The following is a 144,179-nucleotide window of genomic DNA, read 5'->3' on the forward strand; positions in this document are numbered from 1 at the left end:
GGAAACTTTAATTAGATTATCTCCATGGAGCTGTGACTCAATCAAATATGGGTATTAAACTTAATTAGGTGGAGACATGTCTCCTTCCATTCTAAGTGGGTCTTGATGAGTTTACTGGAATCCTATAAAAGATAAAGTCTTTTGGAGAAAGCTAGAGAGCACCACAGAACCATGAAACAGAGAGTCCACCAGCCAGCGACTTTTGGTGACGGAGAAGGAAAATGCCTCCCAGGGAGCTTCATGAAACAAGAAGCCAGAAGAGAAAGCTAGCAGACTTCGCCTGTGCACTTCCAGCCAATAGAGAAACCCTGAATGTTATTGGCCTTCTTGAACCAAGGTATCTGTCCCTGGATGCCTTGATTTGGACATTTTTATAGACTTGCTTATAGACTTGTCTCAGTTGAGACATTTTCTCAACCTTAGAACTGTAAACTAGCAACTTATTTAATTCCGATTTTTAAAAGCCATTCTGTTTCTGGTATATTGCATTCTGGCAGCTAGAAAACTAGAACAGGCCCTAAGTGAGGAAATGTATCTTGCTGAGTGAAGAAAGAAGCCAACCATAGCCACTTTCCACTGCAGGCTTCCTGCTGGAGCAGGGACTAGCTGTGGGATAAGAGACTTTTAACTTGTGATCATCCATTTTGGAGATCAAGTGGCCCAAAGTCTTTTCACTATGACAGTGTCTAGAAAAGGTACAAAGTCTGCTCTAGATGGTATCAAAGAGGTCAGAGAAGAACCAGCCCATAGTAGCATTACTGGACAATGAGGGAGAATGACAAAATTGATTTGTTCCTTACATTTCCTTCCCCTTAAAGCCATTGGTTACATGCATTATCTTAATGTATGTAACTTTTAGCTTTTACTAGCAATTCCCAAAACAATGATAATCAAATTTCCTAGCCATGGGAAATTAGGAGATAAGGGTAGGGGATGGGTTAAAAGAGTACTGCTGGACTCAAATGGTGACAATGACACATGGCCAACATCACTTAGGCTCTGCAATATTTATGAGTTATCTTCGAAATGCAGTAAAGTCTCATTAATTTGAGCTAACCAAGTGGAGGTAACATGGTGTCTTCTGTGTGCCAGGGACTCTGACATCCATAAACACTGCATGCAGTTCTCTAGCCCAGAGCTTCTCAGTTGGCACACAGGGAATGGGTTATAGGTGGGTCAAGCCAGAGGGTCCTAAGCTTCAGTTGACCTTGTCTCTCTATCCCAGTAACATAAAAGACTGAGAAGTGTTCTAAGCAATTCTGTGAACTAGATATTAATAGTTGCATTTTATAAAGTAGGATATGGAAACTCACAGTGATGTCTATTAAATTTGCACTAGAGAACAAAGATTCAACCTAACACACTCTTTTCACTATATAATGTTTTCTTCCAAATGAAAAGCAAATTAGGTGGCTGGGATTTTTTTTTCCACTCTGATTTGTAAAGCATGGGCTTGCAAATAAAAATTTAATGATACAGTTTAACTCCTGGCACAGAGTTTCTAAACAGTTTAATATCATCCATTTGCATATATGTGATGCATATACTAATTGTAAATAACAACTAACACTGTACATGAGGTACTATTAAAATCAATAGGCGCTAACATTTTCATCCCCCTTTTATCAAGAAGGAAACTGCTACACAGAGAGGTTAAGTAACCTGCACAAATTTTCTCAGCAAGTAAGTGTAGAGCAGCATTCAGGTCCAGGCCTGACACCAGAACTTGTACACTTAGGACTGGACTTTGCTTTCTTTTATTGGATATCTGTTGAATGAACATGTAAAATGAAGGCAGCATGGAAGAAAGAAAGATGAGTAAAGTTGAGAGGTAGGCAAATATGAATCATCTCAGGGTTAGATTAAAACCCATTAAACTTGATTCACATAATAAAATATTCTCTGAAAGGGGATTGAGCAAGGCAAACTGGAGATGATGAGTGGTATTTGATGTGACACTAATGAAATCCATTGGCCATAGAGTCAGTACCATGGATCAAATCCTCACCTTCTACTATGTGTTGTTGGGCAAATTGTTTATTGTTATCTAGTCTCAGTTCCTTACATAAAAATGGGTAATTATGATATTCTGTGAGTGTTGAAGGAGGTAAGTAGGTGAAGTCTGTAGTACACATATGCCACAGAATAAGCACTAAATGGTAGTTATTATCATTATTATATCCAAGAAATATGCTATGAATATCAATAACAAGAGTTTGCATTTAAAAATATCATCGAGATAAATTGTTATAAAGATTTAAAAATTATAATAATGTATTAAAATAAAATAACTATCATCTATCATCTATCAGTCATTTATCTCATTTGATGAATTTCTCTTTTTCCAAGCAATGACAACTCAGGGCAAAAAGTAGGCAGGTCAATAGCCAATCAAATAAACTCTGTGATTTTAAGCAACTAACATCCTCTCTAAATTGTAGTTTCTTCATATTTGTTAAACAGAAAAATTTACAACCGAGGAGTATTGTGAAAATAAAATGGGAAAGAGACAATAAAGGTTAATGTATTTTGTAGACTGTAAAAGGATACACAAATGTAAAGGTTTGTTGTTATAAGAAAGTGCATGTGAAAATCAGAACATTCCTAAGACTGTCTTGGAATTCTGTGTTTTCAACATGCAAGGATGCCAGTGCTCGAATTTGAATTTGCAGTCTTGTTCACTTTCGTCTCAAAACGGCATTTATTTATTTTAAAATGATATACTCATGAGAGAAAACCAAATATTTACAGCATTTTTAAAATATCAGTGCTTGTTATACGAAGGTCATATTTTCTTACTCTAGAATCATGTGAAGCATCCAGAGCAAGTGTTTCGTTTTAAGGATGACAGGCTTGTTGCATGATTTTAGCAAATGAGTTCATCCTTCTATGCTTCCTCTGAATCTTTTATGATGAACATGATAAAACCAACCCCTTTTGACCTTAGAAGTGTATTCTTCTTTACAGTGAAGATTTTCCTGAACATAAATGGAATCCTTTTACAATGTTGGTGCTATTTAATTGCATTGAAGCTTTAACTTGATCTTCTGCCCTTGAGAAATGTCTATATTCCAGAGCAGATGGGCAAAGCTATTCAATGCAGTTCAATTTATGCTCTTTATGTTCTCATATAACGCTTATATAATATGGACCCCTATGATATGCCTAACAGTGAGATCCCATCACCCTGTTCCATTTAAATATGGGAACTTTTGGAACAAGCAGGACAGGGATGAAACTGACTATCGGAGAGAAAGTTCAGTGGCTATTTCACTCTGCTTGCCACATCTCCAAGAAGACGGGGTCTCTGTGGGAAGGAGCAAGTAGTGGCAACTGGGTGTCAGAGTTTATATGAGCAGGAGAATGGGTTCTGGTAAGCCTTTAACAATGGGTTCTGCTGGGATAGGCTGACTTGAGCGTTTGCTGATTTCCATTGTGTCAACGGTTGATTTCAACCTGCCAAGAGCATGTCTCTGAAAAGGAACTTTGGAGCATTTGAACATATAGTAGCTTCTTTTGAGCCTTGCAAGCCAGCTCCAGCATGATGCTGGAAGTGAGGCATGAGACAGGCGTGGAAGGAAAGCTGACTGTTCTTGTCACTTCCAAAGAAAAACCACTATCAATTCTTGCCTTTTAGAAAGAAGTGATGAGAACTGAGACCACACTTGTTGTCTTTGCACCTTGAAATTAGAGCATTCATGAAAACAATCATTTATTTCCACATTGTTTCACCCTGTTTAGGAAAATTGCAGTTAGGTAAAAATCTCCCTTTTCTCCCCCAGAGACTGTCTTCCTTGATTGTTTGGCAAAAGTGAACTTTGTTTGCATTGTCTCTTCTTTAGTCAGCAAATTCTTTTCTACATACTCGCTTTTAAACAAGGACACCTTTGTTATCATGTTGCTTTTTCTGTATGATCCTAATTATTTTTCTGGACAAAACAATGGTTTGGACTTTCTACTATGGGGGAATCATGAAACGAAAGTTCTTCCTGAAGTGATTGCTTTTAATTAGAAGATTGTCATTTGGGTATAGTATGCTTCTTGTGCACACAATGAGGCTGTCATGCTGTCACTGCAGTGCACATATTCAAGGGTATCCTGTAACGTTGGTGAGTCTTGGCAGCAAAGAGGAGACAGAAATCTCAGTGCCTATTCCGATCTGGTAACGCCACCTAAGATTCCAGAACAATGTATTCCCTTTTGGAGGTTATCGTATCCAGTATTGCTACCACCAATAGAGCCAATAAAAATCAGAGAAGACTATCTTTAAGGGACCTTGGAACAGATAAAACTGGCATGCCTCTCCAAAAGGTGAATTGCTTTCCTCCAGTCGCACTGCCATTTGTGGTTGAGTTGGGGTCTCCTGACGCTCAGTACAGTAGGACACAGTCTCCCAGAGTGAACAAAAACATAGATTCTCTCTATGAAGGTTGTGCCAACTGAGACATGGCAAATTCTATTCAAGGAGTGGCTGTGTGGTTCTCAAACATATGCCAAGTTGAGTTAACAGGCTGTTTCGCTTTTATTCCAAGGAAGGAGTGATTTAAGGGCATCTGTCATGTTAGAAAGCCTCAGTGAGCTTCCTCATTTATCCTATGTGTTTTTTTTTTAAAGCCAAGTGATATGTTCAGGCTCCCTGCCAGGGACAGAGCTGCAGAGCTGCAGTAGGCATGGAAGGTGAATTGGATTTCTTCTTAAGGCAGTATTTCATGTGAAAGTGTAATGCCAGCCTCAGAGGCAAAGATAAACGACACGTAGCCTGGGGTAAAGGAAAATCATTTTATTTTTCACACTAATACCTATAACATTTTGACATACGCAAAATGGATTAAATCAATAATAGAGGCTGAAACAAACAATCCTTCCTCAAAGTATTAGAGAATGTTTTTTTCTAGGTTCTCTAAGAGGGTGGGATGCATAATTCTAAAGGTCATCTCTATTAAGTACAGAATTAAAAAAATTAAATATAGAAAGATGCCCAAAGGAGTCGGTGGAAGCCTTATATTTACTGAGATCTGAGGGGAGCATTCATACTTTGTCAATCAGTTTATTTTATAGCCCTGAAGAATCCCTCAGAAAAAAGTTCCAGAGTCTCACGAATCAACCAATATTTATATTAAATATCTTTAAATTCTTTATGGTAACTTCAAATAAAATATGCAAAATGGATTAAATCAATAACACGGGCTGAAACAAACAATCCTTCCTCAAAGTATTAGAAAATTATACTTTCAAATAAAACATTTATACATTGAGCAAGCTTTGTTGCTGACTTATCTTTGTGACAAGTAGAATTGGAGAAGCTAAAACAGCCCACATTGTGCATCAAGCAATTATGTAACAATACCCACTGTGACTCACGGGTATCAAGAGGTAGAGGGTAAGAATGTTCTTAGGCGGTTCAAGGGGAAAAAAATGACAATAAAAATCCAAAGCCTCACCTCAAATCCTGAGTCACAATGGGCCACATCTGCAGCAATGACACGATATTGACACATGAAAGAAACGGAAGTAATTTTCTCCTGACAGTAATGTGAAATTCTTCCCTAAGACAGGCTGCCTCTGATTGCATGGAAGAAGAAATCACAAGTTGGAAAATTCCAAGGTCAAAAGCCAGCAGAATCTCAGTTAATGAAATCACTACGTGCCACTTCAACTTTGATGGAAAGGTCAGAACAAAGGAACACAGTGGAGGATCCTCTTAGTTATTTAGAATTGGTTGTATTCAGAAGATTCACCACATTCACATTTTGAAAAACATGTTAAACTTTCATTTATCTCACGTGTAGCTTCATTACGTACAAATGAAGAGAAAGAACACTTGCAGCAAACCAAAGAATATATGTTTCAGTTTTTTAAATGCAATGTTTTCCCTCATAATGATTTTCTTTGAAACAGAAGCATTTGTCCCGATTTCTCTCACATCCTAGATAAATCTGCCAGAAATCTTGACTTTTCCTTGAGGATGCATCCAAGTTTCAACACCATCTCACCACCTGCACCTTTACAATGCCAATCTGAAGTTACATGATCTGGGTAATTGTCTCCCAGTTTCTCTTTCTTGCTTTTACACCTGCTGTTCCTACAGTGTGTTTGCAACCCAGTAGTCAGACTGGTACTTTGATACTGTTAAAATCTAAAAGAATTTTATTGAAAAAAAAAAGGCAGCAAGTTCGAGCATGCTACTCCTGTGCTCAAACACATTTTACTGCAAGAGAAAACTGCAGGCCTCCAAAGGTTTTGCTCTAACTGTTTTCCTCAAGCTCCCTCCTGCAGTCCTGCCCCTCTCCTCCAGCTGTGTGATTCTCGTGCTGGCTGTTCCCTCTGCCTGGAATATTCTACCTCTGATAAGGGTTTGGCTAAATCCCTAAACTTCTTGAGTGTCAAATGTTACTTTTTCAATGAAAAATACTCCTCCCACTCTAGATATCCCTTGCCTGCTCTCCGTTTCCCATTTTCTACAGTACTTATCACTTACACATATACTATTTTGTGTGTTGTTTATTATAGTTATTGTTAAATGCCTATTTCCACTAGCTCTAAATGTAAGCTCCCTGAGGGTAGGGGACTTCGGGTTGATTATTTTCATAATCTGAACATTGAGAACTGCCTGTCATACAGTTATTGCTCAATAAATAATTATTGAATAATTGAGTTACAGACAATGGCATAAAAGTTCAAATCACTTACAGAGTCAGGGTAAAATTTAATTTGCAAAGAGCTTTCTCATTTGAAAGATGTAAGAAATTAGGGCTACATCACAATGATATTTTGAATAAATGATTTGCACATTTAATCTAGTGATTATAAATAATGTCGACATACTTTGAATTGATCACACAGATTAATTAAGAAATTTTAGGAAGTAAGAAATCATACAGTGAAGAAGTGGTAAAATGATCAAATTATTTAGAATAGTTTCTTACCCATTTATGTAAAATTAGAATAATGTATAATTTGAACAACAAACTAATCTTCTTTACCAATGGATTAAAAATTATTCTACTAGGAAGTGGAAATTATTCTGCTTTCAAACCTAATTATGTGTTCATGTTCATCTGAATTTTCTCCAGTGTGTATGTTATTAAATAAAAAGGACAATCTGGAGAAATCTGTCTTAATATTATTATAAATAATTTTAAAAGGAGTTATTTTAGATAAATGATTTATTATGTTCATTTGAAGAAACTTTAGAAAAGAAATTTTGGGTCAGGAAAGGGCATAATACTAAGTATTTAGAGGTGTCATTCGTTGAGATTAAATGCCCTATTAATAATATGCTGTAATTTTATTTTCATACCCAACAGACTGACCATTTGCAAAATTTTCTTTGAGGGTCTTAGCATGGGGCAATTCAGAAAATATTCAGATGAGATTAATATTTTGTTTCATGGAAAAACAGACAAGTACACATAGTTATAGTTAGAGATTTCTTAAGGGAAAATTGCTCTGGGAGAGATGTTTTGTTGAAACCAACCTGCTTAGTGTCATGGGAAGGAATCTCTAAGTAGCGACATGTGTTTGACCTTCACATTAGAAATACAAACACCCCGACCACGATAATTATAGCAGATTCTGTTTGCTTCTGTTTGCTACCAAAATCTCGGTTCCTTTGTCCTAAGTCTAATCAGAAATACATATGTTTGTATTATTGTTCAAAACATGAAACACAGCACGTTAATGATAAAACTTTACAGAGTACATAAACAGATAAGAAAAAAAGGTAAAAAAATCATCTGCAATCCTGCCACTTAAAATTAACTCAAAATATTACTCTGCTTTATTTTCTCTACACATATTCACATATTTATTAACAAAATAAAATAACATTATACATACTATTTGTCATCTAAAATTTCAAATTTATTAATGAATTGTGAATATATTATCACATAATTATTTTTATTTATTTTTAAAATGTATTTTGTAGCCAAGATGCATTGTTATAAGCACACTGGTGAGATTTTTGATAAATATTATCAAACGCCTTGAGAAATATTATATCAGTTTAACTTATAGCCAACTCTATCTGCGACTTAGTTTCCCTGCACTCTCACTAAAGTTGTGATAAATAGTATGATGAAAATGTTTTCTAAATTTGCTGTCTTTTGCTTACCACTCAGGCTGAATATTTTTCATATGTCTATCTCTTTTATATACACTTACACACTCAAATTGTATGTATTATTTGCTTAATTTTCCATTGATTTTTTCTTTCTTCTTAATTTTAAGGTACCTACAAAAGAAGAACTTTGATTATTTGTCAGAAATTCATAACAAAATTTCCAGTTTAAAATATGCCTTTCAAATTTGTACTTATTTTTATTTACCGCTAGAAATTTTCACTTTTTAGATTCTTTCCTTAATGTGAGGCTTTTGTAAGATGTTATATACATTAACATTATATAATTCTTCACCTCTATTTTCCTTTAGCCCAGTCAGAATTTAATTTCATATGATTAGCCTTTGATCCCTATCAGGGGGTTCTTTCTTTTCCAGAAAAGAAAACAGAGATATGTTCTAGAAAAGCAAGAGAGATATTATTTTACTTAAAAATTATTATGTAGTTATAAATACAACATGTATTGATTGATGCATTCTTTCCCCATTATTTGAGAATGCACTAGTTATCATATACTAAATCACTGTAGATATTTTGAACTATCTCTGAGCTTTCTATTCTTGTTCCATTTATTTATATTTTGCCGTTGACTAGCTACTTTACATATTTCATCTATATAATGTATTTTAATTTCCAATTGGGCATGTCTTTCTGCTTAATTTTAATAATATTATACCACTTCATTAATAATACAGAAACCATAATTATAACACTATGTTTCTATTTATTCCCTTCCAGTTTTTGGCCTCTATTGTATTGCATTTTACTTCCACACATGCTATAAATCTCCCAATATATTAGTATTATTATTTTGATAAACAAAAGACAGTTATTAACATTCTGTTGTATTCACAGTTTTAAAATAGCAAAGCAAGTTGAATTACCATTAGGCAGAAAATACATCATTCTACATTTATAAACTCAGTTTCTTCTAATACATTGTCAAACCCAGTTATGCAGTACGTTAGGGATCATCTCAAAAGTTGCTAAGGTAATTCTTTCTTTGCTTCCAGTGCTTACTCCCTTTCTGCTTCTTGCCTAATCATCAGGAGACAATTATTATTCTTTCTTCTAAACAATTATATTTTGAAGAGATTTAAATATATATATATTTATATTTACAAGCACATTTATCATTTCTGGAGCTCTTCATTCCTGTGTAATTCCAGATTTCCATCTGGTATCTTTTGCCTTCTCTCTGAAGAACTTTCTTAACACAGCTTGCAGGTCTACTGGTTACGAATTCGTTCAGCACATTTATGTCTTAGACCATCTTTAACTCACCTCTATTTTTTGAAAGATATTTTTTTCTACTTATAGACTTCTGGGTTAATGTCTTTTTTTTTTCTTCTTCATCTTGCAGTGCCCTGAAAGGCTGCCTTCTGGCTTGCATTTTTTTCCCAACAGAAAGTATCATTATCCTTATTTTGTTCTTGTATACTTATACCTTTTTTTCCCTCTCTGATTGCTTTTAAGGTTTTTCTCTTTAGCTCTGAGTTTCAGTAATTCAATTATGGCATGTTTTAGTGTACTTTAATTCATGACTCTTGTGCTTGGGGATTTTTTAACTTCTTGGACCTAAATCTTTAAGGTCATCGAATTTCATCAAATTGGGAAAATTACCAGCCATTATTCCCTTAAAACTGTTTTCTAGCCCCTTCACCTCCAGTTTGGGAGACTCCAATTACACAGTTATTAGATTCCTTGAAGTTGTATCACAGCTCACTGATGTTCTCTTCTTTTTGTTTTCAGTCAATTTTTTCTTTTTTGTGTTTCATTTTGGATGGTTTCTGTTTACACATCAGTAGAAAATTTCTTTCTGCAAGGTCTAACGTTGTCTTAATCCACTCCATCATACTTTTTATTTCAGATGTATTTTTCATCTCTGGAAATTTGTCTTTCATCTTTTTTATATCCTGCACTTATCTCCTCGTCACTCCCTATATCATCTTGAATATATGATGTATTTTTATAATAGTTTTTTAACAATGTGCTAATTTTATCACATATATACTCTTGTTCTATTTCTACTGATTTTTTTTTCTCCTGGTTATGCATATTCTTCTATTTCTTGGAATGCCTTGTAATTACGGTTGCAGATTTAGCAGGTAAAAATATGGGATGCCAGTTAAATTTGAATTCCAGATAAATAAAACACAATTGTCAAGTAAAAGCATGTCCCATACAATTTTGGAACATATACGTACTAAAAATTATTCGCCTGTTGTGTATTTTATATTCCTTCAAATACATTCTTTTTTAGTGATTTTCTGAGATTTGGTTAAGTTGCTTGGAATCAGTTTGATTCTTCATTTGGTCAATGGAATGTAATCTGGCATGACAAGACCAAAGGCTTGCAAAGTGCTTTTGTGATGGGCTTGAGTCATGCCTGAGGCCTCTATCACCATCAGAGAACACCCCCCAGTAACCCTCTGATTTATGGAGCCTGAGTTATACGTGGCGGGCGCTGAATCAGACCTACAGACCCTCAGTATAAATAGACCAATCCCAACCCTGCAGCCTTAGGCAGAGCTGCCCTAGCTGATCCTCACATTTGTGAGAACAAATGCTTCTTGTTTTCTACCACTGAGTTTTGGGGTGTTTTGTTACACAGCATGATAATGGCAATAGCTGATTGCTGTAGTTTGCTAGCTGCTGGAATGCAATATCCCAGAAACAGAATGGCTTTTAAAAGGAGGGAATTTAATGAGTTGCTAGTTTACAGTTCTAAGGCCAAGAAAATGTCCCAATTAAAAGAAGTCTATAGAAATGTCCAATCAAAGGCATCCAGGGAAAGATACCTTGGTTCAAGAAGGCTGATGAAGTTCAGGGTTTCTCTCTCAAGTGAGAAGGCAAATGATGATGAACACAGTCACGGTTTTTCTCTTAGCTGGAAGGGCACATGGCGAGCACGGTGTCATCTGCTAGCTTTCTCTCCTGGCTTTCAGTTTCATGAAGCTACCCAGGAGGCATTTTCCTTCTTCATCTCCAAAGCCACTGACTGGTGGACTTCAGCTTCTCGTGGCTATGTCGTTCTGCTCTGCTCTCTCTGAATCTCTTTCTCCAAAATATTTCCTCTTTTATAGGACTCCAATAAACCAGTCAAGATCCAGCTCAACAACCACTCTTGACTAAATCCCATCATCCAGGGAGATGATCTGATTACAATTTCAAACATACAGTATTGAACAGAGATTATTCTACCTTTATGAAATGATATTTTGATTAAAACATGGCTTTTCTAGGGGGCATACTTCCTTTCAAACCAGCACACTGATGAATTCAAATATCCCCTTCAAAGATTTTGATAATTATTCATTCATTCATTAATCAAATATTATTAAAAATTTTCTGCTCTATAAAATGGTGATAATAGTACTAATAGTGCAATAGTAAACACGTGAAAAATGAGGCCTACTCACACGGGCTCTTATAGTGTGGGAATATGAGAAAAATCAGAATTCAAACATAATGGAAGAATGTCATATTATGCATTTTAACAAGAAAAAAATGACAAGCTGTTCTAATTACAGCATGTGGTATTTATTTGAATAAGATAGGTAGAAAGGCTTCTGTGGGCTATGAAGGAGATAGATGGCTATATGCTATGGTATATTACTTTAGATCTTACTTTAAGTGTGATAGAAATTCATGGAAATGCTTAAATAAGAGAATTTATATGATACGTTTGCATGTTAAGAGGTTTAGTTTTGCTCTGTAGTAGAGACTGGATTAGAGAAAGGACAAAAATAACAACTGAGAGATCAAGCAAGAAATTAGGCAGCACTCTGGGCAGACTATAGGAACTCTTTTAGTTACTCCATATTTCTAGGAAATTTGGATCCACACAGAGCCCCTTGTGCTTGTGTTACAAGGTGGAAAGAGAAAAGCCAAGGAGCAAACAGTGGCCCAACAAACATGCACCAATCCACTGACACCAATCCAAGGAACTGGACCCAGTTAGGACATCATAGTCCAAGAGTTGCAAGCGGTAAAAAGAAGCAAAGCTGAGAGTAGCTTATAAAAAGCTAGAAGGGGTAAGATGAACCATATGCCAAGTAGACAGCTCAGATGAGAAATAAGGCATGATCCCCAATTCCCACCAAACTCCACCACCATATTAAGAATAGACAAAGGTGACTTTGACCTGGAGGTATCTAATGTTTATAAGCACAATGTGTTATGTCCTCTGGTTGAAGGGGGAATAGAAATGGGATTTACATGGACTATCAGTTCAGCCTCCTTTAAAATCTACATATTTCATTGAAGCATCTCTGCAGATCCCTAAATTGCCACAGAAGACGGTTTCAAGAGAGTTGGCCTAATGCATAACCTGGTATTTAGAGATTAGAATGAAGCTGATCAGGTTGGGGTTAAGGTAATTCAGAGCACAGGGGTAAGGAAGACATTGTCTGTATTTTAGAACAACCTCATCTACTCTTTGGGAACAAAGGAAGAAAAGTTTGTTTTGTCAGGAACCTAAATTTTCTGTAGCAAATAATCTAACTCAACCTGTCTAGATAGCTCATTTAAACAATACAGAGGGCACCCAGAATAAGAATGAGTGACTTTAATCCTGTATAGCTTAATATAATGCCTGGATGCATCTAGAATATATTAAGCAGATAATCAAAAGGTATTGGCAATGTCCCTTGAGGGATGGGAGAGGAAATATGGAACTATTAAACTTTACCACCGGGGAATCCCCTGATACTGTGTCAAACATTGGGGACACCCAAATCAATAGGCCAAGGCTTTGACCTTGAGGCTTACTCTTGTGAAGCTTATGTTTGAAGTGGAGAAACTTAGCCTTCCTATAAGTATGCCTAAGAGTCATCTCTGGAGGACCTCTTTTGTTGTTCAGATGTGTCTTCTCTCTCTCTAAGCCCAGCTCTGCAAGTGAAATAATTGCCCTCCCTGCTATGTGGGGCATGGCATATAGGGGTGAGAATCTTCCTGACTCCCAGGGATGAGTCTGGCCCTGGCACCGTGGGATCAGCAACTCCATCTTGACCAAAAGGGGGAAAAGAAGTGTAACTAAAAAAGTTTCAGTGGCTCAAATAGAATTCAATAGAGTTGAGGGGCTACTCTGGAGGTCACTGTTACCCAAGCTTCAGTTAGACATTGCTACTTATCATAACTTGCCAAACCCCAACCAAAATCATTCCAGCCAATTCTAAAGAACACCTAGGTCAATATATAAGATTCTATAAAGGTTCCATGCATAGGGTAATTTTCTAGAACCCCACAGCCTTCAGATGGGTCCTTGGACCAGGTAAGTTCTGAAACTTAGTGGGCCCAACCTCTCCAGAACATCAGCTAGTTCCATCTCCTTACTCCATATTATTGACAATCCTTTCCAACATGAAAAAGGTAGAATGGGCAGAGCCCAAATACCCTTAAAGAGTGGGAGAAAGACCAAAGGTGATGGTAGAGTTATACAGAGAAGGTAGGATTTGACAAATAATTATGATTGCTGAATCATTATATTGGTAGTTCTTTTAGCCTCCAGTGTCTTAGAGCAACTAGAAGTAAAAACTTAAATTTGTAGAATTGTAACCCATATCAAACTCTGAAATCTGTTCTACAACTAATTGCTCTGCTGTGCTGTGAAATTTATTACTTCTCTTTGTATTTATGTTACTTTTCATGCAAAAGAAAAAAAAACAGTCAATTGTGATGATAAAAAAATGTTTTTTCATTCTAGCCTCCAATGTTCTGGAGCAGCTAGAAGGAAAAATCTGAGATGATGACATGGTAGCCCATGACAAACTCTGGGATCTGTCCTGTAAGTACTTGTTGAAGAGTGCTTTGAAAAGGATTGCTTTTTTCTTTCTTTGCTTTGTATATATGTTATCTTATACAATAAAAAAAAGTTTAACAAAACTACATAAAAGTCACAGGATTCATTAAAATTAAAAAAAACAATTAGTTGACCTATGGAATTACTCCTTATTAAAATACACATAATGCTTTCAATGATGAGCACCTACCAGCTCCAGTCTGCTTTTCACTGAATTCTTACCCTTCTACCCTGCCAATGCCCAGCAGTGCAGAACTATCTCCCTGTCCCCACTGCATCTAGTTCCCCCTACTCCTTCCAGACATCCTTCTTGAATCTTCCAGGAAAATATTTGCCTATTTATTGATTTGGGGAGCATTCCTGGCAATCTTGTACCAGAGTATCTGAGGATATGGTCTACATCTCCTACAGCTAGATGTCTGCAAACTTGTTAAACAGCTAAGTCTTTCAGATGAGGCTGTCAGTGTGGGTTTATCCTTGGCCTTTACCTCTGATGACTAGAACAGAGCTGTTGACTCGTAGTCATAAGTATCATAGAGGAGGAGCATCCATTAGCTTTTGCTGCATAACTACTCCAAAACATACGAATTTGAGACAATAAACATTTATTTTGCTCACGATTCTGCAGGGGGCCTGTGCAGTTCTGTTGATCTGAGGTGGGCCCGGTTGGTCACAGAGCGCCTGACCTGCTGTGTGGTCCAGCATGGCCTGAGCTGAGATGACTCAACCCAACTATACTTTTGTGGGCTCTGATCTATCAGGAGGATAGTTTGGACTTGCTTAAAAACCAATAGCAGTGGAGACACAGAGCAGAAGCCTACCAGAGGCCTCCTGAGTCTGATGCTCAGAACCGGCAAAACGTCACTTCTGCCATTTTCGATTGGTCTGCAAAAGTCACAATCCAACTCCGATTCAAGGAACAGGGAAACAGCTTCTACCTCCTAAAGGGAAAAGCAGCACGGCCTCATAAGCACAGGGTATGGTTGAAAAGAGGCCCTTTTTAATAATTAATTTATCACAGTAGGTACTGCTCAAATCAAATTATTTATTGCATTTGACAAATACAGTCACATACTATAGAGCTATTTGAATAAGACCTAAGATTGTCTTGGAGTTATGCATAGGGTACAGATAGGATCCATGATTTTTTTTAATGCAAATTTTAACAAAAAGGAAAGCTGGAGAGGTCATTAAAGAATCTTACCCTGACAATGTTGTCAACATTTTCAGGTTATTTTTTAATGTTCATTTATTTCCCTGAAGCATTCAGGGAGAGAAATAATAGTTGTAAAAGGTTGGAATTCAATCATATGAGAAGATATTAATACTTGTTTTGACTTATATGGAGCTAGTTTTGATCAGAGAAATGAAGGTACAAATTTATGAAATATCCATAATGAGACAGTTGTTATATAAGCTTTGTGTAGGTGTGAACAAATCTATATAGATTTGCAAATACATGGGATATATCAAATACATGTTTGCAAAGGCATATATCTTAATACATCATTTTATAAATAAAATAGGAAAATAATACATTTTAAGAGAAACTCTTAGCAAAGTATGAGAAAATGGGTTCTTTTACAATAATGAAAATGAGCAGCTCTCCATAGAAAGGCTATTCTCTTAAAATTTCATATAAGTTCATTTGCACATTCCTACAATGTCCTATTTAATTAAAACTACCTTTCAAACAATAGTCGAAGTTTGTCAGGTTAGGAGCTAGATAAAGCTCTTTACTGTGATATGGGTCTTCTATAAAATCTATTGGTTGTTACATAATAATCATTGATATTCTTAATTCCCCCATGTGAATCTTATCATGAGGTCCCCCTTTAGATGTGTGGGACAAATTTCCCTTGTCACTTCCCTTGTCTGGAATACCAGACATTAACTTTAATGGCTTAACTTCATGTTTATCAAATGACAGTGCCTGGAAGCAACCCCTTTTCTGTGGCTTGGAATCATCCTCCGGCTTCTGGTGCTGCACAACATCTGCTACATAATCTGTGGGGCTCATGCAAAATGAAAATGAGAGGCCATGTTCAAAAAGAAAAGAAGAAAGTCCACAGGTATCCCCACCTATTAGGGTGTTGTCCATCTGCTTTTGTAATGTCACACTCCCTAGGCACGAGATCATTCACAGAGCAAGTGTAGACTGTTAGAGACAGTGTAGACACCTGACACAGCCATTACCGTGACTGGACTCAAGCCCACACTGGCAGCAGAGGTTGGCATCAGTTGCTGGGAGTGAAGATCAGTATAGAGGGTTGTTGAAAACTCATTGCGGGGAAGCAAGGAGGCAGCAGCTGGGACCAGATAGTGGAAGGTGGAGGCAGGCTGCAGGGGTGAGCATGTGTGAGTGGAAATTTCGAGCCCCTGGCATACGCTTCATTGCCCCATTGGATTAAAAAATTCAAAGATACAATTATTAAGACTTTCAAGAAGGTGACCAAGCATGGTGTCCCTTTTTGACTCATACCCATGAAGTTGGCCTCACTGCTGCAATTGTCCCCTGGGAAAGTCAAATCTACAACTATTGACACTGGTGTCCCTAGCCTGCAGCTTGGTAGTGTACTCTGGTCATTGTTACTAGCTATGCTGCTAGTAATGAGGATATACCCCCAGGCTGGTATCCTCTGGCTCTGGGTTCCTGAGCTTTTTGCCTACAGATGGGAGATGAGAGCTCTGAACTCTGTGTCCTGAGAGCCTAAGCATCCTGTTCCTGCTCTCAGTCCTGCTCCCTCACCATTAACAGGACAGAAATTCAGAGACCAGCAGGTTTTATTGTATGCTCTGTAAGAATAACTGCATCTAAAATTTCCAGGCTCACAGGGACACAACCTATCTCTGTAGCTGTATTTGGTGGATGACATGGAGCAAATCATATCTACTTTTGCAGAAAGCTAACTACCCTAGCTGTAAGTGAGAGCTTCTCATCGTTAAGGCTTCCTATGTAGCTAAGACAGTCTCTCTGGGTGGAGGCGGGATGCGGCGAGGACTTGAAATTCATGACATGGCTCAGCCTGAAACAGCTGAGACAGACCTAGAAGCTTGGTTCAGTCCAGACTGTGGGCTGCTATCATTGAAGGTGTTGATTCTGTGTTCTCCAAGAGATCAGCCAACTGTAATGGATCTATTGTATGATAGCAGAGCTTCATGAGGCAGAGGGAAGGAGTCATCTAGAGGAGTCCTGTGGTCCAAAAATCCTGATGCCATCTAGTTGTCTCCAGAGAAAGCAACCATAGAGAGCATGAGTAGATGCCATAGCTGAAGTTCAGTTAGTAATATCAGCCCTACAGAGAGATTGCAGAAGAATCCCTGTCTGCATCAGGGGCTGTCCATAAATTTGCCTTCACTAAAATATTTGAATATGTCAGCCCCCCATCATAGTTAATTATTCTCTCCCTTTAAAAACACTGAATCACCCATATATGTTATTGATAATGGCATTCAAATTTTGTGCTCTAAGTCGAAGAGCACTGTGTTTGACTTTTGCACTCAGATGAAACAGGTCTGGATAATGTGTGAGATAACCACAGCCTCTCTTCAGGCAACTTTGTCTTTGATTTAGTCTTCTCACATAATCAGAGCAGAAATCTATCATTAAGACACCCTAAAGAAATGGTACATTTTATTTCCTTCATGGTATTGTCTCCAATTTACAGTGAATACTGTTTATCAACAATATATTCACCTAACCTATAGTAAACAGCATTCCTCAATTTTTATCCTGGGTTTGGAGAACTTTATTTCAGGGCCTTCAGTTCCATGTCTCTCATCTACCATGAAAGCAGCAAGGGCCAATTATAATTGATCAACAATAAAAAAGAAAGAATAACCTTTTAAAGTTGCTCCAATGTACTAGCCATGATTTTTAAGCATTCACTTTCATATGATAACTCATTTAGTCCTCATAACAACCCTCATCAAAAACAACACTGGGATGCTTATCCAAGTGAAAATGTAACCAGTTTTCACTTTGTAATGTAAAACTGTAATGTAAAAGAATATTAAAAAAAAAAATAATGTCAGCATAGTTGCATTCATACTCTATCTAGCAACAACTGTGACTTCCATGGCCATCTCGTTACTGAACCATTCATATCCTGTGTTTTTCAAGACTTAGAGAAACACAAAGATTATACACCAAAATCACCGGCCTTTGCTTCAGTGTGCCACAGTTCAAAGTTCAATACAGAAAGAATGTCAACCATGCTGTATCTCAGGGAAAGCATTAGCACAATTTGGTATACTCAACAAGACTGTCTTCTGTGTTATAGTATGCTTAACCTACCTAGACCTTGCCCACTAAATGCCAGTAGCCACTCGCCCCCCACTGCACTGCCCGACCTCATTGCAACACCCTCCTTCTCTGCAAATGGTTTTTTACAAAACATTCTCAGATCATCATTGCCCTTGATTGAAAAACTAGTTTGTTATGCTGTCTGACTCCTTTCTAGACATAAATATACTGCTTGACTTTGCTTGAGACTGCCCTACTATTTGGGACTCTTCAAGGTGACAAGAATTGTTACATTTAACCTCAGCTGGGTCTCTATGCACAAAATTCTAATTCCCCCAATTTTCCAAGACACCCACATGCCTCTTGTTTGCTCTCAAAACAATGTCAAGATATACTTAGGTTTTATCTGTACTTATTTCACCTTTGGTCTGAAGGTAAGAACCTTCAATATTTGAAATATCATTAGACCCCAGAGAGGGAAACACTTCTCAATCATTGAGAAGGAATGCCAGAGCACGTCTTCTGGCCGAACAGCCCACCTTCCTTCAGGGATTACTGGGGACATTATCAGGATTGGGAGGGGAGGGAATGACTCCTTTTATGCCTATGTTCATGAGAGAAATTATTGGTTCTTGGTGAAATCCAATAACAACTTTTTCTTTTTGAGTTTTCCATTTTAAAGAGGCCAGAAACCAGAAGATCTACAGAAAGGGACAATAATCAAGATATTCTAGGCTGTTTCTCACTTTTTCCTGAGTGTATACATCCAACTTATCTTTATGAAAAGGCTTCAGCAAACTTGACAGGCTTTGCTTAAGAAATATGATCATAATGTACCCCCCAGAGAAGATAAATAATGAAAATGGTGGTGCAATGTTCTCAGATCTCATTTAGTAGGTTTTCCTGGGGTTGATTAGGAACCCTGCTCACACATTTCCCAGTTGATATTTGGGTTTCCTACTCAATAACCCTAAAAGGGTGGTAACTGAGTTCAGGGTTAGTTGGTATCAGAAGCTTCTTCCTGAGCCTTTCCAGAGGACACTGGCTACGGGTACAAATCTGTGTTCTTCTTTTCCTGCATTTGTAAATGTCTTGCTCTAAACACTCAATGAATAGAATGCTTTTAATTTATAAGTTTTATGCTTTATAATTTGAAAGTAGAGTTATTCAGTTAGAAGTAAAGGAGGTCGTGGTATTCTCCTGATCGCTCCACAGGATTTTATGGACTTTATGTCTTCTTTCACATAAAATAATTACAACTTCTCTGCCCAGCACTTTTCTGTAATGCTATACAAATGAGACTTAAAATAAATCTTTACCCAAATAGGTGTTTATTTTATAATTTTAAAACCAAAATGAATATGGGGCTTTGAGGACTTTGAGTTTACATTAAAGCTTACTTTATTTTTAAAATGGTGCAAAACCCACAAATGCATTGATAACAGATTAACAGACACATGAATAAGATAGAAAACATAAAGAAGAGAAGAACAGGCTCTTGTAAGGTTTAGATTTTAAGTGTTAGAATAAATTTACTTCCCAATATGAGTGTCATTAAGCCTCAATTTCTGTGCCCCTTCCTCTTCAACTGTCTGCCAACTGGATTTAATTAGTTCTATATTCACTTTTGTAAAATAAGATTGATGTAGAAGGAGGGCTGGAAGAAGCAACCTGGAGGATCAAAACTGATGTATTGTCAGAATTTCTAGCAGCCATATGCCAAGAATGGTAATAAGTCAGGACAGGTATGAGACAGTGATTGGAAAATGATGTGAGAAGTAGGTACAACCCTCATGCTAGGAAAAAACTTGTTGGACTAAAGACCAAGTCTTCTTGTGCTGGGGCAAACCTCACTCTTGGGAAAGTTATTCATATATGTATATGTTAATAGTCAATTCACCATCAAAAGGTATTTGGAACACATGACTAACTCTCCATTTTATGGGAAGACCAGTTCTCAAATTCAAGAAACACTACTTGAAAAAATGTAAGAAACACCAAGAACAGGAGCCAGTCCCACAGGAAGAGGAAACTGGCAGGCACCATTTAAGGTCAGTCAGTTCTCCATACTGGGATAGAAGCTTATATGGCCCCAAATTCCCAACTTGGTAATGATTGGAGTAAATACTGGAAAAATAAAAAAATGTTCCCTCAATCATGCTCCCTGATTATAGCATAGCTTCCACTCCTACCTAGAATGTATTAGACCTTCCAGGAATTCCCAGATCTCACAGGGGTCTATGAAAGTAGAGGTCATGAAACTGAAGTTTCCTAAGCTTCACCAGAAATCGACCTTGTTGTGATTCAAAATAATGCAGACACTGAATGGCCAGATATTATCCCAAAATGTATGGAGAATAAGAATATATAAGGAGATATTTCACATCCTTCCTTCTGAGCACCAATAATCTAAATGATCAGGTCTGTTCTATAAAATGGAAAGAAAAATAATAATAAGTCAGCAACTCTGACACACAACCACTAAATAATATCGGTCACTCCTAATTCAAAGAGTACTGGGCTCATCTTTGTAAAGTATTGAGTACTAGGATGGCAATCTTCTAAATACAAATACCATGAATATAAAAATATTTGAGTGGGTTGCTTTCTTTTTTAGATATAATCGTCCAGAAGATCTGAGTTTGCCACATTTCTGTGTCTCTGGCAAAATAGCCTGACCCAGCTTCATGCCTCTGTCATATGATCTCTCTGTTGCTATTTGATTTTCATTAAGCCTGATGCTGCTAAGCCCCATCTTCAGGCTTAAAGCTGGATTTATTTCCAAAGCTTTTCAAAGCAAAGTGGTTTTACTTCGGGCTTGATTCTGAAAGATCTGTGCCTTACCCTCTCTTCACTTCTGTTACTTGCTTATGCTTTTTATCAATTGGTTCACGTACCTTGACCTTTGGACCCAGTTTCTTATTCTCATTGTCTCAAGGTGGAAGAATTTGCCATGTGCACTTTTCTTTGTGATTGTTACCTTTAGGTCTGAGTTAGTGACACTGCTGCTTTCTGGGCAGCGACTGTGTGGCTTTGTGCTGGGGTCAACTCCATTTCCTTTTCTTTGACTTTTTCTTCCCCTGGTCTTTGTGAATGTCAACTTCTAATAACTCCTACTACACAACTCAACTTTTATTCCAGTGCCCATCATCTAGGTTTCCAAGGATGAGAGTCCATGTCCCAGCATTCCCTACCCTGAGACAGGTTCTACTAACTGTTGGCTGAGACCCATAGAAACTGAATCCTGCTTTAAGCTCCAATCCTACCTTGATGTGAAAGTCTGCCTAGTCATCTTATTGGATCATGCAGATGGATTTTAATAGGGGATTTGTGTTGGGTTTATTCTGTTTGTGACATTCCTACTATACTCCTAAAATATCTGCATGTCTTCATGCAACAAATATTAAGTGCCCACCAGGTATTACACCCTGCATTAGGGAGATATAGTGCACACACGCCATGTATGAGTTTAACAGTTAGGCTTTCTCATTTTTTGTCAACTATCACTATGAATTGTAGGCTAGCAAACACTTGAAGCAGAATGCGTCTATGCTTCCTATATTTATAAATATAATATATTTTAATATATTTTATTGCTTGTATGTTCTGCCTAATGTTGATTTGCCAGACAATCTTTTTCATTTCATTCAGACTTCACACTTAGGTATTCTAGTATCTCTGTAAATTAATAAACACTGCTCTTGGCTCCACGTGATGTATATGAATCAAAGTCTATCATTAATGCATTACTGTAATTCATTATACGAAATGATTTCACTGATAGAACACATTTTTATCATAAAAAATTTTCCTAGAGGAGCAGATGCAAATCTTTATTATATAGTTACGAGAATCAGCTTAGTAATGGCAGCATAGAGAAAATGTAATAGAGGAAGATTTAATATATAACATAACTCAGTTTCCCAAGGGTACTAACATTATATATGTCCGAAATTTATAATTTGTGAATTTTTGACTTTTACAGAAAAAAACTCTATACCAGAAGAATTGCCTAATAGTCAGGCATCATGGGAATGTATTAATCTATTTATAAAGATAATACCACCCTCTGCTAGTTATCAAGTAAAATAATATAAAAGGAAGCAAATGTTTTCACTGAATACATAAATCAATATATAATGTAAAATTTTCCAGGAAATAAAAATTATGTCAGAATTGTGAAGTCATTACATGATTGATCAGGTGAAAATCACCAAACTTTGAAATCAGAAAGAAGTATTACTTTTTACTAAATACTTATATTGCACTTTCTGACATTTATCTGCCTCTTCTTGACAGTCCCACTGGAAGTATTGGGCCTCAGCTATCCTGTTTGCCAATTTGGACAGGGTGCTGGTTTGAAAGGAAGTATGCCCCCTAGAAAAGTCATGTTTTAATCAAAATATCATTTTGTAAAGGTAGAATAATCTCTATTCAATACTGTATGTTTGAAACTATAATCAAATCATCTCCCTGGATGATGTGATTTAGTCAAGAGTGGTTGTTAAACTGGATTAGGGACGACATGTCTCCACCCATTTGGGTGGGTTTTGACTGGTTTATTGGAGTCCTATAAAAGAGGAAATACTTTGGAGAATGAAGGAGATTCAGAGAGAGCAGAGAAGAACAACATAGCCAAGAGAAGCAGAGAGCCCACAAGCCAGCGACCTTCGGAGGTGCAGAAGGAAAATACCTCCCGGGTTGCTTTATGAAACAGAAAGCCAGGAGACAAAGTTAGCAGATGACACCATGTTCGCCATGTGCCCTTCCAGCCAAGAGAGAAGTCCTGACTTTGTTCGCCATGTGCCTTCTCACTTGAGAGAGGAACCCTGAACTTCATCGGCCTTCTTGAACCAAGGCATCTTTCCCTGGATGGATGTGTTAGATTGGACATTTCTATAGACTTCTTTTAATTGGGTCATTTTCTCAGCCTTAGAACTATAAACTCGCAACTCATTAAATTCCCCCTTTTAAAGGCCATTCTGTTTCTGGTATATTACATTCTGGCAGCTAGCAAACTAGAACAGACAGTGTGGCCATTTGGCCCATGAGCTAAGCTATTCAGGTTGGCTCTCCTGGGAATTGGGCTCAGCTGCAGAAAAGTTTAGTATTAGTCAATGGTGACTGGTGGAAATAGAATTGTACAGAGACTGGGGCGTAAGGGAGGTCATTTGGGGCTAGACTGGTGAGAAAGCATAAGGGGTGGTCTGCAGAGGGAAGGCAGAGTGACCAGGAGTGAGGGGCAAAGAAAGGTGGTGCTTTCACTCCTTATGGATTTTCTCCAAACATTGCTTTGCAATTCTGGAAGATTCAACCAAGCCCTGACTCCCAATCCATTGACTCTTCTGGTACATCTCCATTTACATAGGCTGACCTGAATGAGTTTCTCATTCTTGCAAATAACTCTGAGTTAGGTTTTGATATCTGAAAATATAAAATTTCCTCAGACTTGACATGTATATACAAAGAACTCAAAGTTAAAATAGCTGGGATAAAAAATAAGTAAATGAATAACTGAGATATAGAATCACTGTTAACTGTCTCTCAGTACCAGCATTCTGTGGTGGGATCGCACAATACTATGAAAAAAATTAGGTTTATATGAATATTTTATTGGATATGGGGAAAATGAAAAGAAAAGAAATGTTCTCTTTCTATCTTTTGGAGTTGTGAATGAATCACAAGCAATGTGCGGTTCATCATTCTCTCAATGGCCTATTTCCAGCACATTCTCATAAATGTATTTTCCAGAACAGCTGGAGGGACAATTGGGACACAAAGAGATTACTGACTATGTATGAATTTTAGCTGCTTCCAGGTGAATCTTCCAAATCCTGACTTTTGTTTATTGGAGTGAAACATCTGCCGATAAAAAGGAGACGTGTATGACTGCTGTGGCTTCTGTTTTCTGAATAACGATAATACTGACACCAGCTGTATTGCTTTGTTCTTGGGGATTTTCTTTTGTTCTTTATTTTTTTTAAGTAATAAACTCTTTAAAGTGAACTTCCTTCTGCTGCTGAGATTGCCAGCAGCTATTGAAATAAAAGAGGTGTTGTCTTTCCTGTTGAAAAGTGGTTGATTGGGGTAAGGGATGCACTCAGGAAGCAACCCAGTGAACTTGCTATCAGAAACCAAACCTTGGCTTTGGTTTTTCAAAACTTCTTTCCGGAAATTAGACAGTAACCAGCAATGAACAAGCTGAGAACCATGGGAAGGCTCTGCATATTCTCACAGATATAAGCAGACCACATGTGAATTGTGCCATTTTCTTTTCAGTATCCTAGTAACTAACAGTAATACATTGGAAGTTGTAGACCATCTGGGGACAGAACTACGGAAAATATGCATGTAAAATTTCTCAGTATTTCAAAGGTATTAGGGTTTACATTGCCTTCCTGTTCCCAAGCTTTATTTGAATAAAAGTGGATTCTTTTATAAAAAGATAAAACCCGAAACTCTCCATGCTTCCAACAAATAACTGAGTGCCCGTTTTGTGAAAGACACTCTTTCTAGGGGTGGTTAAGTGGAATCAGACATAGTCTCTAATCCATTGGAATTTATATTCTAGCAGAAATGAGAGAAAGGCAGGTATACATCTACTTGCTGTACCAAACACCCACGATATGTGAATTGCTAGGGTGAGCAATGGAGTTATAGCAGTGAGTGAAACAGTCCCTGCTCTTACAGTGCATTTAAGGAAATGTGCTATTTATAATAATGGCATGATCACTCATCTGTAGAAATTAATAAGCAAGATACAAGATATAAAGATAAATGAAGATTGATAAAGAGAGACTTTTTGAGCAATTTTATTTTGAGGTAGACAAGAGATGAAGAAGCTTATATTCCAGTTCTCTGGTTGATCACTGCAGGTCATCTTCAAACCAAACTTGTGTTGAACCCGGGAACACACTTTCATCTCCCCCACACCAAGCACTTCTGTGCACTGTACAGAACTACTGCAGTTCTTTCACCTTTAAATTCCATTGTGCTAGGGCCTCCATCGCTGACACCCACTATCCAATCTCCCTAATTGGAGAGTTGACATGTGTGAACCCCTGCCATTGTTATACCACCAGGGTTTCCTGGTTGGCTGCTCCTGTTGGGGCAGGATTGAAAGTCAAGTTGTAGCTATGGTGACGTCTCAGTTTAAAGAACTGAAATGCCATTTGTCCCAGATTTCATTTCTAGGACCTATGTCTTTGTGTGAAAGTGTTTTGAAATCCATCTCTGACAGTGCCCTTGCAGTGGGCTTGCTTAGCCTCAGCCCATCTCCAAGGGTTTGCCAATGCCTGGCCCCTCCTTCTACCAAATCAACCCCAGTTATAACATGCAGATGGGTGGGACAGAGTAAGTAGATGGGTAAGAGGATCTTAATCAATTAGTGCTACGTGGAAAACAATGGAAGGCTCTAGAATAAGAGTGGAGTGATGAGCGTAAATTAGAGTATAACATTATGACTGAACACAGACAGGACTGAAGGGAGTTTGGGTCAATAAAGTAGTGAATGAGCTAGTTTATTCAGAAATGAAGTACATTACTGATTTTCCAGCAGTCAATTTATCTAGACAGCATTTCCAGAGGAATGATTTGATACCAACATTCACAGTGGCCCATTCAGTACAAACCCTCCCCTAGAACGGGTATTTTCAGTGGTGTTCTTCCATGAATAAATACAATGCCCACTCGCATGAAAATGCAAAGCTCTCAGGCTTGGAAGATTGCAAACAGTGACATGTCAATAACACCAAAGGAGTTCAGAGTCATTGTGGCATTACTTGGAGAAAGAATAGTCTTTGAAAAGCCACTTCTATGTGGTTTGGCTAAGCAGCTTGCAATGGTTAGCTGAAGCTTTAACCCACAGTTGTTTGTATATCAGTATTCTGATTCTAATTCTAAAAGTTAAAATATACACAAACACACACACATACACATACACTCATACCACTACATTCTTCTAAAACCATTAAAGGCTTTTTGTTTCTAAAAATAGAATAACTCTTTTCTCCTCTCCAATGCACATCTATTAAGTTTATTTCCATAAATGAAGGAAAGCACATCATAGAATTAGTTCTCTTTGATTCAACTAGCAAATGAGCTTGAATTTTCTATTTTAATTTTGAAACATTAAGTGCCTGTGCAAGATGAAAGAAATAATCTGATCTATTGTTTTATGTGGACACGTTCTGGAATAAAGAACATTTACATAAGGTTTTGTAATAAAACTTGTTTTCTAAAATTGCATTTCCAAGTAAGAGCTGAATTCATGCAGCCACTTCCATACTTTTTTTTCACTACTAATAACAATGTCCTATGATTAGAAACTATTTACTTAAAAAGGGGCCAAATATTGCAAAGTTCCCCTTCAGTTGCTTGATATAATTTCCCCTCCAAGCTTATAAGGTGGGTATGATCTTGGTGATCATTTTATAGCTATCAAAATGAAAATTAGGTAATTTTCCTGGAGTATCACAGCTGTGAAAACCAAGGCTCTACCACCCGCATGCATGACCCCTGTGCCAACCAATAAAAGGATATTCAGATGCAAATTCTAAGTACTGTAAAACTTTAAAAAAAATTTACAGTTTGGGTATATAGGGAAAATGAACAATTCACCCAGATGTAACTGATTTGAGTTCTGTTGGAGAAGCACATTCATTCATTAAAGTAATGAAATGACACAAAATTACCATTGCTATATTTTCTTTCTAAATATAAATTTTCTGTGCAATAAGGGAAATGATGACAAAGACACTTGTTAATAGAAGTCATTTTCTTCATACTTTTTCATTTCTTACCTGCACCCAAGGAGCAGAAAGTTTCATTAATTTATTCTTTACTTCACAGTAAACTGCTATCATTGGTCTATGCAAACTCCTCTCCTCTTTCATTTTTCTCCTCATCCCCATCCCCACGTTGCTGGTGTTTTATAAATGTCCCAGGATATGGACATCTCTTTAAGAGATGTGTGGTACTATCTCCTAAATATTTGCGTCATTAGATAAACACCACTCTTCGCTAAGTAATATTGGATTGAGCACAAGCATGTGGGGCCAATCTGCATTCTCACGGGACATGCACAAGCATTCTGAGCTCCTCCAATACTGACCAAATTTTGCCATTATTTAACTTTCCACGTTATCTAAACCAATGGGAGAAAAGTGGTATTTCATTACTCTGATTACTAATGGTGTTACACATCATTTCATATAGTTGTTAGCATTCAAACATCCACTTTGGAACTGTCTATGTAGACAGCTTACTCACTGTTCTTTCGGGTGCCCTCTTGCTCTCAATGAGATATTTCCAACATAATGAGATAAATATAATCAACACTTTTTCTATTAACTTTTAAGTTTTAGCTGTCACATTGTGCATTTTAATCCTTTTAGAGTTTTCTTACATTTACATGTTCTACAACTATGTTTTTTTCCATATGATGAATGAAGTCTCAAACAATTATCTACTAAACAATCCAATTTTTTTCAATGAGGCCCTCTCTATTACGCACCAGTTTTCCATGCAAACTTTACTCTAAGTTTACATTTTATAATTCCATTGATTTTTTTGTTGTTATTATTCTTATAGTGGCTTTATGGTATGTCTTCATATACCCTAGAGTAAAACTCTTTCTTTAAAGTTTGTTTTGGTTTGTTAAAACTGCCAGAATGCAATATACCAGAAATGGAACAGCTTTTATAAAAGGAATTTATTAAGTTACAAATTTACAGTTCTAAGGCCATAAAAGTGTCTAAACTAAGGCATCCAGAGAAACACACCTTGACTCAAGAAATGCTGATGTCTGTCACATGGGAAGGTAGGAGGCTGAAGTCTGCTGGTCCTTATTCCCAGTTCCATTGCTTCCTGCTTCTGATGCCAGTGGTTTCCTCTCTAAGCATATATGGGCCTTCCCTTAGCTCCTCCAGGACACAACTCCGGGTTCTGGCTTGCTGAGCATCTCATGGGAGGGCACATGGTGATGTATACGAGGCTCTGCATCACCAAATGTCCATATCTAGGTGTCTCCTCTCTCTATTGGCACTCTATGCATCTGCAAATGTTTGTATCTCTGTCACCCTCTAGCAACTGTTCTCCAAGTGTCTACAACTGAGGTTTCTCTAAAATGTCTCCCCTTTTAAAGGACTCTAGTAAATTAATCAAGACCTACCTTGGATGGGTGGAGTCACATTTCCATCTAGTCAAAAAGCCACACTTCACAACTGGGTGCATTACAGTTGTGACACACAGAAATCCAATCAAAGGATTATACCATGTGGTACTGAATCAGGATTAAAAGAAACGTGACTGCCATGTTAACTTCAATTACTTGACTGATGTGGTGTCTGCTAAGGTTAACCATTTAAAATTTACCATCTTTCCCTTTGCAATAAATAGGTAATTTGAGAAAGATGATTTTGAATATTTAAGTATCGTATTTCTCATCAAAATTTCAGCCACAAGTTTTATGAGGATGATTTTATCGTTAAATCATTCTTCTATACTTATTTATATATATATTAGTAGGCATTGTCCTTGAAAGAGAGTTTTTCCTTCTCTAACATTTATTTATTTATTCATGTATTTTTGTATATAAGGATGAACTCATTAATTTTTATTTTGTTCCATGGTTTATAAGCTATTGGTATCATTGTTTATTTTGATGCTCAGTTTGTCTCAAAACTGGCCAGGGGCAGCAAGCTGGCTCTTGTTTCTGTCTAATATGTCTCCATAATCCTTTGCGTACTTTCCAACTTTCTGAAGCAACAAGATGCTCTAGACTGATCTTGAATTTTCTCTGCCCACATCCTGCAATGGGAATCACTCTTTTCTCCAAGAAACCCTCCTTTATTTGCCTGTTTTGCATAAGGGGATTGTAATTGGAAAATTAGAGCTGGGAATAGGACATCCATTGCTATTGGTATCTCATTGTATCTAGTCTCTGTCAGGGGACAGAACTAGGAACTAAGTATATCTATATCTATACATCTATAAATCTGTATCTGTATCTATCTATATCTATATCTATATCTATACCTGTATCTATGTTAATATATGTGAAACTGTGAATCAATACTGAGACCTTCAAGTCTAATCAATACCACAGAGTATATGTTTGTCTTCCCTTTTCCAGATCTGTAACCCCCTTCCCTAACCATGAAAAACTTGCTCCCACTATCTTTGGATTTTCTCAAATTTAGAATGTAAAGAAAGTAGTTTCAAAACTGCTAACTTTTATCACTGTGACAAGCAAACCCAATAACTACAGTTCAATGTTTGTTGACAAATTTTTCTTGTAGTAAAAATAAACTATTAAATAATTTTAAAAATATTGAACATACAAATTGATGACTTCTACAAATGTGCTCAACTGTGTAATGGACACATCTATCAACACACAGAATATTTTTATAATGCCAGGCAATTCTCTCCTGTTCCTTCCCAGTGTGCCCCACACAGGGTACCACTTCTCTGATTTTTTTTCACCATATATTGGTTTTGCCTGTTCTAAAAATTAACATAAATTGAATCACATAAAATGCACTCTTCTGTGTCTAGCTTCTTTCTCTTGGAAAGATCATTGTCTAACTGAACCCATTTCATGGTATTTTCTTGAACAGCCAAGAGAGCTAAATCATGTGCTAATGACAGAGCCACTTCAGGGCAACTGCTGGGCCCACTCTGTGATACTTGCTACAAATCTCTGTGATCTCTGGGAAAATCAAGAAAGCCTGTCTAAATTTGTGGAATCTGTCATCATCTGACCCTGTGGCTTTTTTACCTTAAGGTGGTTTTCCTCACTTTTTCTTCATAAGATTTTCTAGATGTATGTATATATATATTTCTGGTACCTGCCTTTACAAATTCTGACTCTTTGGATTTTGAATAAAGTCTAGGAACAAGCATTACAAAACAAACAACAAACAAACACAAAGAATCTACAAGGTTTTGATGCAGGTGGTTGGGGGCCACATTTGAGGAATATTACCTATATAGCGTCCTCACCTGGTGACTTTTCTTCTTGAACCCTTGGTCTAATTGTGCCAACTGGTGTAAGTAGGGTGCCGGAATAGAAGCATGCTGACTTATGATAACTTCAGCAGCTATTTTACTGCAATCCCAACCTTAAGATTTGAATATCAACTCAAGAAAGTATTTCTCTTTATTTAGGTTTAAATATAAGCAATATATATTATGTAACAACCAGGAATTCCAAATCTTATTGCAAACGAAGAGATGAATTCTCGAAATGAGAGGAAGACTAGGGAATAGGGATAAAGAGCATTCTAAAGGTAGAAATCACATCAGATGGTGGTACTCTTTCCTCCTGATGACTGTATGTTATGAATAACTGGAAGACAAGAGTGAAAGAGTAGTTTCTCTGTTGATCCATTTTCCATGCATTGTGAAGTTGATGGAGTGAGTGTGAAGGTACCAGCCCTCTTTGAGAGGGATATTAATACTCTCCCTCTCAGGCCAACTGAGGAAAGCTAAAGCATTTGCTTTTCTAGTTATTCCTATAAAGTTTTAATTTTTCACACAATTCTTTTTAGTTGCTGTGAAAATTTGGTTTCTGTGGCAAGGAAACCCGTGCCCAGGCTTTAGAAAGTGCAGATTTTTCCTTTCTAGCACATCATATTAATAGCCTTGTTTTAACTGGCTAGAACTTTCATTTTCATTTTTCATTTTGAGAAAATCAGTCTGTGTTAGTTTTGGGAACAATTATCCAACATGCAGCTTAAAAATCTCTATTAGAACATTCTCTTGGGAAAGTCAAAACCCAAGCAGGATTAGCTTTCCAAGAGGAATGATAGTTGTTTACACTCAAACATAGTGCAATCCAGCAAATCTGAGAGGTTTATTTTTAACACAAAATCAGCTATTTCTTTTCCTCTACAACTGAGTGAGAATATTAAAATGATTAACATGATCTTAAATCCTTTCACAATCTGTCAATGGCAGAGCCACTTCAGGGCAACTGCTGGCTCACTCTGTGATACTTTACTTGCTACAAACCTCTGTGATCTCTGGGAAAATCAAGAAAGCCTGTCTAAATTTGTGGACTCTGTCATCATTTGCCCCTCTGTTAGAAAGGAAAGAATTAGGGTGTGCGGGTGGTTCAGTGGTTGAATGCTCACCTGCCATGCTTGAGACCCAGGTTAGATTCCTGGCCCACACTCCTCCCCCCAGCCCCCCCAAAAGGCAGGAATTCGACATTGTATATAAGGGAACAAAGACAGGCTGTGAAACTGCTAATTTTCACCTAATTTTTCTTGCAATATTTTACCAAGTAATTTTTTTACTCTAATATTTTTCTTTTGTGATCGACAGTGAAAAATTGAATAGATGATCTCAGAGGGGATTAAAATTAATGTTCCCTTTAGAGAAATAAATTTTGAAGGCTTTGTTGTCTCTTTAAATTCTTGATTATAAAATAATAATTTTAAATTCCAAGATCAGATCATGGAAACAAAAATAATCAAAGAACCTTCATTTGAAAATATTCTGAATATTTCTCCCTCTGTAACTGTGTGACTTTTAGAACATCAGTTAACCTCTGGAAATATGGTTTCCTTACATATAAAAAGTAAATGGTTGAACTTAAGGTCCTGATAAATCTATTCATCAATAAAATAAGCAGATATAATATCCAAATATAATTTTAGCATAAACATAATCTATTATAGTAAGAGGATAGTTCTGGTAATAGATCGTATGATTTCTAGGCCTAAATAGCTAGAATCTTAAGTAAATGTATTAGCTTCCAAGAACTTCAGTTTCTTTGTCATCAAAATGAAAAGAATTGGACTAAATAAAGCATTCTTTATCTTGGTTATAATTTTCAGTTTCAGAGGAGCAAAGGAATACTGACATGATAGATGCAATTTTGAATGAAGGCACATTTTCTTGAAAGAGGTTTCATAGCTTTCCTTACAAATTCTTAAGAGTGTCCAAGGTGAGATGATTTTGATTGCTCTGTCATCCTAAAGTTAGCATGACATTCACCTCCACTTGGGCTCTGATTAAAGAAGAATGCCTTTTCTTGTTGAACTTAGAGTCCAAGTAATTATATAAAATAATTTCTATGCTTCTTATTGTCCAGGCAGAAAATGATTTCTTTATGAATTACATAAATAGAATAATTAGCACTAAAAAAAACAGGCTATTCTATGAATCAATTGTCATGAAGTTCCTGAAAAACTTTTTTCTCTAAAAAGATGACCCAAGCTGATTACGAATTCCATTTCCATGGAAATACAATGCCTAGGAAAAGAAAGAATTGTTCTTATATGCAACAGAGTTTGATGTGAAGAACAGATGGAAAGTAACCCAGAAGCAGGTGGATTGTGTACACATTTGTTATGTAAGAAGAGGCAACAGCTTTGGCTTAATGAGGAAGTCATGTTTAGTTAAGAGTGTGGGAGGACATTTTTCCATCGAAACAAAAGCATAATGATGAAATGCTAAGTCTATTAAATAAAAGCTGTTAAAATAAAAGCTGCTTTAGCAACATCATTGAGTTTTTACTTTGGCATCTAAAGAAAGGAAAAGTGCAGAGATGGAGTAGTAACAAAGTAAGAAAAGCCTTAAACTGGGATATGTGACAGAATGAGGTGAGACACTGACATCTGTTAAAAATGCTTCTCGCTTGGTCAATTTCATTCTTTAATATTCCTAATACCTTTATGAATTATCTCATGTGGCAAGACGCAGACCTTAGGCATATAATAAGTCTAAACCCCTGATTTTTAATTCTCAGAGCGTAAAGATTTTTGTTCGGCCACTTAGGGGCTGAATTGTTATGAGTCTCCTAGGACATTGTTCTAATTCTTTAGACTCTTTTAAAGAGAAACATTACTTATGTGTTTTTTTTCCTACTCTGTTTTAATGCTTTTGATTTCGGAACTGTATGCACATGAAAACAGAAGTGATACAGGAAAAAGAAAAAGTGTGGAAAGATATTCCTTCTAGCTGGATATAAATGATTCAAATTATGATTGAAGTACAGGTGTGCAGCTGTAAGTCAATCACATCAAATCAACTGAAACAAGTCTACTTGATGAATGCAAATGTCTTCCAGAAAGGTGAGGCTGAAAGGATCCCTGATGGGACATTGGAGGAAGATGCTAATGACAGAGGGTTCAGATACAGGAGTGTCAAATATTTGATGCTTTTAGAAGGCTTGTTGCATGTATTCATTTGCTTTTTGTACATGCTACACATTGGAAATTCAAAGATAACAAAATAAAATCACTGTCCCAAGGAGCCAAAAGATTTGTGATTATAAATGTGGAAAGAAGAATGGAAATACATTTTGAAAGAAGTCTTCAAAATATGATGCCTGAGACAAGAAGTAGGTTTCAAGGAATACTGATTAAAATGTTGCATTCTTAAAACAGGGGGAAGACTAATAGTCAAATTGTTCATGGAAAGATATACAGGGACACTGTTCTTGCTAATTCTCATGTGACAACGGAAAGCAGACTTTGAAATCAAGAGGCTGGCCTGAGTTTTAAACCCCTTGATAAAGCTCTGTTGTTCTAGGGACTGAAAGGCAACTAAAAAAGAATACTAAGACTTGTACTACTGGGTGAAAAGTCTAGGTGAATTGGAAAGAAAATGAAATCAAAGAATCAAGGATTGAAAGTAGAGGAAGAGCAAACTTGGAAGAGATTTTTTTTAATACACATAAACCTGTATCAGCCAAGTGAATAACCAAGGACTGTGCCTACAATTTATCTGTTATTTATAAGATGTATCCTGAGAATCCCGAGCCATGTGGTAAAAAAAATAGTCCAATATGTGAACTGACCTTGACTGTGCTGCTGGTTAGTGGTCCCTGTCAGGGAAGGAAACCTTCAAAGAAGAGAAAGGAGAAAGATATCCAACATCTGGTCCCTAACAGCATGAAGGACAAATAAAACCTCGTACTTTTTAGCACTTAATAAATGTCACTGTGATGGAATAAATGAAGAGAGATTCAGATGTCTTGGATTGTCCAAAGGAAAGATATTTAACAGTTATGGTGTGAGAACTCAGCTGGAGGAAATTTGCTTGGGGACTTGTTTGGAAAAACTGATTAGAGGCAGAGGGATTAACCCCGTAAAACATCAAACTTGTAAATGCCAAGCTCTAGGAAACAGAAAATTTAAACTGTTAATTTCACTGACCACACAAGAGAGCTGGTTTGGAAGATATACTAAATTATGTTTAAGAACATTTAAAGTATTATGTTTCCCAGCTTTTATTCACCCATAAACAATCCTGGAAATCTCTACCTTCTCAGAGATAGATCTCTTATTTACTAATGGATTCTTGGTTGAAAAGAAAAGGCATCTGTAAGGAAGGACAACTATAACTTCATCTTACTGCTCTGTGTAGGACTAGTGATGCAATATTTTCTTGTTCTTAACTATGTAGGTTTATCCCCTCATCTCTTCAGGTAAAAGCCTAGACTTTTATCTTATCTTCCTCTTACTTAGCCAGATAGATAGATGGTTAGCCTCTGGAAGACGGGTGAAATGGATCCTGTGTGATCTAGAATGCAGAATCACAGCCATCGTGTAGCATGGAAATGCTCAGGAAGCAGATTGATATAAAGAAGTCTCTAAGACTTTATTTCACAGACTGAAATGGCAGAGCAGTCTAGTTGCTAATCCCGTTCTTAGCTATCATCAGAATTGGGGGAACTGTAGGAGTAGCCCATACAGAGTGGGTCCACCATAATCTCTCCCTTGAACGTTACATTAGCAACAAACAGTCTCCACCCTAACCCTTCTCCATTCCCATCATCCTCTAAAACTGAGGAGCCCTAGACACCCTTACAGCAGCCCATAGAGGAACGTGTGCATTCCTGGAAAAAGATTGCTGTTTTTATGGTCATCAAAGTTCAAAGACAACACAGAGTATTAATTTGCTTAGAGATCAGGTCATTTGATTGTCTACTGAGTCCCAAGGTTTCCCATTTGATCTCTTTCAAGTTTCTATCAGCCTGGATAGGTGGCATTCTTGACTCCATTCTTTTCTGCTTAATGGAGTTAGCCACTCTAGTTGCCCTCAACTTTGTAGGCCTTTGTCTCTCTCAGAGTGCTACAAGCCTCAATAGTAACAGCACAAGTAATGGCACAGATCAGATGCCCTTTTAAAATGTGAATGACAATCAAGGGGTCATCCAGAATAAGAAGGGTGCAAAAACCCCGGTAATCTCCTAGGAGAATTTTTAGATATGACAGAGAATTCTGCTCCCATTATAGGCAGGGATGATACCTCCTCTGTCAGCAGGAAGCATTACAGAAGAGTGACCTCTACCCTTCAGCACCCCTTAAGATTAAAGGACAGAATTCTCTAAGAGGAAAATGAGGCTCACTAGATAGGGAAGGAACGTGGGGGGAGGGACCCTAAGACCCACAACAATAAGTTCCTTTTAGTGTATACACACACCTAACCCTCACACACCTAGCTCTCACTCAGGTCCAGCATTAGAAAAGAACCAATGAAAAGTGCAGCTCTTCAATCCCTTATTAGCAGAACCAGAGGGGTAAGGGCCTCTCCGAGTCCTTATAATGCAAGGATCCTAGCCTCAGAGTGCTTCTCTTCCTTTGGAGAATGCCTGCACTCACCCTCTTCTTTTTCACCATTCAATAACGTTTTAAGCTATACACACTGACGAGCCATTGTATTCTTTGGCTATATACACTTACTAGTCCTCAAGTTCTTTCCTGTAGCTGAGCCAAGAACCTTCATTGTGTCAGCCTGTGGTCAAGATCTTGACTTCTCTGAGAATTCCTGAGCTCTCTTGCATCCAGCTGAGAACTCCCAGGGCTACCTCTGGGATTAAGTTTATTGAACTATTTGGCTAAAAAAAAAAAAAAGGCACAGGTTGAGGGAATTACTGAAAAGTTCCAATGGATTTAGCAACAAGGAAAGTATTTGCAAGAATAATTTCAATCTATTATATGGCAAAACTTGTCATTTCAGAGATGTAATGGTTGATTATAATGATATTTCCAGTGTATAGCCATAAGAGTAGGTGAGGAATAGCATCATAATTGAAGAGGTCATGATACTGAGATGTTAGATTATTAACATGATGTTTGAAATCACATTTGCCAAAGGCAGGATTGCAATGGTAAGAAGATGTTTAGCCTTATGCCAACTGTTTTAGTTTGTTGACAAAATGTAATATATCAGAAAATGGGTTGGCTTTTACAATGGGGATTTATTAACTTACAAGTTTATACCTCTGAGGCCATGAAAATTTTCAAATCAAGGTATCAACAGATGATTCTTTTCCCCCAAAACAGTCTGTTCTAGTTTGTGAGCTGCCAGGATGCAATATACCAGAAATGGAATGGCTTTTAAAAGGGGAATTTAATAAATTGCTAGTTTACAGTTCTAAGGCCAAGAAAATGTCCCAATGACAACAAGTCTATTGAAATGTCCAATCTAAGGCATCCAGGGAAAGATACCTTGGTTCAAGAAGGCTGATGAAGTTCAGGGTTTCTCTCTCAAATGAAAAGGCACATGGCGAACAGTCAGGGTTGCTCTCTTGACTGGAAGGGCATGTGGCAAACACAGTGTCACCTGCTAGGTTTCTCTACTGGCTTCCTGTTTCATGAAGCTCCCTGGGAGATGTTTTCCTTCTTCATCTCCAAAGTGCTGGTTTGTGGACTCTCTGCTTCATGGTGCTGCAGCATTCTCTGAATCACCTTGCTTTCTCTCTTGTCATTCCCTTTTATTGAATTCCAGTAATCTAATCAAGACCCACCCAAATGGGTGAAGACACATCTTTAGCTAATCCAGTTTAACAACCAATCTAGATTAAGTCACATCTCCAGGGATGTGGTCTAATTATAGTTTCAAATATACAGTACTGAATAGGGATTAGAAGAAATGCTGCCTTCACAAAATGTGATCAGGATTAAAACATGGCTTTTCTAGGGTACATATATCCTTTCAAACTGGTACACAGCCTATGGATGACCTTCAGGTCCTCTGTTACCTGGCCAGCCACATGGCCACCTCTGCTGGTCTCTTCCTTCTCTCCTGGGTTTCATGGCTTTGGCTTCCACCTTCTGACTTCAGTGGTATCCTCTCTGTTTCCTGTGTGTCATCTCTCAGCTTCTCTGCTTTACTCTCTGAGCTTCTTTGGAGCTTTCATCTCTGTCTTCATTCTGTCTTTTATCTTCTCATAAAAGACTTCAGTAAGTGAATGAGGTGGGTCACATCACAACTTAGTTAAGAAATGGGTCTACACCCACAGAAGTCAATTAGCTTTAACAACACGATCTTTTCTGGGGTACGTAGAACTTCAAACATCACACCAACCTTTTCCATTGTGAGTGACACAACTGTAACAGAGATGAAATTGGTCAACAGCATGAGTCCCAGTAATGCAGAATTACTATTTTCATAGCCAAGTAAAGAATAATGTAATGAAAGCTTCTTTATAGGAGAAGCAAAATTGCTAATTTGCTTCTCAACCATCAAAGCAGGGATAGAGTTCTTCAGAAAGTGTGGTTGTAGTTTCTTCATCTATTTACCTAAGAACTATGGTTGTATGAGGCAAAATTTAAAATAAATGGAGGGAGACTCTTATCAGGAAAGGGAGAAGAGGAAATATGGAAATCACAGTGAGGGGATGGATAGATGATAAAAAGAACTTATATCTGGGGTAGTGACCAGAAATAATTGCAATACAACAATTGAAGGATTTAGCTGTCTGCAACTATCAGTCCCATAAATATTCTGGCATGTGAAAGGGATGGTGTGGTGGGGGTCGGAAGCTCAGACTCTCAATAGAGTGTACAGGGCCTGAGTTGACTGAGGTTCTGCTGAAGTTTAGTCTTGAGTAATGGATCAACCAAATGAGTTTGGTATTTAAAATGCTTAGTACATGCTGGAAATGGCTTTAGCTTTTAAATATTGACAGAAACTCTGACATCTCAAAAGGGATCCAACAATAAGCTGGATTGATTTAGCTTTGGACCTGGGAGGTGGCAGTGGTGAATAACCCTGTTACACCTAAAAATGTCCCCAAGCTACATCTACTATATAACCCCTTAGGGGATTATACAGAGTGATTTCATTTCCTTGGAGTACTGCTTATGTTGCAGCCTCAATCTTCTCCAGTTTCCTTGGAATACCTAGAAAGGACAAATCACTTGTTCCATTATATGGTTTGTTTCTCTCATTTCTGAGCAAAACCTGGCTGAGTACAAACTAGAATGCTAACATTTAACGGACAAAGTTATGAAATTTCATGCCTGAATTTTCGGTGAACTACATTTATTTCATTAAATAGATTCTAGTTTATATTTTTAAGTTAATGATTAAAGGGCCTCTCTGTATAATATAATAATACCTCAAGCCCATTAGAAAGAACACTGCGAGGATACAATTGAAAATAATGCTTCAAAGTTAAAATTATTTCAATTCCTGTCAAACTAATTTGCTGCTATATTTTTGTTTAATATATATTTTATACTGGAGAAATGCAAAACCATTATGCTAATAAAAAATTATTGTAATAACTTGAGAAATACAACCCCCGCCTTTCCTTTGCATCTTTACCTACCAAAACTACTTTAGAAAAATTCCCTGACACTTTCAAAATGCATGTTTTAGCATTTGAATTAAAACCTGGACAAAGTTTCAACCATCATCTATTATTTTCAGATAACAAATAGCCTGTAAATATGAGCACTCACTGTGCTCTAACCTTAGCCACCTTCAGAAGTCCCACCTCCCAAAGTCTCTTTCCAAATTGCTGGTCATGATAACTTAATATGATAACAGAAAATGTCAAAAAAGAAAGATATTATAGTAATTAGGAAGGAAAGAAATAATCTTGGTTCTAAAGCCAATAAAAATGGCCTAATAAAAATAAGGCAAAATAAAATAAAAACAAAGTGCACTTTTTGACCATGAAATAAAGGCTATTTTCTAAGAACAACACAAACTATGAAGTAGTATAGGTATCTTTATGCAAAATTTTTTGTGTCTTTTCTTGGTTCTATATGTCTATCTTGCAGTTTTTCCAAAGGTTCAGATTTTATGAGCCCCTTATGCTTAAAGAAAGTTAGCTCAAGTCACAGTTTTTCAGTTGAATATTGAATGATGCTCTCCACTGGGTTTCTGATGCCAATGACAATTGAAAATATTTAAATATGATGTCTGACAAGTAAACAGAAGCAGTGAAACTCCCATGGGAAAAATAACCTATGCAACGTATTATCATGTATTTTAAAGTGTCATTAGAAAAGAACTGCTTTGCTTTTATTCTAAAGAATTTTGCTCTAATCACATAGGAGTACCCTGAAATAGAGCAAAAGCGTTTCATCACAAGTAATAAAAAACATAAATGAGATTATGTTTAGCAAAAAAAAGCTACCTTTTTAATACTAAGAAATAATCAAATAAATTAATACAATAGAAATATGATCTGAATTATCTTTTAATTGCCTCAACATTTTTCCATTCAACTTCCTTTTGCTGAAAGTAGAATTTTCACCAAGATTCAGCCTTCTTGGCTGCAGACATTATTAGTAGAAAAATGATACGTCTGCCTGTACTAGGTCATCCCTAACTATTAGTGTGTGTGTGTGTGTGTGTGCATGCACACATGCCTGTATTAATACTGAGCCCCACTGCTAATTCTATAATTAGCATAGACTTCTAGTGAGGAGACAGTTGGAAAAAACAAAACAACACAATACACTATAAAGCATACAGCAATGACATTGTATGGTTTCTGTGCTATGAACAGAAAGTAAAAACTGGACTGAATGAGGAAAAAATTCTAAAACTTTCCATTTTCCTATCAGTAAAGACTGATACTCCAGCTTTGGCTCAATTTTTTATAAATTGTGCTAAAATGTAACCCTATGTGTTGTATGTTGAGGTCAATATTGTCCATTTTGTATTAATACAGGAAGTGGATGATGGGAGCATAATCTCTGAACCCAAACTGGCTGAATTCAAATGTTTATTTTGCTGTTCATTAGTTGTGCAACTCTGGAAAACTTATTTAAAATTTCTAGACCTTGGTTTCCTCACCTGTAAAATGATAATAATATTATCTACTCCACAAGGTTGCAGTGAGAATTAAATGAGTTAAAATATGTAAAGCATTTAGAAGAGTGGCCCATTTGGTAATGCTCAATAAATGTTACTTATTACTACTTATAAGTGGAACTTCTGTCTTGCTGTAGCATTTCCCATGACTTAGTTTGACCTATAGAAAATGCCTCTCTAATTCCAGAAGACTTTACTTCTTTTTCAAGCCAAAGCATCGTTATTATTTTCAGAGTATTTAAACGCATTCTTTACTGAGCGTGATGTGGTTTGAAGCTACATGAACCCCAGAAACGATCATGTTCTTAAAGCTAATCTATTCATGTGAGTGTGAACCCATTGGAGGCAGGCTCTTCGGATTAGGAAAGTCGCAACCAAAATTGAGATGTGACCCACCTCATTCAGAGTGGGTCTTAATTCCCTCATTAGAGTCCTTTATAAAGGGATAAAAGGCAGAGAAAAGTACACAGAGAGATTAAGAGATGAAATTTAGAAAAAAGTCCCAGAGAAGCTCAGAGACTAAAGCTAGAGAAACTGAGAGAGGACACAGATAAAATGGAGAAGATGTCGTTGAAGCAGAAGCTGGAAGCAAAGAAACCCTGGAGAGAAGGGACAGATCAGCAGACAATGCCACGTCATATGCCTTGCCATGTGACAGAGGAGCTGAAGATCATCAGTAGCTGGTCTTGGGGGATTGTTAATGCTTGATTTAGACATTTCCATGGCCTCAAAACTGTAATATGTAAGCAAATAACCCCCCATTGTTAAAAGTCAGTCCATTTCTGGTATATTGCATTTCGGCTGTTTTAGCAAACTAAAACAGTAAGCAACTGCTTAATATTATTTCCCAGAGGTTTCCTTATGGTCAGAAAGCTAGTGATTGGTTCTAGGAAGCTGCTAGCTCTGTGTCCTCTCCAGTATGAATGGAAAATGAACAGACCTCCTCTGCTACCCTCCCAGAGAAAAGTTAAGCTCTAATGGTAGGCTGTACCAGATAGGAGAATAGTTGCACATGGTTTTTTTTGTTTGTTTGTTTTGTATGCTGTATGTGGGGTCACATTTTGTCTTTTTTTTTCATGTGAGTATCCTGTTATTGCAGCAAGATTTGTTGAATTTTTTTTTGTTTTTGTTGGTTTCTTTGTTTGTTTGTTCGGGAAGTGCATGGGCTGGGAATCGAACCCGGGTCTCCTGCATGGCAGGGGAGAATTCACTGAACTACCCTTGCCCACACTAGCACATGGCTTTGATTCTAATTTCATCTTCACAGAAGCAGTATGTCAACATAGCTGCTTAGCTGTGAAAATGGTCTTCCCCAAGTGGCTTTAGGCAAGCTCCTTCTTTGAGGGCTGCTTGGATCACTCCTCTGAGTTTCATATTTATTTAACTCTCCACTGGTCATCTCCACTTACAAGTCTCTCAAACACTCCACATTCAATAAGTCCCAGATGAGCACTTTTTCTTCCTCCTGAAAACACCTCATCTTCTGATACATCTCATTTACCCATGCTGGAATTCTTGACAGCCCTTTTTCCCCTTACACCCTTTGTCCGACCTTAAACTTCTTCCCAGATCGTTGAGGAAAGTCTAGATTTCCAATATTCTTCTCAACTCTCCCCATAATTGGTAAGCAGTCCTAAGCGTTCAGCTGAGTCTGAAGACTATAAATTTGCAATAGAGCCATTATATTGAATTGTGTGATTTTCTTCAGTATTGCTCAGTTCAGAGGACACAAATTCTAATATTTGATCCTGGGTTGTCTGTATTACATGACATGGAGGTTTCAATGATCTAATTCATGAACCTAAAAACACAGTGTGACCCCTAAGTGCCAAAGAACCCAGTACCCCAAAATCAATGCAGTGGCTCATAATTAAACTGAAATCAAATTTACATGACCATGAGCTTTGGTAAATTTTTAACTGATTTATCATTTCAATAAAAGGTCACATGAAAATTACATTTACCATGATATGGAGATAATTCAAATTAAGTAAAACTTTACATACTCTTTTTTTTTTTTTTTTGTATGGGCAGGCACCAGGAAATGAACCTGGATCTCTGACATGGCAGGTGAAAATTCTGCTACTGAGCCTCTATCGCACTTCCCATACATACCCTTTCTTATGTTCTGTCCTTCGTTATGTCTTGATAGTGGTGTAAAGTAAAACAAGATGGGAAAAACCTTCAGGTATATTCTTCTAATTTCAATGACAGTCTACACATATATGTCATCCTATGAAGACCCCAAAGTTTGACTATTTCTACCAATGCCTTAGCCATGCGTCTCAGAAAAACTCTATAACAAACATTAGCAATGAACTTCCCCAAATCCACATTGCAGATGAGAGCAGTTGAGGCTGAGAGCAGCTTTTCATTTTCCAGTGACCAAGACAAAGAATTGTGAACCAGATTTATTGTTGTTTTTGTTTCCATATTAACCATGTTTAACTAGCGACAAAGAAATACTTCAGCATTCTCCTGTCCATTTTAAAGCTTAGAAATGAAAGTTAGTATGTATATAAGAAGTCCACAACAGTGATAGACCAAGTCACCTTAATTATTATTTTGAAGTGGCAATAATGTGGGGGTTGGTTTGCAGCTCCTCTGGGCATACAAGCTTTCAGTGATCGTGTTTTGCTGCTTGAGCATTCAAGGAAATTCAATTATTCTACCTTTCATTTCATATTCTCACATTCACAAAGCACACTTGGCAAAAATGAAATGAAATATAAATGCAATTTTTAAATGGTCATGGATGTACTTATTGGTAAGCAGAGTTTCATTTTTGTATAATTGATATCTCTACTTAATGTGAGTGCAGGGCATTCAATCCAGCTACTTGTGCAATTTACTTCTGCATAGGTAAAAAACACTTCAAAGTAATTTAAGGGAAATCAGTATTATTGTTTAGAGTGAAACAAAACTCTCAGAGTTGTAACAGCATTTTTTGCCACAATTATGTATATGAGGCAAGCAATACAGCATCACTGAAATATCTCAGATGAGGAACCCAAGTCAAAGAGGTCAAATAATTCCTCCTGGTTAACATAACTCTCAGCTTGAGTGCTGGATCAGAGATCAAAAAGCTTGGCCCAAAGTCTTGGTGTGTTTTCCACCTAAGAGCATTGTGTTTTGGAAGCAACAATATTTGACCTCATACGGATCACCCCCGAAGTGCTTGTAACCTTGAAGAAGATAAGGACTTATAAAATTTAAATAAATCATAGCCCAGAAAAATAACCATGCTTTTGTCAAACCATCACATAATTGATAGTTTTTTTTTTTTTTTTTCCTTTTAGGAGTTTTCTTGCTAAGTTTATACTCAGGTTAGGGTAAAGATCCTGGAAAAGGTATACTTATACCCTTCATTTCCACTCAGAAGAACTATTGCCCATAGAATCACTCTGAAATTGCTAGTCAGATATAGTTCTAGTTAGGAATAGAGGGTACTCAAGTGTCTTGGGTGTGACAATCTGGTCTCTGTATGCCTGGACTACAGGACTGAAGCCAAGTCCAACCCGAGCTCCACCCTCAATTACCTCCTTTAGATCAAGGACTCAATCATGCTCATTGCTGCATCCTCAAGGCCTAATGATTCCTAGATGGGAAAGTGGAACAGACAATTTAGGGTGAATGCTCTGCTGGAGCATGCTCAGCCTGGGACTACAGATCCTCGTGGGAAATTCCTTATTTTCCATATGACATAATCTTACATTAGGAATTATAGGGAAGATGAGTTCACTTTAGTCCATTTAGATGAGTCTAATACTTCTTGGGTATTTAGGTGTATATCCAACTAGACTAGCATTTGAATTCTCAAATATCATATTAAGGATTGTAAATTGCAGGGGTTTACCACAATAAACTGTTATTTTAGTCATAAGTCTGTAGGTCATTCTAGAAATCTAAATTGGGTTTGACAAAGTTCATTCATATATTTATGTTCACTTTCAGGTCCGCTAGGTAGCTTTTCTGATCTAATTGGGCCTTTCTTGTATATTTAAAGTCTGTTTGGGATATTTTCACCAGGTCTGCTCTTCCAATCAGATAGCCTGAAAATATTTTCTTGGCAGGAGCAGAGGAGAAAGAGAGACAGAGGGACACAGAAAGAGACAGGGAAGGAGAGAGGGATAGATAGACAGAGGGGGGAATGGAAAAAAAGAGTTAGAGGCTTACAAAACTGGTACAGTGTCACTTCTACCGTAGTCAATTGTTCAAAGCAATTGACAAATTCAGCCCAGATTAAAGAGATAGAAGCCACTTCTTTGTGGGAAAATATGCAAATTGACCTTGCAAATAATGTGGATACAGAATGAGGTGAAAACTTGGAGCCATTTTTGTAATCATTGTTCCATACCTGAGGACCCAAAGTCCAATATTTAGTACATGCTTCTTCTGAGAATGAATCACTGCAGCAAAGTTAGATCTAAGCACTGTTTCTTCATAGGTTCAGTGTAGTGATATGTTCTTTAATTTCCTCTCCATACTCCATCATGCCCACCATGCTCTCTCATCACTGGCCTTCCTTCCTGGCCTTGCTTGTCCAGAGATAGCCCTACAAAATAGGGCTAAAATTAAACTCATTTAATAATAGAAAACCTAGCTACTGTCCTATAAGATGGATGTCTGCAGTCAGACCAGCCCTGACGGTATGGTAGACAACCAGTGACACAGCTGCATGGGTGAATGTTGGCTGAACCTCAACCTCCATTTCCCATCAGGGATTTGTCAGAACTGTTTCTCTTAGAAACAAGTTTTCCATGCCTCTGAAATATCTGAGGCAATACTTCTTTCGAGCCTCGTGGGTAAACTCTAGGAAGCCCAATGATAATCTGAAATTCTGTACTCAATTGAGAGTGTGCATACATGCATGTGCATCTTTCTGAAGAGGTCTCTAATTTCCTGAAACTTGTGATAATTAATTAATTAATTAATTAAAAACCTCACGACTCAGAAAAGTTAAGGACTGTTATTTAAATTTTGAGGTTAAAGTGGTAAATAAATCAGTACACTGTAGAGCTAGAGAGAGAAAGACTTCATCCCTAATAGAGCACTTTCTAATTCCCTAACAGGTTATATAGAAAATGTAGCATGTAGCCATTTTGGACACTGCAGGAAGCAGCACCTTGTCAAATAAATTTGTGAGATTCAATCTACCACGTCTAGAGGGCTGTTTTCCTAAGGGTGTCACTGAGGACAGAGAGATCTATTAACCTAAATACATTCCCAGCCTCAAGTTGTTTCATATGGCCTAAAAAATAGGAATTGGATGATATAAGTACATTTTCCTTCCACCTCCATTAATAGTAATCATTGAGAATGAGTTTATCAGTCTCATTACTGAGTAGTTTGCACTGGGAAGGGATGACAAGAGCATGACGACAGCCAGAGCCATGATAGAGAGAAAAGACCCATGAAGGACTAAATCTACAAAGAAAGTTAAAAAGAAAAAAAAAAAAAAAAGGTCATTTTAGTTCCACACAGAGAATTTCTAAACTTTTTTTTTTTTTTTAAACATGGGCAGTCACCGGAAATCGAACCGGGGTCTCTGGCATTGGCAAGTGAGAACTTTGCCACTGAGCCACCATTGCCAGCCTCCCACCCAGAGAATTTCGACAATGAGTATACACATCACAATAAGGTACAACCAGAGTCCTTGTGTATCTTTCATCTGTCACGTCATGGCAGAAAGGAAAAACTTGGGACTTTGAGGAGGTAATCATTGGCTCCACCATTCTTGGACATCTCCCCAAATATAAAAATACCATAGGCATCTCTTCCTCTTCTTTATTCCACTAAACAGTGCCAGAAACTCATGTCCTTTCTGTTCCGCAGGAGGGTCATCGAATGACTGGTTCCTATCCACCGCCATCATGCCCAGCCATAGTGCCGCTCAGTCCCTGTCATTCTTCATACTGTTTCTTCTCTACAGGGAGAAGGCTTCTAACTTCTATTAAATATTTTAAAAATAATATCTAATTCATTTCAATATTAGTAGACCTCTAGGTCAGTCTAAATAGTCTTCTAATTTTTAAAGGGGACAGATTCTTTTTCTTTGCATCACCAAGAAATAACAAACAACTAAAACGAAGCAAGCAAAACAACTAAGAAAAATTGAACTGGAATGTGATTGGGATTTTAAACAGAGACTTGATCGATAATTTAAGGAGCCACTAATATTTTTCACCAAGTCCATTTCAACTCATTTCTTGAATTGATCTGCTTTAAGGTAAAATAACACAACAGTGTTTTGAGAATTCTTAAACACCGGGAGGAAAGAAGAAAGCTTGAAAATAATTACTACGTGCAAGACATTTTGTTAGATATTTTAGCTATGTTATTTTATTTTATATACACAGAGAAACCCATGTTGAGAAAATTGGAGTTCAGGGAGGTGCTTAAGAAACCTGGTCAAAGTATCCACTGGTGGGTTTTGAAGAAAGGATATAAACATAGTGACGTTTGAATATAAAAACTGTGCAAAAACTCTGCACTCACATAATGGCGTTTGAATTCTCAGACAAAAGCAGAGGAAACTAAATTGAGATTATTGATAAGATACTTTAATTGGCATGGCTAAAATCAGGAATACAAAACATTTAAAAAGTCTTGAAAGTAAGACAGAATAAACGACTTGCAGCCCTTCCCTGGGGTCTTCCTGAGTCCCAGAATTTGTGTGTGTGTGTGTGTGTGTTTTCTTCTTTAGAAGTTGTCCCTTGCAGAGAATGGATGGCCTATAGGTAAGCACTTACATGATATTTGAATCTAACAACATCAATGTTTCTTTGCACACTTTTGTCCTTGAACTTGTTCTTTGAGCCTAGTATGTTTTTCACCATTTGTCTCTTAATTTGTAGCTCAATGCAGAGGCAGAACTTACCCTTGAGACATCTCTTAATTTAGGGCATGAGTCAGAGACCAGCAGAGACATCCCATGATGCTATAGTGTACAATTCAGTTTTGGCATCAAACCAGGCAAGACAAACTTATACGAGTAAAAAAAATAATAGTTCATCTGAAATTTCATAAAAGTGAAACAGAAAAAAATGCAAATTCAAAAATTCTTATTACATTTATAGGCACCAATATGTGTTTATCCAAACATTTTCAATAATTAAATCATTTTTTCATGTTGCCTAACACACACTGGCACCAACAGCGCACTAATCTCCATAGAGGGCCAAAGAAATCAAGGATAATGATCTCCTGCTGCTAATCCATGGGAAGATTTACAATTTTTACTGTAATACATTGCAGGAAATAAATTGCATATTCACCATTACCGAATGCACAGCTTGAAATGATAGACTGAAATAAAGAAGAAGATGAAATTAGATAGAAATGCATGGGTGAATATACAACCCTAAATTTTGGCCACATAAACTTCTGTACAAATATAAAGTAGGGAAATATGGTATAAGAGTAGGCTTGTGACAAATAATTAGAGATATTATATTTTAGATTTAAAATAAATGACCATAATGAAGAAACTCTTTAAAAAGTAAATGCTATTTGAGGCTTCACTAATAAATGTATAGGTTTAGAAGAAATGACAGCTCCTTCCATAGCTGAGAGCGTCACATGCCAAATGCACTCTCCTCTGGATGCTAGGCTTTAGAATAGAGACAGTGACAATTTGGAAAGCCCTACCATTTAGGGAGTGATAAGATGAAATAGGATGCTTAATTTATATGAGAGGAGTTGACATGAAGATGAAGGAGTACTGTTACCAAATATTGGAAGAGTTGTTTCTCTGGAAGACAGATCTGAATTGTTTCCAGAAGTTTCAGCCAACAAAACAAATGCTGGATGGCTAGAATTATAGCCAGGTTTGCTTTGACTTAAAATATGAAACAGTTTCTAATATTAGTCAAGTGACCAAATTGACCCCAAAGTAGTCTTAGGTTTCTGGTGCTGAAGAAGGAGATACGTTAGGAAAAGATATTTGCCCTCTAAATGACTCTGTAATCCGGAGAGCAATACTTTTATATGACATTTATAAATTAAAGGGAGAAGATAGTGCTAATTGAAAAACGTAAGGTAAAAATGAAAAATCCATTTGAGAATAAGTTCTCAGTCAAATACCATGTGACAGATGTCTTGAAGGCATATTGAAGTTTCTCTTTGATGCCATGATTTCTTTTGTTTTTAAATATATATCCATTGTCTGTTTAAAGACAAGAATTCTAGAACACAAAGTGAAAATTGTGATCATTCTTTTCTTTGCCTTCATTAGTTTTCTTCAGTAGTTGTGGATAAGGTTATTGGGAGTCCTGATCCTCTGTTGATGCACACAATGACACCCAGTCCTTTATAACTGAGTAACCCCCTACATCATACTGGATTTGTGCCTCTGACCAGGTTTGGATGTCTACAAGTCAACTTCTCAAATCTCCATGCTTCTAACCTGCTGAGCTGATTTTCCAGAAATAGATATTAATGGTATCCTTTCCTCACCCATGGAAGGCTAACTGATAACAATACAATGTCATCAAAATGTCCTTTATATTGGGAAGTTAACTGTATTTCTAAAGTAAATCACGCAAGCATTGGTTACCTAAGCATCCTATTGTTATCCACTTTGTGATTTGAAAATAGTTGCAATCCTGTATTTTGAGAAGTGTCAGAATTGTTGAGACTGAACTAGGAGTGCATAAATGAAGGAAGGATGATTGTAAAACATCATCTAGTGAAAGAACCAAACCTAACAAGCAAAAAGAAGAGTATGAAACATTTATATATAAGGGTACACGACATTTCCAGAAAATTGAGGTGTCCTGCAATGATAGTATCCAGGTTTCAAAGCCTAAGGAATATAAATATACTTACCCATCACTAGGACTTCCAGAGTGCATTGATTTTCCCAGAGTTATGCCATTCTTACATCATTCTTTCCATATATTCTTAAATAATTACCTTATAGTTAGGCCCTCTTTCCTCACTTTTTCTCTTTTCTTTCTTTCCCCCTCTGCCTGTCTTCTCTTCATCCACTGTTTCTCTCAAGGGCAATCAAGGACGATTTGCTTGGTTTCTCTTTAGGCAATCCCTGTAGAAACCTAAGAGAATTAGTCTCACTTATCTCTAGAAAATAAATGATATCAGAAGTCCTAGCAAAGATGTTGAACAATTTATAGCTTTTAATCCTTTGCATAATGCAATGTGATGAAATTCTAAGCAGTAAACTATTTGTCTTATGTTTTATGAGTAAAACACATATTATGACTAAAACTAGAATGAAAACTAGTCAGGGTGAACTGATTCTACACAAATAGATTCTTCTGTGACGAAGCCAGAATGCCGTTCATTTATCAGTGAGAAGAAGTCTGTGGGTGGCTTTGTCTGCCAGCTCTAAGTATCCTTCAGCGCAGAGGTCTAGTGAAATCGCACCTCAATGCAGCCAGAAACATATCAGATCACCAAACAGGGGAGAATGGCCTGTGAATCCTTTTCTGTCAATTTGGGCGTTGAAATAACCTCTGAACATAGCGAATTTCTAAAATGAAGTCAATAATTAAGGAGAGAAACTTCTCTCAGAAACTTCTATTTGAAATAGTCAATCCTCTTGGAAACAAGTTAAAGAAACCTTCCCTGTAAAAAAAAAAATAGTAATAAAGAAGGAATTAACAAATTAATTATTAGAGACACTGACACTTACATTTTGCAGAAATCCTAGGCTGAGAATGAAAGCTTATAATTTGTTGGTACTAGCTCTCCACCGGAGAGACTAAACACAGACAATTGCAAATGATAAATTATGTACCCAGAATCCACTCTTCCCTCCAAAGATATGCATAGTCAAAGCAATGGGAAAACTAGCACGAGAGAAGGCCAGTGATAAGATAGAAATAGTACATCCAGGAAGGTTTTCAGGAAGAATGTAAGCTGTATAGAAGAGCATCATGTACAAAGCAAATTTAGAAATTGAAGGTATCTTAGACACACTATAAAGTGTACGCCTCCATTTTTCAGATTTGGAACCGGAGAGATGTTAATGAAACAAAGACACAGACTTCTTAAAAGAGAGAACCAAACTGAAACGCAAATCTCTTGAGGCCTTAATCAGAGCTCTTTCCATTCAACAGATTTTCTACTGTGTAAGTTCTTATTGAAGGCCTAACCCCTAGATGGTGGTTTGCTGATTTGGGTGGGACATACAGAAATGAATCTTCGCCCAAATAGCTTATGTTGTAAGGGGAAAGATATTATATGATGAGATTTTATAATACACAGTAAAACATGGTATGGAGGTAGAGTATAAGTTCTACTACTATAAATGCAGTCTTTGAGAATGGGCTAAGATTCACAAATATTAGCTATGACATAAGATTTTGTTGTTGCTGTTGTAAATAAGTCAATACTCTATAATTCTAGGGCTACTTTAGCCATTTTTGGGTCATATTTTCTCCTTTATCTTTGAAAATGCATTTGTTTTTGCTGTATCTTATTTATTAACCTCAAGAAACATTAATGTCCAAATTGAATTGATTTTTAGAATAACTTTTATATTTGTTGATATATTCCCATTGAAAAATGATTTTAGTAGAACAATTAAGAGAAACTCCTAAAATGAGGTACTGTTACTTAAATCCAAGCACAGTGCAATGCATTCTTTCTAAATAAAAATGAATTTTCGGTAATATAATGCTTTTTAAGTTTAGTTAGCAGGCAAAAATTAAATTGCTGACACTTGATTCTTAAAGGAAAATTGAAAAAAAAATATTTGACTCCATGCTGCCTTTGAAATGAATCCATTCAGCTTACATTTTGCATAGGAGTTCTACTCTAATTTGACTTTTATATTACTCATGAAGCATCTAGTCTGGAAAGTAAGCCTGGGAAGAGAGTTGAGGTAAAACAGATGTTAATTAATTAGCCACAGTGAAGAAAGTTGAATATCTGAAGAGAACATTAAAGATTGTTTGTAAATGTCCTTTATGTATATTTTTGCTCTCCTTTGTTATCTTAAAAATATAGTGGGCATAAGGACACTGAATAGTTTCATTGCAACAGAAGTTTCTATCACAATAAATCTCAGATTCACTGACAAGGAAAAATTTTAAAGTGTAAAGGAAAATCATTCATTTCTTTTTCTTCTTATTGACATGTTCCTCTCTCTTTTTTCTACCTAGTCATCATAAATTATCACCATTAATTTTCATATAGGTTCAGGATCCTAGATAATTTTCATTGTTTATTGTCCAACATTTGTTCAAAATACATCCTCTTATAATACAGATGATCAGCAAATAGTTGGCGAGCAACTTGTAATGCTACCCATGAATATATGAGACTAGAGCAAACCATTCTAGGACATTTACAGTGTCCTGTTAATTTAAAATCTAAAAACAAAGAAAACAACAAGAAAACCAAATCTGCTCAAGAAATGAACAAAAAATGCAGCATTGAAAGCAACTTTAACAAATAAATATCTATAAAAAGCCTATCCTGTAAATTGAGTTTTTCCTCTACTCTCTTCATAACCATAACTGCATAAATTTTTCAAAGAAGGGTGAAAAATCACAACTAGTCACTGAGACTCTTCATAATTTTAATCTTTTTTCTTTCTGTTCTGCAGATTGGATCATTTCTGTTTATTTATCTTCAAATTTTGGTCCTTTCTTATGCCCTCTTCAATCTTATGTAACTCCCATCAAGTGAGTGTTGCATTTGCATTTTGCAAGTTTCAGTTCCAAATCTTCCATTCGGTTACTCCTTATGGTATCCACTTCTCTGATATTTTACATCTGTTCATCCATCATGGTCATGTTGCTCTTTTTTTTTTTCCAGAACATATTTATAATAGCTGCATTAAAGTTCTTTCCTGCCAATGACCGCATGTGGGTAGCCTCAGTATTGGATTCTATTGCCTTCTTATTCTCTTGACTATGAGTCTCATTCCTCTGTTTGTTTGCATGTCTCATAATTTTTTTTTACTTTTCCACCAAATATTTCGGATGACATGCTGTAGAAAATTTTGTATTCTATTTTCTTCCTCTGATGGGTATTGATTCTTCTTACAGAAGGTGGACTTAAACAAATTTTTGAGTGAATTTTGTATGTGGCTCTCTTTTTCTGGGATTGCATGTCTCAATATTCATTCATTTTAATGTTCCTCAACCCAATCCTCTGAATCCTAAAGCCAGTAAGACCACTGTTTCCCAATTGGTACCATCAAGTGAAAAGCCATATAAAATTAAAAACTCACATAGTTTTGTTAGCTTTTTTTCCCAAGGTTGAATCATTTACTCCATCCCCAGTCTGCTTTTAGTCCCTTTATGGTTCTTACAAATAGTTTTGGGTTCATATATGTATATTGTCATTATAGGAGATAATCCTGTGTAATTTCCTTTGTCATTAAGGAAATTTGGCTATCATGTATTAGTTTTTAATTAGTAGAAACAGATAATACAATAATGCATAAGAGAGTTGACTAAAATATTTTTAAACTTATGAATGGATTTATCCTATTTTTTAGCAGTTATACCTGTGCCTTCACTGCCCCAGTGAAGCAGGAGCTTAAGTTAGTCTAGACATTGAAATTAATCTTACAAAAATACTTCTTGAGTGATAACAAATATTCTCCTTCCTTTTATATAGTGGGAAAAAAACCCAATACACATTTTATTTTTTGCTTGTCAAAACAAAATCATACAACTACAAGACATCAAAATATCCTACACTGGAAAACAGGAATTCTATGGCATTGCCTGTAGACTATAAACTGGTTAAGTCTTTCTGAAAAGCAATCTGGCAGTACTTAGTCAAATTAAGAATGCATGTACCCAATGACCTACCATACCTATTCATGTGTATATATTTCTCATGAAGATCCATGAACATTATGGTCATGGATTATGGTAGTTAAAGATAGAACATAGCAGAGAATATACCAGCCTTATTTATAGTAGTAGAGTTTTGGAGGCAAGCCAAGTAGCAGAATATATAGTGTTAACTCTAGACAGCAGTGAGAAGCAATAAACTGATGGGAATGCATCAACAGGTAGCGTTTCGTAAACATAAAGTTGAGCGAACACCAAATGAAAATGAAATATTTCTTGAGCAGCAATATTTATGTAAAATAAATTCCAGGTAAATTAAATTAAATTACTAAAATAAATTACCAGATAGAAACAAAACAAATACTATTTTTAAAACAATACAGATGTATTCAAAGGCATATATCAAGCTAGAAAAGTCAATCTCTATGGGAGGAGGTGAATGGGGTTGAAATCTAGGATGATGAATGAACCAAGAATGGATTGGCTTTGCAGGGACCAATGATGATAATGTACAATGAACTGAAGGGTGCTTTTCATGTGATTCTTTGCCATTAGATATACTTCTTTGTGGTTTTCTGTATTTTTTTAAGCATGGTGAATTTTTAAAAATATTCTCTATGAATTATTTTTATCAATCATGTCTTATGTCTTCTTTGAAACGTTCCCTTCTATTCTTCCAATTCTTCTACTGTGATACTTGTATTTACAGGTTGTTTTTTTTTTCTTTTTTTAAGGATTCTCAGTACTAATTTTGTATGGACCATGTGTGGCAAAATTTTGTCTTAGTCTGTGACTTAATATTTCACTTATTTTCATGATCAAATGTATCTATATTGTATGCTTTTTGGGTTCTTGGTTAAGTAATTTACCCTCAATTTTAAGTGTATTAATACTTAGCTTTTCATATTTGAGCCTAAAACTAATTCAGATTTGTACAGTGTAAAATAGGGGCCTAATTTTATTTTCCGTGTGAAAAACAGATGGCTCAAGCAAGTAATAATCCATTCTTTATCTACTTACTAATAATGCCACTTCTTTTATATGTGAAATTTTTATACATGCCTACATTGCCTGTTTATAGAAGCCTTTTAGACTGCTTAATTTTTCTATTCATTTATCCATACACCAGTAGCACACTATTTTAATGACTTTGGTTTTATAATAGCTCTTACCGTCTTATAGGGCAGGCACTTCCTTTCTTCTCTTTTCTCTAGTCCTTACATTCTAGATATTTTTGTCTTTCATATACACTTTAGGTTAAGCACTCTAATTTTATGCAAAACCACTTGAAGATTTTATTTAAATTTCATTGATTTTATACATTAATTTAGATTAAACTAGACATCTTTGTGACTTTTAGATTTACCATCTATGAACCCAGAATGCCTTTCCATTTATTCAGATCTACTTTTATGTCCTTCAATTATGATTTTTTTAAGTTTCCCCAAAATCTAAGAGAGTCATTTATAGGTACCTTATAAATTATGTTGGTACAATGAATGGAGGCTTGTTTTTCAGGTAACATCTTAGGCATAGAAAAATATAGGATTTTGTATTTTCCAGGATCTGTTAGAACTCTCTTATTGGTTTAAATAATTTAATCTTTTATTGAATTTTCTATCTAGACAATCATATCTACTATTAGAAGATTGTTTCCTTCCTTTTAAAATAGTATACCTCATTTCTGCTATAGCATTAAAAAAATACAAGCTGTAAATCCAGACTGCCTGGAGTTGTTTCAAATTCACCACTCTCTATTTGCGTGAACTTGGGGCAATTTATATAATCTCCCCAGGCTGCAGCTTCTCATCTACAATATGAGCATAATAACAATACTTACCTCATAGGATTGTGATGTGAAATGTATGAGTTAATTATATAAAGCACTTAGAAAAGAATCTGTATATGGCAAACTCTAAGAAAGTATTTGCTACAATTTGGACCCTTAAAACAATGTTGAAGAGAGGTTGTAGTAGAAGACATCTGTTATGGGTTGAATTGTATTCCTGAAAAGTAGATATGTTGAAGTAGAGTCCCTAGTAAATGTGAATGTGGTCTCATTTGGGAATAGGGTCATTGCAAATGGAATTGGTTAAGTTAAAATGAGGTCAGATATGGAGTAGTTTGGGCCCTTAATCCTATATGACTTGTAAGAAAAGAAGAAGAGACACAGGAGACACAGAGGAGAACTCCATGTAACGACTGAGACAAAGATGGAAGCTCAGGAATTACTGGTAACTGCCAGAAGCCAGGAGTAAGGCATGGAGCAGACTTTCCTGTAGACTTGAGAGGGAGCATAATTTTTCCAACATCTTATTTTTAACTTCTACACTCCAGAACTGTGAGACAAGTTTCTATTATTTTAAGCTATCTCATTTGCGGTAGGCTTTAATGGCAACCTTGGTTTTGTTTCTGGTTTTAGTGGAAGTGCTTTTTATTAGTAAGATGCTTCTTGTTATTTATTCGTAGGCACCTGTGGCACATTGCAAAAATGTCTATAATTCTCCTTATGTCCATGATCTTTTGCCTTTGACTTTGAAGCTGATTCCACCAGGAAGTGGAGTATAGTCAATAACTCTGGACTGGCCTTGTGACTTGCTTTGACCCACAGAATGGTATGCTGCCTGATGGGCCACTCTGACATCTGTCATGTGAGCAACCTTGTACTTGCTTGTTGGAAGATAAGTGACCATATGGACCAGAGACAAGCCTTCTCAGCTCAGACCATCCTGGACCAAATAACCTGACAGCTGAGTGCTGTCAACTATATCTAAATGATATGTCAACTGATGCTGATGCATACATGAGCCCAACAAAAGCCAGAAGATGAGCCAGCTGAACTGTACCCAATTTGTAACACACAGAATAATAAAAGGTTATTGTGTTAAGTCACTTAGTTTTTTTGATGGCAAAATTACCCAGCTGATACAGTATGCTTTAATTTAAAAAAAATTTTAATATAAAAAACTAAGTAGAAAATAGTATAAAGTCCTATTAAAAGGCACTCAACTTCAAAAATGATCAACATTATGCCATTTCTGTTTCATCTATCCACCCAGCCCCAGCAATTTTTTTCATGAAATATTTTAAACAACATTTTAAAGCAAATGCCAGATAAATTCCAGACAAATTTCATTTTGCACATAAACACTTTGGTATTTATCTTAACCAACAAGGATTAAAAGCAAAAAAGCAAAAACATCATAATACCATTATCTACTTCAACGTAAATAATAATAATTTATTGATATTATCGCATAACCCACTTCATAATCAATTGTTCCTGATTGTCTCATAAAATGCCTTTTATAGTATTTGTGTAAATCAGAATGTTGTTAACCATAACTTCCTTAGAAATATACTTTCTGCTTTCTTTTGCATCTTCAGTGCTCAATAAATATTTTGAATGGAGTGAAATGAAATGCTCAACATTGTATGCTTTCATATTTTGTATCTGATGCCAATATAACCAGTTATTGCTTAACCAGCAGAGTATATAAAGTGATAGTACAATAAAATAAGTACAATAAAATAAAACACATTCAACAAAGATGTGTTGTTCAGAGCAAAGCATTGGGAGATAAAAATAATTGTATGACCTGCCCATCTTTCAGGAGATAACAGTGTCATTGAGGCTATTAATTACATTTTTCCTTTAAGTGCACCTCCCTGAGGAAACTTATCTGCCCACAGCCCTCTTACTAATGGGCCTCAAGTTAGAATCAGAGGAGAGGGAGGGTTCCTTTTTTTCCTCATTGTGGCTTCAGACCACTTCTTCTTTCTCTGTACAATTTTCCATTTTCTCATATCATCAGAATATATGGTCTACCATCCCTCGTTGATGCTTTCATCTGGGAAGATCCCATTGCATGCCCAGAAATTTCATATCCTTGTACCTTCTTCCTGACCTGCCTGAATTCTTGTCTCTTAATTTATAATTTTAATTCCTTAGACTTTCAGACCTAAAACTCTTCTCTTCTAAAGATGTCATTTTTCTACCTATTTCAACTAGCCTAACTTTGCCATTACTTATAAATAAAACCCCATTTACCTAACTCTTTGACCATTACCTCTTCTCCTTTTTGCCCATTCTCTTTAGTTTTCTGACCTCAACAATACTCCCAGCCTACTGAAATGTCCCATTCCATGGTCATGCCACATTCGCACCTACCTTTACCCCCATTCATGCCCTTTCCCAACTTTACTCAGCTTAAATTCCTGTCATTGCAGTCACTCGCATGCAACCACCTTCAACTTCTTTGCCCTTCACTTACTTGACAAATCATAACACTAATTAATCCATTTGTCCATGTATTCCACACTTGTGCCTGAGTGAAAGTGGTTGGATAAAAACGCAAAACCATGCTGCCCTTGAACCTCAAAAGAGCCATAACGCTCCCTGGGGGCAACCATGTTTCTTTTGCTCTTTCATTGTCCAATCATTCTCTTAGATAACTTTTTGCATCTTCTTTCTCCAAATTTCCAACAATTCCTCCTCCATTATCAATCTCAGTTGAGAACGATTTTCCTGTACCACCGAGAAAATTGAAGCTGCCACAAACTAATTTCTGCAGTCCTCTTTTCATAATACTCCCTTCTGTCAGCATTTATACCCATGAACTCTGCTTTAGTAAACTGTTTCTTTATCTAAAGCTACCTTCTCCACTCATGGGCTATCAAATGCTCCCAGGAAATATTCCCTGTGTTTCTTATTTCACCAGATTTTCTCTCTCTCCTGAGCTATTTTCCAATAGCACACAGTCAAATTGCTATTCTCCCACCTTAAAAAAAAAGTAAAACCTTCTTTCTACCCCACTTTCCACCAACCACCACTCAATTTTCTACCCCTCTTTATGCCCAAAGCATCAAAAGCGTTGTTTACATTCTGTGTCTCCAGTTTCTCCGTTCACAATTTTCCTTTTTTAATGAAAAAAATAAATAGTTTTAATAGTTTGAATCCATACAGGTAAAGTTCAAAAGCATTTAGTATTAATGTGAAAGAAAATAATCAGTATATCAATAACAATTCTGGAATTACCACCTTAATTATATTGCGATCTCTGTAAAGATTGAAAATTATATGGATTATTTTCTGTGATATTTCAATGACAATACCAGTTGGGTTGACAGGGGCTAATGCTCTCAGGCATTGAACAATAATGTTGCTTATTTTGTTTTTTATTTTGTCCATATACCATCCTCTCACTGGTCAAGTCTGTCAGCATCAATTAGAGGAGAAATCTATACTTTGGGGGAACACATTTACTAATGTGGCAGTAAAGATAAACAGTCCATTCCATAGATAACTGATTCTTATAATAACATTTAAATTCTTTCCATTTTAAACTGGTTTCTAATGTTGCACTGAGGATAAACAAACTTTTTTTTCTGGGATTAGTATTACAGAACCAATTGCTAGTGTCAGATTGTGTGCTTTTAATTCCAAATACTAAAAGGTCTGTTTGTGAGAACTTTTTATGAAATGGTTGACCTCATTTCAAGGTAAATGAGAAGTGAAATCGGCAGCCACATTCTGGAACCTTTTAGCCTTTTCCAATGAGTCCCAGTGAAGCCAAACACGAAAGTTTTGAAAAAAGTAAGTACTTTGTGGTGTCAACACTAGGGAACTGTTTGCACAGTTCCCTTTGGGGCATATCAGTCTGAGTGCTATTCTCATTCAATCTTCATAAAGCATTAGATTTAACATTAGTTTTAGAAAGGATGGCATTTCTAAATAGTCAAACTATAAACCATCTCATTTCCAGACATAATACCTATCTTAGTTTACTTCCCTTAATTCTAAATCTGGACCTACTGATTTCATGGAAAGATAAATTCCTAAAGAAGTATGTTCACATAAACAAAGAATTACCTGCTAGATATCGGGTCTCAAAATTATACATTCCATTGTCCTTATATTTATCAAACAAAGGATATGCCAGTAAAAGGAACACATTATTTTTACATTAAAAATATTTAATTAAGTTGCTTTGAATAAACTATAGTCCCTGTTCTTGGGTGGCCAGTTCATGATGGGAGAAGATGTATTTGAACGACACCATCTGGATTTTGTAAGTTTGCCTTTGCCTATATGAGTATGAAAGCAATGTACATGTGAAAGCTGATTGGAGTTTAAATTAAGTAACGTCAGTAAGAATGGAGAGAACAGAAGGGAATGATAACAGAATGTTTCTAAAGATAACCAGTTAACTTTAGAACTGATTGGGATATTGAGGAGAAAAGGGAGGGAATTCATGATGACAGCATCGTTTCTCATTTGGATGACTGGATAGATGGTGAAGACCTTAAAATAGTGAATAGCAGAGGAGAAACTGATTTGGAGGAAAAACAACAAGTTCATTTTGGACCTTTGCAATTGAGGTGCCTACAAATGCATATCAGTTCTGATGTCTTAAGAAAAGAGCTGAAAGTAAAAATTCTGGAATCATAGCAATATAGTTGATGGGTCAGGAGGGAATCTGATTGAGGAGACAATCCTGGTACATATAACTGTAAAGAATAAGGCAGAAGAAAATAGCCAGAAAAGAGACAAAATTAACACCTGGGAAGCTATAGGATATATTTCACTTTCAGTGCTTTTGGCAGGCTCTGTTCAGACAATCTTGCTGAACCCATCTGAATTGTCTTGCTCTTCCTCTCTGATTGCTTATGAAATTTTCCCGTTATGTCAAGTACAAGTATCCCTTCTCCCAACCTCAGAGTAATTTCACCCAGTAATTTATTACACACCTGAAAGCACTTTATTCAAATGTGCCTTTCTATTGGCATTTGACATTCTTACTTATTGCCTGAATCCAGGCTTAAAAAAAATTATAATCTCACTGTTCTCAGTTGAATTCTGTCCCCACAAAAGACATTTTCAAGTCTTCATCCCCAGTTCCATGAATGTGAATTTATGTGTAAATACAATCTTTGAAAACGTTATTTAAGATGAGGCCAATCTGGATTGGGGGCCTCTATTTCAATATGACTTCTTCCTTATATGCAGAGAAACTTTGGGCAGTCAGTAAGAGACAGACAAGAATAGAGATGGCCATGTGATGGAGGCAGAGATTGAGCAATGCCACAAGCCAAGGAAAACATACTTATTTTTCCGGACAAAGCCAGAACCCTAAAACCTGAAGGGTAGCATGGCCCTGTGGGAACCTTGATTTTAGATTTTTAGTCTCCCAAAATGTGAGACAATAAATTTCTGTTGTTTAGGTCTCTGGTACATCGTTACTGCAGCCCTGGCAAACTAAGACACTTACTGTCTCCTTTTATGCCTACTGTCCTTTACCTTTATAATTTCTTCACCTGATACTTGTCATGTTCTACTATATCACCTAATTTATACTTTACTGTTAGCATATTATGTGTTGCTCCCTCACAAGGGCAAAGATTTAAATCTATTGTATTCACTGATAAATCCTAAATCTCTACAGTAGTACTGAGTACATATTAGGTGCTCAGTAAACCTTTGTTAAATCAGTGCTTACATGTATGCTTCCTCAACAGCATTTCTAACAGTGGTTGTTTTCTCTCTCTTACCAGGGGAGCCTTGTTTCACATTGCTTCTTCCAGACCATTCTTCCTCCTTTCGATATAAAATTACCAGCATTGAATCACATGTGTTCAAACTATGGTCTCAATACACCTTCTTGTTATCATCATCTATGCTTCATAACCCCAGAATTTACAAACTGCCTCTAATCTGCCCTCCTTGGTTTTAGCCCCTGGCTCACTGTCAATTCCATTAATCCTGCTTTTGTCATCATAGAGATTTCAACATCTACATATATGATTTTTTTTTAAATAGAGAAGTTCTTGGTTTTCAGAACAACCATGCATAAAATGATGTGCGGATTCCCATAGATCACTCCATCACCAACACCACGCAATTTGTTAGAATTTATGATAGCACTTTTATATAATTATACTATTTTTTAACAGTAGTTGCTTTTGTTAAAATTGATGAAAGATTGCTAAAATTGTGCAATTATATATCATCCATAGTTTGCATTAGGTGCATTTTTCTCCATTTACCACCTTATTATTAACACCTGTCACACATTTGTTATAATTCATGAAAGGACATTCTTACACTTGTACTATTAGCTATAGTCCATTATTTATAATAGGATTCACTGTGTTATACATGTTTATTTTTATCATTTAATATTTATATTAGTATCATATATGACCTAAAGATTCCCTTTTTAACCACATTCATCTATATGATTCAGTGCTGCTAATTATACCCACGATATTGTGCTACCATCACCACCATCCATTTCCAAACCTCTACAATCCATCTAAGTAGAAACTCTGTACAAATTAAGCATCAACTTCCCATTTTCTAAACCCAGTATCTACCCTAGTAGCCTATAATCCAGGTTCTAATTCTATAAATTTGCTTTCCAAGAAACCTCTCGGTTCTTGGCCTCCAATTGTTTTATAATCATGTCCTCCCCTTACCTCAGTTAATAACATCCATGTCAAACTCTAAATCTTCTAATCACCATAGCCATTACCATTACTAATAACAAATAATGAACTATCTCAATTTCAAAATGCCGTATCTCTAGTGATCACTTCTATAATAGATAACTTCTGTTTGCTCACTCAGATCTACTCCCCATTCTTCTATAAACTGATCTGTACGTCCATATGGATTGCAACTAAAAGTTCCCTTCCCTTTTGTCTTCCTGATGGATTTGGCCAATTAGAGTCATTGTATGAAAGTGGAAGGCAGGAAGTGAGTGAGATGAGCTCTCTGTATTCCTAAAATCCTCCTTCCTGAAGAATGATAGGGTGGCTTGGACTCTTGTCAGGTGACTTGCCCCACAGAACTGTCTTCTCCAGGTTCCACCTTCCTCCTCTTGTCCATCCAGGTTTAGGGAAGTTAATCCATTGGCAATCCCAGGATATTACATGGCTATCTCCTGTGGCTCCCTAAATTCTAACCTGCATTTGTAAATACTCTTTCAATTAAAATGTCCTCGAATTACACAGATTGAAGATGCCATCTCTTTTCTGCCAGGTTCCTAACTGGTATAACCTCCTATTGCCTACTTTATTTTTTCTAGCACATACATTCTGCCTTACTATAACTTCAATCCATATAGAAAGTTATAACTTCTATAACCTTTCAGTGTCCCCCATTACTTTCATGTCCTCTATTTCCTCCTTATTTGGCTTAAATTTCATCAACCCTTAGAGACACTCTGTTGATTTCACCTTCAACTCCTTCATCCCAGTCTAGATGAGCGATGCTGGTTTGGCTAAAATACAACCCTGTTAGATTAACTTTCTCCCTATTCTGTGTCTGTACACATGCAGATGAATCTAGTAAAAGGGAAAAAAGCACACATACCTGATGACCTGCCTCACTTTGAGTTCGTGATCACTAACCACAAACAGATCCTTAATGTTGTCTGGCAGTCAGTCTATATCTTCCTCATTCATTCCTTCTCTTCTAGACAACCGTTTCATACTCTCCTGTCCTTCCCAAGCCACCAAAATCTCCTTCCAAATGCTCATTTTCAGTCAGTGACTTTATTTTCTCATGAAGAAATGTGCAGCTATTAGAAGAGATCAATCGCCATGTCCATCCTTCTACTTTAATGTGTGCCTACTTTTTCTAACTACTTTCCTGCTCCTTTAGAGGAATAATTTGGCTAAAACTGACACCTCCATTTATCTACAAGATCCCATTCCTTCATCTTTACTCCTCCCCTCTCTTTGATGTAATTATTTTCTTCTCTACTTTATCATTCCTTTAACTATACATACATAGGTTATATCTCTCATCTTAAAATAAGATTGGTTTCATTTTAAAGCCAATTCCCTTTCCAGCTACCTCTCCTTTTCTCTTCCACTTACAGCAAAATTCTTTGGTAAAGTTGCCAGTAGTTGCTCTCTCCAGTCCCTTGCTTCTCTCCCGGGAATCAAACCTGGGTTTTCAGCATGGCAGGTGAGAAATCCGCCACTGAGCCACCATAGCACCACCCCCTGCTGTCTCTTGAATTCCTCCCAATTAGGTTTTTCCTCTCAATCCGCAAGGCGTTATTATCAAGTTATCAATGATTTACATGTCAGAAAATCCACTAGTCACTCTCAGTCTTCCTTATAATTGATTCGACACAGCATGTGGCACAGTGTGTGTTTCTCCTCCTTGAAATGCGTTTTTCTTCATTTGGCTTCCATGATATTATACTATTTACTTGGCTGCCTACCTTTTTGGCTGCTCCTTCTTGCTCTGCTTTGCTGGTTCCTCTTCATCCCTCCAACCTGTATATGATTGAGCTCTCATAATTTAGTTCTTGTGCCAGTTTTCACTACCATGTACACTCACTCCCTTAGACATCTAGTCTTAGAGTTTAAAATACTATACATATGGTGATTACTCTATGTCGCCACCCTTGTCCTTTTTTCCTAAAGTTCATATTTATTTAACTAACAGCCTATTCAGCTTATACATTTGGATGTTTAATAAACATGTCAAACAACATATGCCCAAAATTCAGTTATATATAAGTCCCCCAACTGCCCTGTTCTGCTGTCTCCACCATTTCAATTAATTACAAGGCAATATTTCCAAGTACTCAGGTCAATACACTAGCAGTCACCTCTGACTTCTGCGACCCCATAACCCATATCTAATAGACAAATCCCATGGTTTCTACCAGAAAAACATGTCAATGATTTGACCATCTATAATCAATCACTTCTGCTGATCCCACTATGGTACAGGCTATATTTTACATTTTACTGAAATATTCAAAGTCCTATACTCTCTGCTTCTATCTAGGCAGTCCCTTCAATCTATTCTTATCCTTCAATCTATTCTTATCCTAACCGCTTTAATATATTCTTATCCCATAATAAATTAATCAGTTTCCTTGTTAATACATAAAATAAATAATGTCGCTCTTCTGCCCAAATCTACTAAATATGTCTCATCTCATTCCCAAAAATTAAAAGTCTTTATACAGAGCTACATGTCCAATGTGAATGAGTGCCCTCTGTCTTCCTTTCCTGACACTTTGCCTCCTATTCACCTGCCCTGCAGACCGTGCCTCCTTGGGGCAATGCTCCCATCTCAGGACATTTCCATTTGTTTCCCTCTGCTTCTAATGTTCTTCCTCTAGATATCCAAATAACTTACTCCTTCACTTCGTCTCAATAGTTCATCACAATTTTCTCATGAAAACTTTCATGGCTACCTTATTTCAAATATTAACCTTCCCTCATTTGCTATCACCCTCTTTTGCTTTATTTTGCCCATTTTATTTCTCACTATATAACAATATATAAATCAGAATGATATGAGCAATGTGCCCTTGTGGGAAGAAGAGAAAAATGAGAAAATGAAGTTACGCAAGGGTCAGGGAGTAAAGGATTTTGTATGCCTTGGTAAGTTATTTTGTTTAGACCCTGGAGGCAAGGAGGTACCATAAAAAGGACTTTAAACAAGAACGTGGCAAAACGTATGTTTCAGAAAAAAAAAAGATAGACAAAAACATGCAAGAGAGAATGGAAATTGTGGAGGAGGATAGAATGTAGACAAAATCAGGTGTAGGGAGTTCAGTTATATAGAAAATTTTGAGTGTCTGAGTAATATGTATCAGTGAAAGATAAGCTGTTAATCTCATCAGAGGATGAGAAATTCCACATGATAAAGAATATTTTAAAGGTTGCTTTATAAAACAACACAAGGAGAGTTCCCCTAAGACTATATACAAAGGCAATTTTAAAATACACAGAAAGTCTGAAGTTTAAACGTGTATATTACTAAAAAGGGAAATCTCACGTTTGCTTCTAATTCACAGCTATAAACATGTAGAGAAAACTGAGAACTTCACGTGGAATACTTGATCTTTATTCTCAAATATTGATTCAATTGAGCAGGTCAGGAACTCCAGAGAATGGAGGGAATTTCTAGTAGAAGATCTAGTACTACCAGAGTGGTATGAGATGAAGGCTCCTCTAAGAGTAAAGAAGTAAAGAAAACTAATATAAGTTCATAAAAGAATGCTGGATAGGGAATAAAAAGAAGGAGACTTAAGAAAGATAAACCATTGACCTTACAACAGAAATTTGCTACCATGGAATCTTGACAACAATACCAATGATGCTTTTGTTTTGTTTTGAAAAATGCAGGAGTAGTCCCTAAGATGGCCATTATTTCTGACACCAATTGAAGTTTAGGTTCCTGACGACCACCTTCAGATTCAACTAGAAAGACCTCACAGAACTCACTGAAAACCTGTTAACCTTCTGGTTGTTTTATTATAGTGAAAGGATACAGATCAAAATCAGCCAAAACTAAAGATACTTAGGGCAGTGTCCAGAACAGTTCAAGCCCGGAGCTCCCAGCAGCCCTCTCCCAATGGAGACAGTATTATCTTCTTCCAGTGATTATGTGTGACAATATACCTAGAGTATTGTCAACCAAGGAAGTTCCTCTGATCTTTGGTGTCCATAGATTTTATTTGGGTTTTGTCATATAAGACAGGTTGGTCACTCACATGGTTGACCTTAGTTTCCTTTCAATACACTCTGGAGATCAAGCTGATGCCACGTGGCCCAAAGCAACTTCACCCTAAATCAACTGTTAGCACAGACTATCTGCCATGGCCCAAGAATACCAGGAAAACCAAGACACTTTTATTAGACAAATATTCCAAGGGGTTAGAGATTATCCCCAGGAGCCCAGGGCAAAGACTACACTTCTCTTTGGGCCAAGTTGATTCTTTACTGCATACCCAATTACTTAGATATATATAGTTTCCATTTAGTCTTCAAACAATCTCCTTAATTAGGGTAAGTTTATCATGTGTTATTCATGAGAATCAAGTCTCAGAGTGGTTAAACAAGGTCTCAAAGCTAGTCAGTTGTAGAGCTGAGATTGAACCACGGGTGTTAGAACTCACTTCACAGAGTTTTGTCAGTGAAGAGATTTCCAAATCAAATAATTCACTCTAATCAAGCAAATCCAATAATGCACTGTAATCAAGCAAAGTTTTCCAAGATGAAATTAGAACAGCTGTTAGATAACATTTTGTTCTAAATGATTTTAAAAATGTACTATGTGAGTGCTCTTTTTTGTCATTATTCACATCCCGAAGTATTTGATTCATTATTTTGAAATTTTTATCTGCAAAGCTCTATTTTTAATGTTGTTTATAATTTATCATCTAGAATCCCTTCATTTAAAAATATCATTTTTGGATATTTACTGATGACCTTATTACATCCTTCAACTTTATTTTGACTTGCTTCAATCCCAAGCAAATAACAAACCTCTGCCTATCCATGGAAGCCTTTAATGTTATATTTTCATTTCATACTAATGAAAGAAGGAAAGGAAATTTTCATGGCAATCTCATTTCAAATGTCTGCAAACTCAGTTGACATATCACTTATATATAGTTGAGAAATGAATTGCCCTTTTCAAAAGTAATATGTTGTAACAAGGCAATATATTTAACTTAGAAAACATTCGTCAAAATACTAATCATTTTGATCTTATCATTTCACTTAAATGTGACCAAACAACTAAACCTCTGTCACTACTTAAAACCAAAGCTGTCCTCAGTTCTTACCAGTCAAGTCTAGCCAGCCAGGAAAACAGAAGCTACTTAAAGCCTTTCACATGTTATCTGTGGCTATTTGCATAATGGAAGAGCTGAGAGACCAAACAAGGGACAGTGAGGCAACCCAGAGATAAGCAGTGTTCAGACGCCTCTATCAACCCTGGAGGGTGAACAAGAGGTGATTGTGTTATCAGAGCCCTGACGCCTCCAAAAGGAGCACAGCCCACTGGCTCCTTTCTTTTCAGAATTCTGACCCCAGGAAATATAAACTACTAAAGGTGAGTCTTTCTGTAGTTAAACCACGAAGTTTGTGATAATTTGTTACAGCAACAATGGAAAACTAACACAGGATGGACTATAATGTATGATAAGAAAGTATGGTAAATTTAATTATGTACATGTTCTTAATCTTAATCTACATTTCTTTGGGTGTGAACCTTTTGTAAATAAGACCTTTAAGAAGATGTTAGTTTTAATGTATCACCAACTGAATCAGTGAGAGACTTAATCTGGATTTCTGGAGTTCTTGTAAGTAGAACCCAGCAAAGAAAGTGGTAGGAGGGACATCAGCATGTGACAGAAAAGCCAAAGAACCCAAACATTGCTGACAATCAGCCACAGAATGCTGCAGTCCCAGTGGACAAAGAATAGCTTTAATGATATCTTGATGTTGTACCTTTTCTAGCCTCAAAGTTCCAGTTATTTAAACCAACACATTGTGTGTTTTTTTGTGATAGCAGCTCTTGCAGACCAAGATAGATGGGTCTACAGATAAAGGCGAGTTTGGAGGTTTATGCACCATTTTACATATTGCATCCTTCTCTCCAATCCTGTTCCTTGTTCAGGAATTCCTTCCTCAGTAAATCCAATCTTTCAAGGTGGAAACCTTAGAATCATTTCCAACTCTTTCTTACCTTCTCACCACTCTGTCTGCCCTCCCCCATCTTTCCAAAACACATGGACATGTAACTCCTCAATGATTTCCCAACACTACCAGTTTAAAGATCTATAGCCATAAGGTGGTTCAAAAGCCCCTGTACAGGCTAACTTTTCCTGGCTCCCCAACCTCACTGGATACCATGTTCCACTTTATGCTCAATATTTTTACATTGGCCTTCTTTCTCTTCAAACAGACCAAGTCATCTTCTCTTACAAAATGTTTGCCATGTTCCTTTGTCTTGATCATGTCACACCCCTTTCTCATAGTTGACTCATTCTCCTGAGGAATTTTAAATTGCAGCCCAATAAATATTTTTCTGGGGCAATCTTCTATGACTCCTCCCCAAAAATAGTTCTAATCCACCTATAATGCAGATTTCCATGTTCCTTCTTTGTAGCACATATTATAGACAAAGCATTTATTTATGGCTGTCTGATTGACTCCCCCAAGTCTGAACACGTTAAGTATCATGTAGGAAGAGACAATATTTTTTTCTGCTTACTTCTGTATCTCCATTGCCCCCAACAGTGTCTGGCATACAGTAAGTGCTCAATGAATATATACCGAATGATGTAATGAATAGGAAGCTGATTTCTAATTTGATTTTGCCACACTTGGAGGTAGGATGCTGAATTGGTTACTTAAGATCTCTGAGCTTCAAAATAAAATAAATAACAACTACCTCCTACAATGCATTGAGAGCATCTAGTGCATTATTTGCATTGTCTGCTTAGTTTCCTAGGGTTTCCAGTTAAAAAAAAAAAATACCTTAAACTGGGTGGCTTAAAACAATAGCATTATTGTCTCACAGATCTGGAGGCTGGATGTCCAAAATCCATATGGGAGAATTTGTTCCATGCTTCTTTCCAGGTTCCTGGCATCCTCTCCTCTTTCTGTTTCTATTCATCTATGTCCAAATTTCATGTTCTTTTAAAGAAAACAGTCTTATTGGATTAAGGCACTACCCTGCATCAGTATGCCCTCATCTTAATTTGTCTAATTCCATCTGTAATGCCTCTGTTTCCAAATACATTCACATTCTGAGGTACTAGAAACTGGAACAGCAACATATCTTATTGACAGACCCAATTAAATACATAACAATAAGTGTAAATAACTTTCTGAGATGAGTTGGTACAAGACTGTACCAGATATTTCTAATGGCTTCTTTAAGATCTTAAAGAAAGATCTTAAAGAAGATCTAAAGAATCTTGAAGATCTTAAAGATCTTCAAGAATCAAAATATGTTTATTACATTTATTATTATTTAGACACAGTGGAAAGTTGTATCTTTGAGAGACAAGGAGAAGAATAGATATCTATAAGAGAAAGGAAAAGAAGTATCATAACATTTAGTAAGAATCAAGATGTAATAATTTTAGTAAGGTTGAAAGCTTCAGAAGAAAGGAATGTAAAATTAAATTATTTATGTTTTCTATACATCTTGGAATAAATTATTGATGGACAAAAGTGCAATATATCAAAATATAGTAATAATGAGGCTGTAATTCCCATAGCAATGCGACTTCTCTGAGCTGAATTCAGATGCCCTTCAGGTCACAGGACCATCAAATTCCGAAAGGTTTATTGAGAGGGAAGTGAAAGTTGCTATTTCCCCATATCAGAAGGACTATTACCAGAGGATTGTGATGAAAAGATTGATGCCATATCATGCCATTTGAGGCTGCACTAGAAAGAAGGTGTCGGAAGTGGATCAGAAATTATAAACCAATCTTACTCCCCTTTGAGAGCATAATAATATTTTTTAAAGGGAAATAAGTCAATAAACTATTATATAAGATGTCTGCCTATTTTTGCATCAAAGCACAAAAAAAAAAAAACAAAGCCAAAAATAACATTTTTAAAAAGAGAAGAAAATGCACAGACCTTTATTGTGGACAGTATCTCAAAGAGCTAATAATCACTAAAAATGTAAAAGTTTTAATTAGGGTTGAAAGGGATTTTTTTTTAATTTATTTTATATTATCAAACAAAAACAACATACAAACATGAACATTTTTAACATATAAACATTACGTGTATGGAAAATTCATTAAACTAAATTTAATAAAAGTTCATAGAAACTAATACACATGCAAATCTCTGAACTGGTTATTACAGAAGAGGCTATACAGAAAAAGGCATATCATTTCCCTTTAGCCAACCCACAGCCTAATAGGTGTCAACAAGAGTGGCAGTTTTTTACAAAATTAACATGAGTACTATTAGAGAAACATAAGAACATTGTGTGGATTCAAAGGCAGGATCACTGATATAACAGGCTGAACAATAGTCACCCAAAGATTTCAGGTTCAGTTGTCCTATTTCTGGAAACTGCATATATTACCTTATAAAGGAAAAGGAACTTCTGCAGATATGATTAAGGTAAGAATCTTGGCATGAGGACACTATCCTGGATTACCCAAGTGGGTTTTAAATCCAATCACAAGTGTCTTGAGAGGCAAAGAGACATTACACATGCATAAGAGGAGAAGGTAATGTGAAGTTGAGCAGGGAGAGATATAAAGATGCTGGCCTTGAGTATTGGGGTGTTGCCATCATGAGGTCAGAAATGCTGACCACCACCAGAAGCTGGAAGAAACAAGGGATAGATTCACCCCTAGAACTTCCAGAACGTGAAACACCTGCCAACACCTTGATTTTACCCAGTGAAATTGATTTCACTCTTCTGGCCTCTAGAACTGTAAGAGAATGAGTCTTGTCGTTTTACGCCTTAGAGTTTGGGGTAATTTGTTACAGGATGCACAGGTAATTAATACAACCGCTAAAAAAGCGAACAAGGGAAACTGAAAACTACACAGGAGAGGCCATATCATCTTGATCATTTTACTATATCTCCAAACTTTAAGCAGCCACATAGTTTCAAGTTATTTACTGGGGAATGTTCCTCTATTGACTAATGTCATACCTTAACTGTTAATGAAAGTCCTTTCTTCTTGAAGGACTTAATGCTCCATACTGTAGCCTCTAACATCACAAAAATCGATGAGATAATATTCAATTATAATTTACTTTTTATTCTCACTACATAATTTCCTAATCTGTGAGTTTGTGTCTTGTGCATAAAAGACAATTGTGGGTGACACATATAAACTAAGTATCAATGAATCTGCACAACAATAAGAAAACAAAGATAATAGCTTTACATTACACTTACATTTACAAGTAGTTTTCCCAAGGAAATGGTCTGATTTAATGCAGACAAATGTTAACAGAACTTTGCTATCTGACTCCAGATATTATGAAACTCAAATACATCCAGCTTGGGAAATACCAACATATTTTCTTAATTAAATGCATTCAATTTTACAAGCTTTTCTGAGAACAACTTAAGAAGGGTAGCTGAATATGTTTTTAAAACCTGCACTTCAGAGTCATCTCGCATTGTACCACCCAATAATCTGCAACCCTGACAAGTTGCATTACCTCTGAGTCTTTTCTACAGTGATAAAGTCAAAATACTGAGATTGTTTTGAGGATTAAATTCTATTGTAGGTAATTTACTGAGCTCAGTAATGGGCACAGAAATACCCAATAGCTGCTCAATTATTTTTCTCCACTGCAGTAATTTGAAAATGCTAGGCCTTTAAATAAATGCATACATATATATATATATATATATATATATATATATATATATATATGCACATGCATTATATACATATATACACCCATGTTCATAAATACACTTATAAACATATAAAACCATAGGCAATGACAATGCAAACATGAATAGACTCTCAAATATATCAGTAAGTACTCAATATTTAGTTTGGCACACAGCTAAGGATAAGAAACATCCCCACTCTACCCCCTATCCACAAAGGGAAGCCAAGAGAATGTATGTCAACATAATTAACAGTATGTGTCACCATCCATTAGCATCAACATACAATCCTGTGGCTATTGGCAAGAAACACAACATGCAAAGGTCAGCTAGTGGCAAAGACATGTCGCACTCTATTATTACTAAGAGAACAGAATAAACTCTCTCTCCAATAGTAAACCATTGCCCCAGTTTAAATTTAGCACCATGCTCCTTTCGATTATGAAGTGGTACACTCTAATGATTTTAAATCAGATAGAATGACTTTACAACATCAGCAGTAGGTTAAGCCAAAAAAGCCAAGGGAAAATTTTTCAAATAGATACATATTCCCTCTGGTACTTTGTTCTTTCGTGGGAGGAAAATGGACCTAAATAAAACCCATGGCATGCAGAAAAGTAAAAATGTTTTATCTCCACTTCAAGTTCAAGAACATAAGCTGTTTTTTGGAAGGCAAACCAATACATCCAGATGGAATTAACTGCCATCATTGGAAGAACTGTTTGGCAGATCGAATGTTAGATTTGTTTGACTTCTTAAAGAGTATAGTAAAATACATCGGTAATCTCTTTACGTTTTAAAGTTTCCTGGGCTAAAAGTCAACATTAAAGCTGAGTTGTACTTCTGCCTCTCAGGAGCTGAATTTGCATACTTCTTCATTTTGTAATACCATCTGAAGCAAATTATAAGCCAAAATCATTAGCCACATCCGTACAGGACATTGTAGCAGAGATCCCTCTTAATCATTACTCTCACCTATATTCCCGACTTTTTCATTTCTCTTAAAAGCCCTGCAAGCTCCAACTCTTGATTGAACCTGTCATCTGAATTGTCTGCTATTGCATCCCACCCAGCCTGTGATGCTGGAGAAAGTCCCACAGCAGTGGAAAGAGTCACACAGCAGTGGAGATCTGTGTCCCTGCAGTGTCATGGTTTCTAACCCCATCAAGGTCATCAGTACAACCCAGCAACATCTTTAATGTGTTAGCTGATGTGTTTTCCCATTACCCCCAGTGGATTTCACCAAATTTTGACTAATTCTGTCCAAGTCTCCTGCCCCATCACCTTCCCTCTTCCCTTATAACAAATTATTCCACTTTTTATAACACCCAAAAGAGAAATTATCAAAGGAGGGGCCCTCCCTTGAATGTCTTGTTTAGACTCCCAAAATAGTTTTCTTCAGCTTCAGTTTTTCTTACTTTCTTCACTCCCTGCAGACGAAGAAGCATCACTTCCTATCGAAATTTAATGTCCACCTTTTCCTTCCCATTTCATTAAAGACTCATTCCATTGTATGTCCCTCCATACCTTTAAAGTTTCTCTTAGCATTCTTCATATACTTATGATAAAGGGTTCTTTACTAAAGGGGGGGAAAAAAGCTGTCTCTTGATTCAACATCCCTCTCTGTTCATTGCTGATCATTAGCTGTTTGAAAGTATTATCTGAACTTCTGGTGTCCATTTTCATCCATTCATTGCTTAATCCATTGGAATTAAGCTTCTGTCAGCACCATTCCTGTCCAACTGCTCCTTGCAAAATCAACAATGTCTTCCTTAATGTTTGCACTAGAGAATTCTTTTCTGTCTTAACCTTAATTTATATGGCGTATTTTGAACCTTGAAATTCTCTTCTTTTTCAACTTCGGTGATTTCTCCATGCTATTCTGATTTTCCTACCATCTCTCCAGCCATTCCTTCTCAATTTTTTTTTTTCTCACATAGGTAGGCACCAGGAACCGAACCTGGGTCCTCTGGCATGGCAGGTGAGCATTCTTCCCTGCTGAGCTGCTGTGGCCCTCCTTCTCAATCTTTGATGCTATCTTTTTTTTCCTTCTGCCCTTCTTTAAACCAGGTTTTCCCATCACTAGTCTATGATGCATGTTTTTATTTCTTCACACAGCAGTGACAGTGCAAAGATACTCCTCAAAGCAAATGGGAACCTCCGCTGGTGTTCAATGGAAGGCTTAACTCCAAATGGTCCCTTTTCCCAATAAATAGCTAGCAGAAAATAAACTCGAGGCTCAGCCTCTCTCTTGGGACAAAGACTTCCTTGCTTTCTGACATTGTGTCCAAGGTTTTTACTTCTGGCGCCGATTCTTTGTGGGACAAAGAACAGCTACCATAGATGGTGCCACCCATAAGTGGTGTGCCATGCAAGGAAAAACAAAGAGTAAGTCTTCATCTACAGATGTAGCGTCAGGCGTGGAAGATCAGTACGTATAGTAGAGGAGAATCACAGCTGCAGTATAGAAGGGACAGCAGCACTCACTTGAGATAGCTGCCCACATACTTAGCTCAAGCGAGGAATTTCCTTTTCACATCCCCTTCTTAGCAAGGTGGGGAGGGGGGCTCCCAAGGAACAAACTACACATATTAAAGGACTTCAAAAGTTATTAAAAGCAGCAGAATGCTCAGTAAAGGAATGTCAGCTTCTATCATTGTTACAAATCATTCAAATTCTCTGCCCATGGTTCCCTGATAGGGGGACCTTAGATTTGGAACCCTGGGAAAAAGTAGACATAATTTTAAAAGAAAGATATGAGCAGGTTATTGAAAATCATAACATCGTCTCTTGTGGCATGGGGATGTGTAAAAACTGCTTTCTGTGCTCTACATACTCTGTCCCAGCCCAGGGTTGGCTCTGAGGACCAAAGTCAAAGCCATGCCCTGTTCCATCTCTGACTGAGGAAAATTCAACCCCCTTCACCTCACCCAGCTTTCCTAGAAAATCTTGAAGAGCCATGACCAGCCATGGGAAAATATCTAAATGAAGCCATGGCTTCAGGGGATGACCAAGCTTTCCGTATAATTATTCAACATGGGCAACTTCAGCATAAGTCCCTTCCCTATATGGTATTTAGAAAAATAAAAAGGAATGTTACTAACAATGGGCTCCAAAGCTCCCTTAATAGTTTCTAACTGTAGAAACTATTGCTCATCCTTATCAGATGTGCCCATGGAATTGGAAAACTCTTGTTAAAACAATTGTAACTCCTACTTAATATAGTATTCAGCAATTAGAATTTCAAAAAGCCTTTACCCAACAAGCCATTCAAAAATCTTAAAAAAAAAAAAAAAAATCTGAACAGACAAATTCCTACTGGTGCAAAAGTGCTCTCCTGGGTATTCCATTGCATGACCTTGGTAAGAAATTGTTGCAATGTGCACTTCAGCTGGAAGGACTGGCTATCCTCCCAGAAGGAGATGAACTTTAATGAGGGTTATCTAGGTCCCAGGAAGCTCCTCTTGGTTCCTAGCCAGTTCCCAGAAGACCACCCAGGATGATCAAGTAAACTAATTGGAATCTGGCCATTGTACAATTAGGACATCAGTGAAAAATAGTCTAAAAATGAAATTTAAATTTCAATAGCATCTTATAATTAAATTCTTTTTTAAAAAGTTACAAATGAAATGGGATGACTTATATTCAAGCTTTTTAAAAATTATATAGTGATCATAAAACTTTAAAGAAATACAATTTTTTAGAAAGCAAATATAATATCTATATGTGCCACCAATTCTTGTTAAAAAATTGGATGTAATGTTTCAAATATGCATTGACTAAAGCATTTTAAGTATTTAACATTAGTCTGACAAATTTAATTTTGACAGTAATGGTAGGTGGTGAAATGTTTGCCTGAAGACAAGTTTCCAAAATCATTTTGGTAACTTAAGTATGAGGAATATAAAGAATGTGTTTTTATTAAAAGGAAAAAGAGAGTAGTTTTGTCCTAAGTTAAAATGAATGGCTGTCACAGAATGAGGAAAGTATACAACAAATCATGAATAGATATAGTACATGGCCAATGGTTTGTGGAAAAGGAAATGGTGGTCAAAGTTAGACAAGATTTAATGAGTCTATTTACAAAATTTTTGAAAGCTTTAGTATCAAATAATATACTGATGCAAGACTACGATTTCATTTTCTCTCTGTTAAAATAACAAAGTTTCCTTGGACTATTACTCTATTTTAATAAAAAGTTATAAAAGTCTTTTCTAAATTATCAGTGTAGAAAGCAGAAAATCTGTTTTATAAAAATAACCTCTTGTACTTTATGGGAACTTTATCATGTCCTTGACTATAGAAGAAAAATAGTAATAAGTCATCTCACTGTTTAAAAAAGGCTAAGTCATAAAGATCCCCAACTTCCTATTCAATAATTTTTATTTCCCACTACTTCAATCCCTACAGGATTATTAGGGCAATTGCTCCCTCATTCGGGTTATTTAAAATAAATCTTTTTACTAAAGGTGCAAAGCTTAAAAATATTACAGTGTCAACGACCTGATAAGCAAATTGGACATATTTAATTATATATTTTGCCAATATCCCTAGACCTATGGGGAAGAAATTTATTAACTCAGTGGAATTTAACCATCCAGGTGACAGCATTTGTCTAGTGCTCATTATTCATGTTCCTCCTTTACCCTTAAAATGGCTAACAAGCAAGTTTGGGTGGGGCAGTGGCTGTTAAAAGAGGAGAAGCTAATTCAAGCTCAACTGCTTGTTAAAAAAACAATGAAAAACAAGGCATATAGAACCAACTACGAGCCCCTGGAATAGTCTTATTTTTGTACTTCCAAAGAAATCTGGAAAATGGAGATTATTGCATGATTTACAGCAAATCAATGCTATATTACAACCTATGGTTTTCTTCAATGGGGACTCCCTAATCCAGCAATGATACCAAGAGAATAGTCTTTAATCATTATATATTAAAAAGATTGCTTTTTCACTATTCCCATGCATCCCTCTGACAAAGAGTGATTTGCTTTCTTTGTTCCAGTACTAACTAACCATAAGCCTATAGAAAGATATCAATAGAAAGTATTGCCACAGGGAATATTAAAAAGTCCCATGATATGCCAATGTTTTATACATCGGGCTTTACAGCCTAGTCGAGATAAGTTTCCAAATTATCTTTATCATTATATGGATAATATCTTATTGGCATCACAAACTGAAGATGAATTATTTGTTTTTTTATAATTATGTTAAAGCTTCTCTAGCTACTGCAGGGCTACAAGTAGCTCCAGAAAAACCCAATTATCTCAGCCTTGGAAATATTTGGGTCACATCATGTCTAAATAGTATAGTGAGGCCTCAAACAACTATAATGCCTCTACTTCCTTTAAATTATTTCTACAACAATGGGTAAAACATACTATAGAAATCCCATATAACCCTACAGGACAAACATACTCTTAAAATCCTCATTTTAAAAAGGGGGGAGTGGGGAGTATGGATGACTCCCCTAAAAATACAGTATCTTTAGCATTATGGCCTTTAAAATTTTTTAAACTGTGATAAAGATGGACTCACAAGCAGCTGAAAAACATTTTCCTCTCTAAACAAGCACAAAAGTCCTCTATAAAAGCTTGAAAGGAGATGGAACCTAGTTAAGACCCCAGGAGCTGCTAACTTGGGGGTGAGAGTAGGCTTGTGTGTTTACTCCCACAGGTCCCCAGTGGCTGCCTGCAAAAAACGTTGGAACCCTATCATGAGTTGGAAAAATCAACCCTTCAACCCAATTCCTCAGATGAAGATATCACTGGAGGAGCTGAGAAACCATCAAAAATGCCCCTGTCGTAATAAGCTCAATGCATAGGCAGTAACTTGAGAAAGTTTAAAATTAATTAAATCAAAAGGCTAATGAAGTACTTCTCCATACTGGAGCTCCTTCTATGCCAGAAAGTAAATTTTTAGTTTTCCTGTCAGTGGTTGTTTCTAATTCAGTACAAGTATTGGATATTCTCTTCATTCTCACCTTGATTATTAAACTCCCATTTGGGCTAGCAGAATAACATGTCTATTGGATTTCCCTATTGCCTTAATCATTTCTGCTGTTGTGACAGCTGCAACTGCAGGTACTGCCATAGCAGCACTAGCTGAATCTGTTCAGACTGCTCATATAGTCAATCAAATTATGAACAATATCACTGATAAAATGATTATTCAAACCCAAATTAATAATGGGATATTAACTTGACTTGATGCTTTAGAAGCATCAATCTTATGGTTAAGTGAAAGACAGCAAGCTCTTTTAACAAGACGGGAGCTGCAATGTGATTGGGAACATAATAAAATATGTGTCACCCCATGGCCCTGGGATGAATCACTTCATTCTTGGGAACTAATAAATCCCACCTTAAAAGTGCTTTCACCTCTCATCTTCGAAGAGAAGTGCAAATGTTGCAATCTTGTCTAGACAAACAGTTATCCCAAATTCAGATACTTACTCAGCAAAAGGTTTTTGACACCTTAATTGATAACCTTAATTGGCTTAATCCTTCTAATTGGTTTCATGGATTAAATATTAGAATCTGGATATTATCTGCATTTGGTGTATTTATAGTTTTTCTATTTCTTTCAGCTCTCAGAATGATTTGTTTTATGATTTCTTGTCTTTGCCAGACTGAACAACTATTAGTTGTAGTCACAACTTCACCTTTGCTGCCATCAACATTGTGCTGGTTTGAAAGGATGTTTGGACCCTAGAAAAGTCATGTTTTAATCAAAATCCCATTTTGTAAAGGCAGAATAATTCCTATTCAATACTGTATGTTTGAAACTGTAATCAGATCATCTATCTGGTAATGTGATTTAATCAAGACTGGTTGTTAAACTGGATTAGGTAACAACATGTCTCCACCCAATTGGGTGAATCTTGATAAGTCTCTGGAGTCCTATAAAAGAGGAAACATTTTGGAGAATGAGGGAGATTCAGAGAGAGCAAAGCAGAATGACATAGCCACGAGAAGCAGAGTCCACCAGCCTGCAACCTTTGGAGATGAAGAAGGAAAATGTTTCCCCGGGGGCTTCATGAAACAGGAAATCAGGAGAAGAAGCTAGCAGATGATGTCATGTCTGCCATGTGCCCTTCCAGATGAGAGAGGAACCCTGACTGATTCATCATGTACCTTTCCAGATAGAAGAGAAACTGTGACTGTGTTCACCATATGCCTTCTCACTTGAGAGAGAAACCCTGAACTTCTTCGGCCTTGTTGAACCAAGGTATCTTTCCTTGGATGCCTTTGATTGGACTTTTCTATAGACTTGTAATTAGGGCATTTTCTTGGCCTTAGAACTGTAAACTAGCAACGTATTAAATTCCCCTTTTTAAAAGCCATTCTGATTCTGGTATATTGCATTCCGGCAGCTAACAAACTAGAACAAACATCCACATCAATGATAAATAATAAGGGGGGAGATGAAGGGAGGATATAGTTAAAGCATTAGTAAACTTGCTCTGTGTTTGCATGTCCTCAAGCAGCGGAAAACCACTGCACTTGTCTGTTTGCTTGTCTGTCGACTGGAGAGCTGTAAACAATTTGAGATGTTTGTCTGCTTTGATGTGTCATTTGCATATGTCTACTTTAATTTTCTAGAACGTATTCTCTAGCTCATGGGAAAATTCCTGCTTTGTTCTTAAAATTAAAGCTACCTCTGCAAGGCAATAGGAACCTCCCCTGGTGTTTAATGAATAGCTTAACTTCAAATGGCCCATTTACCCAATAAATAGCTACTAGAAAATAAACTCAAGGTTTTCACTCTCTCTTGGGACAGAGACTTCCTTGCTTTCTGACTTTGTGTCAAAGGACTTTTCTTCTTGCGCCAATTCTTCATGGGACAAGAATAACTACCATAGGTGGTGGTGTCCATGATCAACCACATCCAGTAAATCACCAGGTCTTAAAAATTTGCCTGCCTTAGACCTTGAATTTATGAATTTTCTATTTATCCCGAATGCTGCTCATCCCATTGTATATCATCTCTTCCTCCATCTATATGGCATACGTTTATATATACACACACATACATGCATGCACACATATATAGCCACCATTTATCACAGATTTGAAAATAGCTAAAGGAAGAAAGGAAGGAGAGAAGAAAGGTAATGGTTAGGGAGGGATGGATAGAGGGAGGAAAGAAAGAAGAAAGAAAGAAAAATTTAAAAAGAGAGAAAGAACCATTCTATATGCCAGTAATACCCTTCTAACTCTCTTCCTTAGTTCAGGGACTCATCACTGTAAATATAGATTATTGCAATAGTCTCCTAAATGACTCCTTGCCTCCAAAATTTACAACCTTTATTTCATCCTTTTCATTGCTGCTAAAAATATAATTCTCAAATACAAATCTGATTTTATTACAACCCAATTCAGAAACCACTCAGTCCATCCCCCGGGTAATTAGGGCTGCCCAAACTGCTTTTACAACTAGACCCCACTGTAGCAACCCAAGTATCATTAATGTAATATTTTAGATCAAGTCTTAAGCTGGCAGCAACCAAGCTGATGCAAGCTTTGACATCTTCATCATCTGCCATGCAAGATTGTTCAGGGAATCACCATCCCAGAGGTCAGAGGGAAGAGTATGGAGACACTCATAGCAGTGGCTCTTATCACTGCTCACCTTCCGTTCATTGGAAATCAGTCATTTAGGTACATCTTGTTCTGAGGGAGGCTGGAATATAGTTAAATGATAAACCAGGAAGAAAGAGCAGATTTTGGTTGAGAACAACTGCGGGTTTGAATCTGTTGTGTAGCCCAGAAAAGCCATGTTTAATCCTCATTCAGTGTTGCTGGGTGGGATCGTTTTTACTGTTTCCATGGAGCTGTGATCCACCCAGTTGTGGTTAGTAACTTGTGATTACTTTGTTTCCACAGCCATGTGTCCTCACCCATTCAAGGTGGGGTTGCTTACTGAAGCCCTTTAAGAAGGAACCATTTTAGAAAAAGCTCAGAGCTGATAGAGCCCACAAAGCCAGAGATGTTTGGAGATGCAGAAGGGAAACTCTCCCAGAGAAGCGTTACAAAATGAGGAGAGAAAGCTAGCAGACATTGCTATATGCCCTTCCAGCTGAGAGAGAAAAAACCCCGAATTTCATCAGCCCTTGCTTTGACGTTAAGGTATCTTTCTCTGGATGCTTTAATTTGGACATTTTCATGAACTTAGAACTGTAAACTTGCAACCTAATAAGTTCTCTTTTTAAAAGCCATTCCATTTCTTGTATATTGCATTCTGGCAGCTTATAAACTAAAATAATTATCAATGCTTGACACATATCCAAAATAAATCCAAACTCCTTTCCTTAAAACACTAAAATCTGGCTACTTTCTATGTTCCTCAGCTTCAGCACCTCCACATTGATCAATGCAACTGATAGTTCAACCATGACCAGTTTCCTTTCCTTAGACAACTCCAGTTCTCTCTAACACCTCTTGTTTCCTCCATCCAACTTTTCACATTCCCAGCGCAGTTCCTACCACTTCCCATGACAGCTGGCTAGATGTGGGTGGCTTTCCCTTGTGTTCTCACCATACCCTGTGCACAGTTCTGATTAAAATTATATGTAGACTTATCTATAAGAATATATATATGTATATAGACCTGTCTATTTCCCCCATTGACCATATTGAAGTCTGTTCATAGATGTGAGCATGTGGGAGGTTTCTTTTAATACATTTGAAATTATCCTCATGCCTTTTTAAAGTGATTCAATTAAACCCTATTTTTTTTAGACAACAGAGTTGACTATTAAAGACAAATTTGCTATCACTGAAGCCTTTAGATATTTGTACTTGTCAATTAGATGTCTACGAAATTACCCTTTCACAGTTTCCTTGAAAATGCAAGCAAATGAGGTCTAATTATTACAAGTTCTATAAAAATTAACAACTTAGATCTCATGGACTATGGACTGATAAAGCATATCACAGGCAGCATGGATGCACACGCAGTCACGCCACACATGCACACGATTATGAGTATTTTATATTTATGTCTGCATAAACAAGACAACTCACAAATTATTTTAAGCATCCACAATTTTATAGATCTCACGTCAGTGTACAAAGAAAACTTTAATTACAGTTCAAATGAAAGTCATTTAAAATAGTTTTCTCTCTGGATTCTACTTAAGTCAAAGAAAACAGATGAACTTTAAACACCTATCTTTGTTAATTTAAGAGAGAATAAGATTTAAATAGTACATAATATTATTTACTGACTTTAAGAAAACAAAACACTGCTATAATCATAATACTTTAAAATAATCATAGTGAAGTATTAGAGTCAGAAGGCCTGAATTAAAATTCCTGCTCTATCATTTACTAACTTTGTAATCTTTGGCAAATCAGTTAGTCTTCATAATTCTCAATAGTCCTATCTATTAAAGAAAGATTACCTCCTAGAGCTGTTAAGAGATCAAATTTTTGGAGAAACCTTAAAATAAATAAATATATAGTTAAATAAATAAAGTATTGCAAACAAGCAAATGACCCAACACACCCCCTCCTAGTTTACTGCTCATTAACATAATAGTCAAGATTTTGAGGTAGATTAATTTTGAAGCCTGAACCAAACTATACTTGAATTTGAGAAGGTCATTCTCCCAATTTACAAGCAAATAAGACTCTTTTCTCAATAAAATGATTATTCCAAGTATGTCTTCATATGAGTGTGTATGTGCAGATTTTCACATATGAAGGAACCTGTGGAGGGAGTGGTTTGCACATGGCAGGGAGGAGCGTTTTACTACTGATAAATGTCTATAGTTGCTACCATTTAGTTATAACAAAAATTGGACTGACTTTTATTTGGCTTTATTATTCTCTAATAACAATGTGTCCCTAAATTGCCTGTATCCAGGATACACTGATCTCACTCTTACCATCTTTCTCTGCACCACTGTATATATGTATTCTTATTTACCAATAAGCAGTGCTATCAAAAGACAGTTAAAGCACTTATTTTTTTCCCCTTTTCATTTGTACACACTAAAGTACCAATGTAAAAGATGTATCCCACTAGCCCTTGGTGAGGCAAGCTTTGTGGTTTATAGCAACCTATCGAAAACTCTATAAAATCCATCTAATATGAATTCCAATGCTCATCAAAGAAAGTGGGCTGCCGGCTAAGGGCTCAGTTAACACCAACAGCAAAAAACAATGAAGCAACACAAAAGAAGCTTGCCAAACCTGCAGCCTGCTCTTGTGTCCCTCTAGCAACAGTGGTGGATTCCACTTCCCTTAGCACCAGGCTAACGCTCCACAGGCTTTGTCGAGGCATCTACATCAGAAATGCTAGACTATTTCCCATTCCTTTTAAGAGTTATGTATAATATCATGATAACAACAAATATTTATTCTTCTACATCTAGTTTAACAGGCCCCTCATCATCATAAACAATATTTTGTGAGGACCTACTTGGTCTGTTTTCAACGTAAGAAATCGAGTGTTTGGGTTCAGCTTGCTTATCTGTTTTGCACATATTGCTTCTCTGTCTCTTCTGGGGAAAGGTTAAGCCCCTTGATCTCTCTCCTTCCTCAGCAGGTTCACCTTTTATCTGCTTTGCTCAGTTCTGCTCCCCCAGGAGGACAGAGCACCAGTGAGTGGCTGCCCTCTCTACTTCTGATAAATTAATTAACAACTTCGGGAGCTTAAATGGTTGGGGAGGATTCTAAAATCTCCCTGCTTGATGACTTTCACAAAATAGATTATCTTTATCCATTTCATTGGGCCTATATTTTTAGATCAGTGACCTTTGGGTGTATGATTCATTCTGATTTCATTTTTTCCCAGCATGTGCAGTTTCATATAAGCCTATTTAAAAAGCAATAAGCAAGCAATGCTTTAAATGGAATGTAATTTATTCTACACCTGTTTCTTCCGATTATTTTGATAGAAGTGAGTGGTTTCTAGGATACACTGTACTTTTACTATACAACATACAACTAAGATATTTATACATTTTCCCATTAATGTGTGATGCTGGACATTTTAATTTAAGAAAACACAGTTAACATCATTTTCAGCAAAGCAGCCACATATACAACCAAAGCTTGTTATACTTAATATGGCAATTATTTTATAAGAATAATTTGGGTAATTAATTACTTTTGTAGAGTTTTCCCTAGTTTTTTTTTTCTTTTTTTATTCTTAAGTAATATATATAAATAACCCCTGTATAAAAAATTGGGAAGTATAATCAGTTTATGCCATTTGTCCATTTTGGTCATGAGACTCTTGATAACAGTCAAGTAGGTTCCATTACACCTTGGTATTTTTATATAATAATTAAAAAGGTAACATTTGCTGAGATACAAGATGAAGATGATAAAAAAAAGATGTCCTGCATATGATGGCATTTGCAATCTAAAATAATTATAAATTTACTATGAATATTTTTGTACAATATACTATGAAGGTATGTGCTCTTTGTTCCCACTCAGTGTCCTGTTACACTTAATTTGCATATAAGATAGCATGCTTGCTTCCTTTCTTATCATATTTTCTTTATACCTGAAGGCTGAATTTGTTTTTCCCATCCATGTATGGAATTTCCAACCAGTGTATGTACTTTCAGGTCACTTTTGTATTTATCAGCTAAGCCATATCACTATTGAAAGTGAAAAAGACTGCTATTAATATTTACACAAGAACATCAGGCGAAAATCAGAACAGTACTATGTCAGTGAGGATGTATAGTCTCATTACTTTTAGATAAAATAAAAGTCCAGTTCAGTTCAGGCTACTGGAACCCAGTTAAGACTCCAGGAGCTGCTAACTTGGGGGTGAGAGTAGGCTTGTGTGTTTACTCCCACAGGTCCCCAGTGGCTACTTGCAAAGAATCGTTGGAACCCTATCATGAGTTGGAGAAATCAACCCTTCAACCCAATTCCTCAGATGAAGATATCACTGGAGGAGCTGAGAAACCATCAAAAACTTACATTCTTGCCCAATTACTCTCTTGCCTTCAAGCCTGTTCCAGAAGTGGAAGTCTGCAGAGAAAAAAGTGGAATTGCAGGCTTCTTATTTTATTTATTTATTTTTTTTTGCTCTTCCTCCTTCCCTTCTTATGAGATGCTGCTTTGATCTCTTCTAGGGTGAAGTATAGGGGAAAGACTGGAGATTTAAGGGAGGGGGGAAATGTTTTACCTGATTAATTCAGTTGCAATATGATGTCAGTGCCCTTTGTTCAGAACAGAAGTCCAGGCAGACTCTTTGATCCCTAGTTGGAGACTTAGAGGCTGCAATTCCTCTGGGCAGGCCATGCCTCTCTTCCAATAGGATAGTTATGACTCTTTGCCCAATCCTGGGCCTTCTGGTGTCTTCCCAGTGTAGAGGCTATCATACCTCCAGATAGTCCTGTTAGCCAGAATCCCTTTCAAAACAACCCCAGAATACCTCTATTCCAAGTCCACAAAGCTCACAGTTGGTCCATGGCAAAAAATGGCCTTTGCTCTGCCATGAATGGAAGTGTAGCTAGTTCCCACACAAAAGTCTCTTGATCTTCAGGGAAGAGTTGGCTCTTACCTGAGATTTTCCCAGCAAGAACAGCCCCAGCCTGGATCTCCCCAGCCTCAGGGAGCATATGGAAACCCATTGAGAAGCACCCTTGAAGGATTTTTCTATCACATGGCATAAGTGAGAGGGAAGCACTCCATTTCCCTCCTGTACAGGGAGTGGGAGTGATCAGGCAGGGGAATTTCACAGTACACCAACAACACAATCCAAAATAACCCCCACTGGCATTACTGGACTCTTCAACTTTTTTTTACAGGCTGAAGGTAACTGACTGTCTAATGCTGTTAAACTTGGTTTCACTAATGCATAGTTTATCTTGTTTAACTGATCCTGCAACTTGCATTGAGTTCTGGGATGCTTGCCATCCACTGTTTACTTGTTGTTTTTGGCTTTTAGGGCCTCTAGCATGAGACTTATTTAACATAATATTACATATTGTCATGGTCAGGTTCATGTGTCAACTTAGCCAGGTGGTGGTACCTGTTTGCCTGGTTGGGCAAATGCTGGCCTGTCTTTTGCTGTGAGGACATTTCATGGAATTAGATCATGATCACATCCACTGCATTCACAGCTGATTCCATTTGTAGTTGGCCAGGTGAGTGTCTTCTTTAATGGGTGATGCTTAACCTAGTCACTGGAAGCCTTTTAGGGAGGATTCGGAAGAGTCCTGTGGAGTTCATCCAGATCCTCCATCAGAATCGTCAGCTTCACAGCCTACCCTACATATTTTAGACTCTATGTTTCCATGGTTATGTGAGACATCTTTATAAATTTTATATTTATGAATATTTCCTGTTGATTTTGTTTCTCTAGAGAACCCTAACTAATACAACTTGGTACCAGGAGAGGCACTTAAGAAACAGAATCTTAGAAATGGGTTTTTAGGAATGTTTTTCTAAACTGACTGGACCCAAAGGCACTAAGGACTCTGATTCCCATAATCAGAATGACATTGGCAATCCATGGAGTGAGCTGGCAAAAGAGATAGTCAAAATATCACCATTTGATTCTTCTAATGCTTCGCTTGTACGAAGCCAGGCTCTGGGGGATAATATTTTTGACACCTTTACAGAGCTTTGTGGAAATAGTAAGTATAGAGATGTTGTCTGGTTGTTGTTAGATACACTGTATACATTAATGGGTGAAAGGGATGGGCTTAAGATTTCAAATGAGAAGCTTAAGCACCATCTGACAGATGTAGATATTTCTGTGAGTGTCCTGAAGGAAAATCTTATTTCCTGTAGCTGTAGACTTGAGATCTCTGAAAATCAGACTCAGAATCTTATTGTTAGAGTAGCAACTTTACAATATAAACTGAAATCTCAATCTTGCATAGTGTCTGCCGTTAAAGTGAGGGCATTGATTGGAAAGGAGTGGGACCCTGAAAAATGGGACGGTGACATATGGATTAATAATGATGTTGGTGGAGAGGCTAAAACCTTAGGTCATGCTGAGTTTTCTCTAGATAACCCTGTAATAGTCTGCCCTGAGGACATAGCTACCCCACCTCTAGTTAGCCTTGAGGAGCTGGCCACACAATCTCCACCCTAGAGTGGATTAGCCCTAGAGTGATTAATCCTGTTTCACCAGATGAAACTGCAAATGAATACCCTGAAGCAAATGGCTTGGAAGATATTTCTAATTCTTTTCATGACCCACCCCCACCATCCCTCATTTCTTCCAGACCTATAACTAGACTAAAGTCCCATTAGGCCCCTAAAGGTGAGGTACAAAGTATCACACATGAGGAAGTACATTACACTCCAAAAGAACTGTATGAGTTTTCCAATTTATATAGACAAAAATCAGGGGAATATGTGTGGCAATGGATTTTAAGGGTGTGGGATAATGGTGGAAGGAATATAAGGCTGGATCATGCTGAATTTATTGATATGGACCCACAAGTAGAGATTCTGCATTCAATGTTATAGCTCAAGGGGTTAGAAAAGGCATTAACAATTTGTTTGGATGGTTGGCTGAAACATGGATCAAAAGGTGCCTGACATTACCTGAGGTTGAAATGCTAGAACTGCCTGGTATAATGTAGATGAGGGGATCCAGAGGCTTAGAGAGATTGGAATGTTAGAGTGGATTTATCATGCAAAGCCTGCTCTAATACCCCAGGAATGTCCAGAGGATGCACCTTTTACCAGAACAGTGAGAAATAAATTTGTGAGACTAACACCATCATCCCTGAAGAGCTCTGTAGTTGCACTTCTCTGTAGGTCAGATATTACTGTGGGAACTGCTGTCACTGAGCTGGAATCCTTAAACACAATGGGGATGATTGGATTCCAAGTTGGTAGAAGTCAGGTGGCAGCATTTCATTGCCAAAGACAGGGTGAACATGGCTATTACAGTAATAGACAACAAACTCAAAGCAGGAGTCAAAATAATCTGACTCGCATAGATTTGTGACATTGGCTAGTAAATCATGGGGCACCTAGAAATACAATAGATGGGCAGTCTACTAAATTCTTTTTTGTGCTGTATAGACAAAAGAGTTCTAGGTCAAGTGAACAGAAGTCTAACTTGAATTACAAAAAGACAGAGTCACAGCCCCTTAATCAATTTCCAGACTTGAGACAGTTTACAGACACAGAGCCCCCTGGGAGGCCAGAGGGAGGCCAGGTCCCTCTGGAAGAGAACCGTGTTACACTACCACAAATCTGTAGTGTCAACTTCCTCCAAGCCTTCTCCAAGGAGACCATCGGTCTTTTACCAGGGTAACTGTGCATTGGGGAAAAGGAAATGATCAGATATTTCAGTTATTATTAGACACTGGTTCAGAAGTGACATTAATTCCAGGGGACCCAAAACATCATTCTGGTCCACCAGTCAGAGTGGGGGCTTAAGGAGGTCAGGTGGTTGATGGAGTTTTAGCTCAGGCCCATTTCACAGTGGGTCCAGTGGGACCTAGTACTCATTCTGCAGTTATTTCCCCAGTTCCAGAACGCATAATTGGAATAGACATGCTGAGTAACTGGCAGAATCTCCACTTCGGCTCTGTAACTCATGCAGTGAGGACTATTATGGTGGAAACAGCCAAGTGGAAGCCACTAGAATTGCTCCTACCTAGCAAAATAGTAAATCAGAAGCAATACCAGATTCCTGGAGGGATTGCAGAGGTTACTGCCACTCCTATGGACTTGAAGGATGCAGGGGAGGTGATTCCCACCACATCTCCATTCACTCTCCTATTTGGCCTGTACAGAAAATAGATTGGTCTTGATGGATGACAGTGGAATATCTTAATCTCAGCCAGGTGGTAACTCCAATTGCAGCTGCTGTTCAGATGTGATATCATTGCTTGAGCAAATTAATACATCCCCTGGAACCTGGTATGCAGTTATTGATCTGGTAAATGCTTTTTTCTCAATAGCTATAAGTAAGGACCACCAAAAACTGTTTGCTTTCAGCTGGCAAGGTCATCAATATATATTTACTGTCCTACATCAGGCATTTATGAACTCTCCAGCCCTATGTCATAATCTTGTCCGCAAGGACCTTGATCGTTTCTCCCTCCCACAAAACAGCACACTGGTCCATTATATTGATGATATCATGTTGATTGGACCTAGTGAGCAAGAAGTAGCAACAACTCTAGACATACTGGTAAGGCATTTGTGTGTCAGAGGATGGGAGATAAATCCAACAAAAATGCAGGGGACTTCCACCTCAGTGAAATTTCTAGGTGTCCAGTGGTGTGGGGCATGTTGAGATATCCCTTCTAAGGTGAAGGATAAGTTGCTATATCTGACCCTTCCTACCATCAAAAAAGAGGCACAACGCCTAGTTGGTCTCTTTGGATTTTGGCAACAATATGTTCCTCATTTGGGTGTGCTACTCTGGCCCATTTATCGAATGAACAGAACGCTGCTAATATTGAGTGGGGACCTGAACAAGAGGAGGTTCTGCGACAGGTCCAGGATGCTGTACAAGCTGCTCTGCCACTTGGGCCATATGATCCAGCAGATCCAATGGGGCTGGAAGTGTCAGTGAGAAATAGAGATGCTGTTTAGAACCTTTGACAGGTCCCTATAGAAGAATCACAATGCAGACCATCAGGATTTTGGAGCAAAGCCTTACCATCTGCTGCAGATAACTATTCTCCTTTTGAGAAACAGCTTTTGGCCTGCTACTGGGCCTTAGTGAAGACCTAATGCTTAACCTTAGGCTACCAAGTTACCGTGAGACCTGAGTTGCCTATCATGAGCTGGCTGTTGTTTGACCCACCAAGCCATAAAGTTGGGTATGCACAGCAGCACTCAATTATAAAATGGAAATGGTATACACGAGATAGGGCCAGAGCAGGTCCTGAAGGTACAAGTAAGTTACATGAAGAAGTGTTCCAAATACCTATGGTCTCCACTCTTGACACATTACCTTCTCTTTCCCAGACCAGAGCTATGGCCTCTTGGGGAGTTCCTTACGGTGAATTGACTGAGGAAGAGAAAACTCAGGCCTGGTTTACAGATGGGTCAGCACAATATGCAGGTACCACCTGAAAGTGGACAGCTGCAGCACTAAAAAACCCTTTCTGGGGTGTCCTTGAAGGACAGTGGTATAGGGAAAATCCTCCCAGTGGGCAGAATTTCAAGCAATGCACCTGGTTGTTCATTTTGCTTGGAAGGAGATCTGGCCAGAGATTCTTTTATATACTGACTCATGGGCTATTGCTAATGGTTTGGCTGGATGGTCAGGGATTTGGAAAGACTATAATTGGAAAATTGGTGACAAAGAGGTCTAGGGAAGAAGTAAGTGGGTAGACCTTTTGGAGGGGGTTAAAAACATGAAGATATTTGTGTCCCGTGTGAATGTGCACCACAGGGTTACTTCAGCGGAAGAAGGTTTTAATAATCAAGTGGGTAAGATGACACATTCTGTGGATATTAGTCAGCCTCTTTCCCCAGCAACTCCTGTCATTGCCCAATGGGCTTATGAACAAAGTGGCCATGGTGGTAGGGATGGAGGTTATGCATGGGCTCAGCAACATGGACTTCCACTCACCAAGGCTGACCTGGCTACAGCCACTGCTGAGTGCCCAATCTGCCAGCAGCAACGACCCTGATATGGCACCATTCCCAAAGGTGACCAGCTGACTATATAGTGGCAGGTTGATTATATTGGACCATCCCTTTATGGAAGGGGCAGCAATTTGTTCTAACTGGAATAGACACATACTCTGGATACGGGTTTGCTTTCCCTGCATGCAATGCTTCTGCCAAAACTACCATCTGTGGGCTTACAGAATGCCTTATCTATCATCGTGGTATTCCACACAGTATTGCTTCTGATCAGGGAACACACTTCATAGCAAATGAAGTGTGGGAATGGGCACATGCTCATGGAATTTTCTGGTCTTACCATGTTCCCCATCATCCAGAAGTGGCTGGATTGATAGAACATTGGAATGTCTTTTTGAAAACTCAATTACGGTGCCAACTAGGTGGCAATACCTTGAAGGGCTGGGGTAATGTTCTCCAGGAAGCTGTGTATGCTTTGAATCAGCATCTGTTGTATGGTGCTATTTCTCCCATATCCATGGGTCCAGGAACCAAGGGGTGGGAATGGGAGTGGCATCACTCACTATTACCTCTAGTGATCCACTAGGGAAATTTTTGCTTCCTGTCTCTGTGACCCTGAGCTCTGCTGGCCTACAGGTTTTGGTTCTAAAAGGGGGAGTGCTTCCACCAGGAGAAACAACAATGATTCCATTAAACTGGAATCAAAGACTGCCACCTGGTCACTTTGGGTTGCTCATGCCCCTGGATCAATAAGCCAAGAAGGGGATTACATTACTGGCTGGGGTGACTGACCCTAATGATCAGGGGGAAATAGGACTGTAACTACACAATGGAGGTAAAGAAGAATTTTCCTGGAATATAGGAGATCCCCTAGGGCATCTTTTAGTAATACCATGCCCGTGATTAAAATCAATGAAATATTGCAACAACCCAATCCAGACAGGGCTACCAATGGCTCTGAAATTTCAGGAATAAAGGTTTGGGTAACCCCACCAGGCAAAGAACCACAGCCAGCTGAAGTGCTTGCTGAGGGTAAAGGGAACATGGAATCGGTAGCGGAAGAAGGTAGTGATAAATATGAACTACAGCCACGTGATCAGTTACAGAAATGAAGACTGCAATGCCATTTTGTTCATGTTATACTATTTAAGTTGTAAGCTATCAAGTTTAAGAATGGGTATTGCCCAAGGACTTGCACCCTATTCTGTAGAGATTTAATGTGTTTCTGGTTATATGTAGGACAGTTGAGTATTGTTGGGTGAAAGAAAAATGTATCTTTTATTGTTTTCTATTTAGAAATTAGGTATGGTTTAAGGTGATGAGTATAGCTGCCAAGTTGACAAGGGGTGGACTGTCATGGTCAGGTTCATATGTCAACTTGGCCAGGTGGTGATACCTGTTTGTCTGGTTGGGCAAGTGCTGGCTTGTCTTTTGCTGTGAGGACATTTCATGGAATTAGACCAAGCTCATGTTGGCTGCATCCACAGCTGATTCCACTTGTAATCATCCAGGGGGAGTGTCTTCTTTAATTGGTGATGCTTAATCTCATCACTGTAAGCCTTTTAGGGAGGATTTGGAAGAGACAGACTCTCTTCCTGCTTTGGCCAGCAAGCCTCTCCTGTGGAGTTTGTCCAGACCCTCCATTGGAATCATCAGCTTCACAGCCTGCGCTACAGATTTTGGACTCTATGGTTCCGCAGTTACGTGAGATACTTTTATAATTTTATATTTATGAATATTTTTTGTTGATTCTGTTTCTCTAGAGAACCCTAACTAATACACATATGAAAATGAAATGTATAAATTAATGTACATATAGCATTCAGTTCAGTACCTGAAATACAGAAGGTGCTCAATAAAATATAGCTTAAAACATAAAACCTAGCATGAATAGGGAGGAGATTTGATGATCCTTTGTATAATTTTATAAATTCCAAATGTCTCAAGGTCCATGCCCAACTGATCTACTTATTTGGCAGCCCTTACTATAGGATCTAAATCTCTAGACGATTTTTCTCTATACATCAATTTCTGTGGAAATCATATTCTGAAAATATTTTTTGGTGATATTGCAACATTTTCTATATATCCCAAGTGCTTTATTTTATGTCTACTCTATGACAGTAGTGCTCTCTCTGCAACAATGATTTTAAAACTTTTGGGTCAATGTGGTCTGTGAGAAGTTGATGAAAGCTGTAAACCTTTCCAGTAGAAAGTACACATTTACACACACAATATTTTGGCTATAATTTCAAGGAGTTCCTGAATTCCCTGAAGCTCATTCATGAGAGGACCCAAGTCACCAACTCCTCAGGTCCCTGAGGGGGGGATTTCTGCATTGTAATGGAGTAAGGCAAAATGGATGGGTTTAGGTCTGTAAGGTTGGGTGGTGAGTTTAGCATTATTCTAAAATCCCTCTTTTAGGAAAAAGAAAATTCTTTCTTGGAATCTAAAATGAGAATGATTCTCCCTTGAACAGACAAATGTTTTCCATGAAACTTTTGCTTATATTTATAAAATAGGACCTGATCCTTCCCCTTCTTATTTGCCACCACCGCTACCATCACTATCTCATCTCATTGAAGGCTCATGCTAGAAACATACTAGAGAGTTTAATGTTCATTCACTTCTTGCCCAGTGAGGTCATTGCACCTAAATTTCCATGCCTACACATGGTTGATTTGCCCTCAGTGGTTGATTGTTTTCTTCAAGATCATAAATATCAAATATCTACAGGAGAAGAGATTTTATCATGCTTAGTGTCCTTTGCTCCTTTGTGACCAGAAAGAGCAGCAAACACCAACATATAAAGCTCCCAAGCAGCAAAATTTACATGAAAATTGTGTTAAGGAAAATTGAAAATCTCAAAAGAGGCTACAAGTGTAGGGAAGGGGGAAGAGAAGAAACACATGAGAGATTGTTTTTAAGTCTATAGGTTACAAGAAGACTTAGAGCAAGCTATTATTGTGTAGCTAGTATTCACACATCTGTCTGCTTTAATGATTGTATGCTAAAGTCCTCATTCCTTCTACTTTTGGGATCTGTTTGAGCCTGATGTAATAGTTTTTAAACAATGAGCAAAATGTATCAGGAAACATAAAACTTCCCTCAGAGAACCTAAAGTTTGTCTGATGTCAAAGATCTTTAATAAGTGTGTCATCTTAATTTCTCAAAGGAAATGATTTTAAGGCTGGAATTATATCTGCTCACCATTATGCTGAGCAATGTTTAGCTCTAAATTTCCAATCTCTGGCTTATGGTTTCTTCTCACCTACTACAAGCCGAAGATAGTAGTAGGAACACTGTCAGGAGCTGATCATGAAAAAGTATAAAATAAAAATGGGTTGCATTCAGTCCTCTTCTCTCTTCCTTCTCGAAGCTACTTTTTCCCACTAAGCTTTGACATATCCAAAGAACAGTTTCTCAGTAACACTAAGAAATTAAGGGCTGACATCATTATTGGTGCTGCTATTCGAGGGTTTGAGTAAATAAACTTGGAAAGTACTTGCATTCAGAGCAAGATTTTCCATTTATCTTTTCTACCATTATTGATAAAGCAAATGCATTGGCCATATACGCACCAAGGTCCTCACAATTTTTAAATTATGATTTCGAGAGAGAAAGAGGCATATTAAAAGCTAGTCTTAAAATACTTTCTATAATTTTACCTTTAACAGTAACTCTGTGGGGAAGGATTCCTGATAAAAAGTCTTATTTGTCATTTGGATAATTGATCCCTCTATGGTGGGGTTCAGATGTACTAAGAGTATTTAATTTCCCTTTGAGGAAAAAATGTTTCTGCCCTATTCCAATGTACGAGGAACTCATCAAACAGAGACAGCAGAGCACTGAAGAGAGAATTCATATAGAGAACAGAATGATCCTGTTGATCACTAAAAATAACCAAGGATATTTATCAAAAAAATAATAAATTTTGGCCATGGAAGTAGTACAAATAATCTCAGAGAATATGTGTTGGTTTTTATCCTAGGATAATATTGAATTTCTATGGGTATTTGTGCTTTGGCAAGGGAAGGTAGGAGGAGCACTGGTTATTTTTACATGGCTGGTGCTCATAATAGCACCAAGTAATTTATCATATGTGGTATAATTAGATCATTTGACTACCTGAACGTTCCAGGATTTTTTTCAACTCTTCAAAATAACTGAGTTCTTACAACAGAAATGCAGTGAAATGCTGGCAATTTTCTAGTGTACACAGCACCCATTCACGAACACATGCACACACACACAACCCTAGAGATACTGGGAAATTTTCAATTTTCAAATTAGATCTGTCATCTTAATTAAACGATTCGATAGCCAACATCAAGTCTAGATATTGCTAAAAGTGCGTATTCAACTTCAACCTGATGATTATATTCAGTCATGTGCACAGGATTGATTCCCTGGGCACATACACATGGAAGCGTCTAGTTTTTTTTTCATTTTGTAACATTATCTGCTTTCTATTTGATCCACATGTGCTTGTTTTATGTTTTTTGTGATCAATTGCATGTCTCTGTGAGAATTTTGTCCAGGTTAGGGATATAGTATATGACTCTAAGACAACAAAAATAAAAAATAAAATGGATTTAAATGAGAAGGGATATTCATTTGGAGTGATCATTCCTATTTTAATAAACATTCATTTTTCAACATGCTATATCATCTCAATGATTAAGATTGCCTAATTTTGAAAGAATAATGCACACATGTTCCTTAGGTGACATATGTTCTGAAAAAGAAACCCACTTTAGTCTCATTCACTTGTGGGGGAAGAAAAATAAGGGAAATAATGGAAAAATTAAGGGTCAGTTTGCATGAGCTGACCATTGATGTGGACTCACAGTGAAACCCACAGCTTGGGATGCTTACTAACAGAAGCAGACCTGCACCCACGAAGATGTGCATGAGAGATTGAGAAACTCACACACTCCATATTCTGGGGGACATCTGTTTCTATATTTGATCAGCAAAGGTCATCCTGCACTTACTCACCATTTCAAATTAACAGTAGCCCTGGAATTTATGCTGTACTACCAGTAATTGTGAGTAATTCTACCACACAAGGAATTATATGAAAGATGAGGTCATTAAATTGAGATGAGATTAAGGTCAACCCCTCATAATGTTGAAAAACAATAATGCAATTTTAAAACAAAGCTATTTTCAGGATCTGCAGTAAAATAGGAAGAGATAAGTGCTCAGGGAAACTAGGTTCTGGTTTGAGAAGTGCTAACTTGTCATGGTCTTTTATATGAGTCTCAATGTTTCTTTCCACACCTTAGTTCTCTTATCTACAAAGCAAATGAGGAGGACTGAGTATTTACTAAGTTTCTTTTCAGTTATAGCATTTCTTCTTTGTTCTTGGAAAAGGGACACACCAATCCAGTATCTACTACAGAAGGGGATCCTGGACCCACCAGAGGCATTATCTACCAGAGAGGGGACTTCCTGCCACAAAGAGCTGTTCTTTTCCTTTACAGAAAAGCATGGTTCAGAGAAGCATTAAAACTTTCTTTCATAAATACTATTTTCATCACGTTCTTAGTCACAATGCCTGAAAGACCTCCAAATTTTCCACTTTGGGCTAAAAAATGTGAAGGAGCTCATTAAAATACAAGTGTTATATGAGAGAATCATTTTTACATTTTTTGATCGCAGGACCCATTTCCATAGTTTAAAAATTATTGAGGATCCCCAAATGATGTTTATTTATATAGGCTATAACCATAGATTCAGTGTTAGAAATTTAAATTGAGGAAATTTTAAAATACTTACTAATTTGTTTTTAAATAGCAACAGTAAACCTCTTAGATATTAACATGTTTAAAATAGTTTATAAATGTAACTATATTCTTCCTAAAAAACATTTGTGAAGAGTTATCTTGTAAATGTCTTTAATATCTGCCTTAACAGAATATAATTAAATTCCCATATCTACGTCTACATTTAATGTGTTTTAATGTATTGTTTTGGCCTCTCCCAGATAGTTGAAAGAGGAGGAGTATTTTAAATAGTACATTCGGATAATTGTGTATATTCTTTTTGACACCATGTCAAAACTCAACAATGTTGTACATCTTAAAAACTAGTAGCAATAGTGGTGATAGTGGACATCCTTGTCTTGTTCCTGATCTTAGGGGGAAAGTTTTCAATTTTTCCCCATTGAGGATGATATTAGCTGTGGGTTTTTCATATATTCCCTCTATCATTTTAAGGAAGTTCCCTTGTATTCCTATCTTTTGAAATCGAATAGAGTGCTCAGATATAGACCCTCTCATCTATGGACATTTGATCTTTGATAAGGCAGTCAAGCCAACTCACCTGGGACAGAACAGTCTCTTCAATAAATGGTGCCTAGAGAGCTGGATATCCATATGCAAAAGAATGAAAGAAGACCCATATCTCACACCTTATACAAAAGTTAACTCAAAATGGATCAAAGATCTAAACATTAGGTCTAAGACCATAAAACAGTTAGAGGAAAATGTAGGGAGATATCTTATGAAACTTACAATTGGAGGCGGTTTTATGGACCTTAAACTTAAAGCAAGAGCACTGAAGAAGGAAATAAATAAATGGGAGCTCCTCAAAATTAAACACTTTTGTGCATCAAAGAACTTCATCAAGAAAGTAGAAAGACAGCCTACACAATGGGAATCAATATTTGGAAATGACATATCAGATAAAGGTCTAGTATCCAGAATTTATAAAGAGATTGTTCAACTCAACAACAAAAAGACAGCCAACCCAATTGCAAAATGGGAAAAAGACTTGAACAGACACCTACCAGAAGAGGAAATACAAATGGCCAAAAGGCACATGAAGAGATGCTCAATGTCCCTGGACATTAGAGAAATGCAAATCAAAACCACAATGAGATATCATCTCACACCCACCAGAATGGCCATTATCAACAAAACAGAAAATGACAAGTGCTGGAGAGGATGCGGAGAAAGAGGCACACTTATCCACTGTTGGTGGGAATGTCAAATGGTGCAACCACTGTGGAAGGCAGTTTGGCGGTTCCTCAAAAAGCTGAATATAGAATTGCCATACAACCCAGCAATACCATTGCTGGGTATCTACTCAAAGGACTTAAGGGCAAAGACACAAACGGACATTTGCACACCAATGTTTATAGCAGCATTATTTACAATTGCAAAGAGATGGAAACAGCCAAAATGTCCATCAACAGACGAGTGGCTAAACAAACTGTGGTATATACATACGATGGAATATTATGCAGCTTTAAGACAGGATAAACTTATGAAGCATGTAATAACATGGATGGACCTAGAGAACATTATGCTGAGTGAGTCCAGCCAAAAACTAAAGGACAAATACTGTATGGTCCCACTGATGTGAACGGACATTCGAGAATAAACTTGGAATATGTCATTGGTAACAGAGTTCAGCAGGCGTTAGAAACAGGGTAAGATAATGGGTAATTGGAGCTGAAGGGATACAGACTGTGCAACAGGACTAGATACGAAAACTCAAAAATGGACAGCACAATAATACCTAATTGTAAAGTAATCATGTTAAAACACTGAATGAAGCTGCATCTGAGCTATAGGTTTTTTTGTTTGTTTGTTTGTTTGTTTGTTTTTTACTATTATTATTACTTTTATTTCTTTTCTCTATATTAACATTCTATATCTTTTTCTGTTGTATTGCTAGTTCTTCTAAACCAATGCAAATGTACTAAGAAACAATGATCATGCATCTATGTGATGATGTTAAGAATTACTGATTGCATATGTAGAATGGTATGATTTCTAAATGTTGGGTTAATTTCTTTTTTTCCGTTAATTAATAAAAAAAAAACTAGTAGCAATATGGAATCTGAAGCCATATCAATTTTTTAAAAATATTTTAATACATTAAAATCCATTGTTCTATCTTTCTCTTTGAATGGATCTTCCCCTATGCTTTATTTTATGACACCTATGGATACACATAGCCACTTACATGACCAGGACAGAAGTTAAAGGTCAACAGACTTTCTCGGGGAGAAAAGAATGTGCAAATGATACCATAATCCATTATCTTGTACAACATTAAATTCCTTTACCTTGATTCTATGGATAACAAATCTAACAAATTTCCTGACCCCTGTATCATGAGATCCTGCTGAAACTCTGTTCTCATGGCATGTCTTTGTCCTAAGCCATTATAAGCTGTCCCATGCACTCCCACCCTTGCAGAATGCAACCTCCATTTTCCAGATAGCCACCCCTGAGAAAAGTCTTTCATAAGTCCTAATAATACTCATATCTGACTCTGGGCCTAGTGCGTTCTTTGGTCTTGGGGCTGCACTGACCCAAGCCCTTCAAGAGTTGGGCTGGAACAATTGTTGAGCCAGCCAGGAAGCCAAAGAGCCACCGACCAAAGAGGGCATGAGTTCTGGGAAGGGAGAACCCAAGGGGGAAATCCCAAATTGGCTTATATCATCTATGTGGGGAGGGGCGGTTGCCCTCCTAGATGAACGGGGACTGCCATGAGAATATGAGGACACCTAAAAACTCTGGTGGGGTTGTTGTTTTGCAACAGATAGCAGGACAATTAAATTTTAGCAAAAAGAAAAAGGACACCAAGTAGTAATGGCCATAGCCTGGCCTCTTTTAAGATCCTTGTCACAGAGGCAGAAAAGAAGGTGGTAAAGGAAGAATTAAAATTAAAGAGGAACATGTGGTTCACTCAAACAGAATGTGCAAGATGCCATAACAGAGCACTTGCATTGTGTGGATAATCAATTAGAAACAGTAACTTGTATATATGCTTGAGGACAGGGAAGCAAATTACTCTGAGTTCAAGTCGGCAGTATACTAACTACTATGGGATGGGACCCCAAAATGTGAGATCTAGAGACTCCTCCTGGGAAGAGGAAGAGAGGAAGAATCGGAGGTGGGGGAGAATGAAGAGCCCCAACAGGTGTGCCACATGATACAACAGAAATGGAAAATGTCACAAGATCAGCCCCCTGGGTTCAGCAATTCCAAATGCCCGAACAGAAATTACACATTACTACGACAGATTCTACCACAGCCAAATTGGGCAATTTAGGGCAATGGTATTGATAAAAAACTAGACAGTCCTTATCCGATTGGCTTCTGAGGTCATGAAGCAGAGGGAGTAGTACTTTCTGGAGTGGAGATGAGTAAATTGGCATCTATTACAACCCAACTTTCACAACATCAAAGCTCTAATGCCACCTCAGCTGATGCAAAAATTGCCTCCTTATTAAGTATGTCTGATTGAGGGGTATAAGGTTGCGTGGCCTAATGACAGGGATGTAATGCACAATACCCAGCATTGGCAAAATATGGAGGAGCTGCAAGACTTTTGGGGGATAAACGTCAAGATGAAGCAAAGGCTTAAAAATGTATCTGAGTATATTAAGTGGAGACCTAGGCTTAATGTCACAGCATTATTAATCGGAAGGATGCACAGGCATGTTTACAGGATCCTGCCACATGAACTGCCTACCACAGGGAGCTCTCAAAATCAAGGTTTTATTCAACTAGCCAAAAGCCAACAACTAGGAACCATCACCAGCTTGCAGAGTGTGGAAGGCACTGTTTAATTAGCTAGCACAAATTAACTACATAAAGAAGGCAAATACCTACAAGAGTGTCTTACAAAAACCAGAAAATTAAAACTTAAATAAATTTTAAAATATAATTTAAAAATAACTTTCTCATTCCTCACATATGACAAGTCAAAATATCACTTGGGCCTCTTTGGGTGGTGGGTACAATGTGGGCCACAGCAGACTGAAAAGACATCAACAAGAAAACATGCAAATAGGGTAAAGTGAAAGTCTAACAACAATACTTAGGATAAATCACTGAGCTTGTCTTTTTCCTCAAAAAAACAAAACAAAACAAAACAAAAACAACCTCTACCCAAAACCAAAAATAGCAAAGTAGGAACAAATTGCAGAAGTTTTTGAGTATATGTTTACACTGGAAGCATGGCTGCTGATACTAAAGGTAAAGATGAACTTCATTCTTTCAATGCCAAAATCAGGGCAGAGAGACAGGAGTAAAAATTATAAATGTGGATGAAACAATGTTCATAGGACATAAAGAGTTGGGGATGAGGGAAGGGGAGAAGAAGTAAGTTTTTGTGTGTTTTGAAGCTATCGGCAGAAGAGCTGAGTAGTCTTAAAGAACCTCCTCCAAGGAGTACCATTCTAGTCTTCTGCGTTTGCCCTGTAGGGGTATCAAAACTCCCAGCCCACCACCTACTCCTTCTCCTCTTCTTTGAGGGCACCTACCTTACTGTAGGTCACCACTTATAAGTTATTTGAGTAACTGCTGGGGGACAGATTTACAGAGTTCTGTGAAAGTCTATTCTGATCTAGCTTGGTTTGGTCAGGAGTAAGAACCCATATATTTTTTGTTGAATGAGTCAGAATCTCCAGGGTCTTTTAGGTTGTTCTCATCTAATTGTCAGTTCTTTTGGAGAGAGGCAAATGGGTTGAAGTTTCCTTCTACCTTGAGATGTGACTGTGTGTTGAACTCCGTTTCAAAAGATGACAGCTGTTGCTTTTCTTTTAAAAGTCTACCCACCTCCACACTGAGAAACATAATACAGTCCTGTAGCAGTGCACATCTACCACTGTCCCTGATATATTCTTACTCTGCTGTGGCTGCACATCTGGATGCTGACATCTGTAATCTCTTGGGGCTCTAGCAATCTCACCATCACCATGTTCACATGTCTAATTTTTTATCCCCCAACATATTTCAGAGAAACCTCTGGAGGCCAGGCCTCTGCCCCAGAATTTTGGATCTGCTATGTTTTTATAAACTATATGTCAGGAGGTACGAATTCCCCTTCTTCTACGGAGACATCTTCAACAAAGGACATAGAAGGCACACTGATGTTTGGGCTTTCAAAGTCATAATAGGCACCAATTGCTGCTTACAAATTCCAGTTGGTTATGTCCAGGAAGAAGGCACATTCAGCCGGCTTGAGCTGAGGACCAAGCAGCTGCTGGAAGTCTGAGATGAGCACGTCCTTGACGGTGGTGCCAGGGCAGCTGAATTTCTCCATCAGCTCGAGGTCCAGGTCCACGTCCATGCCCTCAATGGTGGGAGCCATATACCAGCTTATCCACCTCCTCACAACTGAGCCACTGCCATGCTGCTGGGCCAGGGAACTGGGAGGAAGCATGCTGCTAGCTGGTGCTGTGCCCCACTCCTTTGAGGTAGGCCCCAGGCCTCTTACCACATCATAAGGGTAAACACAACACTTCAAGATTCTATGAGGGGCTAGAAATGAAGCATGCCATTTATGCTGTGGCCTTCAGAGGTCCGGATACTGAAGCTTTTACCATAGGAATGAAAGACAAGGTATTGCATACTGCCCTCAACCGTTACTCTGAGCCTCTTGTCTCTCCTAAGTCCACTAGAGGGACAGCCATTTCCCTTGTTGCTCATGTTATAACCAACCAGAGAGTCAGAGAGGTAGTAGAAAAAAGGGGTGGGAGTAAAGGTAATGGGAAAGGTATCCTATGAGTATGACAACCCTAATTGGATATTCCACAAGCAGATGTGGGCAGATCTCATTGCTATAGACACAGAGATAGAAGATATAGATAAGCAACCTAAAGCAATCCCAGTAAGAGTATGGAGCAAACTGCCTAAGACCAAACAGTTACTAAAGTGAATTCCCAAGTTTCCAAGGGAGAAGGAAAGTCTGGAAAGAAACCATCATTCAGAGCCTGAGCCTGGAGCCCTCCACTCCCCTGGAAGAGGTTTGATAAACTCCTTTCCCTCTCTCAAAGTAGGAAGGTCAAAGGCCTGAGTGTGAACAATAGGCAAGGACTCCAGGGATTGGAGGCCACATGTAGAATTAACCATTTACTGGTCCACGTTAGCACTGATAGATATTGGAGCTGACTGTATCTTGATCTATGGGAATATAGCCCAATATGATGGGCCAGTATTGGCTATAGAAAGCTATGCAGGGAGAACAATCCAGGCAAAGCAGCACAGTCTAACTTTGCAAATTGGGAGACTACCCCTCAACAAGTATATGTAGTATATATTTCCCCTAAACCAGAGTACATTTTAGGAATTGATCTTCTACATAATGCCATGTTGCTCATCACTATAGGGGAATTCTGCATCCAGTGTAGAGTGATTAAAGTGGTATTGAGAGGTCAAGCTAAACGGTCCCCTGTAAAAGTACCCCTACCTCAGAGTCGTGACTACAAACAATATAAACCTCCAGGAGGACACCAAAGACTCTCAGCCACCATAAAAGAGTTGAAGTGGGTGGGGATAATAATACCCTTCCATAGCCCTTTTAATAGTCCTGTGTGGCCAGTAAACAAGCCTGATGGAGCATGGTGTATGACAGTAGATTATAAGGAGTTAAACAAAGTAACACCACTGTTGGATCTTGCAGTCTCGAACATTGCTGGTTTATTACAAGACATTAGTAACCAATTGTGCCAGTGTCATTTTGTATTAGATATTGCTAATGCTTTCTTTAGTATCTCCCTAGAAAAACCAACTCACCCTGCATTCGCCTTCACTTGGGAGGGCTAATAATGAACTTTCACTGTGCTCCCCCAAGTCTCTGTACATAGGCTATCTGCCATAGTCAAGTGACAAAGGATTTGGCTAAATGGAAAGGTCTCACAAGTGTAACATTACTTCACTATATTGATCATGTCATGTTAACCAGTAACTTTCTTTTGGAATTAAAAGAAGCCTCAGGCTCATTGCTATCTCACCTCAAAAGTCAGGGATGGATAGTCAGTCATGACAAGCTGCAAGGTCTTGGCTGCTCTGTCAAATTCTTGAGTGTTGTATAGTCAGGTAAGACAGAAACTATACCTTTGACTATAATTGGTAAAGTCAGTGTTTCCCCACCAAACAACTAATGGCTTTCTTGAGATTGTTGGGGTATTGGAGATCTTTTTTTCCTTACTTATCATAAATATCAAAACCTTTATATGTTTTAATTAGAAAGGCTATCCCTGGAAATGAGATGCCTCCCAATAGGCTGCTTTTGAAATGGCAAAAAAGGGCAATAGCACAGACATAAGCACTCAGAGCGCATAGATCCAACCTGCCCTGTGAATTATGCAGCCAGCACTTATATTGGCTTTGGGTGTGGTCTGTGGCAGAGGCAACACTCTAAATGAATGCCCCTTGCCTTTTGGTCACAATTATGGAAAGGGGCAGAATTTAGACACAGCCCCCTGGAAAAGCAATTGTGGGCCGCACGCATGACTTATTGCAAGTGGAAGGTTGGAAGAACACCATACCCTGATAATGTGAAAAATACTGGTTGGCTAAATCTTAAAGATTTTCTAAACTTAATATATAATATTAGAAAATCATGTTCATTAATATCACCACCCATCTCATCAGACAGTCAGTCCTTTAGGTATTGGGAAGCTGTCAAGCTCTTGGTTGCTAAGAGAAGTTTTTCAAACTCTTGACTTTGCTTGAAAGCTTGAATGCTATCAGTGGCAACAAATACTGTTAGCTTCATTTTTGTAAATTTTCAGAAAAATATCTGTCAAATACTCAAGTGTGAATAGCCATAGTTTATCTGTCAATTGTTCTCTCAAGTAAAAATGTGATTCAACTCACAACTCAGGCACTCTTACACAACTTTTTCTAAAACCAGCCATCCTATTTTGATGAGCAGAGAAATACTTTATGCATATGTCCCATTTTGTCACAAATAGTGTTAAAAAGAATTGTACTCAAGGATTGAGAATTAATAAAATAAGTAATGCTTACTGATTTATCAGAAAAGAATTGTACCCAAAGGTTGAGAATTAATTAAATTTGTAATGTTTACTGCTTCATCAGAAACATTTTTAAATGAAACTGACTTAAAAATAAGTATATATCTGGTTATAGTAACCACTAGTACATTGTATCACTGCTTTGATTCATGCGATACTGCCAGCAGTTTTTCCTAATATTGCTTTCACACCATCACTGCAGATATAAATATAATGGAAAAGTCAAATAGACTATAAAATACTTTTGACCATATGGACCCTTTGACTTGACCTCAGGGTCTCTCAAATTCTATGGTCCAAACTTTGAAATCAATGTCCTTTAGATAGATATAATTTATCAGATAACTAACTCTAACCAGGAGATGTTGTAGCTGGGAGTCCCTGAAGGCCTTAGCAGAAAATACTTGGAAGATGGAAGTAAGAAGATTTGCAAAAGGAAAATGTTGTTCTGGAAAACAGCAGCATAGAGTCTTAAAAAAAAAAAAGACTTTTCCTATTTAATATATTCCTCAGTTAAGCCTGTCCATATGCTATTTCTGCAGAACTTGCAATGGAGGGCGTGTAGAATATTTGAAAGAAGAAAAGAATCAGAACCTGAATACTTGGCTTTAAGACTTGGCTTTCTTCATGGAATGAGACAAATCATATGATATCCATGATATTCTTAATTCCTTCTTCTGTAACATATGCGTGCCCATTTGAAAGGATTTATGTACCCTAGAATTGCCATGTTTTGATCCTAATCGATCTTGTGAGAACAACGGTTTTTCTAATCCCTGTTCAATATTAAATGTTGGAAACTTGATTAGGTTATCTCCATGGAGACGTAACTCAATTACTAAACTTGAGTAGGTGGAGACATGTCTCCATTCATTCCAGGTGGGTCTTGATTAATTTACTGGAATCATTTAAAAGAAGAAGCATTTTGGAGAAAGCTTCAGAATGCTGCAGAACCAACAAGCAGAGAGTCCACCAGTCAGCAACTTTTGGAGATGAACAAGGAAAATACCTCTCAAGGAGCTTCATAAAACAAGAAGCCAGAAGAGAAAGCTAGCAGACTTTGCTGCATGCCCTTCCAGCCGAGAGAGAAACCCTGAATGTCATCAGCCTTCTTGAACCTAGGTATCTTTGCAGTCCAGCAGATAGCAAACTAGAACAATATGAATGAAAACATCTAACTTAACTAACTCAGATATAGCTATAATCTTAAAATTTATCATATCTTTTGGATGAGTAACTTCAATGAAATTACTTGAGAATATAAGGCCAGAAAAGTAGAATGTACCAGTGTGTTTCCTCTTATGGTATCGATAAAATGTAAAGTCTGAAGTGCAGTATTAGAACAACAGACCAAACAGCAACAACCAGAAAACCTATGATATATACCCTCTGAAATATTCTGCATCATTTATAATTACATACATGAGAATTACTCAATGGTATATGTCACACCAGGCTTCACTCAATTCGAAGTAACAGATATGTAATAACTGATAGTTTAAACAAATTTTGGTTTATTTGTCTCACCTAAAAAATGTCTAATTTAGATAGCTGCTAGAGGGGTTTGTCTCAACTGCTCAAAAAGTCACCCAGAATCCAGGCTCCCACACTCTTTTGCTGTACTCCTGCACCATGTTGACTGTTCAATTTTTGATTTGTCACCTCATGATCACAATATGGTTTCTATAGCAGAAATCAAAACCAAGTTCAAAGGGTAACTAGAGGGAAATATCTGAAACTGTTGAACTGTAATCCAATAGTCTTGGTTCTTGAAGATGAATGAAGAACTCTAGAGATTTTGAGTTGTGACTATGCGATTGTGAAAATCTTGACTGACACTCCCTTTATCCAATATACAGATAGATGAAAAAGAAAGAAAAAAGAAAATAATAATGAAAAAGAAAAACAAAGAAAATAAATAAGTAGTATGGGATATTTTGGGGCATCCTTTTTTTACATTTAGTTTTATTTTTACTTTTTTTGGAGTAATAAAATATTCAAAAATCAATTGTGACGATGAATTCACAGCTATGTGATGATACTTTGAATCACGGTACACTTTGGATGATTATTTTTATGTGAATATATGATATAGCTCAATAAAATTGCATAAAAGAAACCAAATTGAAAGGCAGGAAGTATAGATGTAAACATGGTGGCAAGAGCCTTCTTCCTTCTGGATTGACACATATCACAGAATAAATGCATACATATGTATATATATTTCACATAAGCCTACAGAGCCTTTCCTCACATCTCTGTGAGCAGAAATGGGACACATACCACACTTCACTGAAAAGAGCTAACATTAAGGTGGGCAAGGGAAGATGGAATTTTGTCTGCCCTAATATGTTATATGACAAAAAGATACAACATTGTTAGAGTATGGGCACAAATACATATATTGTGTCCATATGCATATTTTTGTTTTCAGCATCTTTAATTGTAATCAACAAAATCTCTAAGCAACCCAAGTATCCTTCAAATAGAAAATGGATAAAGAATCTGTGATACCACATTTTAATGAAATTCCACACAGTAATATAAAAAGGGAAGTAGAGATATGTATAACGGTACATATGAATAATAAATGAATTATAGTAAGTGAAAAAGCAAAACTCCAAGGCAAAATACTATATGATTTCACTTGTTTGAAATTCTGACAAGGGAAAAATAAAAGAAATAGAAACCATCACAGTGCTTGCTAGTGTTTGGGAAGGGAGGAAATATTGACTACAATGGAGTACAAGGAAACTATTTGGGAGACCTATAACTTGAATACGGTGGTTGTTACATAACTGTAAATTTTGTCAAGGCAAAGTCAACAGGACACTAAAGACTGAATTTTATGCATATAAATCACATCTCATAAAAAGAACAGTAAGGTGATGTCACCAGATGGCATAGTGAGATGCTCCTGTGTTCCTTCTGTTGACAGCAGTTTGGAACAAAAATCAAAAACTGGCACAGACTCCTTTCTAAGAGCTCCAGAAAACAGCTAAAGATTTTCAGTAACAGTGAAAGTGCCAAATTAGAATAAAGCAACTTAAAAACAGAAAAACCTCATGGTGTATTTGCAGGCCCTTCCCATATACGTCATCAGATCATCAAAGAGCTAGGCCATGATCCCAGTGCAGGTCCCAGATCCCAGTTCTGGAGAGAGCACAGTAACTCTTGTGCACATTCTGGGTGCATTAATGTATCTGAAAACCTTTCTGGTGACAGCCTGGAGGTCTGAATCAGGGCTCCTTTCAAGTTTAACATCCAAGAGCATTATGGAAAAGCAATCAGGTTACAATGACCTGGAACAATGGAGTACAGATGTTGGGGGATGTGCAACATGGTGACCAGGATCAAGAAAACAAATTACTCTAGGGATAGGGGGTTGGTAGTATCTGCATGGATGCAAGCCCAGGATAACATGTATGCACACGAAGGATTTAGAAAGATGCTGCACTCTAACCTTTAAATTTTCCTTAAATGCCTTATTGGGCAGCATGAACCATGAAGGAAAGCACTCCCAGAAGCTAATCTGCAAAGACTATGAAGGGTGTTTTCTTTTTCTTTCTATTTGTTGGCTTCAAGGAACATTAACAAGGAAATTATGAGTTTCAAGGAAAACTCACAGTAGCTGGTTAAAGTTAAAGAATGGACATATCAATGAATAAATTCCAGAGGCAGCATGTGAAAATATTAAATGTGCAGTGTGCAACAAGATTACTATGCAAACAAACAGGAAATGGTTATTCATGAAAAGGAGAAAAGGTATGATTAGAAATCAACAACACAAAAGTCCCCAATGAAGATAAAGAATGTTTTCAAGTAAAAAAACATTTTGGATATCTACCATATACTGTTTTAGTTTCAGATGAGATGATAATGAAAATTTGAGCATAGCACTTAAAACATGAATAAGAATTTCTTATGATTCTATACTACTTTACAATCAGCAAGGCCCATTCATATACATTGCTTTATTAAATTCGATTTCCCCAAAACTCTGTAAATTAAGCATTATGGCTTTCATTCAACAATGTCAGCATTCATTTTTTTTTATTAATTAAAGAAAAAAAAAGAAATTAACACAACATTTAGAAATCATTCCATTCTACCTATGCAATCAGTAATTCTTAACATCATCACATAGATGCATGATCATCATTTCTTAGTACATTTACATCAATTTAGGAAAAGAACTAGCAAAACAACAGAAAAAGATATAGAATGTTAATATAGAGAAAAAATAAAAATAATAATAATAGTAAAAAAAAAAGAAAAGGAAAAAGAAAAAAAAGACAAACAAACAAACAGACAAAAAAAAAAACCTATAGCTCAGATGCAGCTTCATTCAGTGTTTTAACATGATTACTTTACAATTAGGTATTATTGTGCTGTCCATTTTTGAGTTTTTGTATCTAGTCCTGTTGCACAGTCTGTATCCCTTCAGCTCCAATTACCCATTATCCTACCCTGTTTCTAACTCCTGCTGGACTCTGTTACCAATGACATATTCCAAGTTTATTCTCAAATGTCGGTTCACATCAGTGGGACCATACAGTATTTGTCCTTTAGTGTTTGGCTAGACTCACTCAGCATTCATTTTTAAAGTATTACCTTGGTTAGTCAGTTAATTTTCTGTGTATTTGAAATTCCCATTCCATTTAGATTATTTCATCGAATGCACCAGTAATCCTTACGATATTTCCACATTAATTTTAAGCAAACATATTAAAAAGCAGCATATAAACAATTTCCATTTTGCATGGTCTTTTCCTTAGTTCAATAAGACACTAATACTTAAGAACCCACAGTGATATCATTTTCCCAGATTTTTATGTGACCTCCCTTACTGAAAGAAGAGGGAGGCCCCAAACCTTCCTGTTTTCTGGTGCCACACTGAACAATACTTTAGATTCTAAAGTTCAGAGCATATAACTCCTGTTTAGGGATTTCAATTATTAGGTCCTGTTAGAATTTAAGCAAGCATTAAGTTGATGTGTGTAAATTAAATGATTGCTAGGTAAAATTTTACATCGCATTCCATTCATTTTGTTTAAGTATTTTTTCTGCTTCATCAAAATAGATACACACCCTTACACACACTCACAAATGCACATCTAAATAAACTAAGTGCCTAGACCATAAAAAAACACTGAATGAATTTGCTGGTTGCAGAGCCTACTGCAGACACCCAGCCAGAATTCATCTTCTCATGAGAATGCTCTTGATGACATATAGCTGTAGCCATATGATCAACCCAATGGAATGCGAACAAAGGTGTAGGAGATAGGATTAAAATAATACCTGTGGAACTAGTTGGGAATAGATGGCATTAGGGTGGTGGTGGCAGTTAACTGTGGAAATTACAATCTGCTTTATGTTATCTGATTTATGTAAAACAGTCTAGGAGGAAGAGAATGCTTGTTTACCCCAAATGGTTATCTTAAGTATGAAGGAAGAGCACTGAAAGATGACTACTCTGTTCCCTTAGGAAATGCATGCATGCCTTTTGTCATCCTGCAGTATATAAGCAGGATCTGGTTAAGAATAAAGTTGTCTGTTGTCTGTTATCACTGATCTTCAGACCCCCTGATCCTGTCTGTCTTTCTCGTCATTCCTTTATATCCTTCGAGCTCTGGTCCCATAGGAAGTAAACACAAAGGCAAAATGCACCACGTCCCAGGCTGGACCACAAAATCCTCCCCTTACATGTTGCTTTTCCTCTGGCTGCCTATTATTTCTAAGCCATATTAAAGGTGGCAGATGTCCATAACCCTTGGTCTCTGAATGAATATGGAGTAGGACTCCCCTACAGCCTGTTCACACATCAAATAGTGTTCCTTAAACAAGAAACTATTTGTCTTGTGTTTGAGCTCTTACACATTTTGTGTCTATTTGTTCCAGTCAAGGACAGACCAAGGTCTTGTCAATCTTAAACTTGCACAACTTGAGAGGCCATCTTTATGAAAATGTAAACACATTAACAATAGGAAATTGTCAAAGTTAATAAATTAACTTATTTTAGAATGAGAATTTTTTAAATCACAATATATTATTGAAGCCTTGGATATTTATCCTTTTTTATTCTGAAATCTTAATAGGCGATCACCAGGATTGCCTGCACAGAAGTGTTTCCTGATTGCAGCCTGGCTTACCCTCCCCAACTGTTAGACTTTAAAAGTGCCAGTAACTTTCAGCTCTCCAAGGGGCCTGAGGAATAACACACGTGAGCTGCATAATAAAACTATCTTTAATTACTATTGATTAACAATTAGCTCATTTCAAAATGATAATACAAGAATTCCTCAGATCTTGCAGAAGGGAAAAAAAGGTGTGTTGCTTTGAAACTGTTATGTCCCCCAGAAAAGCCACATTCTTCTAATCCATTCTTGTGGGTACAGATCTATTGTGGATGGGACCTCTTGATTAGGTTGTTTCCGTGGAGATCCAATCCCAACCAATTCAAGGTGGGTCTTAGTCATCTTTACTGGAGTCCTTCATGAGAGAATAAAAGGCAGAGGCATTTTGGAGAGAGTAGAGAAACAGAAATGCCCCGGGAGAAACCAGCAAGTACACACAGAAGCCCAGAGACATTATGGAGAGAAGGACCAGCAGACATCACCGTGTGCCTTCCCATGTGACAGAGGAACCCTAGAGGCCAGTAGCCTTTCCTCTAAGAACGTGTCCTCTGGGTGGTGCCTTAATTTGAACATTTTCATGGCCTTAGAGTTGTAACTTGTAATTTAATAAACCCCCTTTGTAAAAGCCAATCCATTTCAGGTGTATTTCATTCGGCAGTTATAGCAAACCACAACAAAAGTTTAGGCTGAATAAGCCACATGAGGCCTAGAGAGTGCAAAGCTTAGTATTGTTTTTTTTGCATAGATTAGTAACACTCTGGTGATATTAAGAGAGAAATTACTTCATTAATTTGAGCTTTACCTCATAAAGAAATTTTACATCTTTTTGCAAGTTCTTAGTAGTTGATGTATCTGAAAATATGACCTACCTGGATGTCATAAGTTTCTGCTACTGTTTCCCATAGACCACCAGCCCTTTCACTACTTTTAACTCTTAAAGATAGTCAAGTTTTTTACCTTTTACTCCAAATGCATCAGAATTAATTTCACAGGTTTTCAAACTTATATTAGAACAGATCTTGGAAAGTTTGTTTTTCTAAATACCAAATATGTCCTTTGTCTATGTGCTGGTTTGAAAGGAAGTATGCCCCCTAAGAGAAGCCATGTTTTGATATAAATCCCATTTCATAAAGGTAGAATAATCCCTATTCAATACTGTATATTTGAAACTGTAATGAGATCATCTCCCTGGTTGATGTGATTTAGTCAAGAATGGTTGTTAAACTGGATTAGGGGATGACATGTCTCCACCCATTTGAGTGGGTCTTGATTGGTTTACTGGAGTCCTATAAAAGAGGAAACATTTTGGAGAAAGAGATTAAGAGAGAGCAACACTATGAAGCAGAGAGTCCACCAGCCAGCAACCTTTGGAGATGAAGAAGGAAAACGCCTCCTGGGGAGCTTCATGAAACCGGAAGCCAGGAGAGGAAGCCAGCAGATGATGCTGTATTCGCCATGTGCCCTTCCAGCTGAGAGAGAAGCCCTGACTGTGTTTGCCATGTGCCTTCTCACTTGAGAGAGAAACCCTGAACTTCATCGACCTTCTTGAACGAAGGTATCTCCCCAGATGCCTTAAATTGGACATTTCTATAGACTTATTTTAATTAGGACATTTTCTCAGCCTTAGAACTGTAAACCAGCAACTTATTAAATTCCCCTTATTAAAAGCGGTTCCGTTTCTGGTATATTGCATTCTGGCAGCTAGCAAACTAGGACAGTCTACAAACCCTTTTCACATTCCTCGTGCATATATTTTAAAAGATATTATTCAATAAATGCAATTATAACCTTTAGTTAGGTGAACTGATGTCATGAAAATCCCTATATTATAAAGAATCATGTTACCCTTAAATTGCCTATACAGCTAAATCCATTTATTTCCACCACAAACTGTTTAAATTTTAAAAATAAAGCAGCACCAACCACAATCATATGATACACAATATGCATGTTGTAATAACCTTCCAGCAATGTCCCAGAGTGTTTAATTTCCATGAGAATTCCAGAAGGGACTCTTTCTTTCTGTGCTGGGCTGCTGAAGGGATCCTGATCTGGATCCCCCTCCCTCAGGGTCCGTCTACCTCGGTGTCCCCCTCCCTCAGGGTCCCTCTTCCTCAGCATCCACTCACTGATGCCTCACAGCAAACACTCCTATATCTAAGAGGCTTTCTGAATCACCAAAAGCTCCAAATCACTCTAAAATCGAAGAGGAAGGAGCTTCGCTGCTTCTCAACAAGACTTGACAAGAAAACAAATCTCCCAATCAAGATATTTCTTTTCAATCCACTGCACTCAGTTCTAAATGCTAAAATGCTGTCTTAAGGTGTATATTTTCATATATTATCCGCTAGGAAAGGAGGACAAAGAGGGAATTATGAAGCAGCAAACCTGCTTTCCTTCACAGTTCTTTTACCTAGAATCAGTTCATTAGCCAGATAGCTAGAAACCAACCCACAAAAGCCATCCTTTTTGCTTTAAACTCACAGCCTAAAGTAAAAAGAAAAGAGTTTTATAAATGAATATTAGGTAAAAATAAATAAATAAAAACGGGGATGGGGAAAATCAGATATGAAATATGCTCACATATTTTCAAATAAACAGACAGATTTTTACCCTAAAATTTTCCAAAGTGATTTTCTTGGGAAGTTGTTTTGGTTAGCAAAAATCATTATAAATTATGAAAACTTCTCTTAGAGATCTTCCAGCAAAAAGTTGAATGATAGGTTCAAAAAATAGTATACTTAATAAACTTATAATATAAACCCCATATAGGGAGCTCCAACATATCCCCCACCCATATATCCAGATCCAAGAACTTTTAACATTTTGCCTGTTTGCCATTTCATTCTATCTACCTACCTATCTGTCCGTCTGTCCATTGGTCTGCCAATCTGAAATCTATCTATTCACCTACTTACCAAATATTTAAGAGTAGATTGCATGCATCATCCTCCTTGAACACTTAATACTTCGATACACATCTCTTAAGAAAAAGGATGTTTATATTTATTCATGTAATCACCTTGACTACAATTACCAATTTTAAGAAATTTAACATTATATAAAGTTTACAGCTTCTTATTCCAATTTATTGGCACACCCAATATTGTCCTTTTGGGCATTTTCTCCTCCATTTAAGTTTCAGTCCAAGCATCATGTATTGCATTTCATTGTTATTGTCTCTTCAGTCTCCATTTTTTCTTAATTATAGAAACACATATACGACATGAAGTTTCTCACCTAAATCACTCCCATGCTATACAACTCAATGGCATTGATTACACTCACAATGTGCCACCCTCACCCCCACCCTTAACAGAACTTTTCCATCACCTCAAATGGAAACGCTATTCTCTGTATGCATTAATTCACCATTCTCCCTGCTTCCATGTCTGGTAACCTGTAGCTTTCTGTCTATAAATTTGCATGTTTTAGCTGTTTCATATAAATGGAATCATACCACATCTGTCTCTTTGTGTATGGCTTGTTTCACTCAGCAAGGATTATCCATGTAGTAACATGTATCAGAACTTCATTCTTTTTTAGAGTGGGGTAATTGTATGCATTTGTATATATCAGATTTTTTAATCCATTTATCTGCTGAAGAGCCATTTGGGTTTATTACACCTTTTGACAACTGTGAATAATGCTGCTACAAAGACTGGTGTGCAAATATCTGTCCAAGTACCTGCTTTCAGTTCTTTCGGTTATATACCTGGAAGTGGGATTGTTGGGTTCTACATTTAACTTTCTGAAAAAGAACCAAACTCTTTTCCACAGTAGCTGCACCATTTTGCATTCACGCCAACAATGTACAAAATTGCTATTTCTCTGCATTCTTGCCAGCATTTGTTATTTTTTTAAATAGCAGCCATTCTGGTGGGTACGAGGTTGTATCTCATTGTATTTTTGATTTGTATTTTCTTGATGACCAATGACATAGAGCAACTGTTCTTATGCTTATTGGCCAATTGTATATCTTTTATTAGGAAATGTCTATTCAAGATGTTTGCTCATTTTTTAATTGGATTGTTTTTCTTTTTGTTATTGAGTTGTAGGAGTTCTTTACATATTGTGGATATTAAACCCTTATGAGACATATGGTTTCCAAATATTTTCTTCCATTCTCTTTGCTGTCTTAAATCTATACATCTTAATGGAGGGAACAGCATTCCCAGGACAAAGCAGGACTACTTTTATGGTTGTTTTTTTCTTTCTTTACTATTCAACTTATTTGGTTTGAAAAACTCTGACCCTAATACTTGAGAAAACTGAAATTTTTTCCTTTCAGTATATACTAAATTAGTAGCTAAGCATAATTTCCTTTATTAGCAGATTCATGAGAACTAAGATCAAAAGTAGGTAATGAGTATTTGCAAAATTCAAATGTGGTATTGTCAGCTATGACATCAATTAGGTGCCTGAAAGGAAAATAAAACACATTATTCCTGTAAAGAATGAATTTTCTAAAGAGTTTATCAAATACTTGAGCCTTTGTTTCCATTCTTTCCAATTAAATTTTTTAAAAACCCTTGATGATTCTTGGTGATGGTGGCTTGGCCCAGAATAGAGCCAATGGAAGAGGTGAAAAGTGGTCAGACTCTGAAAATACATTGAAGGTAGAGCCCAGTGTGGGTTTTCAATAAAAACTAATTCAATATTTATCGTCCACATATTAGTATTCATCTGCAATAAGTCATTATTAGGTAAGAGAAAGATAACGAAGCATTTATTGAACATTTATTGCAAGTCAAACTAATAGTAGAATGAAAGCAACAATTGACATGGGACTTAATAATGAGTTTCAAATTCTTCTCTTAATATTCTTCTAATTTAAATTGCTTTTCCTAAACGACTAAAATGTAATATGAGTATTTGAATGCTAAATAGCAAACATTAGAATTATAATTTTTGTCTGCTTTCTGAATAGGTTTTTAAAAGCTAAGTTTTTAAAGAATCTTAAAATGAGTGAAAAATAATATATGCTGTAAGAAGTTTGTCCGAAAATACATTTACCAAAAGACACCTGGAAAAGTACAAAAGCCTAGAAAGAAAATTTCAAAATAGAAAATTCCTGAAAAAAAACAATGCTGTCAAATAAAACCCTTATTTGTGACACAAAAAAAGAAGAAGCAGTGAAATGTTATTTATAATTGCAATTCACAGTACTAGAGACATCCTCCAATCTCTTATTCATATAACCTTAATTAACCCAGACCTCTGATTATGTTTCTGTGTCCACTACTGAACCAAGTACTAGACTATTTAGTACTCAGTTTTCTCAAGGGTAGAGAACCTCCACTGAGAACTAACATTATATTGATAATGAACAGTTTGTGCATTGTGCACCAGGCACATATTGATTTGTGTAATTACAGCAAAAACCCTATGAGGCATGACTATAATTATCCCAATTTCATAATTAGGAACTCATATCAAAGTGGGTTAGGTAAATTGCACAATGTTGCACAGCTAGGAAGGGACATAACTGGATTTCCAGTGCAGAACAATGAAAGTGGGTTTTTGGTCACCTTTCTAGAAGAATCATGGTCTTCTGTGTATCTTAGTCAGGGTTCTCCTGAGGATGAGAACCGACAATTAAATTATGAAATTGCCCACATGACTGTGGGGATTGCAATTCTGAATTCCATAGGGCAGGCTGCAAGTTGGGGATTCTGATGAAGATTTTAAATGAATTCCTGAGAAGAAGCCTGAGGCCCCTAACCATACCCACATCTTGTCTGTATCTCTTGGCTCAGACTATATCGTCAACCAAAGCACTGTTCTCTCACTTCTCTATTTATTTAAAACTTACCAGGTAATGCCTTAAGATCTCCTTCATGTTTTTCCTGATCATTCTGGATCACATTGCCGTTTCTCTAAAGGGTTTAATTTTATACCACTGATTCTAGGACTTAACGATACCACTTGCATTGCTATTGAAGTGTTCTTTTTGTTAAATGTAGCTAGGGTAAGCGTGCACAAGTCAGATGTGAGAAGATCCACTGATATATTTCTACAACTGAACTTTGCACAGTTCATTGTTTTCTATTACTATCAGTAGTAAAAGCAAATGAAAACAATTTATTCTTATAAATTCAGAAAAATTGCCACTTCCAGATTAAAAATCAGTCCTTTCTCTAACTTCTCAATAGTTGATGCAGGATTCTTTCCCTTACCTTCCTTCTCTCAGTGACAGCTGGTTTTGGGAAGGGGTAATCAGGGTAGAAGGGGTACAGAGGAGAAGTCTTCCTTTGTGTATGGCCCTCATCTTTCATACTTTCACCTTTGTCCGCTACATCCTTAGCTGAATTCCAGAATCCTCCATGCGCTTCTTTATTTTCTGTTGGCCTACTCAATTTCCTTCATCTTAACAGCAAAGACTTGTTTAATGCTCTGGCTCGCTCTCTCTCTCACTTTCATTTTCTGGCCCTTTTTGGAGACATGTAAAGCCTTTGAACACTCTCCCAATCTCTGTGGGCTATAATAAAGCAGAAGATGTGCTAGAATTTTTTTTTTAATTTTTAATATCTAGCCTCACCCTGCCACCCTTGCTGATCATGTTGGACTTCTCTAAGAGGGAGGCAGCATCTCAGACCACATGCTGGCAATCCAGACACAAACCCCCTATGTCTCAGGATCCCCCTGAAAAATGCCCCCTGTTCTGTCATCTTACTCCGGGACAAGGGATGTGGCCTGAGAAGAAGACAGTAAGAAAGAAACCCTATTAAAATCTAAACTCTGCTTTTCCTTTCCCTTTCATTCAACTCCATGCCTAACGGCACACCATGAAAAAGGTCCTTTCTCTCCATGTGGTCAGAAGAAAGTCTCTTACTTTATTCTGTGTGCTTCTCTAATCAGTCATGTACTGATGAAATTTTATTTTCTGAATCCTTTGTGTTTTGCTCTTAGTAATCAATGCTTAGATTTTAAACTTGAAGTTGAGCTTTGATTGCCTTCCTTCATTCTGCCTTTATGGAGTACAAACCCATACTGAAGACAATGCATACAAAAACTCCTTGGCGAGACCTGAATGAAAGGGGAAAGGGTAATAATAAAAGGCAGTGAAGAAAAAACATTTTCTCCCCTAGAATGTCTTTTCCCACTAACTACAAATAAATTCTCTGATGCCAGTGATTGATGCCTCTTTCATATTTCCAGAGCTGGGCAAGTATTCTTGACTTTTAGGATGAATAAATTCAGCCAAAACTAGAAAAATACAGATATTCAGAAATGTTTAGAAATGCTTTACACGCATCAGGGAAAAAAAGGATAATGAAAGCAACTAGTAGTAATGGATGTCAGGACTATGAACCTGATGTCTTCTAGTGCTTTGCTTATATTCACTCATTTAATCCTCACAATCCTTCTCTAAAGTAGGTACAATGATGAAGTGCAAAACAATTTGTCCAGAGTGAAATACTAGAAATCTGAGAAGCTGGTTTCCATTCTAAGCAGTTTGCCTTCATCATCAGACCTTTTACCAGCTCTACCCATGCTACCTCTCAATAGAGGTTCCTTTTAAAGATATGCCAATTAAAACATGCAAATTTATGTCAAACAATTCAAAGCATGCTACACAGTCTCAAAGTGGTCGAAGGTAGAGGCTTTCAATCACTTTGAACTTGAAACCATTTTCAGACGTTTTCCCTCTCTGACATCAGATGTTGAGATACTATTTCCTCCTAATTTGATCATGGTTTCTAAGTCTTCTCTAATTACAACGGACGTTCAGTGTTTATTGATTTTTTTGTTTTAAATAAATGTGCCTTTTATTCACATTTCTTTGATATTCACTTAGGGAACTTGTTTCTCTAACTCATACCTCCACGTCAACGGTTTTTATCGGTGTATTTTCTTCCATTTCTCTTTCTTTCTCTCAGGGCATTTTGTAGGCTAATTTTGCAAGCTGCCCTACCAACTATGGCAAAGCCTCCTTTTACGTTGCTAATTCTCTTGTAAACACGTGGTGTTCCAGTCAAGTTGATGGCATTGCTACTCACTGCATGGATTTATCTCTCTTCTAACTTATCTAGACCATCCTTTTCATATCTGAAATGGCTTGAACAATTTCTTCCACATCTGCTGACACCCTAACTTCTCATCCTTCAAAGCCACTCTGTGAACATTTCTGTGGCAGACAAGTTCATGGCAAAGCCTAATCAATAAGTTCAGCACCACTGTCTCTTACCCTGATCCTCTGCAGTACATTTCTTGAACACAAATAAAATTCTCTCCAATGACAAGAACCAGGTCTTCTCAAAGTTAAGCCAATGTTATACATTGCAGGGATGTTTGGTAAATAGTAATTATAGATGATAATGTTCGTACATCGGTTCAAATTGGCCTTAATTTAATGTTATGAAGGAAGCCCTCCCTGCAATGATGAGACTAAATTAAGGCACTCATGGTTTTAAACAAACACAAGAGTATATGTTTTTCATAATGCAAACTTATGAACTCACATTCTTCACTTTCCATTTTTTTCCTATGCTTTTCTGATTATTTGGGAAGAAAAATCTCAGTTCGATACTAACGAAAAACATAAACATTACATACTGATGTTTTGTTTTATCAACCAAAACATAACTGTTACATTTAAAAATTAAAATCTTGCTCACTGTTTATACTTGAGTCATAAAGCCACGGCACCATGTGAATTTTGAGATTAAATTCTTTAATAGAAAAAATACTGAGTATTATCGTATCCCCCTCTGCTCCTCCTCATTACAAAAATAATAATGCACTGAATCAAATTTGTTAGGGAATCTATAAATTAAAAATTAAATGGATTTAATTTTATAACACTTTTAAATGAAATTTAATTTCAGAATGATGTAGTAACAACAATTGCTCCTCCTATAAAAATAATAATCGATACACATTAATTTGAAGTAGATAGATGCACATTTAAAACAGAATGGTAAACTTTTCCTGGCATTTCTGAATGCCTACATGATAATTACTCACTAAGTACACACACACACGCATGCACACACATACACACATATATACACACTCACACACACACACATACACGTGCATGCACACACACACACAAAACACCAGCAGCTATCCCTCTCAGCCAGATAATTGGAGCATAATACACATTGTCAGCTGGGGTCCCAAATAAAATGACTGGCAAAGTACTAAAACCCTACACATAAACCTTGCCAGTCAGTAAGCCCTATGTGCCCACAGAGATTCCAATCAGCTTTTTAGTATTTCATTCCAACAGACCAGCCCAACTTGAAATATCTCAGAAATCCCCCAACAGGAAAGAAACCAAAGCAAATACAGGAAAGAGAAAACCAGATAAAATAGCAATACAGACATAAATGAATTAAAAAGAAACATTCAAAATGCTCACTAATGCCTTCATTGAGATTTGAAAAAACATATCAGCCAAAAAAAAAAAAAGCAAGCAAACAAGGGCTAGATGGATAAATCAGATATCAGAAGTAAGCAGAAATAACCAGAAAGTTTGGCTGGTGGAGAGGGAGATTTTCGGTCATCATTCAGAAATAAAATTTTTAAAAAGCAAGCAAAAGAAAAATGTGAGGGAAAGAAATAGCTGAAAGAGCAACCCATGATGTTTAACCTATAAATAAGGAAAGTTGTAGGAAGAAAGAACAAATCATGAAAGAAGGAAATTTTCAAAGTTATAACTGGATATAATTTTCCAGAACTGAAGGACATGCCTCTCTGATTGAAAGGAGACCAAGTTTCCAGATCTAAAAATGAAATTATACCCACTCAAATGCATGTCACTATAAATTTCATAACACCAGAAATAAAAGAACACTCCTAGAATCTTCTGGAAAAAAAAAAAAAAAGAAAAGTTCCATTTCTCAACAGCAAATCAAAGCACATTGATTCAATTCTTTCACAATTTGAAGGTAATATTGTTTCTGATCTCAAAATCTAAACCTAGGTTTATTTCATTGAATCATAGGACATTTTTAAACACAGAAGGATTGAGAGAATGTACACCTGAAGAGAACCTTCTCGACCAAAAGGGGGAAGAGTAAAATGAGGTAAAGTGTCAATGGCTGAAGAGATTCCAAACAGAGTCGAGAGGTTATCCTGGAGGTTATTCTTACGCATTAAGTAGATATCACCTTGTTGTTCAAGATGTAGTGGAGAGGCTGGAGGGAACTGCCTGAAAGTGTAGTGCTGTGTTCCAGTAGCCATGTTTCTTGATGATGATTGAACAATGATATAGCTTTCACAATGAGACTCTGTGAATGTGAAAACCTTATGTCTGATGCTCCTTTTAGCTACTGTATCAACAGAAGAGTAGAACATATGGAACAAAAATAAACAACAGGGAGAACAGATGTTAAAATAAATTCAGTTTGAAATAGTGGTAGGTGAAGATGAGGGGTAAGGTGTATGGTACATATAGTTTTTTTTTCCTCTCTATTATCGTTTTGTTTCTTTTCCTGTTGTCTTTTTATTTCTTTTTCTAAATCGATGCAAATGTACTAAGAAATGATGAATATGCAACTATGTGATGATATTAAGAATTACTGATTGTATATGTAGAATGGAATGATTTCTAAATGTTTTGTTAGTTAATTTTTTTTAATTAATAAAAGAAAAAAAAGGAATGTACACCTCTTAATAAGCTCTTGGAAGTTGTGACCTTCAACACAGGGGAATAAACTGAGAAAAAGACATAGAAAGGATCCAGGAAAAAGTGAACTAATCCAAGAGAAGAAAGAAGAAAATAAATCAAGGTTGATATTTGCAAGAAAGGAGAAAGAATTACCTTGTTTACTAGGAGGATAGAGTGCAGGTTTACAATTGCCAGTGCTAATGAAGACAATGAAAAATACAATAAAAGAAGCTCAACAGTACATTTTTAGAAGTGACACAAGACCTGTCAAAAATTCACACCTCCCTAGAGGATGTGGCATCACTAAAATGCATCTGCACTGGTGAAGAGACAGTATAGAACTGTAGGTGGGAGCTGACTCTGGAGCCAGAATCCCATTTGTTAGGCCCACAACCATGGGCAATGTGTGTTCCAAAGATGGCTATAAATATAATTTCTTTTTGAGAATTTTGACATTGAATCTTGGCAGGCTTGTGACTTGTTAGTAATCAATAGAATGAAACAGAAGTGACAATGCACAACTTCCAGCACTAGGTCATAAAAGGCAACTCGGCTCCATCCTTATTAGGTTAAGTAGCCTAAAGCTGAATGCAGAAAAACCTGACAGCTCTAAGCCTGCCACGCTCTGCAGAAACTCAGGCTACATGGAGAGGACAGTTGTAGATCTTTCATATGATTCTGACCCCCTAATGAGTCCCAGAAGTTTAAAATATTATTTAGCAGAGATGAATGATCTCTGCTGAGCCCTATCCAAAGTTCTGAATCATAGAACCCATGAGCATAATCAATAGTTGTTTTATTTCACTAAGTATTGGCATGGCTTATTGTGCAGCAACGGTAACTAGAACAGAGAAATAATCTCCCTGTGCTTCTAATTCCTCCTCTGTGAAATGGGCATAATAGCATTCACCTCATATGAATGTGGTAAGGATTTTAAAATGCATAAAAACAATAGAGCATGAGATCCACCTGCTTTCCTTTCTAAAGAATTTTGTTACAAGAGGGCCAGAATGGAGTTTCTTCACCCTTGGGTTTGAGAGAAAAAGAATGTCTTTGAGGAGAAATTAGAGGAAGAATGTGTGATAATCACTTTAGTTCCAATAAAAGAGGAACCCCAGGAGGAGAATCAAATGAAACCAAGGAGGATCATCAAATGGAACCAAGCACTTCTACTGCAGAAATTAAACCGAAGAAGTCTAGGAAAAAAGGTAAAGTTCCACTTCCTCAAACAAATGAGCACTTCAAAGCTTGCTCAAAACCTAAAGTACCAATCCTTCCCTTGCCAACCATTTTGCCTCTGATTAATAAGGTACGCTGGGACACTTTGCGGAAATGGTGCCAACATCTTGAGTAGAATGGACCCAAAATAGAGGTTTATCTAAGACTCTAGCAACATGCTTAGCCTGAGCAAAAGCAGGATATTCCTGACACACCGTGGAAGGCCAAGCTGCAGTCATGTTCAAAGAACTGCAAGACAATGACCATGACAGCCAAGGGTCAGAAAAGTTGTGAGAGAAGGAGAGAGAAGAAATAACTAAAATAATTGAAGTGGTCACTTCAGCTCAGGAGACAATATTGACATCATGGACAAGAATTGCTGCAAGAGCAGCTCAGCCTAAGACTGTGAGTTCATGTTCCATGCCTACTTCGGTTGAGACCTTTTTACTGCAAGCCTCTGGTGTCAGATGATGTGTGGTCCATGGCAGAGTTCTCTCTGTAGACACAAAAGGCTGGGCTCAAGGAAATAAATAAATGGGAACTCCTCAAAATTAAACACTTTTGTGCATCAAAGAACTTCATCAAGAAAGTAGAAAGACAGCCTACACAATGGGAATCAATATTTGGAAATGACATATCAGATAAAGGTCTAGTATCCAGAATTTATAATGAGATTGTTCAACTCAACAACAAAAAGACAGCCAACCCAATTACAAAATGGGAAAAAGACTTGAATAGACACCTGTCAGAGGAGGAAATACAAATGGCCAAAGGCACATGAAGAGATGCTCAATGTCCCTGGCCATTAGAGAAATGCAAATCAAAACCACAATGAGATATCATCTCACTCCCACCAGAATGGCCATTATCAACAAAACAGAAAATGACAAGTGCTGGAGAGGATGCGGTGAAAGAGGCACACTTATCCACTGTTGGTGGGAATGTCAAATGGTGCAACCACTGTGGAAGGCAGTTTGGCAGTTCCTCAAAAAGCTGAATATAGAATTGCCATACGACCCAGCAATACCATTGCTGGGAATCTACTCAAAGGAATTAAGGGCAAAAACTCAAACGGACATTTGCACACCAATGTTTATAGCAGCGTTATTTACAATTGCAAAGAGATGGAAACAGCCAAAATGTCCATCAACAGACGAGTGGCTAAACAAACTGTGGTATATACATACGATGGAATATTATGCAGCTTTAAGGCAGGATAAACTTATGAAGCATGTAATAACATGGATGGACCTAGAGAACATTATGCTGAGTGAGTCTAGCCAAAAACTAAAAGACAAATACTGTATGGTCCCAATGATGTGAATCGACACTCGAGAATAAACTTGGAATATGTCATTGGTAACAGAATTCAGCAGGAGTTAGAAACAGGGTAAGATAATGGGTAATTGGAGCTGATGGGATACAGACTGTGCAATAGGACTAGATACAAAAACTCAAAAATGGACAGCACAATAATACATAATTGTAAAGTAATCATGTTAAAACACTGAATGAAGCTGCATCCGAGCTATAGGTTTTTGTTTTGTTTTGTTTTGTTCTTACTATTATTGCTTTTATTTTTTTTTCTCTGTATTAACATTCTGTATCTTTTTCGGTTATATTGCTAGTTCTTCTAAACCGATGCAAATGTACTAAGAAACGATGGTCATGCATCTATGTGATGATGTTAAGAATTACTGATTGCATATGTAGAATGGTATGATTTCTAAAAAAAAAATGGTCAGCACAATACTGCCTAATTGTAATGTAATTATGTTGGAACACTGAATGAAGCTGCATCTGAGCTATAGTTTTTTTATTTTTTTATTTTTTATTTTTGTACTTTTTATTTTTATTTTTGTTTTCTCTCTGTGTTATCATTTTATTTCTTTTTCTGTTGTCTTGCTATTTCTTTTTCTAAATCGATGCATATGTACTGAGAAATGACGACCACACACCTATGTGATGATATTAAGAATTACTGATTGCATATGTAGAATGGAATGATTTCTAAATGTTGTGTTAGTTAATTTTTTTAATTAATAAAAAAATAAAAAAATAAAAATAAAATAAAATAAAAAGGCTGGGCTCTCCTGCAGTTCCATGCAGGGCAGACCAGGGTTCCTGACACTCCCGAGAGGTTGATCTCTCTTTGTTACCAGCCTGCACTTCCGCATCTGCAGACAGGGAAGACAGTGCGTTGTGCCATGAATGTGTGAAGATGAGCAAGAAGTTAATGAAAAGATTAATTCTAATAGGGAAGGATTAGCAATCTGCTTTGAACACACAACCATCTCTTTTTTTTGTGGTGGACAATGAATGTTTTCATGAACAACCAATGACTGAGAGTCCATAGCTACCTTGATTTACATACCAATAATTGCTGTGCTGTTTCCCAACCATCCTCAATGCTGCTAGCTTTCTTGAGGAAAAAGGTGAATTTCTGGATTTTGAGCTTTGGGTTTGCGAAAGAAAATGACTGCTACTGCTGCTTTTTATGCTTACGTGGTTTAAGAAGAGGTTTTCCCAGCCACTCCAATTAAAATGTTCCTCTATATATTGGTTCCATATAAATTACGGTTAGAAGACAGTCCCATTACAGAAAAAGAATCAGTAAATATTTTAACATTAAGTGTGTAGTTATATAGAATATGTTTTTGCTACTTTAAAAATTATTATGTGTGTATAATAAATGTACAATATTCAACTGGAACTTGGGGATAGAGAGTGAAGTATTTTTCATTATAATATTGGCACAGTTAGCCTTGTTCAATCATGTGTGTGTTTCTTGCACAATGAAATTTGTACACGTGAATCTGATATTGAATAAAATTCCTATAAATGGAAAAAAATATATGTAGAACAATGACTGCAACCTACCAACACCCAGCGTTTACTGTTATAATGATAGTTGTTGTGATTATTACTACTACTGTTAACATTATTTAACTACCTCAAGAATCTTGAGATAGAAAGTGAAACATAAGTATCTAGAGTAATTCCTGTAGCAATATATTTTCATTAACTCAAGGATTTTAATAGTATATGTCTTAGCAGAAATAACCTTAACCTTACAGGAGGCAATGTAACCTTACATGGCTAAGCAAGCAATTTTTAAGTTTCCTCTATCGGGTTTAGAGAATGTCTGTATTTCTACAAAGAGAAAGAGAGTAGAAAGGAAGTGGGGGGGATCAGTGTTCTGGGGCAGCTAGAAGAAAAAATCTGAGATGATGGAAGGGTAGCCCATGACAAACTCTGGCATCTGTCCTGTAACTACTTGTTGAAGAGTGCTTTGAAAACTATTGCTTTTTTTATTTCTTTGCTTTGTGTATATGTTATATTATAGAATTTTAAAAAGTTTAAAAAAAAAGGAGAGGAGTTGATTTCCTTTTAGAAACACAATTATTTTACATGGGAAACTAATTGAAGAATCCAAAAATGATACAGCTGTATAAAAATAAAGCTGGGGAGGGGAGGTGATGGGGTGTGAATGAGCTAACATCAATTTGTCATGACAAGAAGTATATAGAAGATGTTTCAAAACCGAAAATCAAGGATAGTAGTTTGATGATATTATTTAGAGTTATTTTTAAATGGGAAATCATTAAAACTAAACCTATAGTTAAACATTATTGCCTTTAGAAGAAATGGGAAAAAGGACTACTGTATTCAGAAACTGAGGGAATCATCAAATTCAATGTAAGCCCTTCTGAACTATTTGATTTTTTCACATTATGCGTTAATAAAGTAATGCATAATCAAAGTAGATTAAAAACTGAAGTTTTTAACAATAAATAAAAGCCATCAGCTACAAGGGAATATAATGATTTCAGGCTGGTTTTCAATTCATCCTCTTTTTTCCTCTAAACACTGTTGGCTGTGTTATGTTTCAAATACCAAAAACACGATTGCTTTCAGGGTGAAAACTACCAGCATTTTTATAGAGAAGAGTAAACATCCAATAAATTTTCATTGTTCAAGCAGAATCATTTCACGACTTCTGCTTTAAGCAGTCTATGAAACTAAAACAGCCATCTCAGAAGTCAGTTCTCCAGCTTTAGTGGAACCAGCCTGAGTCTATTTAAAACAAATCTGAGTTGCACCTATTGAGCCAATCCAAATCGTAGAATAGTGAGGAAATAAATTATTGGATTGTTTTATGCCACTAAATGTTGGATGATTCATTACACAGCAATAGAAAACTGAAATTGCTTCTGTGCCTCATCTCCTGTGACTTTTTTCAGGTCTCACTCTTATGAATTTCATGATTTCAAGGAGGATGTGAAAAGTTTCACTTCTACTTTGCACAGATCAATGTTACATTTTCAAGTAAAAGTAACACATGTGAAGGGGGTAAGGTTCTTATTTTACATCCCTTGAATACTTAACCAGATTTGAGGAGAAATAATGTTAGTCAATTAACCAAGTATTAACTTCATTTATGTTTACCAAAAGATTATTAGATGGTGCAAATCTTTATTCACTTTTGTACTTGGGCAAGAATTTCTTATTCACCGTTACTCATTAGTTTGTTTCTTTGCTCCCAACACATACTTGTAACATTTAGATTAACGAAAATGAAAACAGTTTTTGGATTCTGCTAGCAATAATGTACCCACCAAAAGCTATTAGCACATATTTGGCAAGCTCAGCGCTTACTAGTACATCAATGTCATTTCTTGCTTTTTTGCTGTTTGTTTCAACAAAGATGATTAAATTGTACTCTTGAAAGCAGAACATCTACTTATATTTAGATAAAATGCTCTCACATTCCATCTAAGAAAAAATGCCCTGAACTTTAGAAAATCAGTCTAATTTAATTAGGATAATGCCTTTTTTCTTAGATGTTGATAGGCTACTGCAATTCTCTCACTGCATAACTGCAACATACTTAGTTTCTGTTGGATACAATGCATAGATGAGTTATTGATTTTATTTAAAAATGTCAATATTTATAAAGATGTAGAAATTACATCCCACTGAAATGTAGAAGTGTTGGTGAGAGAATGTAATTTATAGATATTCATTTATGGTCTGGTAAGCAAAATATTTAAAGACCACTAAACTGTACTAATTCAATTTGCCCCACCCAACCATTAGCTTATTTATGGCTGAGAATCCACTAAAATTGTTAAATACAGATGAGGGTCTACTTTCCTGCTATCTTACTATAGTGAAAACAAGTCTCATGGCACATTCTGCTATAACATAAACATTTATCAGCAAGCAAGAACAAAGCAGTCATATAACCCTCGAAAAAAAAAACTCAATTATATCCCAACTCTCTTTTTGGTTCTTCAAAAATAAAAAAGTAGAAAAAATTCTATTTTTAAAAAGTAAGTCATCTGCGGCAGGCGATGGTTGTGCAGTGGCAGAGTTCTCGCCTGGCATGCCAAAGATCCAGGTTCAATTCCTGGTGCCTGCCCATGCAAAAACAAAAGTCATCTGGTAGAGACAGTCCCAGTGTGGCCTGCTGCCTTTCACCGAGACCCAAAAAACCTCTGCTCAGGAACAGGTGTGTCAGCCTGGCAGGTTAAAACACAATCCTCTAGTAGGGAAGAAGACTGCAGGTAGATTCCTTCCTTTATTGTAGGAAGACCCCATATAGTCTAATTCTGTTGGATATGTTTTCTGACATCTGGTTTACACTCCAATGGTGCATCTGTCCCTGGCAGGGAGAGAACAGGTTTCTCCACCAAGGCACACAAACACGAGAGGGGGTTCTGTGCACAGGACATCTTGTCATATAGGCCACGGAATGCGACCCTAACTGTGGGTACTGATGCCCGCTGGTGAAGCTGATCTTGCTCTGTCTCTTCCCTACAAGAATAAAACATCTTTACACCAGAATCTGTGTATGTCATGCTTCTGCTGGTGACCCCAACACCTGTACTGGAGTGGGGGTGACATCTCCTTAGGGGATTCTCCTTCTGACCAACAAGTCAATATTCCAGTGGCAAAATTTGGCCCATAAGCCTTTGAATTTAGGAAAGTAGAAATCCTCTGAACCAGAGGCAGGATATAAGATATTGCAGGGATCAAGCCTTGGACCCCATCCTAAAGGATACAGGCTCTTCAATTTACCAGATTCTTGACGCTATTCATGCAAGGATGAGGAGCGTTTCGGTTTGCCTTAAGCTACCGGAATGCAAGGTACCAGATGTGGGTTGGTTTCTCAATGGGGTTTTATTAGGTTACAAATCCATAGTTCTAAGGCCGTAGAAATGTCCAAATTAAGGCATCAAGAGTTTTAAGATACCTTCTCTGAAGAAAGGCTGCTGGCATCTGGGGTTCCTCTGCCACATGGGAAGGCACTTGGCAACATTTGCTGGCCCTTCTCTCCGTAGGTTCTGCTTTCAGTGTCTCTCTCCAAATATCTCTGGGCATTTTTTTCTCTCTTCTGTTCATAAAGGACTCCAGTGAAGGGGTTAAACCGCAGCCTGGATGGGCGGGGTCATCTCTCGATTGAATCAGAAGGTCCCACAATAGGTCTTTCCCCACAGGGATGGATGAAAAGAACACGGCCTTTTTGTGGGGTACAAAACAGCTCCAAACCAGCACAAGGAGGTTCGTGATATTAATTTTACTGAAGCAAATCCATTCTAGACATTTATTATGCTACTTAGAAAATCCTCTGATATTGACAGAAGAGAAAAATAACTGAAGTTTCTTAGGTAGTTAACTCTAGAATGTGACTTCCTGATTAGAATTCGTACTGACCACTGACAGAGCCTGCATTCCCAGTCAGGGCAACTGACCTTAACTACTGCATCATTTAAACTGGCATACACATTATCTGTACTGTTTGAGTGTGGTATTTATCCACTCACAGGGGAAAGGGCCTTATCACCGGAAATTCCTGCCTTGGTTAGTCTCTGGGGCTGCTAGTTCCTGGTTTCCAGGCTTAAGGTTTGGTGGGCCCTTTTCATTAGATTTGACATTTCACCTAAGTTGTGAAATGGAAACAAACTAAAACATCGTCACACAACAGAAGAGAAGGTCAGGGAGTAGGAGGAGTTAGAGAGGGCTGGAAGATGACTGAAGCTGAAGTGTGTGTGTGTGAGAGACTCCCCCAGCATGCGTATTTTGGAAGTTCAATTGGCAAACAATTCTTTAAGGTGCACAGTTTTTAAAAGTACATAAGCATTAAAGGTTTTGTCTACTTGCATGCTGTTAGACATTGGATAAATTCACTTTAAACGTGTGTGGGTTTGATGTGAATTTGCATCTATGAAGCTTGAGTTCTTTTTTGAGCTCTGCAATTTGAACTTATTTATATAAGGAACACCAAATTAGCTTGTTATACTTAGAATCATTCAAGTATTTTCAATTTGCAGTCCCATATTTGAATCTTGCACACTCAATTTAATTTTTCTTCCATTGCTTTCTCCGGATTCTTAAAAAGATTAAGAAAGACATACATATTTTCAGATGTTTCATAGTTGTACTTCCCAGAAAATCTGCCTAGTTCAGAAGATTTTATTATCTCTTGTTTTAAACTCATTTCCTTTTTCTGGAAGATAGCAGAGGTTCTAAAGACTTCAGCATTTCTAAGGATTTCACATCTATTCCAAAGCTGCGTGTTTATAGGAACAACTAATATAGAAGGAATTTATTGGCTAACAGTTCTGAGGCAGAGAACATGTCCAAATCAAGGAGCCATCATGGTGAGGTTTTCTTCCCAAAGACAGGCTGCCAGCAATCCTTGGCTCTTCTGCCACATAGCAAGGCACACGGCAGTATCAGTTGGTCTGTCTCTTCTCTTCCAGGTTTTGTTATTTCAGCCTCCTGCTTCTACGGTTCTCTCTCTCTCTCTCTCTCTCTCTCTCTCTCTCTCTCTCTCTCTCTCTCTCTCTCTCTCCCTATCATTCCATTTATAAAGGTTCCAAGTAATAGGATTAATGAATGAGGTGGGTCACACTTTAAATGAAGTAGCCTCATCAAAAGATCCCACTTACAATGGTTTTACACACAGAGAAGTGGATTAGACTCAAGAACATATTTTTCTGAAGGGCGTACACTTCCAAACCACCACAATGGCTCACGCACATGGCAGGAAACTTGATACTGACTTTCAGCTGGGAGCTCGGTTGGGGCTATTGGCCAGACCTTTGCTTCGTTTCCGTGTGGCCTCTCCAAATTTCTAGAATGAAGTGCAAGAAAGATTGCAATAAAAGATCCAGAAATAGTTGAGAAACGAGAATGAGGAGAAAGATTGCCATATTTTATATTTTTCCATTGTTTTGCTCTTTCTAAGCCACATTTATCACTGCTGATCTCCCCAACTTTTCACATGCTTGAATAGAACATAAACATATTACAACTTTGCTAAGTCCACAAAACTCTCATAAATTTTAGATAACAAATTTTTACTATCTCAATATTAATACATTTAAATAAATTTTTGTTATTTATACCATTTTTACATATAGACTTCTATCAGTTCTATTGGATAATGATCTTATATTGAAATATGTTAGAAAGTGTATCTATGTAAGCATTTTGCAGATTTAGAGCATTATGAAAGCCTTTGGTTTCACAGATCACAGGAAAAAAATTTCTTCCAGGCTTGATTTATTTTAAAATAAAAATTAATTTTAAAATTAAATTTATTAAACAAATTTATTTCAATAAGTTTAAAACTAAAAAATGTTGATATGGATTTTATTTAAGGCAGTGTTTTATTAGTTTTCTTTAGAAATTATAAAAAATATTATCAGCAGTTTCTTCAGATAGTCGTAACCTGTTCATTAATCCTATTTCTACCCCTACAAATTTTCACTATGCATTCTCCTAATAGAGATATTTTTAAAGCATAACTTCCAAATAAGGATGTAAAATACTGTACTTCCTTTTAATAAAAAGCACAGCTGTAGTTCACCTCTAGAAAGATTTGTCAGTCTGTATATTACACTCAATATATACTTATTAATATTTATTTGAGTCAACATATATCTCTTGAAAATTATATGTGGGCAGGCCACGATGGTTCAGCAGGCAGAGTTCTCGCCTGCCATGTCAGAGGACCCAGGTATGATTCCCGGTGCCTGCCCATGTGAAAAAAAAAAAAGATTACGTGCAAGCTACTCTGATAAGACCTGGGGACACACAAAGATGAGATCAATGCCTTCAAGTAGTTCACAATCCAGGAAGTAAGAACCAAATATTTATTGCCATGGATAGTTCAAGAGGGCAGTCCTCAAAAATAGCCACTCCTCCTGTAGTGATTTGAACTAAGATAGGAAAACTCAATGGCTCCATGCAAGACTTGAAATTATAAACCAGATGTCAACTGCCTGGGTTTTTCAACTTGTCCTGCAATAGTTTAGATCTGTTTTATAATATTTAAATTTAACAGGGTCTAATTTCCATCCCATCTGCAGTGGAAAACTGATATTCTCCAATATTCCCAGGGAAGCTTGCAGTGGATGTGCTTATGTTTTGTCCTGTTCCTTCTGATTATTATATCCAGCCTCCATAATTCCTAATTTCCACCTTCACTTCACTCCATAAGTATATTATGCCTTGTCCATGTCAAATTGGAAATACTGGGTACCACTTCAATATTTTTGTTCCGCATAGTGGTGATAACATAACATTATGACTAAAGCCAACTTCACTGGAGATTTGAAGTCAACCATAATATACACAAAATGTTGCTTCAAGTTAAATATTAGACACTTTGCTTTTAAAGTCTGTAAATCATTCCTTTCACTGAGATCATTTCAGCAACATTTCACTTTCCCATCTTCACCTCACGCTTGACCTAACTTTGGAAGCTCAAAATATTTCACAATGTATTATGGAGGTGTTCTAGTTTGCTAGCTGCTGGAATGCAATATACCAGAAACAGAATGGCTTTCAAAAAGGGGAATTTAATAAGTTGCTAGTGCACAGTTCTAAGGCCCAGAAAATGTCCCAATTAAAACAAATCAATAGAAATGTCCAATCTAAGGCATCTAAGGAAAGATACCTTGGTTCAAGAAGGCCCATGGCAAACACGGTAAGTTTCTCTCTCATCTGGAAAGGCACATGGTGAACACGGCTGCTAGCTTTCTCTCCTGGCTTCCCTTTACGAAGTTTCCTGGGAGGCAATTTTCTTCTTCATCTCTCTGCTTCTCGTGACTGTGTTGTTCTGCTCTCTCAGAATCTCTCTCATTCTCCAAAATGTTTCCTCTTTTATAGGAATCCAGAAACTAATCAAGACGCATCTCCCCAACCCAGTTTAACAAGCACTCTTGATTGGATTACATCTCCAAGGAGATGAACTAATTATAGATTCAAACCTACAATATTGAATAGGGATTATTCTGCTTTTACGAAATGGGATTTTGATTAAAACATGGCTTTTCTAGGAGACATGCATCCTTTCAAACCAGCACAGGAGGCAATTTGGCTATTTTGCTCCTACAATAAATTAAATAATTTACTAAAAGAACCACTCACCCCAAAACCCCAACGTGTGGACAATGAGTGCATTCACAGAGATTTGAAATTACGGTCATTCCTTTAGCAAGCTCAGATTCTTAGGCATTGTCCTCTATCACGCCACTTTCTGTAGGGTAAAGCAGGCAGTGCAGAGGTTTAGCATATACACCACCTTCTTCTGTTGGCTAAAAAAACAGGTAAATTCAGGTAATACTTATCTCAAATAATATTTCCCTATTCATTCCTGCCATGGACATATAAAACCCCTGGAGGAGGAAAGATGAGCTATGACTGCTACCAGGAAAGGCTTTAGCGAGCAGAGACCAGCTGAAGTGAGTCTTAAAGAATAAGTAAAATCATGCTAATGGAGTCTGGGAAATTTATTCTAAGTAGAGGACAGAGCTGGCCTGATGATACAGAGATTTTAATGGACGTGCTTGATTCAACACATGTTCAAACGATACTCCTTGCGTATTTATTAGCTATTTATTTGTTGGAAGAAACTGTTTTCCAGTTAATGGAAAACATGATTATTTGTGTAAAAATAATGAATTTACTACAAGAGCTTTACTGAATCACCAACTACTTGGGGAATGTTAAACCATTTGTTTAAAATACTTGTTAAAACTAAATAGCATTATGGCTCAGCAGGCAGGAATGCTCGCCTGCCATGCCAGAGGACCCAGCTCCGATTCCCGGAGCCTGCCCATGTTAAAACAAACAAAAAAAAACTAAATAGCATTATTATTTATTTAGAATTTCCCCTGAAAGGAGTAGTTCATTTGAAGCAACTGGATGGTCAGTCCCGGGATTACATTTTAGGCAGTCATTGCTCCATGTAAAAAATACTCAGCAGAGAGAGAAGCATTGGGCAGAATGCCTTTTGTTCCATTTGAACTTAAGATCACTTGGATACAAAAGGGGCGCTGTATAAAAGTTGAGTTAATACACACTGTATTTATAAATACACTGATATTTGGGTGTCCCTTATTGATTGGCATTTTTTCTAGTAACCCCACCTCTTTTAGTAATGCAATTTTATTGAGATATAGTATATATTCACGTATCATATAATCATGCAAAGTATATGTGGTAGTTAGATTCAGGTGTCAGCTTGACTAGGTGAAGGTGCTCTGTTCTATTGCTGCGGACATGAGCCAATGGTACGTGAACCTCGTCTGTTGTTATTACATCTGCCGTCAGCTAGGAGGCAGATCTGTTGCAATGAATGATGTTCAACTTAATTGGCTGGTGGTTTAATGAGAGACTCAATGTAGCACAGCCCAAGCAGCTCAGTGTACCTCAACTCAGCACTCCCAGCTCAGCCCAGGCCTTTGGAGATGCAGGAAGGAATCACCCCCAGGGAAGTTGTTGGGGCCCAGAGGCCTGGAGAGAAGACCAGCAGAGATCGTGCTGTGTCTTCCTGTGTAAGAAAGAACCTCAGTTGAAAGTTAGCTGCCTTTCCTCTGAAGAACTAATGAAATAAATCCCCTTTTATTAAAAGCCAATCCATCTCTGGTGTGTTGCATTCCAGCAGGTAGCAAACTAGAACAGTATACAATCAGTATGCTGTTCTTCATAGAATCATCATACAGTTACACATTCATCACATATTGAATATTTTCACTACTCCAAAATAAAAATAAAAGTAAAAAAGAACAACCAAAACACCCCATAACTCCAAATCCCCTATTATTTGTTTCCTTTTTTTGTCTTTATTTTCTTACTCCTCTGTCCATACATTGGATAAAAGGAGTATCAGTCACAAGGTTTTCACAGTCACACAGTCACACCTTAAAAGTTATATAGTTATACAATCATCTTCAAGTATCAAGGCTATTGGATTACAGATCAACAGTTTCTGGTATTTTCCTCTAGCTACTCCAATACACCACAAACTGAAAAAGGATATTTATATACTGCATAAGAATAATCTGGAGAATGACCTCTCAACTCTGTTTGAAATCTCTCGACCACAGAAACTTTATTTAGTTTCATTTTTCTTCCCCTTTTCAGTCAAGAAGGCTTTCTTGATGCCACAAAGCTCATCTCCAAGAGTCATGTAATATGCTTGCAGTGAGATTTACACTCCTGGGAGTCCTGTTCCATGTAGAGGGGAGGGCAGTGAGTTCAACAGCCAAGTTGTCTTAGAAAGAGATGCCATATCTGAGCAACAGAAGAGGTTCACTGGGGTAAATAATTGTAGGTAATAATCATAATCATAAGTAGGCTTACCTTCTCCTCTGCAGTAATAAGTTTCATAAGGCCAAGCCCAATGATAGGGGACCTGGCCCATCAACTTGGCAGTCTCCAATGCTTGCAAAAATATCAGGTCTTCCCCAGGTAAGTAAGTTTAAAATTTCACCTATTTCCCTAATCCCTCAAGGGAACTTTGCAAATACTTTTTTATCTTCTGCCCAGATTACTCTGGGATTTATTGGGGCACCACACTAACCTGTACAAACCAACAAGATCATACTCCCTACTCAAGGTTCCATGTAATTATTTTGTACAAACAAGCTGGCCATACAAGTTAAATTAGATACTGTGCTATCCAAAATATAAATGTTTGCACCAAATAAACATCTCTTTCTTTGGTCTCATACAGAAATTGATGTTTTAAAACATAGTATCATCCTTTACCCTTTAGTCTGATTTACCTTATTCCTAACCAGATCAGCTTCATTCATATCTCTAATTGAAGTCTGACCACTTTTTAATTGTTTTTACAGTTTCTGTATTAGAGTTTCCATAAATGTTAACTTCCATAGCTACAGAACTCTAGCTCTGAGTCACAGATAACAGAAGTTCCAGGGAATGACTAGGTTGTACACAAAGAGCTCATCATCTCAGAATTTAGAAATAACAGTTACAACTCCTGAATAGATGTGACTGCTATAAGAGCTTACAACCTAGGAACCTTTATAATAGGCCTTCCCCTGATAATCTGTGCTCTCAAATTCAATTCTCAGAGCTTGTACATTATAAAGTCCATGTTCGTGTGGCATTATAATATTTATATTTTCATTTCTGGCTTATTTCACTCAACATGCTGACCTCAAGTTTCATTCACCAAGTTTGCGTGCTTCCTAACATCATTCCTTCTTGCAGCCACTCAGTATTCCATTGTATGTGTACCCCACAGTTTAACCTTCCATTCCTCAGTCCTTATACCCTCTGGCCACCTCCATCTACTGCAAATCATGAACACTGCAGTGATAAACACAGAGTGCAAATGTCCATTCCTGTCCCCACTTCCACTTCCTCCAAGTATACACCTAACAGTGGGGTTGCAGGATCATATGGCAACTCCACCCCGGGCCTCCTGTGGAACCACCACTTACCCTCCAGAAGGGCTGCACCACTCTACTTCCCTACCAACAGTGGATAGGTACATCTCCCTTTCCCCATTTCTCCAGCACTTGTATCTCTGTGTCCACAGTTTTATTCACACGGTACAATCCAACCTGAATAAAAAGATCAGTGGTTCCCAGTATAAGCACATAGTCAAGACTTTACCACCGTGAACTATATGAGGACATTTCCATTTCTTCTGCAAACATCCCATACCCCTCTCCCATATCCTCTGCTTATTGACACTTATCTTTGACATACTGCCTTTGTTATACTCAATGGAAGCATATTACAATGTTACTGTTACCTATAAACCCTAGCTTGCATTGGTTGTATTTTTTCCTGTATACCATCCATTTTGAACATGTTGTGATGTTAACATTCATTTGTTCTCCCTCATGCAAAAATGTTTTTGTATTTATACATTTAATCACCATCATTGTCCACTCCACGAATTCCTAAGTTACATCATTTCAGTCTTTATTCTCTATCTTTCCTTCTGGTTTCACATGTGCCCCAAGCCCTTCTCCCTCAATCATACTCACACTCAGGTTCACTTAGTGTACTAGAAATATTGTGCAACCATCTGATGATATTGTGCTCTCCCTTTCTCGATCTTTACAAACAATCCTGTTGAACATTCTGCATTCCTTCAGCATCAAATGTCCAATCTCTACCTTCTTTCAATCTCCTGACAACCTGTGTTCTCAATTTCAACTCTAAAAGTTCACTTATTAATTTTAGTTCATATTAGTGAGATCATACAGCATTTGTCCTTTTGTTACTGGCTAATTTCATGCAGCATAATATCCCCAGGGTTCACCCATGTTGTTATATGTCATGACTTTATTCTATTTTACAGCTATGTAATATTCCATGATATCATATACTACAGCTTCTTTAACCACTTGTTCTTTGATGGACATTTGTAACTCCACTAATTAATCCATCAACATCACGAGTCATTTAGTTAATTATTAAGAGCAAAAGGACAAAGAAGGAATGAATAGGCACACTAAGCTAGATCAGAAAAGGCCTTAAAAAAAAAAAGACTTTGAAACTGATGTTGTAAGTTTTCGGGCAAGGGAATTAAATCACCATATTTCTGTTTTGGAAGAAAATGATTCAATATGTAGTATATAACAGAGCAAAGAAAACTAAAAGCAAAGGAACTAATTAGAAGGCCATTGTGAAGACTTATTGGCTACATTTTTTATACATCTGTTATGTCTTTAGCTCTGATGCCCAGTATACAGAATCCACACATGGTTGAAAATTGCTTAATAGAACAAATTTCTTTCTCCATGTTCAATAAATAGCCTGTTAGCCAAATAGTAAGACCGAGGATTTGTTTCTCTTTTTGTTAAAAGATTTTTAAAAGTTATTTATCAACACATTGATGTTATGAGTCTGTAGAATATCTGTAAAAAGAATTTACTGAAAAGAAAGTGGCAAGTTGCTTTCAAGATTAGTATTGACTGATACGTTAACTTGACTATGATGCTAGGACCCAAACTCTAGCATGGATTTTGCAAAAACAAAAGAAGTTTAAAAAATATAATTATATCTCACCTTGTTCTATAGATTGATCGGTACCTTTTGAAATCAATTTGCTTGTTAATGTCATTTAAAGCGTGTGTTTTGAGGTAAAAGGGGGAGTGGGGAGCTTATAGTTCAACACGGTTGAATGACCTACATAAGAACTCAAGACTCAAGCACCAAAATAATTGGAATTGAATCCCGACTGCCACTTACCAGCTACATAACCTTAGGCAATGACTCAACTTTCCTGTCCTCATCTAAAGAACTGGGAAGATAAGCATGGTACTGAATGAGTTAATACTTGTAACGTCTTAGACTTACTATGTGATGGAACAATGTAAACTATATATGTTCTGCTAAATAATATTCTAATGCTGTATGAAAATTACTTGTAATACATATACATATTTATTACAACTCAGTACATATATATATTATAGCACATTATGCAAAGCTTCTCTGTAAAGCAATTGCTTAGCTTTAATTTAGCAGCCATGTATCTTTGACTTTTTTTAATTTTCATTTTATTTTTGCTCTTGTTTCTAATAATGAAATTTTATGTTTAAAAAAATCAAGAAATGCAGAAAAATATCTTTACTTGCCTTTTCTTCTCTCCTTTTCCAAGTTCAAGTAAAATCAAGTAAACAGGTTCTTTTAAAAAGATGAAGCTGTAATGAAAAAAAAACAGTAGGTAGATTTTATCAACAGGTTAAAAATTTCAACAAATTTCTGGAAGACAGAAAGTGGATAAAGATGTGTTATTTGGAATCTACAAATCAGAATCTGTGCATATTTCCTTTCCCCAATATCCGCACATAATCATTTCTGTGTAGCACTTTAAATAGCCCAGCTCTCAGCACCAGACAATTTAAAAAACAAACACCTGTGGGTTACTGTAAAGAAATTTATTATACCAGGGATGTTGGTATAGATGATGTTACTTTACAGTGAAACATTCCTTATTTTGGCATGGGAATACCCCAGCATCTGAATCTACCAGACCACAAAACTGCTTACTTTTGGTACAATCCCAGTCAGTCAACTTGCTAACCCATTCAATAGTAAGACCAAATAGGGAAACTAATGAATTTGCAGCTACAGAAAGAGAAGGCCACAAAAGATATCTGGGCTAACCCATGCAGTTTTTCATTTCTTAATGTTTCATCTTAATTAAAAGAAATTTTCATATGTCCAGAAATGAGCAGAAAGAAATACTAAGTCAGGTACCATTGCTTATTAGATGTCAGATTCTTTACCAAGAAATAAAATATTTTTTGTGAATAGGGAGATTGTATGGAAGCTGGCAGATAAACTATATCAGCCAAATTCTACTATTTCATTGCATAGCTTACATTTAAAGAAAGAATTCAAGAAATAGATGAGTAAGCACATTTTGTAAAATAGTATAGAGGTCACCTCCAAAAAAGTAAAGGTGGTTGCATAAGTATTGCCCAAGACATGAAATGAGATATTATTTTTTATTATAAGCCTTTGTACTTCTTTTTAAAAGATGCTCATGTTCGACTCTGGTAGAAAAAAATATTTTTAAAACTTAAGATATATTTGAAATGCAAATAATGCAAAAAAGAGATGGCATGGTATAGAGATAAAATATGTTTTAAATAAAATTAATTTATAGAAAGTAAGAAATGATTTTAAGGAATATTAAAATGCATTTACATAACTGAAGGCATTTAAACATGTTATAAACCACTCTATCACATTAATGTATCAATTTAATAATTTTTAATAATCAAGAATGAGAACATAATGAGCCAGTGATTAAGAAAGCTAACAAAATACGTTAATAAAGAAAATAAAAATTAAATTTTAAATACAGTTTATAAAATAATAAAATCAATGGCTTTTATATAATTTTCTTGGAAAAACTATTAACATAGTTGACCGTAATCTGAAGAAACTACAGGAAATGCATTTTCCTCATTATTAATGTAAAAAAATCAAACAAACAGCATGCAAAAAAATCAGATTAAAGTAATTGCATATAATTTGTCAAAAACTCTGAAGAAATTCCATTTAGTCTTCCTAATAAATACAGTATTTCAATATCTGGATAAATATGGTATATCTTGCTTAGTTTATAGAATACTTTAAGCATCTGTACTCTAGTTATAATTTAAATTACTTTATAATTTTCTAAAGATCCAGAAATCCTGCTTTTTTTTTCACTCAAAGGTGAAACCAAATTGATAATGAGAAGAATTTTCTTCTTGAAAATATTCATCAGAGCTGGTATTGGCTTAGGTATTGGCAGGGTTGGTGCGAATTTTATCAACTTTATTGATTTTGAATCCTAATGAAAGTCACATCTTCAACTCATAGCTTTCTCATTTATACAAAGAGGAGTTCAGGCTAACATGCTCTCCTTTCTTCAACCTTCAGCTTTTCATAGCCGCTCTTTGACAAAGACTGTAACAGTGAAATACATGAGATTAACATATGACTAATCCTGTGGCTATCATTGTTTAAATCTTGACTGAAATATTTTTCAAGTCTCATTAATTGTTCAAGCATAATAATAACTTTATCAATATCCAAAGAAAAATGTTTTAAAAATTATTTAGCTGCTCTAGGCTGTTGTATTTTAATTTAGTGTGGTCAACCAATATTTAATAAATTCCTTAAGGATATAATGGTCTTAAAGATTTAGTAGAATGCAATGGAAAAAATAAAAGAAAGTAAAAAGGTTAATTTTTATCCGTGGACTAGATCAATAGTCTATGCAATTTAACTTTCATAATTCTTTATCCTTGGCTGAGCATCTATTTTCTACATTTTTATTGAGCCTTATCTAACCAAATCTTCTAGATCTATGTAAGTAATTTCTTCCTAATAAAAATGTCTAGCAGGCCACGGTGGCTCAGCAGGCAGAGTTCTCGCCTGCCATGCCGCAGACCCGGGTCCATTTCCTGGTGCCTGCCCATGCAAAATAAATACACAAATAAATAAATAGATAGATAAATAAATGGAAATATCTTTGTTTATCAGTTGCCTGCCCATAATGCTCATTAACAAACTATCTGGACAACAAGTTTTGGAAACATAAATTCTCACAGTTGGAGCAAATATGCTGTAAACTCAATAGAATGAAAAATCATTATTTTTAGAGTTTTCTTTTAGAGAAATTTAAACTTCTAGAATGTTAATATGAAAGGGCTAGCAACCCCAAGTTTTGTAGATGAGTTGGAGTAAACACAACTCTCATGCACTGATCGTGGAATGTAAAAGGACAAGCCACTTTGGAAAACAATTTGACAATCTCTTATAAATAAAAACACACATATGATTCTGCACTCTAACCCTAAGTATACAAAGGAAGGAAGATAAATCAAAGACTTTTACTCAAATTTCATAGCAGCTTTGTTTCGAATAACCCCAAACTAAAACAACTGAACGATCTATTAACAAGTGAATCGACAGAAAAAATCATGGTACAGCCAAACAATGAAATACTATTTAGAAATTAAAAGGAACAAGCTACTGATACATGAAACAACATGAATGAATCGCAAAATATTATGCTGTTAAAAAGCCAGACAACGTATGATTACATTACATTACTAGGAAAATCTAGTCTGTAGTGACAGAAAGCAGATCAGTGGTTGCCTAGAATCGGGGTGGGGGGTTGGAGGACTGTGGTAGGTTGAATTATGTACCCCAGGAGAAAAACATGTTCTTAATCTTAATCCATTCCTGTGGGTGTGAACTCATTTTAGGTAGGACACTTTGGGGATGTTATTGTTAGTTAAGGTGTGATCACCTGAATAAAGATGGCCCTTATCCTATTACTAGGTGCTTTATGGAGACGGCCACATGGAGGAAAAACTGGAAGTCAATAAAAAAATGGAACCTGGTAAAGAAAGGAGAAGACACCACCACATGCACTGACATGTGACAGCAAAGCCAAGAACCAAGGCCAGCACCAAAACACCACAGCCTTCTGGCAGAAAACGTTGCCTTGCTGCCACCTCGATCTGGACTTCTCCTAGCCTCAAAACTGTGAGCCAATAAGTCCCATTGTTTAAGCCACCCCATTTTGTGTTACTAATTGTGATCACAGCTGGGAATCTAATACAGGAGCTGACTGTGAAAGGGAATGAGGGAAGCTTTTGGACCATGGAAATGTTCTAAGCTTCATTGTGGTCATCGTCACATGGTTACATACCTGCTCTTGCCAAGTCCATGGAGCTGTATGATTTAAATGGTGCGTTTTATTGTATGGAAATTATATCTTCGTAAAGTTGAATTAAAAATTTTTTTTACAGAAATATTAGTGGTTGGAATTCCTACCTTGGATGAAGGCAGGAAGATTTGGTCATGACAATCTAGCACTGATTTCTTAATCCAGTCTTTGAAACTGATTGCCTTTCTCTGAATATACTTTAGAATATTATAATATGGAACATTTGTTCTGCCTCTCTACATGGAATTCTTTTTCTCTATTTTCTCTTGTTTTTCCTTCCCTCCTTTCTTCACGGTTGCCAAATGATGACTGTGCCACTAATAATACTAAGATGAATGTTGTTATTGTCACCTTTCAGGGAAATCACAAAATAGTGTGTGGCAAAGACACACAAATGGAAAAACTGTACAGTTCACAACAACTGGTATGCCCTGTGCTCACCAAGCTGATAGGGCTTCTTTACACAAAACACTTGTCCAGGGGAGTGTGGAAACATGGAAGATGGGGGATAGAACAGCCTAGGAAAATGGAGGGAAAGTCTTAGAACAAATAAAATTTGTGCTGCATCTTAAAATATGAGTAAGAGTAGAGACCATCCTAAAACAGGGGTGGAATAGGGTCTGGGGAGGGGAAGATACTGTATAGTTTCCAGCTAAGTGGTCATCTAAACAAAATCATGGAGGCCAAGTCTTCCTTGTTTTAGGGACTACAGTTACATAGAGGTGAAGAAAGTAACAGAAAAGTGTGGAAAGATTGTACGTCTGTCATGAGGAGATGGTTACGCTCTTGACCACGGGAGCCACTGAAGGTATAGAAAATGTACAGACCCCAGAAAACAGGGTAAATTGCTATGAAGTTCAAACATGGGAGGAAAATAGGCATATGTTCATTTATGGTAAGCTGTCCTGAAATTTACATGGAGAATAGATTTGAGAAAAGAGAGAGGAAAGTGGTAGGTTAGTTGGTATTGTTTGTAAAAAATCTTGGCTCTATATAATAAGGACCCGGAATATAAAAGAGGGAGAACAGAAGGTGGCAAAATCATCATAGATGTACGCCTGATTTGAGTTGTGAGAGGGCAGGTGGGTGAGGGACAGCATGGAGTCAGTAATGGCCGCCAGGTTTCCAATCCCATGACTAACACAGAGACCACTAGAGGAGGGGCCAATTGAGATGGGAAGATGATGTGAATGGTTTGTGTTTGAAGTGATTATCGGTATTTGAGGGAAAGATATCTACATACCATTTAACTTACGAGGATGAAGTTTCAGAAAAATGTTTGGGCTGCTCATACATAGGCAGTGATTTAAAGTATGAGCAAAGATGAGATCACCATGAGGTATCAGCGAGAAAAGGTGCCTCCTAAAGGATGTCTAGCGAAGACCAGCATTATTTAAGAGAGCAAGAGAAAACCATGGTGGAGACTTAGGAAAGCTAGTTAGAGAAGTACAAGGAGAATATTTGGAGGGGTAAATTTTTAAGATGGAGAGAACAGACAAGATTATTAAATTCAGTGGACAGGATCAGTAAACTAAGGTCTAAAAATTTTTACTGCATTTGATGATTAGTAAATAATTACTGACATTGGCCAAAGAAGGGGCATTTGACCCAACTCCTTTATGAAATCTTTAACTGTCCAAGGCAGAGCAAATTGTCCTTTCTTCCATACTCTTCATAGTATTATTTTGTGCATACTCTATTATAGCACTTGTAGCAATTTACGTCATTCCCACCAGACTAGAGGCCAGAACCTTCATTGATTCATATTTGTATCCTCACTGCCTAGCATAGTATCTGAACCTTAAGGGAGAGTTAAGAAAATATGATTTAATTTGTTCAAAAATTATAATTGTACGTACAGGGCATTGGTCATCCTAGCTCTGCTCATGAATTCCTAATGTAGGCTAAGTCTTTTTTGGATATATCTGTAGGCAATGCTAGAAAACAGGATAAATTTCTATGAAGCTCATTTTAAAATCTGACCTGACAGCTCAGGCTTGCAGTATAACTTGTGGCCTCTAAACACTTCACGGTGCTTTCTATTTCCTACCATAGCATGAATTTGCAAGGCAGTAAGTGACAGTTGCAAATTTTGGGTGACATAGGCAGCTTCAATATCACAGCACCATCCAATGGTCAGAATTCTGATGACCTGGCCTGAAATTCCACTGTTAGCATCAACATGTATACAAAAGGTGTGGCAAAAGAAATGTCCTTTTCCTCTATTAACAATTAATGTTATCAGACTAGGTGCCACTCTGAAAGGGATGGAAAGAAGGTTCTGCAAACATAAGTATATGAAGGTGTAGAGATGTTGGAAAGAGAATGTCTGAGGCCATAATAGCCCAGTCGTGAGATGTCAATTGCTCCCTTTGGAAGTCCATAGTGAGGAGTTAGATGTTGGGAGTGCACGTAGTCAGGTCTTCCTGGCTTGGAAGAACAAGTGGGTTTGTAAAGATAATGCAGTTTGGCTTCCTTATTTCTCTGTGAGCTACGTGATAAGCAGAGACTCGTTTTTCACTTCTTTATCTTCAGTGCACTGGAGAAGGCCACCCTCTTTAAACAACTACTTCATTAGTAAAGGAATTTGTTAATGTATCAGTTATCAATTGCCAAAATAATGATGTATAAATATCCCCAAACCCAGCGGCTTAAAACAACAAGCACTTATTTAACTGACAAGTTGGGAAGTATGCAATATAGACTGAGGAGTTCTGGTAGTGTCTGGGCTTACCCACAAGACTGGGAGTCTCCTGTCTGTGGGGTCTCACTCATCTGGATGTCAGCTGGCTATTGGCTGGGTGAAGAGGTCAACTCCATGTGTCTGCCACTCACATCTCTCCAGTTATCATGGTGAAAGCAGAGGTTCAAAAGCCTAAGTGAAATGCTCAAGTGCCTTAACAGGTCTCAGTGTGTGCTGCATGTGTTAACATCCCATGGGCTCAGACAAGTCACATAGCCACACCCAAAATCAAGAGACATGAAAAGGGACTGTCTCTTTAGTGAGAAGACCAGGGAAGTCTGGTAGTAAAGGGCACGAATACAGGGAGGGAGGCAAAGAATTGGGGCCATGTGTTCAATTAAATAGATAAAAGGTCAGAAATACCCAGGAAGCTTTGCCTTT

At 37.0% G+C, this 144,179-nt stretch overlaps 1 pseudogene; it reads right to left on the reverse strand.

The window, feature by feature from the left end:
* Window positions 1-14,539: 14,539 nt before the first annotated feature.
* LOC143665974 (protein ILRUN-like) lies at window positions 14,540-100,949 on the reverse strand (annotated as a pseudogene).
* Between the last annotated feature and the right edge of the window lie 43,230 nt (window positions 100,950-144,179).

Source organism: Tamandua tetradactyla, chromosome 22, assembly GCF_023851605.1.
Source record: "Tamandua tetradactyla isolate mTamTet1 chromosome 22, mTamTet1.pri, whole genome shotgun sequence".
Taxonomy (NCBI): Eukaryota; Metazoa; Chordata; class Mammalia; order Pilosa; family Myrmecophagidae; genus Tamandua; species Tamandua tetradactyla.